The 121896-nt window shown below is 44.4% G+C and overlaps 2 protein-coding genes and 1 pseudogene across 2 annotated transcripts; 1 reads left to right on the top strand and 2 right to left on the bottom strand.

Moving 5' to 3' along the window:
• Positions 1–1394: 1394 nt before the first annotated feature.
• Positions 1395–82359, bottom strand: samd10a (sterile alpha motif domain containing 10a). The gene is made up of 5 exons (XM_078236069.1): positions 82273–82359; positions 72733–72911; positions 29685–29853; positions 10520–10660; positions 1395–1546 (listed from the first exon to the last, which is right to left on the bottom strand). Exons 1-5 carry the CDS (start codon positions 82283–82285, stop codon positions 1395–1397), a joined length of 654 nt encoding a protein of 217 aa, XP_078092195.1. The 5' UTR covers positions 82286–82359.
• On the bottom strand, positions 50922–51077 carry LOC144508308 (large ribosomal subunit protein eL39-like). Its single transcript, XM_078236133.1, has one exon. The coding sequence runs from the start codon at positions 51075–51077 to the stop codon at positions 50922–50924; it is 156 nt and encodes a 51-aa protein (XP_078092259.1).
• A 22462-nt stretch (positions 82360–104821) lies between the features above and the next one.
• Positions 104822–105426, top strand: LOC144508251 (programmed cell death protein 2 pseudogene; annotated as a pseudogene).
• Positions 105427–121896: the final 16470 nt, after the last annotated feature.

Below are 121896 nucleotides of genomic sequence, written 5' to 3'. Positions count from 1 at the left end.
TTTGCTTTTCAAAACAGATTCCTGAATGGCTGTTATTTTTCACTCAGCATTTCAAGACTTATCATTGTTACATGCAATTCATTGGTTCTGCACACAGTGCACACTGGATGAGGGGGCATAGAGGGCATGAAAGTGGCATGGTGCATAGAGAGACCATGAGGGGCATGGAGAAAGCATGGGGAGCGTGGAATGGGTATGGGGGGGGGGGGGGGGGGGGGGACATGGAGGATGCATGGGTAAGATCTTTTAAAGTTACCTATCAAAAGGTTTCTGAATCCAGATTATGGTTTATGAGTTCTCTGAGGGGGCTAAGAACCATAGGCCATACAGATGGGGGCCTGGCTCCTTGAAAATCGTGTTGGCGGGGGAAGTGAGATGCATGAGATACCTACCTCTGCAATGGAGCCAGCTAGGTTGGGAATGCAGGGTGGTGTGGGCTCACTACCCTTATCCCGTGCCAGTGAAAATTGTTGATTTTGTGTTTTAATTGCACTCCAAGTGCTCCTTCGAAGACACTCTTAAATCTGTTCGGGATGTGCTGTAGGTCGGCCTTGGTGTTGACCAATCGGTTTACAACGCACCAGTTCAGCTTGATCTTTTCAGCCAAGATCGTCCAAACGGAGCCGGGATGTTTCCTCAGACCACATGGAGAGGCGGTTTTGCCATTTGTCCACTCAGCTCCACCTTGACAATGATGTAGCCTTTCTATGGCACAATTTCTGCCATATCTATTTTTAAGATCACATTTACTGGCTTTAACAGAAGGTGCTTTAGTTTCTGTTGATGATCTCAAGAGATTAAAGATACAGTGGCACCTGTGTCAACTTCCATTTTGACCGGTTGTCCACTCAGTGCAGGGACAAACCAAAATCGATGTGATTCCTCTGGAACCATAACATGTTCAATCTGGGCTCCTCATCAGACTCCTGAAACACCCCTTCCTGACTGCTGTCATTCTCATCAGTCATGTTATAAATTCTGAATGTGTCTTATTCCTCATTCCTTTTCTGATTACTCTGTTCAGGGAACTCTGATCCCTTTCAACAACCTCTTACAATGTGGCCAATCTTGCCACAATTCTTGCACTGGCTGTCCTTGCTCCAACAGTCAGCTGGTGAATGGTCCACTCTGGTACATCGACGGCATGCCTGCAGTCGGGTATACTTCCTCTGGGTGGCACCCAGCTTGTGGACTCTCATGCCGGTTCCCAACTGTAAAGCCTCTCTAGCTGCGAGCTCCATTGGGACTGCAATTTCCAAAGCTTTTCTTAACCTTAAGGTACGCTCCAAGAGCAAGTGTTGCTGGAATGCTTAATTTCTTAAACCACAGACCAAATGGTCTCGCAGAGCATCATCCAGTGATTCACCAAACTCACAATATTCAATGAGGTGCTTCTAGGTGGCCACAAACTGTGAAATATTCTCATCCTCTAATTGATTTCTTCCATAATAACTGAACCATTCCACGATAATTCGCTTATGTTCCTCGAGGGCTTTCACCAATTCCTTGAGGGTTTTGGCACCGGGGCTTCTCTGGCTGGACCAAACTGTGGAGTAGGTTAAAGTCTTTACTTCCAATAGTGTTGAGAAAGTTGGGACTATGGGTTCCAGTGGAATTTTATTTGCTTGTAAATAATATTGGAACCTCTCTGCACCAGAGCTTCAACATTCAATTTCCTCATCAAAAGAGCTTATGCCCCAAAGTGACCTGCCATTTTCCTCACAGGTTCAGGGGAACTATGCAGTATTCCTCTCAGCGGCTTCCCTTTTCTTGTTTAGCTAAATCAATAATTGGAGGAATTAACTGAATTTCCAGGAGAGACACCCTATAGCGATTAGTGGATGGGTTTTTGTTCTCCTCACTAACTGTGTGTGAGCTCCATGGCTTCCATTTCCCACCCCACCGACCATGTGCATGGACACTGCCGGCTGGGGTTTACTCGTTTAGTTCACCGGTCGGAAGTTGTGTCATTACTGCCTCCTGGCACCCTCCACCCTACAGATTTGGTCCCTGTCATGGATCCTCTCTGACCTCTGGGTTTCTTGCCATTTTTATAAAACAAAAGAGAAAAAAAAATTCTGTTTTTCTTTTTCCGTGTTTTTTTGATCCTGCCTCATTGCTAGTTTAATTGTTGTGTTGACTGTGGCTACAGTTGCTGACAGCCTATGGAGATCTCAATGACGTTAAGTGACCGTCCTCTTAAAGGGGCCGAGCCAGTCACAGGAACTCCCAAAATACATAGCCCCCCCCCCTCCGCAGTGGATGGTGGTAAACCCTCTGGCAGTGTCCACGTCAGTGCCCCCTAGCACTGTCACCTAGCACTGCCCTCTAATTGCAACAGACACATCCAGATGCTGAAAGATGCCCTCATTAGAACAGGATATGGCGCTCGACTCATCGATCGACAGTTCCGACGCGCCACAGCAAAAAACCGCACCAACCTCCTCAGAAGACAAACACAGGACATGGCGGACAGAGTACCCTTCGTCGTCCAGTACTTCCCCGGAGTGGAGAAGCTACGGCATCTTCTCCGGAGCCTTCAACATGTCATTGATGAAGACGAACATCTCGCCAAGGCCATCCCCACACCCCCACTTCTTGCCTTCAAACAACCGCACAACCTCAAACAGACCATTGTCCGCAGCAAACTACCCAGCCTTCAGGAGAACAGTGACCACGACACCACACAACCCTGCCACAGCAACCTCTGCAAGACATGCCAGATCATCGACATGGATGCCATCATCTCACGTGAGAACACCATCCACCAGGTACACGGTACATACTCTTGCAACTCGGCCAACATTGTCTACCTGATACGCTGCAGGAAAGGATGTCCCGAGGCATGGTACATTGGGGAGACCATGCAGACGCTACGACAATGGATGAATGAACACCGCTCGACAATCACCAGGCAAGAGTATTCTCTTCCTGTTGGGGAACACTTCAGCAGTCATGGGGATTCGGCCTCTGATCTTCGGGTAAGCGTTCTCCAAGGCAGCCTTCACGACACACGACAACACAGAGTCACTGAGCAGAGACTGATAGCCAAGTTCCGCACACATGAGGACGGCCTCAACCAGGATCTTGGGTTCATGTCACACTATCTGTAACCCCCACGACTTGCCTGGGCTTGCAAAATCTCACTAACTGTCCTGTCTGGAGACAATACACATCTCTTTAACCTGTGCTTAAGCCTCTCTCCACTCACATTGTCTGTACCTTTAAGACTTGATTACCTGTAAAGACTCGCATTCCAACCATTATTTTGGAAATTGAGTTTGTGTCTTTATATGCCCTGTTTGTGAACAGAACTCCCACTTACCTGATGAAGGAGCAGCGCTCCGAAAGCTAGTGGCTTTTGCTACCAAATAAACTGTTGGACTTCAACCTGGTGTTGTGAGACTTCTTACTGTGGCTGCCCTCTAATGCCAGGGGGAACTACTATGTGCCAGGGGGCAATGCCCAGATTTGGCCCTCAACCCCTTGGTCTTCTAGACACGTCCACACCCCCAGCGCGGTCATCTTGACTGGTTTCTATTTTCAAAAATCAGTGGTGACTCATGCTGGTGTGACACCACGCCGCCGGGGGTAGCATTCCACGTGGCTGGGTGTAACGGCATAAAGCTATATAATGACATTCTAATTAATTTAATTTAATGCAAATCAGGTTTATACCCTTTCTGGGCCCACTAAATCTCACCCCATAATTTACACAAATGTCCGGGTGTGGCAGATTGGGAAATCAAACTGGCAACTCACCATCACCACCCCAAACACCACCCCGAAGAATGCGGACCCCTCTGCCAGAAGCATTTTTGGGAGAAGATTTACTTTTTGTGCATGGAGTTAAATATCTGGCACCATTAATTTTCCTATTATTTAAATAGGCACTTTAGAAAATAAATACTAAAGCACTGAACAAAGAGGTTAGGTTCAGTTATCCTGCTTTCCACATGGGGAACCATGTACTAAGACAGGAATACAAAATCACACAGTGTCAATTCTCTGGCCCATGTTCTCTTTGAGCACTGCCCATGCTGCAAGAGTGGGATCACTAACCTTATCCAGCGGCACCTTATCAGATAATAGATAACTGGACTGTGGTAATGGACCAATGTCTCAAAAGGTATAGAACTGGGAGCACACATATGCAGAAAGCCACTGATTTGTCTCAATTGAATGAATCTAGATTGAAAATGCTTGCTGTGGTTGGTGTGCTGAAGGTGCATGATTGCAGGTCGTAATTAAAATGGAGCAAATTTATGGATGAGTCAGAGAAGTACAGTCCTTCAGCACTTCAGAATTATTTGACCCATGGCTTCTTCTCAAGTGGTATCCCACTCCCTGTGTAAACAAAGACTGAAGGTGAGCTTCAAAAACTGGTAATTGGCTTTGGCACAACTGCACTATCAAAGCAGATAATTGATCACAACCTAGTAATTGCCCACATTTTAATAGTCGCTGTGCAAACGCATCAACTGTCCGATTCTACTCGCCATCCTTATTCATGCACCAAAATACATCAAATGATACAACCACCTAGCATCATTAAAACATTTCAGAATGCATTTTTAAAAAGTAGACTCCAGTCACTCTAAAACAATGGCCCAAATGTTTAGCCTTACGTAACATTGACATCCTTACTGTTTTAAAACAGCTCTTCACAGAGAATTGCCATTGATCCTTTGAGAGAATTTTTTCTCCCTCATCTTCTACTTCTGAATTGTGTTGTTTAGTTCTAGCCTCTTCCACAAGAGGAAAGATCCGTCTGGTATCCATCCGATCAAATCCTGTCAGGATCTTACATGTTTCAATAAGGTCACCTTCATTCTTCTGAACACCAACGGGTTTCCTGTTCAAGCTTTCTTTATAAGATAAGCCCTTCATCCCAGGAATGAGCCACATGAACATTCTCTGAACTGCTGCTAATTAAACTATATCCAATATTATATTAGGTTGATTGGGCATGGTAAATTGCCCCTTCATGTCAGAGGATTAGCAAGGTAAATAAATACATGGGGCTACGGGGATAAGGCCTGAGTGGGATTATCGCCAGTGCAGGCTCGATGGGCTGAATGGCCTCCTTCTGCACTGTAGGGATTCAATGATCCTTTTTTCAGATGAGGGGACCAAAATTATCCAAATGATTTGAAGTTTTTTGTTAGTTTGTTTGGGGCTGCACGATGGATGAGCTAACCAGCCAGGGCATCATGGTACAGGAAACCACTCAAGCAGGGTGAGTTATCATGAATGCAGTTGTAATAGGGGATAGTATAGTCAGAGGGATTGACACTGTTCCTTGCAGCAAAGTGCATTATTCTAGGTGGCTGTGTTGTCTGCCCAGTCGCTTTCAGGACATCTGCTTGGGGCTGGTGAGGAACTTGCAGAGGGAATGGGAGGATTCAGTCATTGTGGACCATGCAGGGTGGCACGATGGCACAGTGGCTGCCTCATAGTGCCAGGGACCCGGGTTCGATTCCCAGCTTGGGTCACTGTCTGTGTGGAGTTTGCTCGTTCTCCCCGTGCCTGCGTGGGTTTTCTCCGGCTGCTCCGGTTTCCTCCCACAGTCCGAAAGACATGCTGATTAGGTACATTGTCCATGCTAAATTCTCCCTCAGTGTACCCGAACAGATGCCGGAGTATGGTGACTAGAGGATTTTCACAATAGCTTCACTGCAGTGTTAATTTAAGCCTACTTGTGACTAATAAATAATAAAATAAATAAAATTAAAATGACATAGGTAAGACAAAGAAGAAAGTTCTGCATAGTCAGTATGAGGAGCTTGGCACCAAATTAAGAAGCAGAACATCAAAGGTCATAATCTTAGCCACATGCAGAGGACAAATAAGATTTGAGAGATTAATGCATAGCTCGTATGCATTAATGCATAGTTTGAGAGAAGTGGGTTCTGGTCATGGGGCACTGGCACTAGGGAAAATGGAATCTGTACCATTGGGACAAGTGTTCTTGCAAGCCACACAACTAGGGAAGCAAAGAGGATTTTAAACTAAATAGTGGGGGCAAAAGATCAAATTTGGGAAGATGTGGTAAATCAGGGAGCAGAGACAAGGCAAATGAGAAATAAATTATCACAGGAAACGAAAAACAGACCATGACAGGAAGGGTTAGAGAGTACAAATTTGGCAGTAAATCAACACATGAGACTAAAGGTTATAAAAAGAATAAAACTGAGAGCACACAGAGAAATATATAAATATGATTTGATAGCCATTTCAGAGACATGGAGTAGAAGGACATGATTGAGACCTGAATATTAAAGGATACAGGACATTTAGAAAGGGCAGGAAGTGAGGAAAAGGTGGTTCTGTTAGTTACTGATGGTATTTGCACCATAGAGAGGGATGATCTCAGTTGTGGAGACAAAGATGTGGAAATGGTTTGGGTAGAGATGAGAAATGGTAAAGGCAAGTATCACTATGAGAGTTGTGAACAGACCCCATAACAGTAACTGCATGGTAAGAGGGAACATAAAGGAAGAAATAACAGGTGTTTGTCAGAAAGGCACAGTGATAATCATGGGAAATTTTAATCCACATATCGACTGGAAAAGTCAGGTGGGCAAAGGTAGCCTAGATGAAGAGATCATAGAATGTTTCGACAATCGATTCTGCAATAGCCTGGACACCTGATAATCCATGCACCCATTATATTATCCATTCATATTAGGGCAAAGGTCTCCCACGGTGTGCACCCGGCATTGCCTGGGAGGCGCGAGGAGGTGACTTCCATGGGAGGGGTGTGTGGGGTGCATGGGGGTGGTGCTTATGGCTGGTTGTTCTGTTTTCACTTTTTTTTATTGGGATAGCTTTTAAAAACAGAGCCTCAATCTTTACAAAATTAAACTGCTAGTGAAGTGAACTCTGACATCGTGGGACCTTCACCTTTGGAGGTTTTTTTGCATCAGGCATCAGGCTGGGACTGATGGCTTCAATGCCACGTTTCCCATCTACTGCCACACTCTGCAGTAAAATGGAAGGATTCCACTCTATATTATTAAACTTGAATAAGGGCAATTGTGAGGCTATAAAAGCAGAACATGAACAATGACTTGTGCTTATTACATGGGGCTCCACAGTGACAGAAAAATAGTTACAATGCAAGGCATCCATTTCTCTGACATGGAATTGTTAACAGGCAATTATGAGAAAATTGGTTGTGAAAACTCATGCAAACGCTTTCTATATTTAATGTACTTTGCAGTTGAAACGTGATGGATGATATTAAAAAATAGTATGACATTTCTCTGTCTCGACAAATAGGAGGAAAATCAAACAAATGCATTAAATACTAATGTCATATCCAGTTGATTCTTTCACATGATCTTGTTCAATAAATTTCTCCATGTTGTATTATTTAATGTTCATATCTTCGGATATATGTATCAAGATATATGAATTGCATCAAAAATAAATTATTTTAATTTGATATAAATCCTTTCTAAACTGATTGCTGTTTTCCTGCTTTCATTAAATTTACATTTCAAATATTCTGCATATTATCATTTTTTTATATGCTTGCTTATTATACTTGTTTTTGACTAGAAAATACAAATATTATATGAAATATATGCACAAAGAGGAAGTGAGTCACAAGAGCTTTATGGGTTAGGTAGTTGGGACTCATAGACCATGTCTGACCCAAATACTGCAATTAAGGCATAGCATTAAACAAAAGCTCTTGATCACTCAAAGCTGGGCAATGGTAATGAGTTGTTGGAAAGCTTATACAGTTGCTGCACACCCCAGTGTATCAAATTTATTCAATGAAGTGTAAAAATTGTGATCCTTACAGAAAATCAGTAACTCTGTGAAATTAGAGTTTCCTTACAGGAGTTGAGACATTTAGGACTTTATAATCCCCATATTGCATCTAAACGTATTGGGCGAGATTCTCTGGCCTCCCAGTCGTGTTTTTCCCGCTGGCGGGAGGTGGCGCGTTGTTTGTCAGCAGCGCGATTTCCTGGTCCAGCTGCTGTCAATCGGTTCCACTGACGTCACCCCACGCCGGCGGGAAACCCACGGACAGGGGTGCACTGCCGGCGGGACTGGGGAATCCCACTGACGTGAACGGCTGGAGAATTCCGGCCATCTTTTTTGGACTGATTCCTATCTGTGGACAATTTTGTCCTGCAACAAATTTGCATCATTTTCAATTATTGCTTTAGAAGCTGGAAAATCTCATTTAAATGAAACTCGACCATTGACCAGACAATTTTTTTGTTTTTTCTCTTTTCACAAAAGTGCTTCATAAATAATGCACCAATGCACCCCACAAAATCCTTAGAAGATCTGTTGTTCCATTAATTATTTTTTGAAGTTTTACAATATAACTGCAGATTCACTGTACATTTGGTGAGTCAGCCTAGAGTAATTATTGATATAATCTGAATAAAGCTCATTAATCATTATTATATTTCTCAGTTAAAATTCAAATGGTTTATTATAATCTTAGAATTAAAATGATAATTGATGATATTACTTGACAACCGTTTAACCCATCTGGAGAACTTCATTCCTGTGCTTTTTTTTACAGAGGACTAACCTAAACATTTAAATGAGGTAACACCCTAGTTAAAATAATGGTGAGAAATGTTATACAAGCCTATAAGTATTCACCAACTAAAATGGAAAACAGTAATTTTGAGCTTCTGTGTAATGTTGATAAAATAGACATATTGTGTCAAAGCTTTTGATCGCGCACTCATCAGGGCAACTTGCAAGAATACCAATGTAATGGAAAACAACAAATTTATACTGTACAAGAAGAGAGTGCTGATTGGTTGGCAAAGGGACTCTAATTGATAGAGGCATTTCCATGGACAGTGCACCAGTTGATGGTGACTGACAGTTAATCACCAAGCATTGCTTGAAATTCAAACCATTTGGCTTGACTTTGATTGGTGAAGACATTGCCCTGAGGAATGAACCAGTGAATGGCTCTCACTTATTTTTCTTAAGTGAAACAAGTGCAATGTGTGTACCTGTTCTTTCTGTCTGCAAAGAACAGGGCCCTCTGTATTAATATATGGAGCCTCCAGTCCACACAAATGTGAGCCTGACTGACAATCTTAAATTGGCTGTCAGTATCATTATTTAACACACTGAGGATTATTTAGCAAATTTTGTCCAATCAGAGAATCACATCGAATGAGGGACAATGTGTTTTGAGTTTTGCAAGCACAGGCTGGTTAGGTACAATCTGTACCTTCCCTGTTGTGAACAGCAGAAGAGACATGCTATTTGAAACAATCCATGAGTCATTAGGACTTACAACCTACACATCTAGCATCACATTGTGCTGAAATTCATATACCACATTCTTCATTTGTATGATAGGAAGAATGTCTCAAATTTCAAACTGTATGCCACGCAAACCATGAATGGTCCTAAGGCTTTCATTTTCCGCCCTGAAAAATGCCCACTCTACCTCAGATTACTCAAGATTTGAGCAACAGATGAAGCTTCACTCTGCTACTATGCAGTGGCAACACGAGTGGTATTCTCCACTAACAGGATGCTGCCGTCAAGCCAAAAATACATTCTACCATCACACAAAAGAGGAATGTGGCATATGAATTTCAGCACCAGTGTAGTGCTAGGTATGTAGGTCCATATGTCGAAAAACTGGAGAATTACATCAAACAGCATGTCCTTTCTGCTTTGCAGTTTGCAAATTGGCTGTGAATTGACTTGTAAATTCATGTTGGAGACGAGAGATACCTTTGGGCAACGTTCAGACTGCAACCCAACCAACCCGTGTTGCAAAACTTAGAACACTGTGCCCGACATCAGATGTGATTCTGCAATTGGACATTTGCTAAATAACCCTCAGTGTCCTAAGAATTATGCTGACAACCAATTTAAGATTGTCAGTTGAATTCACAGTGTGGTACATTTGTGTGTCCTGGAAGCTACATGCATTATTACACAGGACACTGTTCTTTACAGCTAGAAAGAACATGTACACACATTGCGCCTGTTCTAGCTAAACAAAATAAGTGACAGCCATTTCCTGCTTCATTCCTCAGGACAATGCCTTCACCAATCAGAGTCAATCTGCCTGGCTTGAATTTCAAACAGTGTTTGGCAGTGAACTGTCAGTCACCATCCACTGGTGCATTCTCCATGGCAACACCTCTACCAATTAGAACCCACTTACCAACGAATCAGCACTCTCTTCTCAAAGAGTATAATTTTGTTGATTTCCCTTATGTTGGTATTCTTGTAAATCATCCTGATGAGTGCAAGATTAATAGCTTCGACAAAATAGTCCTCTTTTTTCAACAATACTTAAGTTCTGTACTCTTGAACAACCTCTGTGTGATGTAAGTTGAAAATGTTGCATGATTTGAATCTCATGCCAAGGCAACCAAAGGTGATTTTAAGTAGCAGAATCATTGGCTCTCAAAACCTGCTAGGGATCTCATTAATTTAACTACAGAAACAGAATGTGCAACGTACAGATGATCATTTTGTACTGTGGAACCAGTTTTACCTTGTCTAAGTAGTTGTAGGTTTCTCACTTCCTCTCGTACCTGCAGCTGAAGAACCTGCTGGAGTACCTCTTGCCTCTGGCCTTCTTGCAATATTCCCATACGTTCCAGCTTTTCACCATTTAGCCTGAGCAGTGCCCGACCTGAGAAAAGGAATATTTTTTAAAATCTGGAATTTGTAGATATTACAGAATACACATACAAAAGATTTTCTCTTCGTTGTTACATCCATTTTTTACTGTCTGCATGAAATAAAGCAATTGTGGCATACAAGCTAGAAAATGTCATAAAGTTTAAAGTTTACTTATTAGTGTCACAAGTCGGCTTACATTAACACCGCAATGAAGTTGCTGTGAAAATCCCCTATGTTTTCACTGAATGAAGTTTTATTCGCTTAATATTGCCGGTATATTAAGTACAGCAAGAACCCCCATGGGAAATCCAGAAAAAAAACTCACCATTTTATTTATTTATTATTTAGTAGTGTCACAAGTCAGCTCACATTAACACTGCTATTAAGTTACCGTGAAAATCCCCTAGTCGCCACACTCCGGTGCCTATTCGGGTACACTGAGGGAGAATTTAGTATGGTCAACGCACCTAACCAGCACGTCTTTCGGGCTGTGAGAGGGAACTGGAGCACCCGGAGGAAACCCACACAGACATGGGGAGAACGTGCAAACTCTGCATAGACAGTGACCCAAGCTGGGATTCGAACCTGGGTCCCTGGCGCTGTGAGGAGCAGTGCTAACCACTGTGCCACTCTACACAATACACAATTGCATAACAAGAAAATACTATATTTGTAAATATAAATGGAGCAATTATTCAATAAGTGAATTAAACCATCACGACGTCATGAATAATAGCTCTGACATGAGCGAGTGTTCTGCTGTGTTTCATCAGCTACTTATTCACTCAGACATACTGTCCTTGCCTTGAGGCATTTTAATCTAGTAAAGAAGACAGGAATCAATTCAATTCAATTTCCTTCAGAATGACAGAACATGGCCTTGCAGTGACTTATGCCGACATCTATACACCCCTGTCAATATAAACCTGCCATTAACGAGCACCAGAATAAAAATGAAACCATTCTAGGATACAAAGCTGTTCACATATTTGGTTTGTTGCTCAGCATCTCATACTCCAAAAGGAATGTATCACAAATAACATTTCAATTTCTCTTCCAAGATCCTAACCTGCAGATAAAATTAAATAAAATATTAGTATCTGTTGAAAATGCTGGCAATAAATACTCAGCAGGCCTGGGAGCATCCGTGAGAGAGAAACAGAGTTATCATTTCAAGTCAATGACCTTCCATCAGTATTTTCTATTCTTATTTCAGATCATCTGCTTTCACTTTTGTATTCATATCTGCTGAATTTCAGACGCATTATTTCCAATATTTTGCAACAATTATTTGGAGAGTGACATACTTAGAAGGCAGTCAAAGCAAAATGAAATAGCAATCCCGATGCACTTCAGGCTGGTTGTGGTTAAAAATAACCTGGGTAAAGGGTGGCCAAAAGTCAACACCCTTGGCTGAGCTTGTCAGGAAATTTCAGCGAGTTAAGTGAAAGCGGCAGGAGATCAATATCAAAGGAAATGTTGGGTCGGTATGACGGCCGCCTAATATTTCTGTAAGGTGTCCTTTTAGCTGACCAGGCAATGCTTTAAATAGGATTGTGTTCCAGCAAGGTTCAAAAGTGGAAACGTAGGGCCCGATTTTACCATTCGGTCGTGCCCGACTTCGGGCGCGAAAACGTGATAAAGTCAGGTGTGAGGCCATTAACGTGATCCGCGCCCGCGCAGATGGCCACTTTACTGAGACCCGGGAATGGCCGCGTTCCGATTCGCGCCCGAAACGGGCGCAACGACGATTTAAACGTATTTGAATGCATTTAAATTGAATTAATGAACTGCCCGTCCAACTTTATCAGCATTTCCCCCTTTACCACCGCGTTTGCCAATCTGGAATCGCGCTGAAATGAACATGCTGAATAAAAGTCTGTTTCGGGCACTCCAGCTGCTGAAGAGATGAGTTCAGCGCTTCCAATGGCTCTCTGACTCAGATCGGTGGTGGGGAGTGGGGGGGGGGAGGAAGGAGGGAGGCCCGATCATTGTCTGGTTTTGGGGGCGGAGGGGGGGGGGTGGTAGTAAGGCCAGATCATTCTCGGGGTGGGGGGAGGGAGGCGGGTCAGATGCATCTCTGGTTGGGGGGCGGGGGGGGAGCCAATCGCTCACGTGGGGGGGAGACCAGATGGATCTCTGGTGGGGAGGATGGGGAGGGGGTGGCAGGAGGGTCCACTGCCAATCTGCGGGTGATCGGTGTCGGGGAAGGGGGCAGGGGGTCGCAATTGGTCTGGGTAGCGGGGGGGGGGGTGGTGGGTGGATAAGGGGGACAGTGATGTCTGTGGGGGCCATCACTCCCGCTTTTCACTCCCGGGTCACTTTCTCTGCTTTCTGCGGCCCGGGAGCGATCTGACACGGGCGCGCTTTTTCAAAATTTTTTCTAACTGTGCATGCGCATTTCAAAGCTCTGATCGTTTCAGGCCCGTTAAGCCCCGCCCACAGCGCGATTCAGACCCGCGATTTTTTTTTCAGGCTGAGTGCGTATGGGGGCGCCTGAAAGCAGATTTCCAAGTCAGATCTAAAATGCGCCCAAATTCAGCACTCAGAATGAAAATGGTAAAATCAGGCCAGTAGCCTTTTATCTGGAACTACTTATCAGATTCAGCAAAGCAAAGTCATTCAAAATACATTTTGTACAAAGGTATGAAGATTTTCAATTGCACACAACCTGTCCTGTAATGGAGAAAGTATAAAAAGTTATATGTATATTACCATAAGCAACGTTGAGTTACAAATTTGGGTCTTGTCAGCTTCAGTAACATCAATCACTCTTGTAAATGTTCTGAATGCTGTACTTCTATGGAAACCGAGCCACTTGAATGACAGTATAAGTAGGCATTATAACAATAGTACCTGTCTGAGTGACCTGAATAGGATATTCATGTTTCTTGCATGCATGTTTCCTCAGTCTTTCTGAAGGCCGATGAGCAACCATTTGGTGAGATTTGGGCCAGTGTTGGATATGAATTGAGAAGCTGCTTTTTTTTGCAGTAAGGTGAGCATATAAAATAGCAGTAAGGATCATGTTTACATAATTCAATCAGTACAATTTATTTTCAGAATAACAAACGTAATATGCTTTTTCACATCAATGAATCTTCTTCGACCATAAGATGATTAGAAATAAGAACAGGAGTAGGCCTTTCGGCCCCTCGAGCCTGCTTCACCATTCAATAGGATCATGGCTGATCTGACATTCCCACGCTTGCTTGACGTACACTTCCAACTGTCTTCCAGCATTTCTAACTTCTCAATCATCCATCTACTAAATTCCTAATCTCTGTCTTGTCGCTGTGGGGGTGAGGCAGTGGTATATTAAAGGAGGAACACACAAAGAAAAGAAAGATTTGCATTTGTATAACACCTTTCACATCCTCAGATTGTCTCAAAGCACTTTACTGCCAATGACGTATATCTGCAGTGTAGCAACTGTTGTGATATGATGTGAGGATATATCGTTAAGAGAGCATATCTTAACCTGCTCTCAATCACTACCACATTGGCACAAAATGTGACGTAGTCATCCCATGACTTGTGGTCAGTCTGCAAGCAGCAGGATAAAGATTAAAGGGGGAATTTTCCCATCCCGCCCACCATGGGAATTATAGCGGGCGGGGGCCGGACCATGCAAAGGTTTGTTGACCTCGGGTGGGATTTTCCAGTTTTGGGGCCAGTGCGGCCAGAAAATCCTGCCCTAGATTTACCCTTATACTTAGCCTTGTAGTGGAAATTATTTGTACATAACCTTAGTTTCAAATAAAGAAACAATATTATTGTTTCATCAATCCTTCTGCATGATTGGTTTGTTTCCATCAAAGAGATGAAGAACATAACATGGTGGCAGGGTGGCAGCATGTTTTTAGAAGATACAACTAAAAAATATTCAAACCTCAATCCTTCATACGCAACAAAAGAACAAAGCTCGTTCAAAAATGAAATAATTATCGAGATTCTCTGTGTGTAAGGATTCTACAGCTTTCTAGGGATTTTACACATACCCCAATCTGGGATTGCGCCTCCCTCCAGCCTGCAGGCATATCATCCCAGTAAGCTTTTGTCAAATTTGGGAGAGCTTAAATTGCAAATTTCTATCTGCTGTGAAGTTTAAGCATAAACAGAAATTAACTAACAGAGCTTGGAGGTTCTCACTGTGAACAGAACGCACAACCAGGAGTGAGTCTATCAATGCAGCTTCTCAGGAGTCAAAATAATGCACTCTGAGCTAAGAAGTGGAATCCATCTAGTAACAGCTCTTAGCAGATGCCTGAAACAAACTCTGTTCTTCACTGTTTGCTTTCACTTGTGAAGTCTGCAGCAATTTTCACCGGTAAATCACTGCCTTGTTGGTGGAGCTTAATGTATTCTTTGATATTCACCATGCTGAGTGTTGGCTGGCTTTGTGTGTCTCTGGCTCCTTTATCTGACTGTATAGCTTGGCTAGATATTTCGTGCACCTTGTCATGATGATGTTTGGTACACACTCTTGGTTGGTTAGACTGCTGTACCTACCTCTCTGACCTCTGTTGTTGGCTGCTCATGATGTGAACCGTTGCTTTGGTATTTGCTTTCGACCCTGTCATAGTCAATCAGCAAGCAGCAGGGTAGAGATCAGATGTATCGTTCTTAGCCTCCCAGTGAACATTGTCTGTACATTCTTTTATCTTCAAATAAAGAACCCGCATTATTGTCTCACCAATCCTCATGAATGATTTGGATGTTTACTTACTTATTTGCGGAAGGATATATTGGCCTTGGAGGGAGTGCAGAGAAGGTTCACCAGGTTGATACCAGAGATGAGGGGTGTTGATTATGAGGAGAGACTGAGCAGATTGGGTTTGTACGCGTTGGAATTTAGAAGGCTGAGGGGGGATCTTATGGAGACCTATAAGATAATGAAGGGACTGGATAGGGTAGAGGTGGAGAGTCTCTTTCCACTTAGAAAGGAAGCTAGAACTAGAGGGCACAGCCTCAAAATAAAGGGGGGTCAGTTTAGGACAGAGTTGAGGAGGAACTTCTTCTCTCAGAGGGTGGTGAATCCCTGGAATTCTCTGCCCACTGAAGTGCTGGAGGCTACCTCGTTGAATATGTTTAAATCACGGATAGATGGATTCCTGATCGGTAAGGGAATTAGGGGTTATGGGGATCAGGCGGGTAAGTGGAACTGATCCACTTCAGATCAGCCATGATCTTATTGAATGGCGGGGCAGGCTCGAGGGACTAGATGGCCTACTCCTGTTCCTATTTCTTATGTTCTTATGTTCTTAAGAGAAGACTGTTGTAACGTAGGAAATGGAGGTAGCCAGCCAGTTTACCACAGCTGGCCCCTATAAAGAGAATCGGTTTGCGGTGATCTTGTTTGAGAGATAAATATTGGTCAGGACACAATGAATTGGCTTTTATTCCATGCTAATCCCATCAAAAGCTGAAAATGAGTGTCTAATGGCTTTGCCCTAAATAGGCTGCCTCTCTGTAATAGCCATGGTTCAATTGTATCACTCTAGCCTCTGAATCATAAAGTTGTGGGTTCAAGTTCTATTCCAGAGATTGAGCACAAAAATCTAGGCAGACACTCCAGGATAGCACCTAGAGACAGCTGCACTGTTGAAATTGCTGTCTTTTTGGATGAGATGTTAAATCAAGGTTCTGACAAGACAATAGTTTATAGAGAATATCTGACATTAGTCACCAGTCAAACAAGACACAATCTAAATGCCAACTTAGATCCAAATAGTTTATATCCCAATTTTAAGAGATAACCAATCTGTAGTTGACAGCAGCTTGGGTTGATATATTGTATATTCTTACAATAATAAGTACTGCTTGACTGAAGCAAAACTGAAGAGAAGGGTAAACACATGTGGGGGGTTGAGGGGGGGTGACGATCTTACCAAAAAAATTCTAATTGCTGAATGAGCGTGGAAACGGGAGAAAATCGTGCCCATTTTTTGGGTGAGGAACCAGTCACATTCATATGGTATTTAGTTGAGAAAAAAAAAAGGCCAGATGTGATTATTGCCAGCAGGAGGAGGGAGCGGAGCCTATTCTCATTGAGAAGCCAGCTGTTGACCATTAGGGACACATTCCAATGCGCAGGCGCCCTGCTCTCCCAGTGCACTGTATACACTATGTGTACTCCTGTCAACTACCCCCCCCCCCCGTCCCAGACATCGCCCCCTAAACTCCCCTCCAGCCGATCACCCCTCACCCCTGATGCAGAGTTCCCACTTCCCTCCAACCCTACAGAGCTCCCTGCTCCATCTCACCCCATCATGGCCCTTACCTCCCTTCAGCCCTTCTCCCATCAGGCCCTGACCCACATCAGGCCCTGCCCCCTTCCATTTGCCAGGGTGCCCAATGGGCAGTGCCAGCCTGGCACTGCCCAAGGGTCACTGCCCAATCCTGCCTCTGACCACCTGGGGGGGGGCTTCAATCAAGTCTGTTGCTATCAGCGAGGCCATCATGTCTGTTTCCCATTGGTGGGGACCATGCATGATCCTCATCAATGAGGACCTTGACCAGCAAGCAAGAAAGGTCAAGTGAGCCTGAATGATAGTGTCCAGGGACTCACTAATTACATTTAAATTAGGTTTTGAATATTGAAATCGACTCCCCACAATTTCGCTGGCAGAATAGGGCTGGTAACATCGCAAGAGGCGAAAAACCAGGTGTGAACCCAATTATCCCTCTTGCCCAATCTTACTGGCCTGCCACACCGTTTGACTGGCGTGACGAGCCGGTAAGATCGCCCCCATGAATTTGCTAGAAAGAGGTGCATACTGGTTGTATTTAAACTGAAATTTTAGAATTGCTGTGAGGCCTTTAACAGTTAATGTACAACTCTGGAATCAGTGCCCGACACAACTTTGAGGCTGAATTGTGTGAGGCAACATGGTAGTCTATCCAACTCCAGTGTAGTGTCAGACTTGGTGTTAAAAAGTGAGGAAAGAAGTTCAAAAGGAAAGGCTCTCTTGGAACCCCTCCAAAGTGTTGTATAACCACCCAGAGTTTATTCAAATATCTAGGAAGTCTGGAAACCTAGACTGTCAAAACATTTTGAATTATACGAGAGGAGAATTCTACATAGGCACATCAATCACACATCCACGAGACACTCTCCTGAGTAGAGAATTGAAACCAGTCAAGAATCCACCTACAGCATAAATGCACGCTTGGAGAGCTATGTAGATTGATGCTGGATTTCTACTGCTGTGTCACTAATTTCACATAGAAAGGACTTGTTATACTCTGAGGGATAATAATCACCTATCAGATGACAATGTAATGGACTGAGTAAGGATTTTCTAAATGGGATGTCATCTCTTGGGAGAGAAACAAATAATATGTTATATTGACCTGAAAAACCTACAGCATGTTGGGGAAAAAATAATAATATGTAACAAGTGTTTTATAATTTATGGATATAATTTAGTAATTTGAAAAAGCCCAGATAATGTATTTTTCATTTGCTGATAGGAAATAATTTCTGTTAAATATATTTTATTTTCATTTCCATTTTTCTGATTGAAGTTCAGTGAGCATTGGAACATGTGGATGCAATGAAGTATTCAAAATATAATCAGCATAGAATAAACATCTAGACCTGTACAATGTCGAACTTATACGAGCACAAAGGTCATTTAGATTTATATGTAGAATGGCAGGGGATTAAGGATTTTATCCTTGGTCTATGCTGAATTAGCTAGACTTCTGATAGGATACTATAGTTAACATTACCATTCAGAGGATAATAATAAGAAATTCTCCAGAAATACAGATGAGTAAAGTCAGATGGCCATCTAACTCCTCTATGTAGACAGGTCAGATGAATTTAACTCGATGTGGAATCTACTAATCAATATTTCTGACACATGTTTGATTTATTAATGTCACATGTATTGGGATACAGTAAAAAATATTGTTTCTTGTGTGTTAAACAGACAAAACATACCCTTCAAAGAGTACCTAGGAGAGAAAGGAGAGGGTGCAGAATATAGTGTTGCAGTCACAGATAGGGTGTAGAGAAAAATCAGCTTAGTATTTGGTAGGTCCATTCAAACGTCTGATGGCATCAGCGAAGAAACTGTTCTTGATTCAGCTGATATGTGTTCTCAGACATTTGTATCACTTTCCCGATGGAAGGGGGAGGAGAGCATGCCCTTAATTATGCTGGCTGCTTTTCCGAGGCTGTGGGAAGTGTAGACGGAGTCAATGGATGGGAGGCTGGTTTGCGTACATTTAATCTTTTCAAATTTAGAAATGTCATCATCTCCTTGACCCAATGCAAATGGGAGACTGGAGACTTCCAATTGAATAGAATAAATCAACGTGCAAGCAATGGGGCTAAGACCAAAGCATTTGACTGGTGATAATCTACCCATCTCGTCAGAGATTCAAGTTTTAAAGTTTATTTATTAGTGTCACAATTAGGCTTACATTAACACTGCAATGAAGGTACTGTGAAAATCCCCTAGTCGCCACACTGCGGCGCCTGTTCAGGTACATTGAGGGATAATTTAGCATGGCCCATCCATCTAACCAGCATGTCTTTCGGACTGTAGGAGGAAACCAGAGCACCCGGAGGAAACCCACGCAGACATGGAGAGGACGTGCAGACTCCGCACAGACAGTGACCCAAGGCCGGAATTGAACCCGCGTCCCTGGTGCTATGAGGCAGCAGTGGTAACCACTGTGCCACCAGTACCCCCAAAATACCAATAACTGGGTTAATATCAACAAGTTTGTCAAACATGTATGAAAAATATTGAGAACCCAGAGGACCAGAAAGTAGCCAGACTTGGACATGATATTACTTGGACAAGATATACATAAAAATATATTAAACAGTGTTGCAAGAGCTAAATGACATCTTGCACAGACAGCATCCAGTTCAAAGTACATCCTAGCGAGGCTAGCTATCGAAAGAAAGAGTCAGTGAAGAACATTGAATTGAAGCAGACCTCTTGTCAAAATCAAAGCAGTGACGAATTCACTGTGAAAAGAATCGACCGCCATGGACTGCCAGAAAATTTGAGTCTCCCTCCCAAACTCCCTTAATGTCGGTCAAAGATGAGCTAAAGATTTTTTTGGATAATGTCATAAACGTATGAAACAGAGCCCTTGAAAATGGGATTAACAGTTAAACAAAGATCAATGAGAGTGTCAGGAGTTGGAGAAGGAAGGGAAACAAAATGTTTACTGGAGAAACTGCAAATCTTTCGGTATCTTAAAAAAAATGAGATTTGGAAGCACCATGCTCCCCTACTAGATAATCAAAAGAAGCAAACGTACCTCAGAGCTTGGGTGGAATTTTCCCGCTTTGTCTGCCATAGGAATCGTAGCGACACGGGACAGGTATGTGCAAAGGTCCATTGACCTTGGGCGGGATTTTCTGATCTTAGGACGAGTGTGGCCGGAAAATTCCGGCAAAGGCCTTAAGATTCCAAACCAAATCTCGGCCAAAGGTGGATCACGGAATCAATTAGAGAAGGTGGAGCAAAATGAATTTGAATGCATAGGAGCAAAAGGAAGAGCAGATTTCAATCCAAAGTGGTTTCTGAATTGGGACCATATTTTAAGAGAGCACAATGCAATGCTATTTTGTGTATAGTGATTCATAGCATTCAGTAACTGTGAACATAATAAGGAAGCAGGAGAGACAAGGAGGCAACAGTAATGTTCCATAGTTGTCCAAACAAGAGTATCATTGCCTCAAAATGGTGAACACAATGGATAAGCTTATGAATATTGGCAGACCAATAGTAACGCAAAACATTTGGCGGAGTAAGGTTTCTTTGGAGTTTTGGGCTGGAATTCTCCGACTGTTCACGTCCCACTGCCACTGCCAGCGAGAACAGAGAATTTTCATCCTCGGCCAGATCTCCATTCGGTGCAGCAGGACTGGAGAATCCCAGCTGTGGGTGAGATAGGAAAATCCGGCCTTTGGTCTTTCCAAAAAGATTTTACAAATTCGAGGATGTTGTATATTCCAAATATAAGAGGAAATCAACTGGTCAATAGATGTTTTAAAAAAGGAATTTTAAAAATAAAATTAGGAAGAGTCTGAAATAAATATAAAAATTTAGAGAAAATCATCATTTTGACAGAATTGATGTCAAGCAGTAGGTTCAGTGCTGACCAATGAACAAAGTCTTGCTTTGTGCATCCTAACAGAGGTTTGAAATCAAACATAAAAAGATCATTGAAATCACGTGTCACAGATATTCCCAAGTAAGTAAAATTATCAGAAGCTAAATTAAAGGGGAAAAGTCAAATGATAGACCGACTGTAGCAGAATTATTCAGAAAAAGCAAACATTTTCAAGATTTAGTTTGTAGCCTGAAAACTTACCAATCTGGAACAGAGTGTCAAGAACACTGGGTATTGACACAAAAGAATCAGATATGTACAACAAAAGACCATTGGTATAAGGAGAGACCTTCTGACATAAACCAGCCCTGTTAATTCCAATGACATCCTTATTAGATCAAAGGGGCACGGCAAGTCGTTCAATAGCAATATCAAAAAGAAATGGGGATAAAAGACAGGTCTGTCTGCTGCCTCTGTGAATGGGGAAAACAGGCAGAGTATGAAAGATGAGTCTGGACTGAAGCTACATGTGATAAATATCAAATTTTAATCCATGAGATCAAAACTGGACCAAAACCAAATTGTTTGAAGATTTTCAATAAATAGTCTCATTCTATACAGTCAAATGCACTTTCAGCATCTAATGAAATTATAACTTCTGAAGAGGAGAAGGAGTCTTGGAGTAAATAATATTAAATAATCTTCTTAAGTTGGAGAACTTGACTGTCAACTCTTATTAGAGCCAGATTGATCAGGAGAGACAATAGATGGCAAAATGGGCTTCAAACGGAGGGCAAGAGCTCTGGCTAGTACCTTGTAATTAGTGTTTAACAGAGAAAGAGGGTGATAGGAGCTGCACATAATGGGTCCTCACACTCTTCAGCAATAGTGAGATGTTTGCCTGATTTAAAGTAAAAGGAAGATTACCATGAGAAAGCGATTCTGAGAAGACTCAGCTAAACAGGGGAGATAAACAGGAGGAGATTTTCTTTATTAAAGTCAACAGAAAAACTGTCAGATCCTGGAGCCTTACAGCTTGAAAGCTTGATCGATTTTTAGAGTTGAAAGGGGATTATATAATGCCAATCTATTAATAGGGCTTAAGGTTGGAATATCAAAAATTGAACGAAAACTAGAATTGTCTGCCGCCTCGGAAGAATGCAGGGTAGAATAGATCGTTTATACACTTGGGATCTTGTGTATAAGTACCAGATTCAGTGGGAATTTCCACGATCAGATTAGAGGTCACTGACTTGCAAAGTTGGTGAGAAATAATTTTATTGACTCTACTGCGGGGACGTTTGGATATAGAATGATCACTAACACATTGGTTTACAATTTCATGTTTTGAATAAATTATAATTCTTAGATCTCTGCTGAGCAATGTGAGTCAATGATAAGAATCATAGAATAGAATCATAGAATCCCTGCAGTTCAGAAGGGAGCCATTCAGCTCATCAAGCCTACACCAACAACAATCCCACCAAGGCCCTATTCCCATAACCCCATTTATTTACTCTGCTAATCTCCCTGGCGTTGACTGTGGGAGGAAACCTGAGCACCCAGAGAAAACCCATGCAGACATGGGAACAATGTGCAAACTCCACCCAGACAGTCACCCGAGGCCAGAATTGAATCCAGGTCCCTGGCGCTGTGAGGCAGCAGTGCTAACCACTTTGCCACCATGCCACCCTCAGGAAACCATAAGGAAAAAATCCTTATCATACTAAATAACCTACCTGTCCCTTAAAAATTTGTTTCAAATTGCATTTACATCAGTTGTTCCCGACTGTTCCTGCGTACTTGATAACTGATATTAACACACTCTTTGAGTGACCTGAAAACGCTGACACATTCCCAGCATCTTCTCTGAATACCGCCAAACAACTGTCCAAAAAAATCACAGTCATTGTGGAATGTCTATTATAAAAGTTAGTGTAAAAGATTAGAAAGATCACAAACATAAATTTAGGAGATATAGACTCTGCCCTTTTACTATATCCAAATCTAACTGCCTCTTGGATGATGGAGAACTTTTGCTTACTATTATAAAACGTTAGGAATTATTGACCATTCATTTACCAAGGATTTGGGGATGATGATGGGGACTCAAATAGATGTAAAATACTCTTCAGAGTTCTACACTACCACTGCTGAGCTAAAGATAAATTTAAATGTTCATAAGCCAAAGATTGGAGATGTGTGGTAAAAATAAGTGAACTGCTTCGTAGAAGTGTTAATGCTCATGGTCCACTTCGACCAGAGATATTAAGAGTCTGGACTTTGTCAGGATAGCCCTGTTCATTTTGAGAATAATAGAAGATAACAAGATAATAGGAGTCCAAAGATGTGTGGGTTAGCTTGATTAGCCGTGCAAAATTGCCCCTTAGTGTCAAGGGGACTAGTAGGGTAAATATGTTGGGTTACGGGGATAAGGCCTGGGTGGGATTGTTGTCGGTGCAGGCTCGATGGGCTGAATTGCCTCCTCCTGCACTATAGGGATTCTATCATTCTATGAACATGGAACAATGTGGTACTGTTTGTTATATTTCTCAGGTATTCAAGGGAAAGTGAAGTTAATGAAGGAAGCAAAATTCAATTACAGCTGTTAATTTGTACATTCATTTGCTTTCTATAAAATTAAGCTGCTGAATAATTTGCATCTGGCCTCATTTCGTTGAAGTGCTTTCAGCCTACTTATTGAAAGATTAAAAATTTGACTTCAATTGAAATAATATTTAGGAGAGGTGTAGGATGGCTGACTGATCCAATATCATTCTTTGCAATATTGACATAAGTCAAAATTATTCCACTCTTTAATTGTGGGTTTGTGTGAAAGTTGCAATATCCAGTTCACAAAGGTAATACTATGGTTATGCCCCAGGATATAACACCACATGATTAGATATCAAGTGTTGGGGAACAATCCTGATCATCAGATACTTAGACCATTTATTGGAGTGACTAGCACTGCTGAACCCAGGCAGAATTTTACGAGAATGATTCTAAGTGTCCAGCTAGGGTGAAAATGGGACAGTTGCAGATCCATTTTTTGGGCAGGTTTTTATGCCCAATCTTGTGCACATAGTGCATGAAAAAATCAGCTAGATAATTTCTAGCTGCTACAGGCAGTGGGCGGGGCTTAATTCACCAGCTAGCAGCAGAGGAAGCTATTGCACATGCTCAGACCTCTGTGTCTGCACATACGCAATAGCAAAAGCAGAGGAAGCTATTGCACATGTGCAGACCTATGATGCTGCACACGTGTAATAGCAACAGCAGACGTCTGATTGAGAGAAAGAGAGCTGCCAGGCATCTGCTGTGCCCCATAAGCCCCACCCATTCAGGCCCCACCCCCATAGGACCCGCCCTCATAGGCCTGCCACTGGCACTTGCCCGGTGAGCAGTCACAAGGCGCATGACAGGCATTACTGAGGTGGCAGGCTGCCACTGCCAGGCAGGCACTTCCCAAGAGGCACACCCTTTGTGCTCAGCCTCCCCATGGGGCCTCGATGGCCTCTGGTTCTACTGGCGAGGGCAGTACAACTGTTCTCCTTCATAGGGAGCAGGTGTTTTCCTTGCCAGAAAGCACTTCTCCCGGTGAGGCCAAAAAGGCAAGTGAGCCCGGACGATTGAGCACCGGGTTCACTAAACACATGCAAATCTTCATTTAAATAAATTTAAATACATCATTCAGCCTCTTGCCAGAAGACCATGAGAGCTGAGAAATCGGGCGTGATCGGGAGGCCGGCAGTGCAGGGCCACTGTGCATGTGCTGATCTCGGAACTGACAGATCAGTGCATGCGCAGTGACCTGCTCAGTGTGCTGATTTCAGCCTCTCCAGCGGGAATAGGCCCTGCCCCATGAAATTTAAGGATATTCATGCTGGTGGCTTCTGCAGTGGACAGAGTGTGGGAGATTTTTCTCTGAACTCCCACTGAAAAAACCAACGTGAATTTTTTCAGTTTTCACGCAACGTCGACAGTTAGAATTTTTGGGGGGGAATTCCGCTCCATGTATTTACCCTGCTAGTGCTCCTGACACAATTTAGCTTGGCCAATCCACCTAACCTGCACATCTTTGAACTGTGGGAGGAAACCAGAGCACCCAGAGGAAACTCTCACAGACATGGGGAGAATGTGCAGACTCCACACAGACAGTGACCCAAGGCCAGAATTGAACCCGGGTCCCTGATGCTGTGAGGCAGCAGTGCTACCCATTGTGCCACCATGCCACCCCTAAAATGATAGCAGCACTAGCTGCAGCCCCTTACAGAGGAAAAAAAATATGGAAAGGACGTATAGAACTTGAAGACACAAAGCAGAGGCAGGAAAACAAGCTGAAGCTTCGAGGTAGATGTGCTCATGCTGTAACGGACTCAGAAAAACTAGAAATGCTGACTAAAATGCACAAAGCGATTAAAGAAAGGAAAAGTTCTAATGAAAGGTCATCAACCTGATGTGATAATTTTATTCCTCTCACCACAAATGCTACCTGACCTGTTTAGTATTTCCAGCATTTTCTGTTTTTATTCAGGAAAAGTAACAGTTTAATGTCAATTTTAGAACTTAAATTTTGTCCTCTTTGCTGCTCAACATCATACACTCTGGTTATGTTACAATTATAGTATAATTGCCAATCTTAGGTCAGTAGCACCAATATGCATAGACAGTCTGCACTAGCAGCTTTTTGCTGCCTGGCTGTAAGTCTAAGTCCTGTGACTGGAAGGGAAGGATCAGTCATATTTATTGCAGCTGAAGGAATGGGTCTCCAGGCCCAAGAATGAAGAACGTTTCACACTCTAGCCATGTACGTCATCCGAATCCCTTAAGTGTTTAAGTTGAAGAGTTGACATTTAAAGCCTAACCCCAAGGTTTATTTATCATTTTCTTGGATGATGCACAAAAATACTGAGCTGTGTGGATTTGGAAAAGGTGAATGCGAGTAGAATGGTCTTAAATAAAAGGTGGAAAAATTAAATTGTTAAGTGTTTAGCAGTGGATTAGAAACAGATCAAGAATTTTCTTGCCTAAAGGCAAAGAACTTTTACATCTACACCAGAACGTAAATTGAGTACTATACTGTGAACATCATGGCAAAGGTGATTATGATAATAAACCTTTCATCAGATCAACCATCTTTGAAAGGAAGTTACATGATTAGCAACATTTCCCGTTCTGTTCAATTTGGGAAAAATCCAATAAGAAAAAGTAGTGTTGGGCTTTAAAAGGCAATACCATATAACAGTGATTTAGAACATAAAAGAATGGTGCATTACACTGTAACTTCAGTACTGTTGAAGCAATTTCTGCTTCACAGCAACATTAGAATAACCGTCAAGCCTGGTTGCAGAGACAATGCATAATTGCATTACTTGTGCACTTCTACATGATTTAAAAATATATTCCCACTATGGTGGTAAATGCACAGAAAATTGGAACTGCTGTTGTTCTTAAAAGGTTATTGTTCATTTTTTAAGCAAACAGACATTTCTCACACAGTTCTGTAGATGTCCAAGTTCCCTGGAGAAAAAACATAGAACTATCTTCTTGGAGAATAGTGAATGCAACTCCACTATTCAAAAAGGAACAGAGACAGAAAGCAGGAAACTACAGGCCAGTTAGCTTAACATCGATCATGGGGAAAACGTTAAAAGCAATTATTAAAGCTGTCATAGCAGGGCACTTAGACAAATTCAGACAGAGTCGACATGGTTTTGTGAAAGGGAAATCAGATGTAACCAATTTATTGGAGAAGTAACATGTGCTGCGGATTAAGGAGGACAAGAAAGCATTTGGAAAGGTGAAATGTCAACGGTTATTGCAGAAAATAGAAGTGCATGGTGTATGGGGTAACATATTAGATGGAAGATTAGCTAGCTAACAGGAAACAGAGATTTGGTATAAATGGGTCTTTTTTCTGATGGGCAGCATGTGATGAGTGGTGTGTCACAGGGATCTGTCTGTGCTGGAGCCTCAGCCTTTTTTTATTTGTTCATAGGATGTCGGCATCACTGGCTGAGCCAGCATTTAATACCAATCCCTGAGGACATTGCTGTGGATCTGGAGTCACATGCAGGCCAGACCACATTAGTGAACCAGACAGCTTTTTTAAAAAACAAATTAACAATGGTTTCATGGTCATCATTATACTTTTAATTCCAGACTTTTATTGAATTCAAATGTCACCATCTGCCATGGCGGCATTTGAACCTGGGCCCCCAGAGGATTACCTTGGGTCCCTGGATCACAAATTCAGTGACAACACCACTATGCCACTGCTTCCCCATACACTTTTTTTTTACAATGTATGTAAATGACTTGGACGAAGGAACCAAAGATATGGTTGATAAATCTGCTGATGACACAAAGGGAGGTAGGAAAGTAAGTTGCGCAGAGGACATAAGGAGGTTTCAAAGCGATATAAATAGGTTAAGTGAGTGAGCAAAAATCTGGCAAACGGAGTACAATGTGGGAAAATGTAATATTGCCCATTTTGGCAGGAGGAAAAGAAAAGATCTAAATAATCTAAAAGGCAAGAAATTGCAGAGCTCTGAGGTGCAGAGAAATCTGGCTGTCCTAGCCCATAAATTTCAAAAGGCTAGTATTCAGGTACATCAAGTAATGAAGAAAGCAAATAGAATGTTATTTAATGTGGGGGAAATTGAATACAAATGTAAGGAGGAAATGCTTCAGTTATAAACTGCATTGGTGAGACCATATCAGGAGTACTGTGTACAGACAGTATTAGTTTCCTTATTTAAGTAAGGATGTCAATGTTTTGGAAGCAGTTCAGAGAAAGTTTACTGGATTAATACCTGAAATGAGGAAAAGTTGGATAGGCTAGGCCAGGCTTATATCCACTGGAGTTTAGAAGAGTAAGAGGTGACTTGACTGAAACTTATAAGCTCCTGAAGAATCTTAGCAGGATGGATGTGGAGAGGATGTTTCCTCTTGTGGGAAAATCTAGAACTAGGAGTCATTGTTTAAAAATAAGAAGTCGCCCATTTAATACAGAGTTGAGGAGAAATTATTTCTCTCAGAGGGCCGTAAGCCTTTGGAACTCTTTTCCTCAAAAGTGAAAGCAGAGTTTGTGAGTTTATTTTAAGATAGAGGTAGATAGGTTCTTGATAAGCAAGGGGGTGAAAGGTTATTGGTGGTAGGCGGGAATGTGGAGTTGAGGTTATAATCAAATCAGCCACTATCTTACTGAATGGTGGAGCAGGCCCGAGGGGCCAAGTGGCCTATTCCCGCTCCTAATTCATATATTCCTATATATGTGCTCATGAAAGAGTTAAGCTGAGGTTGGTGGAAATTTTGGGAATCCAAGTCTCTGTACAGAAAGCAATGCAGGAGATGAGTACTGGAGTGAAAGTAAGCTGCTATATCTATAGATCAAGGTAGCAAATGAGAAAAAATGGCTCACTGGATTAAGAAAAGCAGATTTAACTAAAATGTGCCCACTATAAAGGAAATAATATCTGCAACATTTGTGAACCAGCAGCTCAATTCACAGCATTTTTGCTCTATCAGCAAAGCAGCCTGGAAGTAATTTTTATGCTTTTTATGTGAATGAGTATGCCACATTCACTTGAGTCATATCTACCTTTTCCTTTCCATTTAAATATTATCCATATAAAGCTATTTTTCTGAACTCTAATATTTGAGGACATTTTTGAAGAGTTTAGTAATTTTGTTACAGATTATTGAATTCCTTGCCCACAAAATAAGGATTGCAGGGTTGGTCAAGTGATTAAACCAGGAGTGGGGGAAGAGGGGTCAATCGGGGAACTGTGGGGTTGTTCTCGGTGAGGAGAATGGGGTTCTAGCAGAGGGGAGGAGTGTCAATTGGGGGCAGAAAAGGAGAAGTCAATCCTGCGAATAGAAAGTTGGTCAGTAGGGGTGGGTGCCAATCGATGTGAGTGGAAATCGGGAGGCTTTAGTGGAGGCGGCGGTGGGGGGGGGGGGGGGGGGGTTGAGGCAAGGGGGATTGGCGACCTCGGGAGTGTTTGAAGGCCTGGGTTGGAGTGATTAGAGACATGGGCAGGGGCAAGAATGAGAGGCTGGGGATGGGTGGATTGGAGGCCTGCGGGTTGATCAGAAGACAGAAGACAGGGGATGCTATGGAGTTGGAAGGCTTAGGCAAAGGCTGGAGGCATTGCTGGGGGGGGCGGAAGTGGGGAGGCTGGGATTGGAGGTCTCATGGGAAAGATTGAGCTGGGGAATGGAGTTGTTGTTTCCAATCATGGAGCTTTCTCAGGCAGGCAGAATAGATTCAATAGGTGGCTGTGAAGGCACTTGCTTCTTGAATCTGGCAAGCCTTTATCTTTGTAACTGGATTTTGTGTCTCTGTGCACTGTTTGAGAGCACATTTCCACTCCATCTGACAAAGGAGCAGCGCTCCGAAAGCTTATGGTATTTGCTACCAAATAAACCTGTTGGACTTTAACCTGGTGTTGTGAGACTTCTTACTGTGTTCACCCGAGTCCAACGCCGGCATCTCCACATCAAGCCTTTATCTGAACAGAGGCCTGGGTGAAACCTGGCTACCCACTGTTAAAGTTGAAAAGCTGAATGGTAGTGAAGTTCACAGCGTCAGCATAATATTTAAAATGTCAATCCACCTCCTTGGATCAGGTGGTCGCTCACTTACCTTTTCCCCAATAGTTAAAGTGGAAGTGAATGGGTTGGAGTCTGGTTTAGGTCTGTATTCTCATTTCTCACATTTTACACACACTCATTCAACCCAAATCACACCCCCGCCCCCCGCCCCACCACCCTCCCCACCCCCCCCCCACCCCACCACCCTCCCCACACCCCCACCCCCCCCCCCCCCCCCCCCCCCCCCCCCCCACCTCCCCACATGTCCAGTTTCAGAAAATATGCTGATAAGGAACCTGTAACACAAATCAGTCTCTTGTTACAATCAGTTTCTGTTCAGGTACCTGTTATAGCATGGTGCGAGAAAGCCTCGACGTAGGTGAGATAATTATGTGGACAGTGTTTCTTTAGCCATTTGCAAACGTCTTGCTGAGTCCACAGAACCACAGGCTTAGTGTGTCTTGTGAACGTTGGACTTGTGTGAAAATTGCAGTATCCATCATTGGATCCGATCTGCAAAATAAAATGAAACACACAAAATGATTCTGGAAAAATTACCCTTGGGTTTAAACTATGCCACATAAATGTGGCAAACCTTGCATGACCCACCCCAGGCACAGTGCCTTGTGTGAGCAAGTGTGCGGGTACTGGGTTTGGAGGTCGATGTGCCCAGTTTGCAGCACACCTAATTCTACAGTGATTAAAAATCAGCAAAACTGTAAATCAGACAGACATGCTCCCCACAACCTATTTCTTTCAGGTAATGCTGAGTCAATGTCTGCCATTTGTGCTATACGACAGGCAGACAAATTGGAAAACAATGAAGAAACTCATATCCAATATTAAAATACCGCAGCAGAGTGATGGAGTTAGATTGCATTTTGATTAGAATATGAGAAATGTTTGATCTTTGGCTAAATTAAAATCCACGCTTCGATTAATATTTTTTTCTTTTGCAATATGCATTTTAATATACATGTTGTGTTGGTAATGAAAATTTGAAAACTAAATCAAACTTCATCTTTCAACAACTGTATTCGTAATACGGCAACGAGCAATCCTTTCTGACAATTCAATCCGCCGCAGCTTAAAGGCTTTTTACTCACCGGCAATTTATTTCACTGTTCCAAACCACTTCAGAAATTCTCCCAGTAATCTCTACCTTTCCTTAGTGCAGTAAAATAAATCCCTAGTTCTATCTTGACAGGTGGGGCACACTTCATGCATGGCCCGATAAACTGATTTGACAAAATTCAATCACAATGCCTCCACTGTTCTGTTTGACAAAACCGAGTAACCTAGAGCAAGCTTAATACTTGAACACAAATGCAAATCCCACAAATTCTCATCTATATAAAGACCATTACACACTTCTTATGAGTCAAGTTAACCACATTTTCTTACTGTGGTTATAATATTAATTTGAGATTTAAATATTGATAGCAATTCATTAAATTTCTACTGCACTTATAGTTTATTATTAATAAAACTTTATTGATAAAAAAAAGTTGGTTAAAGTGTTCAGCATAGGGAATCCTCTGACAATCTGCTGAGGCAGTGCTTCATTTACCTCAGCTGTTGAGAGTTGTCACTAATATAAAGTCAGGTTTGTAACAGAATCCCCAGAGGTAACAGCTTGTGATCTTTTTTGTCAATTTGTTCCTTAGGGTGCATGTTTTACCACAGTATCAAATGCACATTAATTTTCCTGTCAGTTTTATTTTACTCTCTCCTCTATTTTCTTACTTGAGTTCCTTCTGGTCTTGCCTTGGTTGATTTGTTTTGATGTAATGACCACTCTCATCACTCTGATTGCAGGACATCATATGGCGCACTCGTTGAAAAACCAGTTAATTCCCAGAAATCACATACTAATCCAAAATGAGAGGAGAAAAGCTGCAGTATTTGTAAAATGAACAAACCAGCATTCACAGAGCATCTTGTGTTCTCCCATAAACATCTGAAAACGTTACAATGCACAAGTAATATTGCTATGTCGGTAAACTCAGTGGGTATTTTGGACTCAGCAAGATCACAAAACAACAAGATGAATGTGTAGCTAAATTATGCGACTGTGTACATAAGAACATAAGAACTAGGAGCAGGAGTAGGCCTTCTGGCCCCTCGAGCCTGCTCTGCCATTCAATAAGTTCATGGCTGATCTTTTCGTGGACTCAACTCCACGTACCTCCCGAGGTTAACATAGAATCATTGGCCATGATTTAGAGAACTACCTTTAAGAATATCAATATTAAACATCTTTCTGAACAAGCAAACAGTGCATTGACTTAATGGGCCCTATTTTACCATTTTGATTCTAAGTGTTGGGCGGACTTGAAACTGGGAGTGTTTCAGATCCGAATTTTAGACCCGTTCTTAGGTGCCCCCATACGCACTCTGACTGAAAAAATATCAGCAATTTCAAATCGCGCTGCAGAAGCCTGTGGGTGGGGCTTAACGCGCCCGAAATCCTGCAGCTCAAATCGTCACCTCCAACTGCGCACGCACAGAAAGAAAATTGATAGAATGCGGCTCCCTTGCCACATCGCTCCTGGGTCAGATGATGCCTCCCCCTGGCCCCCACAGACATTGCCCCATCTCCCCAACATTATTGACCTCCTTATCCCCCCCAGACCTATCGTGGGCCCCTTCCCCCTCACTGATCACAGGCAGGGTGGCAGCGGACCCTTCCTTCCCCCTCACTGATCACAGGCAGATTGGCAGCAGACCCCCTCTTCCCCCACCCCCCACAGATCTCAAACAGAGAGCCATCGTATGTTTGGCACTTACTTCCTCACTAGCTGGAGTGCCCAAATTGGACTTTTGTAGAGCATGTCTGTTTTGCGCTGATTCTGGATGGGCGAACGCGGTGGTAAAGGGGGAAATGCTGGTAAGGTTGGGCGTGCAGCCCATTAAGTCAATTTATATGCATGCAAATGCATTCAAATGGCCATCGGCCCGTTTCAGGCGCGGTCCTGATCGCAACCATTTTTGGGTCTTGGTAAAGGGGGAACCGGCGCGGAGACGGGCACGGTTCATGCTACTCACCTCACATCCGACTTTACTAAGTTTTTGCGCCCGAACCTGATGGTAAAATTGGGTCCAACGTTTGATCCAAAGAATGGTGGCTCAACCTTACCAGCTCACCGCGCACTTTGATCAGCATGACAAGACGGGAAAATTGTCTGAGAGGCTGGCATGGATTGGATTGCTATTTTCCCAGCCACCATTTTCTTGGCTAAAAAGGGCACAAAGCTTATTAGCATCAGAGTGCCTGGGTTACCATCTCATCAGCGAGTTCGGAACAGACTGTTTCCCTGCCTTCTGGATGCTTTCCACCTTGCCGGTGAGACATCACGCCAGTGCAACTTGCTACTGGTCTCCATCAGCAGAGACCAGGTGCCATTATCACATCAGGGCGATCGGAGGCCATTGAAGCCCCTGGGACATAAGGGGCATGGCCAGGAACAGCACATCGGACAGTGCCCACCTGGCACACTGGCAGCATCAATCGGCACATTGGAAGTGCCAATTGGGCACTGTAAGTGTGCGTGGGCAGTGCCAAGGGGCTGAGGCCTGCGTGGGGATGAAGCCTGAATGGGGGCGGGCTATGCACAATGACAGTTGGGGGCGGCTATGCACAATGATGGGGGGGCTATGCACTATGATAGGGGGCTACGCACTATGATAGGGGGCTATGCAGTATGACCGGGGGTTATGCACTATGTTGGGGGGGTTATGCACTATGATGGGGAGGCTATACCCTATGACAGGGGGCTATGCACTATGATGGGGGGGGCTATGCACTATGATAGGGGGCTATGCACTATGATGGGGGGTTATGCACTATGACAGGGGGCTATGCACTACGATGGGGGGGTTATGCACTATGATGGGGAGGCTATGCACTATGATAGGGGGCTATGCACTATGATGGGGGGGTTATGCACTATGACAGGGGGCTATGCACTATGATGGGGGGGGCTATGCACTATGATGGGGAGGTTATGCACTATGATGGGGGGCTATGCACTATGATAGGGGGCTATGCAGTATGATGGGAGGCTATGCACTATGACAGGGGGCTACGCACTATGACGGGGGGCTATGCACTATGATGGGGGGGCTATGCACTATGATGGGGGGGCTATGCACTATGATGGGGAGGTTATGCACTATGATGGGGAGGCTATGCACTATGATAGGGGGCTATGCACTATGATGGGCGGCTATGCACTATGATGGGAGGGCTATGCACTATGACAGGGGGGCTATGCACTATGATGGGGGGGCTATGCACTATGATGGGGGGGCTATGCACTATGATGGGAGGCTATACACTATGATGGGGGGCTATGCACTATGACAGGGGCTATGCACTATGATGGGGAGGCTATACACTATGACAGGGGGCTTGCACTATGGTGGGGGGTGGTTATGCACTATGAGAGGGGGCTATGCACTGTAATGGAGGGGCTATGCACTATGATGGGGGGGGCTATGCACTATGATGGGGGGGGCTATGCACTATGATGGGGGGGGCTATGCGCAATGATGGGGGGGCTATGTACGATGATGGGGGACTATACACTATAATGGGGGGGCTATGCTCTATGATGGGGGGCGCTATGCTCTATGGTGGGGGGGCTATGCACTATGCTGGGGGGGCTATGTACTACGAAGGGGTGTCCATGCAGTATGACGGTTGCCCATGCACTGGGAGCCTATGTAGGGTGTGGAGGCGGGGTGTCATGCAGGGCTGGATCACAAAGGGGATCATGGAGGGCAGGGGGGAACATGGAAATATGTCGGGGGTCTGCCAGGGGACCCAACGGGAGGGCCCTGATGCCCCGATGCTAGCGACCTATGTTGGTGTGGGTGGAGAAAATGCCACCGACGAACGCAGAGGGCGGGGGGATGCGTCTGATGTCCGTGGAAGAATGTAGGAAGTGTCCCAGTTCACCGGCAGGTCGAGGTGCCCTGCAAAGTGGTGCCGAGCGCTCTGAAACCGGTTTTGCCGGCGTGTTTAGCCCTCCGCACCCACCCACCGTACCAGCACCAAGTTCCCAACAGTCAAACAAAGTGACAGAGTGTTGGAAGGTTGCAGTGTGGAGCTTGCCTCAAAGACCGGTGCAGAGGACTCCTGTTTTCTCATCGTTCTGACATTTAGAATTGCTTTGGGAAAATTCCCCCGGTATCTCCAGCAAAGCAGCTCTGCCTCAGTACTGCAGTGGAGTATCTGCTTGGATTATGTTCTTGAACAGGGGAAAGCTCAGAGACAACACTTTATGTCAAGAGCTGCAATATATATTTGGTAGGGAGATTTTTGTTTTTCTTCTTGAGTTCTCTATCCAAAGATAAGTCCAACCCACGGTACCATCACCTCTGCCATATGTAGGGCAAGGAGGCAGGTTCATTCCCAGTTGGAAAAGGGATCAAACCCAGTGCTGTTGACACCAATCTGATCTACACTGGCCATTCAGCCAACTGAGCCAACATGCCCTCCAAGGATTCCATGTTCCTATGGCAACATATACTTTTACATGCATGTAGCCTGGAGCCATGAATAGTTGTGCAAGGGTTTCAACTTCTTTCCATCACATGGCTAACCAGGAATTTCTCCCACTCTTACCACTTGCCATCGGCTCTGACGAAGGGTCATCCAGACTCGTAACGTTGGCTCTACTCTCTTTCCACAGATGCTGTCAGACCTGCTAAGATTTTCCAGCATTTTGCTTTTTTTGTTTCAGATTCCACCATCCGCAGTATTCTGCTTTTATATTTGCCATTGGCGTATGTTGGAAGGATTTACAAGTTGAAACTCTCAAACTGTTAGGCTGTGTTATGAATGCATCTTCCTTGGTCATCAAATCCTGGAGTGGCACTTGAACCCAGAGCAGGCAGGGGTGCTACCCAATGCACCACAAGGTCTCCTAGGCAAAAGTTAATTCCAAACTGGAGCATGTTTGGGTGGGACAGAAGAAAGGATGGATGCAAGCTGCCCAGGGTGCACACAGGCTATCAACAGATAAAGATTGGGCAGTTGGGGGGCTCTCTGCCAGATTACAGGTAAGTGACAGGGAAAAGATTGGGGGGAGGAGTGGGGTGGGTGCAGTTTGTGGAAGGATCTTGTGGAAACAAAGGAAAGTCTTTGGCAAGGAAGACTGTTTTTACCTGGAGGACATCTTATTTATTTTTTCGGTCCAGCTATCAAGCTATTGGCCCACTCACGATCCAGTTAAGATCTAATTGAGGACATGTCGACATTACAGGAATGCAATTAGCATGAGGCGTCTGGGTCAGGTGAACACATCAGCTGCTACTGTGGTGATTGTCTCTTTAAGGATCAATCTGTAGACTAAGGATCACATAACCCAGGGAACCAATCGGGGAGAAGGGTGGGAGGATCACCCTGGTAGCAGGAGTTGCAGTTCCAGAACAATCTCGGGAGCTGATTGCAGCCATGGGTCTGAATATAAACAGCGTTGTTGTTTTTCCCTAAACTGGTGATGCGCGATATAACTCACGAGGCTAGAGATGCTCGAGGAAATAAAGGCTTCGAGGTAATCCTGAAAACATTTCAACCAGTGGTCGAAGGTGTTGGAGGCGCCCACCGCACATGGGTCCAGCGTAAGCCGTTCGGGTTTAAGCATTTGCTCCATGCTCTCTGTATCGTTTTCTTTTTTTTTCAACGACGAGAGTTCAATTAGTAGTCAATTTTATTGACTACTACAATAGAGCTACCATATAATACACGATCCCAGACTGAAGGGTCCCAGACAGAGCAGTGACCTTTATACCTCTCCCAGGAGGCGGAGCCCGACTGGGATGTACCATAATAACTATATTACAGGTAGAACAGCCCAACCCTAACCCCAACAGTAACATGTAGAACAGCCCAACCCTAACCCCAACAGTAACATATATACAGACTCATAGTACTGGCCAGACCCTGGTGGTTCACCACAACTGGTGAACAAGAATTATCACAGCTACCAAAACCAGTGAAGCTAAAATCAAACACTGACAGAAACCGAGCAGGAAATGGAACTGTTAAATTTGAACCGCTCATTCAATCTGTTCCCACCCAACAGAAACAGTTAAAATGTCCTTATTATCTTTGTAACCCAATATAAATAATGCTGTGGACCGTAAGGATAGCATTTGCTTTCCTCTGTAGATACAGGTGATCATTGCTTCATGTTTGTCAAATTGCCTGCAGGATAAACAGCTTCTCTTAAATTCCCTTGATTCTAGGCTAGGATTTTCATCAACTTTCACGGGATTAACAACCTGACAGTTTGTTTCATGTCCTGCAACTTTGAATGCATTCATTAACCAATTGCCAAAGGATGGTATGTCTTTTGTATTTTAATATATTCCCTAGATGAGGCTTACGCGTTTCGAACTTCAGGAACAATGGACATTGGGAATTTTGTGTAAAAATACTTGCTTCATTAGCGTCCTATTGACAAATGTTCTTTCCTCACTTAATATGATGGCAAGAAGACAGCAATGAAGGTCTGGGAATAGAAAAGAACACAGGCCCCAGAAACAACGGATGGATGGTGTGCGCACAGGGCAGTCAATGTGGGAAATCATCGTATAAAATAGGCAAATCTATGCAGCCTTTCGAACCTTATAAATTTTTATGCTCTTGTCATGTGTAATGAATGTAACTGTAAGAGGGTACACAATAGGATAGGCTTGAAAACAATATGGCCATCAAAATAGCTCCAAAGAATCATAGAAGGAGGTCATTCGGCCCATCGAATCTGCACCGAACACAATTCCACCCAGGCCCTATTCCCGGACCCCTCATATTTACCCTGCTGATCCCCCTGACGCTGGGGTTAATTTAGCATAGCCAATCAACCTAACCCGCACATCTTTGGATGAGTTGAGCAATTTGGTTCATTTTGCAAAACTTGGAGCAGATTTTCCCAGCTCTGATTGTGATATTTGAATCACACAATATCATTCAGTTGTTCTTCAATTTGCCTGATTTGCTTGTCACACTTTTCATACCAAGGTACCTGACAGAGGGCGGGATTCTCTCACTCCCCTCACCGCGTGTTTCTCGGCAGCGGTATGCGGCCCGCCATTGGCCAGCGGCGGGATCTTCTGGTCCTGCCATTTTCAATGGGATTTCCCATTGACTTCACCCCATGCCACCAGGAAACCTACGGGGGGGCAGGGGCGGGGGGGGGGGGGGGGGGGGGCGGTGGGGGGGGGTGGTGGGGGGGGGGGGGGGCGGTGGGGGGGGGTGGTGGGGGGGGGTGGTGGGGGGGGGGGTGGGCGGTGGGGGGGGGGGTGGTGGGGGGGGAGGGGGGTGGTGGGGGGGGGAGGGGGGTGGTGGGGGGGGGAGGGGGGCGGTGGGGGGGGCGGTGGGGGGGGGAGGGGGGCGGTGGGGGGGGGAGGGGGGAGGGGGGCAGTGGGGGGGGCGGTGGGGGGGGGTGGGGGGGGGGGTGGGGGGGGGGGTGGGGGGGGCGGTGGGGGGGGCGGTGGGGGGGGCGGTGGGGGGGGGAGGGGGGGGAGGGGGGCAGTGGGGGGGGCGGTGGGGGGGGGGTGGGGGGGGCGGTGGGGGGGCGGTGGGGGGGGGGGCGGTGGTGGGGGGGGGGGGCGGTGGTGGGGGGGGGGGCGGTGGTGGGGGGGGGGGGCGGTGGTGGGGGGGGGGGCGGTGGTGGGGGGGGGGGGCGGTGGTGGGGGGGGGGGGGCGGTGGTGGGGGGGGGCGGTGGTGGGGGGGGAGGGGGCGGTGGGGGGGAGGGGGCGGTGGGGGGGGGGCGGTGGGGGGGGGGCGGTGGGGGGGGGGCGGTGGGGGGGGGGCGGTGGGCGGGGGGGCGGTGGGGGGGGGGGGGCGGTGGGGGGGGGGGCGGTGGGGGGGGGGGCGGTGGGGGGGTGGGCGGGGGGGGGGCGGTGGGGGGGTGGGCGGGGGGGGGGCGGTGGGGTGGGGGGGTGGGCGGGGGGGGGGGCGGTGGGGGGGGGGGGGGGCGGTGGGGGGGGGCGGCGGGGGGGCGGGGGTGTGCCATCAGTGGGACTGGGAAATCTCACCGGCGGGAAGGATGGGAAAATCCTGTCCAGAGTCTATGCCTGTGCAATGTTTGACAATGTAGGTAAAGAGGGAGATAAAAAAGAACAATATTGCTAATACAATTCAGTTCACAGGTTTCTGTTTGAGGGGAGAGCCCTGCCTGAGAGCCAGTGTCCTCTCGGAGTCTTTTTTATTCATTCATGGGACATGGGCATCGCTGGCTGGCCAGCATTTATTGCCCATCCCTAGTTGCCTTTGGAGAGCAGTTAAGAGTCAACCACATTACTGTGGCTCTAAAGGACATTAGTGAACCAGATGGGTTTTTCCGACAATTGACAGTGGTTTCATGGTGATCAGTAGATTCTTAATTCCAGATATTTTTTTGTTGAATTCAAATTCCACCATCTGCCATGGTGGATTTTGAACCCAGGTCCCCAGAACATTGCTGAGTTTCTGGATTAATAGTCTAGCGATAATACCACTAGGCCATTGCCTCCCCTTGTACAGGGGCGCTCAATATGGCGTTCTGCTGCCATCATTAAGAAAGCGGAGCAGCCTTGTGGCAGGGGGTCTTTGAATGTTACACTCACCTCGAAGTCCTGAGCAAAGTAAGGACTGATTGTTGCATGCCATTCAATTTCAAATTTGTTTCAGACGGGTGTGAATCCCAATTGGAATCCCAAGGCTGAAAGGTGGCACGTAATTCTGGCGAGTAGCATATTCAATGAGCATGAGTTGGTAATGAATGCAAATATCATTCCCATCACTGATCAGCGGGATACCCGACCCACCATAAACCCGCCATAGAAGAGGTGCCGGGAAATTGCAAACCATTTTCCTGCTGGCAAGTCTGATTTTTGGTCTCTCTCCAGATTTTCCATTCCCACCTGCCATTGAAACTCATCGCAGGCAGGACTGGAAAATTCCGCCCATAGTACCACAGTTAAATTCATTCCAAACGTAAATTGGGAAACTATTACAAGAGGATGAGTTTAATGAATTGGAATTCTGAATTGGAACCAATGCCTTCCCAAGAGGATGGATGGAGAGTAAATTTGTGAGAGGATTTCAAATAATAGGGAGAGTTTTGAGGTATCCTGAAAAATAAAAATGAATTGCAAAAATATAAGGATATGGCCACATTGAGAAACAGCAACAGATTAGTTGGGAAAACCAGTTTGGGAAATTTTTCCATAAGACACTTTGGCTGAAACAGAATCTATAATTATTTTATATAGGGTTGAAACAGTTGCTTGAAAAAAAGGAACAAATAGGGTATGGGGAGCAATCAGATTGGGGTTGGAATAGATGCTACATAAAATAAATCAGAATAGAACCAAGGTATTAAATGGCGTATAAATGTGCAGCAATATTCTGTCATTTTCTCTTCTTTCTGATCCATTATGATGCACTGACAAAACATGACATAGCCATTCTACACACATTCTTACAGTCAGGAGGGAAGTGATAGAATGGCTCTCCGCTTTCTACACTCCTTGATTGACCGCAACAGGTGTTTTAAGACAATACGCTTGTCAATTCAATGATTATTTAACCATTTAAGTGCTGTGACTGTGAAAGACACAAACAGGCAGCTTACTGGTATGTTTCTAAAATAAAAGAGTTGTATTTATTATGCTTAATACCCAGGCCGGAATGCTCCTATCCCACCCGCCACTGGAATTCTAGTGGACCATGTACAAAGAACAAAGAAAATTACAGCACAGGAACAGGCCCTTCGGCCCTCCAGGCCTGCACCGACCATGCTGCCCGACTTAACTAAAACCCCCTACGCTTCCGGGAACCATATCACTCTATTCCCGTCCTATTCATGTACTTGTCAAGATGCCCCTTAAAAGTCACTACTGTATCCGCTTCCACTATCTCCCCCGGCAACGAATTCCAGACACCCACTACACTCTATGTAAAAAATCTGCCTCGTACATCTCCTTTAAACCTTGCCCCTCGCACCTTAAACCTATGCCCCCTAGTAATTGACTCTTCCACCCTGGGAAAAAGATTCTGACTATCCACTCTGTCCATGCCTCTCATAATCGTGTAGACTTCAATCAGGTCTCCCCTCAACCTCCGTCGCTCCAGTGAGAACAAACCAAGTTTCTCCAACCTCTCCTCTTAGCTAATGCCCTCCATACCAGGCAACATCTTGGTAAATCTTTTCTGTACCCTTTCTAAAGCCTCCTTATCCTTCTGGTAGTGTGGCGACAGAATTGAACACTATATTCCAAGTGCGGCTTAACTAAGGTTCCCTTCCTCCCAGCTTTGACAAATGCTTCCTTTTTCTCTTTGACTAGGCTCACAGTATCTCTCGTTATCCAAGGTTCCCAAAACTTGCCATAATTATCCTTCATCCTTACAGGAATGTGCTGGTCCTGAATCCCTATCAACTTACACTTGAAAGCCTCCCACATGCCAGATGTTGATTTGCCCTCAAACATCTGCCCCCATTCTATATTCTTCAGTTCCTGCCTAATATTGTTGTAATTAGCCTTCCCCCAATTTAGCACCTTAACTTGAGGACTACACTTATCTTTATCCATCAGTGCCTCAAAGCTTACTGAACTGTGGTCACTGTTCCCGAACTGCTCCCCTACTGAAACATCGACCACCTGGCCGGGCTCATTCCCCAATACCAGGTCCAGTATGGCCCCTTCCCTAGTTGGACTATCTACATACTGTTTCAGGAAGCCCTCTTGGATGCTCCTTACAAACTCTGCCCCATCGACGCCCCTAGCACTAAGTGAGTCCCAGTCAATATAGGGGAAATTAAAATCTCTCACCACAACAACCTGTTACTTTTACACCTTGCCAAAATCTGCCTACATATCTGTTCCTTAATCTCCCATTGGCTGTTGGGCAGCTTATAGTAAACCCCCAACATTGTGACTACACCTTTCCTATTCCTGAGCTCTACCCATATTGCCTCGCTGTTTGAGCCCTCCGAGGTGTCCTCCCGGAGTACAGCTGTGATGTTCTCTTAACCTGTAGTGCAACTCCCCCACCCCTTTTACATCCCCCTCTATCCCGCCTGAAACATCTGTATCCTGGAATGTTAAGCTGCCAATCCTGTCCTTCCCTTAACCAAGTCTCTGTCATGGCAACAACATCGTAGTTCCGAATACTAATCCAAGCTCTAAGTTCATCTGCCTTACCTGTTACACTTCTTGCATTGAAACAAATGCACTTCAGTCCACCAGACCCTCTCTGATTTGCAATCCCACCCTGCCTGCTGTTTCTCTGAGTCTTACTGGCCCTACACTCTGGTTCCCCTTCAGCTAATTCACCTTTGCTTTGGTTCCCACCCCCCTGCCAAACTAGTTTAAATCCTCCCGTGTGACACTAGCAAACCTCCCGGCCAGAATATTTGTGCCCTTCCAGTTTAGATGCAACCCGTCCTTCTTGTACAGGCCCCATCTGCCCCGGAAGAGAACCCAAGGGTCCAGATATCTGAAACCCTCCCTCCTACACCAGCTGTTTAGCCACAAGTTGAGCTGCACTATCTTCCTATTCCTAGCCTCACTAGCACGTGGCACAGGGAGTAATCCTGAGATTACAAAGGTCCATTAAAGTCGGGCGGGAATCTCCGGTTTTCAGGCGAGCACAGCCGGAGAATCCTGCCCCCAATCTAAATAAAATCAATACAAAATGCTCTGACTCTTTCACGCACATGCATTTAAGAGTTCACAACATGCCTACACAAGGAAGTTACAGAGGGGAGGATAGGTTATGTAACTTAAGAGTTTTTAAAACGCCAGTTGCATATGGATTTTGTAGAAAGATGACTTGGACGATTTCAGTCTTGGCTCAGTGCTCTTTCTGGATTTTGCATTGAGATGATTTGACAAATTATTTATATCTTCATATCTGGCATCAGCAGCTGTTGGGCTGATTCATAACACACTACCTGTCACATGAGGATGGTCGAACAGGCAGGGCTCAAGAATTTGGGGTGGATGGAGAGAGAGAGGGCGAGAGTGAGAGTGAGAACAAGAGAGAGAGCAAGAGAGAGACAGAGACCATTAAAAGTCTTTCTTCTTTTGCATCTCCACTTGTGTTTTTTAGTCTGCAGAAAAGCAGCTTCTTAAAGCACAAAAGGCGATTAGTTTGTGCATCAATTGATCCCCCTCACCAATTGACTCGTTACCCAAACATGGTCAAAGCAAATTGATTCGAGGTGCAAGGTTTGGACATGATTAGATTATGACTGGAAGAGTTCCCTTCTCAAGTAGGGTCTACTGTCTAAAGTGATTACATCTAATGGCTTGTTACAAAACTAGCTGAATACAAAGGTGCTGCCCGGATGTTTTGTGAATGAGTCAAGAAATGAGCCATTCGCATTCCTCCAAAGTGAATGTCTCTGACGTGTTCTTCTAGACAGCCTGACTCTGGTTTAATGGCTTTGAAATTTGTAGGATACATTTATATAAATTTCAGCCATTGTAGCAGCTGCTGTTTCAGTCATTTTTAAAACTGGTGCTGTTCTGTCTTTGTACTTATATGGTGGCTTCAGCCCAAGAAATGAAGTCATTTTTGATATGAAACGTGAGTTTTATAAAAGTATACTGAATACCAAGAACCACAGTGGACCTGTTTAGAAGGACCTGTCCAAGTCTTTGTACAAAAGGTTTAGAAAGAAAAGAAAGTGCTTGCACATGTAGCACATTTAATAATCTCAGGACATCTCAAAGCCAATTCCAGCCAATTTTTGGAAGTTGAGGTGTAGTCAACCCATCAGCTAATTTGCACACAGCCAGGCTCAGTGAGATAAATAATCATATAAATTGATTTTTTAAATAATGTTGATTGAGGGGTAAATATTGGCCAGGCCACCGGTGTTATACTTATTCATTTGCCCTTTATGTTCAGATTCAATGGGCAGAATTTAGTGTTAAAAGTGTGGGTCCCAACAGTGGACCCAGAAGTGGGTGACATTGATTGCCACCAACAGTGGGAATGATTGGTTGAAGAAGATTATGTAGCAGGAGTGCCAGGTGCAGCCAGTTATGTGGTGGGGGTGGGCAGAACAATGCCAAGACTGATATCAATTACCCCTCAGTTCCCATTGGTGGATCCCTCCATTGGACTCAGGATACCGGAGGAAGAGGGACCCCCCCCCCCTTGCCACTGATGGGTTAACCACTAAACGTGGCCCTTGCCCTTTGCTGTTTGAATATTAGTGGAGTTGGGATGAAGCCCTCAAGTGGCCACTTAGGGGCTTCAGATGGGAAGCCCCTTCCTGACCCTTCTCCTGATCAGACTCAACTGGGGGGTAGTTGGGAAGGTGACAGGTTCTCCATCTTGCACATTCCCGCCCCATTACACTGCCTCAGGAGGACAAACGATCAAATAGATGCATAGGAATACAAAGAAAAACTGCTGGTGCATTGATTCTGTTTAAATTGTGATGGAATGACTCTTCACACAGTCCCCCTTACCATATACCAGCCCCTCCATCACCAATAACAAGCTCTTCAAAAAATTAGTTTTGACAATTCCTGCTATGCCAGAAAAAAATCTACAGCCCTCAAATTCTGTTACTGGTTATGTATTGAGAAATATAATGAAATAATCTTCTCTGAAGAAACTAATCTGTGGAGTGCTGATTGACTTGATATTACAGATGTCCTCTGTGGTGGCAAGCAAAAAATCCCTGATGTTTCCAAATCTTTTTCTTTTCATTTCATTGATTTGCTGATCACTCTGAATCCTTCAAGAATACTTGCTGAAAAATATTGAAGGTGACCAGAAGCAACCAGCGAAGAGTTCAAATATTCATATCAATGCTTCTATACATCCTTCCTTTTTACAGGAGAATTTACTATTCACGAAAAGTGCTGGAAGTACGTGCTCAGAACAGATTAAGAATACATTACTGAGGTTGGGTCACACATTATTGAATATGGTAATTTCACTTCAGGGACTGACATTGAAATAGTATCCAGACAAATCTGATCAAAGTCTTTCTCTGATAATTGGTAAAAGTTGTAAGTGAAGTTGGTTAATATGCTTTCTGTTTCATATGCTGGTTGAGTGGTCTTTTGGGGCGGCACGGTGGCACAGTGGTTAGCACTGCTGCCTCAGAGCGCCAGGGATCCGGGTTGAATTCTGGACTCGGGTCACTGTCTGTGTGGTGTTTGTATGTGCTCCCTCTGTCTGCGTGGGTTTCCTCCGGGTTCTCTGGTTTCCTCCCACACTCCAAAGATATGTGGGTTAGGTTGATTAGCCAGGCTTAATTACCCCTTAGAGTTTAGGGGGACTAGCAGGGTAAATACGTGGGGTTACGGAGATAAGGCCTGGGTGTGATTTTGGTCGATGCAGACTCGATGGGTCAAATGGCTTCCTGCTGCACTGTAGGGATTCTATGATTCTTCTATGATCTTATCTTGAGTAACTCTGGCCGAATTCTGGAGGGTTACTTCAAACTGCTTTATTTACACTCTATACATAATGAACTATGAAGTAGGTGCATCTTTCTTGAGTAGAGAATACTCAATCTGTTCAATAGAATCTCTAGCACATGGCTGTTGCTGTTAAATCATAATATATCACTAACTCATTCGCATAACTATTTATATGAACCCATTATACTACACCTCCCTTCAAGTATAATTTAGGCGCCGGAGTGTGGCAACTAGGGCATTTTCACAGTAACTTCATTGCAGTGTAAGCCTACTTGTGACACTAATAAATAAACTTGATTAACTTCATTATAACCATGTTAAGCAATGTCTGAAAATATTTACCTTGCATTTATCCTACCACCACCTTCCCTCAAAGTCCAAAAGTAAGTCATTGTGATGCCTTCACAACTCTCTCTGATCTCATTGTTGCAATTATTGACCAAGGGGTGGTGGTCTTGAACACGTTCCTTGGATGGATCAGCAGTTCACAAATTGATTGGTGTATCCTTTGGATCTTCATCCCTAAATGTGTGGCAATCAAACAAGTGTTCTCTCAGCTTTCCTGTTTCATCTGAAAGTGCCAGATGGTATTTGGACGAGGTAGGAACATGGATCTCCGTTAAGGACCATGCCTTCAGATTTGCAATCCCAAATTCAGACCTTATGACCTGGTATTAAGAGTCTTGACTATGTCTGGACTTACATCAATTCTTTGGCTTTTTCTAATAGGCTGGTCTCCATGTTCCCTACTCTTTGATGGTCAGCTGCTGTAACATCGGGCTGCAAGTTCTGTTGCAGCAGAGAGACTTGTGTCTTCAACTGTTGGCCCATAAGTAGCTCCACCAGTGAAAAGTCATGAGTTAAAGGTGTGGTTCTATAGAGCAGCAGAACGGAATTCCAGCCAGAATTATTGGTCATTAACACCTTGATGGTTTTCATGGTTCCTTCAGCCTCTCCATTAGTCTGGGGACGGAGAGCAGGACTGTAAACATGGGTGATCCATAGTTGCCTGTGAATTTTTTGAAGCATTCATTGATGAACTGTGGCTTGTTATCTGAGACAATCTCATCTGGTAACCTATGTGTGGAGAATATGTTCCGTATTACCCTTATTATTGTCTCAGCCATCATAGTGTGGAGTATGGCTGTTTCTAACCACCTGGATCACAGTCAACAGTAACAAGGTATATTTTTCCTTAAAAGTCAAAGAGGTTGAGTCCCAGTTGTTGTCAAGGTCTATCTGGGAAGCAAGAAGTGAATAAAAGTTCTATGGATGGCTGGCTATTGATTTCACAGGTGTGGACAAACAAGAGAATGTTTGCATAGCCTTTGAAATGCGTGGCCACTACATAGATTGCTGTGCAGATGCTTTACGCTTTCCCAAGTGAACCACCATGGATTCTATACAGAATGTCTCCCTCATCATCTTGGGTGTGACCAGGCAGTGGTTGAAGACCAGAAGATCATCCACCATGATATGATTTTGTTGTTCACGTTATTTTTGTAGGAGCTAATTACTCAGGCTGTATTTTAATCAACCTTCCTGGCCAAGTTTTCAGATTTGGGCATACTCCACATGCTTCTTCTGTGCTTCTCGGATCTCTTGCAGCTTCTGTGTAGAGACTGGTAGGGTATTTGTTATGATTGATGAGAATGCTTCCACCTCAGAAACAAGTACAGGTAATGGTTTGAGCCACCATAGCTCCGGATAAGGCGTCAGCTGTGACCTGCGATTTCCCTGGCATAGCTGTGCACTGGTAATGCACAAACTGAAGACTAAACCTTTGGATGCAAACCACTTCAAAGAGGGAGTGAGACCACAGACTGTCAATCAGGATTAGACATTGGAAACGTTGCAGTCAGGATCAATGGGGCAGTCAACCATGAAGGCAATTCAGAAAAAACACAGATAGCTGGAGGCTGATGGAAAGCCCTTGACCTGATAGCTGAATTTGTTTCTCAGGTACTGCAGTTGAAGTTGTTACTGATGAAAGGTTTCAAGTGCAGTGGAGAGGGTTTTAACAATTCCTGCCTGTTAGGAAGCCACAGCAACTTCAAATCAAAGCTGTGAGCAGACAATGGGGCTGAGTGCACAACTGAGCAGACTGGAACCCCCCTTCTCCCTCCTCCCCACCCCCAGGTGAAATTGACATCTCCACTCTTGATGTGGAGGTGCCCGCGTTGGACTGGGGTAAACACAGTAAGAGTTTTAACAACACCAGGTTAAAGTCCAGTAAGTGTTGGACTTTAACCTGGTGTTGTTAAAACTCTTACTGTATCTCCACTCTTGTCAGAGGACTTCAAAGCGGTGTGATTTCACCTGCAGCTTCTGACAGGAAGAAAGCAAAACCTCTGCTGCGGAATGGGGTGCTGCAATGATTTAAAATCCTGCCACGGAGATTAAAATGATCTGGCCACTTCAGAATTTCCACAGCTGACAGGCAGGAATGCAGATATTGATCACAGGGCTGCCTGAAATCAACATGCCAAGGCTGATTTGCAGGTCTGACAGGCTAGAAAGGACAATTCAGCCACGACGCCCCCATCCCGGTGGGGAGTGGTGAGGTCAACTCCTTGTCCCCATCCGAGCCCACCCAACCCCCAGGACTCTTAAGGGATCCTTCCTCTGCAGCCTAGTAGCAGCAGAGGGGCAAATGGCCACTGGCCCTACGTCCTTGAGCCACCTCGGGGCCCAAGGCACCAGGCCAGGGAGTCAGTGCCACGGTGCTGGGGGCAGTGGACTGTTGGAACTGCCAAGGTGCTTGGCCTGAAGGGAGGCTGAGTGGGGGGGTCTGAGGAGGGGGGGAGGCCTGAGTGGGGAGGTCTGAGTGTAGTGGGAGGCTGAGTTGGGTGTTTGAGGGGGAAGAGGGCTTGAGTGGGGGAGGGTGGTCTAAAGGCAAAAGGGGGCTGAGTGGGAGAACAAGTGGGATAACCTTTATGCCTAGGTGGTGAGGGGGGAGGATGCTTCTCATTACCCAAGAGGATTGGTGGTGCTTCCTCAACCCTCAGGATTCAAGTGAGGACTTGTACCAAAGGCTGTCTGGTGCAGATCCTGCTGGGGAGGTGGGTGAATAGCGAGGGCCATTTAACCCAGGCTGCAAGTCCACTAATGACATTTAAATCAGTGTATTTGCATATTAATAGGCTTTCTGGCCAGGAGCCTGATTGGTGCTGGCAGCACGGCCTGGGAGGGGCGCAAAACCCACTTTCCCACCAACATCTGATTTACCAGGTCATTGCGATTCGCAGCCGGGGCCAGCGGGCCCGGAGAATGTCCACCCCCTCCTCCCCGGAATGTGAACTTTGGTAAAGATTGAAAACTAAAAGGATCAAAGGCTGAAAAGGTAATGGCCGGAGTTTTACCGGCACGCCTGTCCCAATTCCGGGGGCGGGCGAGGCTCGGAGAACAGCATTCTCCGTTGGCCTCGGGGGGAATCGGAACGTCGGATAGACATGCCGGTAAAATCCCGTCCAATGCAATAAAACAGTAAAATAGCAAATAACAGAAACCTGAAATTCAGATACTTACTGCACACTGTTGTGTTACATTAATGGCAGAGGTTAAGAATATTTCATTTAATTCTATTATCATTGTCCAATGCACTGATAACCAATGAAAAAGATATTTCAGAGTGTGCTCATTCATTACGAAATGAACCCGCTGAAAGTTTCAGCAAGCAGTTTTATGCCCTAAACTCATTTTTGCAGTGTAAATTAATTTGTTTTCTTCTGCGGTGAACAAGAACATAGATACATCACTCCTGCCGGTAGTTTAATCTGACTTTCCAACTAAAACCCAGAGTCAATTTAAATCAAATAAGACGACTATGTGGTTAGGAGCAAATAGAAAATCAAAAAAATGATTCTACCACTAAGGTCTTCAATAGACAAGCATTTCCATTACGCTGTGCCTGATAACCACATGAAAAGCAGGTTAGAGTGTAGGGTACACAGGATCGCTGCTTTATATGGATTTTCTGTTTGTACATTAAAGCAGGGTCCTTATAAGATCAGGCAGTCTCACACTGAGCAGTCGCAGTGCATGTTTCTCTGCAAGTGATAACAGAACCTAATGTTCTGCACACCCTCGGCGTGAATGAACTGAAATGAGGTATTAGATTAGTCTGAAACCATGCTGGGCTTTCCATTCATTTCCTTGTCCATGTAGTTCAAACTCAGAGCATGCAGCGGCAAGATTGCCAATTAGAGGCTCCTGTCAAAGTGATTTTATTCAGCAACGTTTTAGATTAAAATTCAAGCTATTGGTGATCCTCAAGGTTACAGGAAGGGGCATAGTTTTTCCTTGCTTTGCTCTGAAATCTCTGGTCTACATTCCACACGAGAAGGCCAACCATGAGGACTTGGGACTTACGATCTATGCAGCACAGCGAGCCTATTCATTTTGCCAAATCCAACATCAGCTTCAAGCTTTATTTGTTCTGAATTTGGCAACACTGCTTGCATTCCGGGGCTGATTGAATTCTACTCCAGACCTTGATCTGAGGCCTAGGCTGATTTACCCTGATACTGAAAATAACATAACACCTCCAAAATTCTACAGGCCAAGTAAAAATTACGAACCAATTGCTGGTGCCATTCTACATGTGTGTGATTGGTTTGGTTGGCAGCCACAGAACCACAGCTGATTGGGCAAACAGCATGGTGAGCAACATCAATAAAAGAATCAGCCATTTTATCCCAAACTGCCGTTTCTGAACTCTCACCCTTGCTTAGATACATCAGTGATCATTTATTGACTAGAAATTCCCTTGGCCATTATGGGGGGTGATTCTCCCAGCCTGCTGTGCTGCTCTAGCAGTGCAACAGGCCGGGAGACATCAGCGGAGGACGTTTGCCGGTATTGTGGTCAGTGCGGTTTTTTTGCCATGTCCTCTGTGCAACTCCGGGGCCAGAATTTCTGGTATCATCTTTAAATATTTAAATAAATATTTCCATCCCATGAGCGGGACCGGGACTGAAGTCTCCAGGCGCGCTAGCATCTCCCCTCCCCTCCACACCGCCTCCCCCCGCCCATATATTGAATGCCGGAGCAGGCTTGAAGGGACGAGTGACCTACTCCTGTTCCTAATTTCTATATATGCCTCTAATGAGGGCAACAAGGACACCCACAGGTTCCAGGGAGCTGACATTGGAACCCAGAACTTGCATGTTTGTCAGAAATGGTTCCATGGGAATCCATGCTGATGATCCTGTGAGCTCTGTCAGTGCATAGACTTGGGCTGTTACCCTACATGGACCCAGTTATTCACACTATTGATTTGTTTCCAGCTCTGAGTTGGATTTGAATGAAAAAAAGGAAAAAAATAAAAGGACCAATAAGAAGTACCACTTCCCAAATTATTTTAATGTAAATGCAGTTAACTTATTTCCAATGTTTGATGTAATTCCCATTGATGGAATTTCATTAAGCAGGATTTTTATTTTAGCTTCCAATATGCTCTTTTCTGTTTAGACTCTTAGAGCCCGATTTTACCATTTTGATTCTAAGTGCCGAATCTGGGCATAGTAGAGATCCGACCTAGAAATCTGCGTTCAGACGCCCCCATATGCTTTCAGCATCGAGGGTGTATCTCGGTGGGGGGGGAGCAGATGGATCACTGGTGGGGGGCAGGGGGGTCCGCTGCCACTCTGCAGGCGATCGGTGGGGAGGGAGGGGGACGACAGTGTTAAATACATCGCCTATCCCCATCAATATGTGCAGTTTGAAAAAAATTTGGAAAAGCACGCCCGTGTCGGGAAAGAAAAAACAGAAAGCGGAGAGAGCAGCACCGAGGGTGTATCTCGGTGGGGGGGGGGGGGGGGGAGCAGATGGATCACTGGTGGGGGGGCAGGGGGGTCCGCTGCCACTCTGCGGGCGATCGGTGGGGAGGGAGGGGAACAACAGTGTTAAATACATCGCCCATCTCCATCAAATTAAGAAAGCATCTCCCCTATTCGTCAGCACAGAAAATACCTTCTGCATCCATCCCAACATCTCTCAATCAATCTACTTGAAAGATAATATCTAACAAACAGAACAAACATTCCCAGAGCAAGCAACTAGCGCAAAATCTCCAATGGACATAAATATGAAAATCGACCACCAATCACTGAAGTGATGGTGTATCCCTTTACAGGCCCAGCTCGGTCCTTCTCCAATGTCTCCTCTTGGAATTGTACCTGATCTTGTTGCTGGTATTCATGCGGATCCACTGTGGAATCAGCCGGTTCTGCTTCACCTTCTTAGCAAGGTATCGCTTGAGCCTGAAGGTTTTGTGGGATGGCATGGCTGCCCGTCCACTCCGGGAGGAGGGATTCGTTCCCCCGGTGGGGAGGAGGGATCACCCACAGAGTGGCAGCGGATCCCCATGCCCCCTCCACCAGAGATCCATCCGCACCCCCTCCCCACCAGTGAGCGATCGGGCCTCCCCCCTCCACCACCAGACAACAATCAGCCCTCTCGCCCCCCCAGAGATACATCTGACCCGCCTCCTTAAGGCCCTAAGGTGGGCAACTAATGCCCACTTAAGTGAACCATCCAGCCACCACTAGGATTTATACTACACTGGGAGAGGCCCACAGCAAGCAACTAGTCTGGAAAGCTTCCCTGCACAGGCTGGTGACGGGTAGGGTGGGTCCCTCCTTAAGAGGCCCCCCAACCCATTGGAGGATCCCTGGATCCCTCTCAGTGTTACCCATCCCTCACCCTCACCCAGGTACCAACCCCCCCTCCCCTGGCATTTCTATCACTGCCCGCTCTCACCGACTTTGTCAGGGCCTGCCTATATGGTCTCAGTGAGACTCCAAAATAATCTACAATCCTGATTCAACACAACTCACCTTTCAAGCTCCTTGAGGCACTGCTGGCATTACAGAATTAACTGCCAGTATCTGAACAGCTCTCTGAGATGGGACTTTCAATTGGCCATGAAATGGTGGGTGGGCTCTTCCCTGACTTTAGAGAGGGAGGGGTAAACTCCATCCCAATGTAAATGCTAGCAAGAATCAAAAAGAGAAATGGGCAAGATTCAGAATTGAACTCAGAAGCAACAGATGACCTTCCAGAGTTAGTAAGTTCCTCAGTTTGAACAGTGAAAACAAACTAATTGGGGTTGTGTTTCTAAATGTTCACAAAAAGCAGAAAAAATCCAGTTACCATCCCTACACTCAATCATCAGCAAAGTGATGAAAGATGTCATCAACAGTGCTGTCAAGCAGCACTTGCACAGCAATAATCTGCTCACTAATGTTCAGTTTGGGTTCACTCTATGTTCACTCTAAGAGATGCAGAAAAGGCAAGCAGATTGATTTAAGGTACAATTCAGCCGTGAATTGACTTTTTGATGGAACAGGCTCAAAGGGCTGAATGGCCTACTTCTTATCCTAAGTTTATATGGTTTATACAATTGAGATAGTGTTACATGTGACAATAATAAATCAAATCAAATCAAATTAAATCAAATCAAATTTGAGCTAAGGCTGCATTGAGGTCTCGAGCTGAGTGTCCTTGGCAGAACCCAAACACACAATTGAGAAAGAGGTCAGCATGCTGGACATCTCAAAGGAAATTAACACTGAACCAGTGATGAAGAGAATAATGGCACTAAAGAATAACACATCCTTGGCTCCAAATAGTTTCCATCCCAAAATAGGTGAGAACATTGCAGATGCCAGAACTATAATCTTCCAGATTTCCTCTTGATTCAGGGACCATTCCTTTAGATTAGAAAACCATACATGTCACTCCACTCTTTAGGAAAGTTGAGAGAGGAAGACTTGGTAATTATAGATCAGCTACCCTAATGTCTACTTCAGATTATAATTAAGGATGTAGTGATTGAACAACTTGCAAATCTTCAGCTGATCAGAGGGAGAGAGTAAAGGATAATTCATGCCTGATGAAGCTGACTGGATTTTTTGAAAGGTGACTGCAGTGGTGGATTGTTTATTTGCTTTATTTGAATTGTTAGGTTAATAGAAATGATAATGAAGGGAAACGTTCACTTGCCAATTGACTAGAAGTGAGAGGTGGGTGGGGCAGGGTCTTGTGGTTCTGTATCGTGTGGGTAACTGGTCTGGGTTTCCCCTCATGCTGCGGAACTTTAATTCCATAGTATGTGACTTCTGGCCCTGACAGGTTCTCCCATCCAAAATGCAGCCTGATTGATAGGCTTGACTTCCACATAGCAGGGAACGCTCTGGAGGAGGCCCCATAACCAGGAAGACCCAATCCCCAACTGGCAGATGAATACTGTGTAGCCGGAGATAGTTTGTGTGTCAGGAGAGTTCTGCTAGTGGAGGGAATTGGGGGTTGGTGGAAGCATTCCTGCTTCTCTTGGTTCACAAGGCGCACTGTGAATGTGCTTGCCTTCTCCCCTCGACTATCTTCAACATGCTGCAGCTGGCGGGATTCTCAAGGCCTAGGGAACATGGCTGGCCAAAGTTAAAGCATTAAGTCCAAATCTTCCAGCGTCATTAATATGATAAAAATGCTGGCAAACTTCCCGTGAGTATGTTGACTGCCCAGTCCCCATCTTACCTCGGTAAAGCACACATCAGGCTGGAATTGGCTTTCCAGTCATTCAGAATATTTGTAAAATCAAAATACTGTGATGCTCTAATCTGAAACAAAAACAGAGAATGCTGGAAAATCTCAGCAGGTTTTTTTTTGAATAAGTGAAGAGCTCTCAGACCATTCTGGTGGGGAATGGGGGTGTGGAGGGATAGACCTGCTGAGATTCTCCAGCATTTTCTGTTTTGATTCAGAATTTTTGCCTCTTTAACCCTCCCTCCCACAATTCCAGAAATAGGTTTGCTTGGTCTGGCAAATTCATATCTAAATATCTCCTGATTCAACATCCCGCTTACTGATCAGAATAGACTGAGTGCATAGGAGAAAAAGCCATTGCAAGAGATGTGTTAGTTACATTGCAACAGATTGGAATGGAACCATGAGTTGGTGTATCACAAAGGAAGTGACAGAGAAACCAATCATACTGGAAGTTGCATAGAGAAAGAAGTCAAAGGAACTGGAGTATGATCGCACTACTGTGGCACCAACACAGATATTGTTAAAGGCTTTGAACAGGCTTAGAATCAGTGTAAAAGGTTTAAACAGAACACAATGGTAGAGATGGTTATGGTGTTGATTGATGATGGCATGTTTGAGGACTTGAGACGAAAAGATATTTAGATATTTATACGCATCTTAGTTTGAAGTTCGGAGGTCGGGAATATAGAACATAGAACATTACAGCGCAGTACAGGCCCTTCGGCCCTTGATGTTGTGCCGACTTGTGAAACCAATCTAAAGCCCATCTAACCTACACTATTCCAATATCATCCATATGTTTATCCAATGACCATTTAAATGCCCTTAATGTTGAGGAACTTTAGTTTCCTGATTGTTGGGTCCACTCATTCATTTGAACAGACGAGGGGACAGCACTTGGTATGAGTTTACAAATTTTATTGAACAAAACGTAAAAACAATTAACATGACAGAAGTGAAAAGAAAGCAAACTTGGAGACTGGCTTCTAAGCAAGCCAGTCCCTGTACTGAACTTGAACACACGGAACTGAACCGGATCTTGAAATAACTGAACACACACACACTCTGAAACCAAAACATATTTCAACCCTTATCTCGCCACTGGAAGTATTTTTCGCAAGCTGTCTCCAACTGTAAAAAACAATCCTTGCAGCTGCGGTTATGCTGTTGTTTGCCTGCATTGTGTACCCTTCGGGAATGCAGTCAATTTCTAGCTAACCTTTAGCCTTCTGGTTCTACATGTAGTCAAGTTAGCAGTCAATTTTTCAGCTTGGCAGAATTAGTTAACCCCCTACAGTTTAGCATTTTTAAAGTTTATTTATTAGTGTCACACGTAGGCTTACATTAACACTGCAATGAAATTACTGTGAAAATCCCCTCGTCGCCACACTCCGGTGCCTGTTCGGGTACACTGAGGGAGAATTTAACATGGCCAATGCACCTAACCAGCATGACTTTCGGACTGTGGGAGGAAACCGGAGCACCCGGAGGAAACCCAAGCAGACACGGGAAGAATGTGCAGACTCCGCACAGATAGTGACCAAAATCGGGAAGTGAATCCAGGTCCCTGGCACTGGGAGGCAGCAGTGCTAACCACTGTGAGGTAGCAGTGCTAACCACTGTGCCACCGTGTCGCCCTGCAGTTGTGCATAGGCAGAAATATCTTTAAATGAAGTCTTTACATAGACTGAAGCAAACAGGACTAAGCATACACAGGATCTCTCACCGATGATCCTCAGACCTTTCCTGCATGCACTTGCTGGGAACTAGTCATACATGCACAGTTCGGTTATTCACAGTCCTCAGGCCAAGGACCAGCCCTGCATGCCTGTACAGAAGAGAGAAAGAATAATGGTGCAAAAACCAACAGCAGATGACTTGGTGCAGAGTGCCATTGTGGAGTGAGTGTCCAAGACATGTGCACACAGGAGAACTCCCAAACCAGGGAGAGGAGAGGGAAAAGTCCCAAAAGGCAGTCCCTGATAAGGAATTAAAGGCAGGGAATAGAAATAAGTCCCATTAAGCAAGCTAAAAGAAAGGAACAGAAAGCAACTTGCAAACCTTCAGCTGATCTGAATAGACTGAGTGCAAATTGAAGGAAGAGCTGCAGGGAGCAGACTTGAAGTGAAGTGGGCATGAGAGAAGGTCGGAAGATCTGAGAAGGTGGCTGAAGGTTGGTGACTCTGTGCTGCAGGCTGTTGAGGTAAAGGTACACTTTTGGAGCAGTGGTGTTCTGCTTAGCATGGCCAAAGAGCTGAAATTGTGCTTGAAAGGTGAAGTTTGAGTGTACTCAGCAATCAAGAGGCAAAGAATTTCGGAAAGGAAAACTGGAACCATGCGAGGTGGGTCATTGCTAACCCATCTGAGTGGGAGTGACTTTTGGAGAGAATTCCAAGGCAAGATTTTCAAATGTGGAGTCTGGAAACCCTCATCAGAAAGAGAAAGTTTCAGTGAGATTAGTTGGCTCACAATGTGACAAATATCTGACTGGGTTGTTGAGAAATCCATGGAATCTGTTTTGGTTGCATTTACCGTATACTGTATAGTGTTGTGGGTCTGACCACAGCTTGCCTGCTAATTCACATGGACTGTTTACGTATGCTGAATGTTACATTGTAAGATAGATATTGTAATTTTTTTTAACCTTCTGAACTTGTATAATAAAGTTTATTTATGTTAGTTCAAAACCCGTGGAATCATAGAATCACAACAATGCAGAAGGAGGTCATTCGGCTCATCAAGTCCGCACTGACCATAATCCCATCCAGGCCCTATTCCTGTAACCCCACATATTTACCCTGCCAATCCCCCTGACACTAGGGTCAATTTAGAATGGCCAATCAACCTAACTCGCACATCTTTGGAGTGTGGGAGGAAACTGGAGCACCCGGAGGAAACCCACGCAGACACGGGGAGAATGTGCAAACTTCACACAGACAGTGACCCAAGGCCGAAATTGAGCCCATGTCCCTGGCACTGTGAGGCAGCAGTGCTAACCAGTGTGCTACCTTAAGCCTACTGCACCTAGTATTCCCAGGCGGTCTCCCATCCAAGTACTAACCAGGCCTGAGTCTGCTTAGCTTCCGAGGTCAGATGAGATTGGGCATTTTCAGGCCAGGTTTTATTCACTTAATAAGCACTTTGAATCTCAAACTTTATCTATTTTAGGCGAAACATTACTGGTTCCCAACTGGATCTCCCACCATGACATAGGGTCTGACAAGGATCATAACAATATCAATTGGAGGAAGGGCTTTTAAACGGTGGGAATTGAGAGAGGGAGAATTTATGGGGACGTGACAACCATTGTGATTTCTAGACAGAGAACAGATAGAAGAGAGTTAGGATAAGGAGCAAAAGGAGATAAGAGAAAAGCACTCTAATAATTGTGGAGAAAGTGAAAATAACGAAAATTGGAGACATAGAAAGCATGAGCACAGAGAATAAATATGTCCACACGATTTGATGTTGAAGTTGAATTGCCCCTACGAAATAAAACCTTACTTCAGGAAGTGCAATAGGAAATAACAAGGAATTGATGTCTGTATTCATGCAATAAATTTCTCAATCTTTACAAGCTATCAATAACTGAAACGAAGGAATAGGAGAAAGTCAGTAGTGCAGTTTCCATTATTGTGAAAAGACAAAAGAAATGTAAAAATCTAATGACAAGTAGCTGGACAAAACTGCATTGAAAGGCTTTCTCATTGCTTTGTTCCCTTGAAAGAAATGTTGCCATTGCAGCTTTAGGTTTAAATTTGTTATTCAGATAACAAATAAAACAGTAAGACCTTGCTGCAAGATATATCCTCTCCCAACACCAATAATCTTACATTCTTTCCATCAAGGCAGGAGATCGGAGGTTGCTTTCGCATCCTCCGACAATGCTGAATCAGCTCCACTTTTCATTTTCAAATAATAGCTGGAGTCTGCAACAAATATTATGCATCAAACAAAGCCAGCTTTCAAAATCAATGGGCACCCAAGCAATAAATATCTCATTTACACCAATAATCAATAGTAAAATCTAAAATAAAAGCAAAAGTACTGATCTATCATGACACTGGTGGCAAAACACTGTTATTCTCTCTGATTACTTTGTTACTGTATTTTCAACTCAAAGGAAAACTGGTCAAGTGAAATGGCTTTGAACAATTCATTATAGCAATTTCCACTGACTTTTTTCATTGTTAATCCTGGGGAAACACTTCAACCTTCATCATTGTGCACAGTAAGAAGTTTCACAACACCAGGTTAAAGTCCAACAGGTTTATTTGGAATCACGAGCTTTCGGAGCGCTGTTCCTTCATCAGATGAGTGAGGAAGGAGCAGCGCTCCGAAAGCTCGTGATTCCAGATAAAACTATTGGACTTTAACCTGGTGTTGTGAGACTTCTTACTGTGCCCACCCCAGTCCAATACCGGCATCTCCACATCACGTTCATCATTGTGGACGTGGGCTCTACCGAATTTGAAAATGGATTTAGTAATTTAGCATTCAAGTCACTCATGATGAACAAAATGGCACGTGAAATTAAGGAAAATGTGTCGACATGGAGAGAAAAATACTTGGAGGACAACAGTCAAAGGACAATTCTTGGAATGGAAAAAGATAGTGAGTGATGCCCTATATATTGAGGTTACCCTTACTATATACCTCAAGAATTGAAAGAATAGCATTAAGATTTGATGACAATGCCAGTTTTTTTATTTGGGGGAGGTGGGGAATACAGCAAGTTATGATGATGGTTGCGAAAGACTGAAAAGGTAAATAGATAGGCTAGCAATGTGGGAAGATAGGTGGCAGATGCAGTACAAGCAAAAAAATATGAAGCAATAAAGTTTGGAATAATGAGATAAATTACTTTAAATAGTAAGATTTTAAATCAAGCTCTGGAACTTTGATGTGTACAAAACAGGCCATTAAGCACCAGAAATATTGGAATTGTAGATTTTTCTCTTCAGGTGCTTGTCTAATTCCCTTTTGAAAGCCATGATTGTATCTGCCTCCATCATACTCCTAGGTAGTGTATTCCAGATCGTAATCACTCACTACATCAAAGATTTTTCCTCATGTCATTGTTTCTCTTGCCAATCACCTTAAATTACTGCATGCTGGTTCTCAACCCTTCTGCCACCCTCTCTCTATCAACTCTCATCATGATACCTTATGATTTTGAACACCTCTATCAAAGAGGGCCTGGGTAAGATACACCGTCAGAGAGTCAGTGCAGACTCGATGGGACTAATGGTCTACTGCTGCACTGTAGGCATTCTATGATTCTATGAAAGCCCTGCTTGTATAAGATCTCAGTTAGAACACAACCGTTATTGATTTTTTTCAGCACTCTGTGATAGAAAGATATCAAAACAACCAAAAAGGTGAAAGTTTGATTCATTCGGATCCAAAAGTGAAAGGTCATATTTATGCAAAGAGACTGGCAATGCAAGTGTATTTTCACTATTGCTGAAATTTTTTATTTGTGACGGAGGTCTTTATGATTGTCAAGAATTACAATAACATAAATTCTGATGCAAAGCTATTGGGGGAGGTGAGAAAATGCATTTATGGAGAGGGTGGTTAGAATGCAGAATTCTCTGCCACAATAAAATGTTGAAGCAGGTGCATAAATTCTTTGAAAGGGGAATTTGATAGCTGCTTTGAAAAAAAAAATCGGTAAGGGTATCATAGAATCATACAATGCGGAAGTAGGCCATTCGGCACCCGCTACAATCCCACCCAGGCCCTATCCCCACAACCCAATGCATTTACCCTAGATAATCTCCCTGACACCAAGGGGCAATTTAGCATGGCCAATCCACCTAACCCACACATCTTTGGACTGTGGGAGGAAACCTACGAAGACACGGGGAGAATGTGCAAACTCTGCGCAGACAGTGACCCAAGCCAGGAATCAAACCCGGGTCTCTGCCGCTGAGAGACAGCAGTGCTAACCACTGTGCCACCATGCCGTGCCGGTATGAGGAGCAATCGGGAGCGTGGGCATAGACTAAATGGCTCATGTGGAGAAAAATGAACTCAATGGGCCAAGCTCCACTGCTATACATTGTATGATTGTATGCCGCTAATCATAATGAAAAGAAGAAAGGATTCAATGTAGGGTGGCAAAACGAGTTTTGTGTAAGATATTGCATTTCACCAAGGAAGTGAGCGCAGGTCATTTGTGACAGGATTTTGGATTTTGTAAATTTAGATTTTGAATTAGACACAAAAGAAATTGAATGTAAGCATTCAGTGCGGATTCTGAACATATTGCATAATATTCAGGGAAAAAAAACCTTCATCTTTATAATGGCTTCTGATGAATCAAAATAGAAATATTTTGAAAGTTGAAGTCAGAATAAAAGGTGTTTTGCCACAGAGGTGGGAATCATAGAATCCCTATAGTGCAGAAGGAGGCCATTCGGCTCATTGAGTCTGCACCAACCACAATTCCACCCAGGCCCTATTCCCGTAACTCCACATATTTACCCTGATAATCCCCCTGACACTAGGGTCAATTTAACATGGCCAATCAACCTAACCCGCACATCTTTGGAAATAGGGGCTGACTCTGTTTTCCGTTAGGATCCTGTCTCCAGTGGAAAACTAAGTTTTGGATTTACATGGCAGCAAGCTCTTAATTGATACGATGTGGAGATGCCGGCGTTGGACTGGGGTGGGCACAGTAAGAAATCTCACAATACCAGGTTACGGTCCAACAGGTTTATTTGGAATCACAAGCTTTCGGAGTGCTGCTCTTTCATCGCTTGAGTCACCTGAGGTTTTCTGTCCCAATGCAAATTAGGAAATGGAGGCAGAGTTTAGACACAAAGCAGCTGCTTGTCCTGAGAGAGGCAGAGAAATGTCACAGAAAAGCTGAAGGAAGGAACAGCGGGAGGTCCTCTTCCTGGAGGGTGATGGACGGAGGCCACTTGTCATGCAGCAGAGGCACCACTCTCTTACTTCCCCCACAGATCTCTCCTCTAGCAAGATCAAACCTCATTGTTATGCTAAAGGAAAAAATACTGCGGATGCTGGACAAAGCTCTCGCCAAGGGTCATCCAGACTCAAAACGTTGGCTCTATTCTCTCCACAGATGCTGTCAGACTTGCTGAGTTTCTCAAGCCTTTTCTGTTTTTGCCTTATTGTCATGCATAGCGCAGCAGAGCACCACAATGACTGAGACTTTTTTTATTATTTTACAAGATGTGGGTGTCGCAGGCAGGGCCAGCATTTGGTGCCTATCCTTAATTGCTCTTGCTTGTTAGGCCAGTTAAGAGTCAAAGGACAGTTAAGAGTCAACCACATTGCTGTGGATCTGGAGTTACATGCAGGCCAGACCAAGTAAGGATGGTAGATTTCCTTCCTCAAGGATATTAGTGAAACAGATGGGTTTTTACAACAATGGTGGGGTTTTGCAGTCATCAGTATACTTTTTAATTCCTGATTTTATTGAATTCAAATTTCATCATTTGCCATGGTATGATTCGAACCTGGGTCCCCAGAGTAGTACTCTGGATCTCTGGATCAGTATTCCAGTGATAAATCCATCACCATCACCCGTCTTGCAGGAGCGTACAGGGTGGAGGGCGGGGGGGGGGGGGGGGGGGGGTTGACCGGTCCAAGCAAAGGGTGTACTGCCCTCAGCCTGTTATGCCCTATGAGTTGTGATCCTGATATGTTTCTAGTCTTGTTGAAGAGGGTACCTGTCATTCAGGTAATGCACTTGAGTGCAACCAGAGATGCCACAGAGGTCTGCATTGACAAGGGCACATCTGCCTCCATATAACAATCCCCTTTGGCACCAGTTCTCAGTCAGCTCTGGGTCTCTCCACTTGTAGATCTTATGCTCAACGTAGTGTATCGTTCTCCCATGTCCCTCTTCTCTTGCCTCCTGATGCCCGTACTCTTTTAGGCAATCTGCTGTTCCACATCTCCAATAGTCTGTATTTCTAGAGCCCAGCACCCATTTCCAGCTGCAGCCTTTCAGGTGGAATCCATACAACCATGCCCCCTGCTCCAATGGCCACACAATGCCAGGAGGGTGATGATTCCCTGAACTGGCCAACTTCTTGATCCTGGCACCTCCCCTGACCTTTCAGTTGCTGCAACTTTAACTTCAGAAGAATGAGCCAAGCCCATTAACTTAGAAAAAGCATGAATACCTAAATTTTCCTCGCCTCCATGACTCACGTTTGACGTGATCCTTGCAGTCTGCAGCTGGTCTGATTCAGTCAGACAGCTGGTGAAGGCTAGCCATCTCCAGGGCAATACAGAAACGTTGTCGAGTGGGGTTCTTAATAAACCCTTTAAACTTTTTATTTAAATTAGCCTAATGAAGAGCACAAGCAAGTTCAGAGCCCTGAGCTCTCACCACCCCCAACCACCCATTGCCCTCAGGAAGATTGGTGTTGCCCAAAACAGAGACAGGACCTCCAGCCATTTGGCATTGCCACCAGATCGCCCACCTCTGTTCTGGCTTGGACCGGGCCATGTAGATCTGGTCCTGAATACCAACAGCAGTTTGCATTGAGGATTCTCCTGGTTTTATCAATCAAAGCTCGACTATTGTTCACTAGTGTGGATATGGAAAAATATTAACTCAAGTAACAATGAAAATCACGGGGAGGTGCCATTTTTGCAAAGCTAATGAGAGTGGTGTTAATCAGCCAGCAACTTGTGATTCACAAATCACTGGATATCTCTTCCTTGCCATTATTTCCTGGCCAATTTGCACATAAGTAACAGCGTGTATCTTTCAGATGCCACTATGTTTTCAGTAAAATCTGGGTCATTATGTATGGAGTATCGTGCTGTAGTATTCACAGGCAATGTAATGAAGCTGAAGTTATTAGCACAAATGAACTTGCTGATTTATGGCCTACTTATATGACAATTTCGATGCTGAACGTGGATCCACAAGAGGATAGATCTGGCATAAAGATCATTATATGAAGTCAAAGATCATAATATAAATCCAAAATACTTCACCTCTTCTGTCTGCACAAAGACCTGTCCAAAATAGTGGTCCGCACTTGTTGGGATTTAGTCAAACAGGTGAAGCTGACAATATCCAGGAATGATGTGGAGATGCCGGCGTTGGACTGGGGTAAACACAGTAAGAAGTTTAACAACTGATTAAGTTTAACAAATAAACCTGTTGGACTTTAACCTGGTGTTGTTAAACTTCTTACAATATCCAGGAATCCAGTGGATACTATAACATCACAGCATCCTGCAGCACCATGATTAGCTTTCAGTGTGTTTATGGCCAGTTAATTTGTTTAAGTTTAAAGTTTATTTGTTAATGTCACAAGTAGGCTTACATTAACACCACAATGAAGTTACTGTGAAAATCCCTTAGTCGCCACACTCTGGCGCCTGTTCGGGTACACTAAGGAGGAATTTAGCATGGCCAATGCACCTAACCAACATGTCTTTCAGACTGTGAGAGGAAACCGGAGCACCCAGTGGAAACCCATGCAGATACAGGGAGAACGTGCAAACTTCACACAGACAGTGATACAAGCTGGGAATTGAATCCAGGTCCCTGGTGCTGTGAGGCAGCAGTGCTAACCACTGTGCCACTGAGTTAATTTGAGCTACATTTAAGTAATTGCTTGTCCTTCGAAACCATTGCACCACGTCCAGGATACAGGTGTTATTGTGTAAGTGCCATGCATGTTGTCATATACCAGGAGAATGCTGGAATACCCTATTATGTGTGATCCATATAATTTGGCTGGTACAAATGTTATTTAATGAACCTCATTTTAAATGAGTCTCCTGAGGTGTTCCTCAGGATTAAGAATGACTTGTTTCCACTCTAATGTGTGATCTGCAGATTCTGCTGCATTCGGTCAGATGCTGCTTGGACAGCTAGGTAAGTTAGTTGTTTGCAGGTTTGTGTGCTCTCTCTCCAATGCCTCAACTTTGCCTCTGCATGTTCCTGAAGAAGTCTCTTTTGATGCCTTTCCAAATGAAACTTCTCCATTTTGGTTGGTCATAAGCTAGGAACTCTCATGAGTTGGCGGGATGCTCTGAGGACATCCCTAAAGCATTCCACTATCTTCCTGGGAGTCTCTTGCCATGACTGAGTTCCAAGCTGAGCAGTTGCTTTGGAAGCCCAAACAATTGAAACAAGTATTTTACACAGTTAAAGCCAAAGACTAAACCTAATTAATTTTAGATTGTTTCTAAATGGATTGACTCGTTTCACAAATTAGGTTGGGGCTGGACATCAACTGCATAACAGGTGTTACATAGCTTCAAATAGATTAAATGCTCATTTTTAAAATCAAATCGGTGCTTAAAATAATTAGTTGAATAGACTTCGAGCTATAGTGACAGGTTAGTTCAGCCTTAGGTGATGTATTGTTTCCAGCTCACGTAGAAATGCTCATTTATCACTGAAAACTTGCTAAGAATCAAATTAGCACATTATAGCTCTGCCTAAATGAGCAAACTGACATGTTTGCCTTGGCTCAGTAGTAATACTCTTGCCTTTGAGTCAGATGGTGGTGGTTACAAGCCTTCCTCTGGACATTTGCGCATATAATTTAAGTTGGATTTGATGTGGTACATGGGGCGTAATGGTCTGTCAAACATGTTGTGTTTTGGACGAGACTGTAAAACCAAGGTACCATCTGCCTTGTCAGATGGGTGTAAAAGAACCCCCAACACTATTGCAAGATGGGCAAGGGAGTTTTCCCTGTGTCCTGGTGAACATTTATCATTCATCCAGCATCTAAAAATTTAATCTGGCCGTTATTTCATTGTTGTTTGTGAGACCTTGCTGTACACAAGTTAGCTGCTGTGTTCCCTACATTGCAAGTAAGCACACTTCAGATCCACTCAATTCCTTGTAAGTCAGGTTCTGAAGTGTGAAAGGCACTATATATGGAAGTTCTTTAAAATGACCACGTGAATTAATGGAATACGTATCCTTAAATTGCCAGTGATTTATCTGCAATGTGGTTTAATTGCTTTACAACATAGCAACTAAAATAAATCTCTACCTTATTAGTTCAATACTTGTCAAAAGCATATTTTATGGTAATCTATTTCTAATGCACTGTAACATAATACTCTCCTCTAGTGGCTATTATAATGTTTTAAGATTCCATTACGTTTAAATAAGTTGGCTCAATTTGACAAACTTTGCCTCCCAGTTCTGCTAACCAGCTACATTGTTCCGTCACTGGGCATTGTAGAACAGTAGATTTCCCAATGTAGTAACCAGGATTTAGCAATTTCTCATCTTAGTCACTTGTTTACCCAGTGGAGTTCATGTGTTATTACTAAGTTCAAGAGCTGAGTGTGTGTAATTGGAGAGAGATTGGCAACTGCACAGTCAATGTTCTGTTATTTGTCACCTTTCCTTACTGTTGAAGACAGCACACTATTTGCTCATTAAAGGCATTTTCGGAAAGGAATAACCAATCATGCAGTCAACGTTGTCGTGTGTGGAGGGCATTAATCGCTCTATGGTGTACCATTTCATCGCTAAACATCTGTGTTGAAAAAGAGGTTGGGCATGTTTCTTGTGTAACATATTCTACTGGAGAAAACCAGATGTAAAAGAGAGAACTGGAGCCAATCTTTGTACACTTTTATTTAAAGTTTTTTATTTATTAGTGTCACAAGTAGCTTACATCAATATTGCAATGAAGTCACTGTGAAAATCCCCTAGTTGCCATTTTACAGAGGTACACATTGCAAGCATATTTCTAGCAAAAACCTTTGGTCCATGTCTACGTATAGGAGGCTTAAGTGAGTGCCCAGTTAATACCTGCACCAGAATACAATTAATAGACGATTAACATGACGGGCGCGATCTTACCACCCATTCACGTCACACTCCCGCTGCAGTGAAGACGGAGAATTTGACGCCCAGCCAAATCTCCATTCACTACAAGTAAAATGGGAAAATCCCAGTGGCGTGAACGGTTGGAAAATTCCAGCCACTGTCTTCTCTCTCTGCAAATAAAAAAATGTATTATGCAAATTAAAGCTAATTAAATCAAGAATCTCCATATTCTGTACAAAGCAGTACATTGTGAGTTACCCCTCCACTAGGACCCCTAACCCTTTCTTTGTGTATGTACTTCTTTTTGGAAAACACCACACAGTTGGTGATTTGGATAGATCCATTTAATTTTAATTTCTTTCTCTCCAGTGTTTGTTTCAAATCTGTAACATTTTCCCAATCACATGTGTACATTAAAAAGAAAGATCTGCATTTATAAAGCAGCTTCATGATCACTGTACTTCTCGAAGTGTGTGATAGCCAATTAAGTATTTTTATTTAAAGATGGCAAAATCTTACCAAAAAATGGCAGAATGTTAGTTCCAGTGAGGAAAATGGCCTGTTTCTTTCCAGAGAAACACGCCGGTTTGGTCTCCAGATGTTAGCACACTCTGTCACCAAAAAACAACTGAGCGTGTTTCACACCATCAAGCAGGGCGTCACGGTGGCAAAGCGGTTAGCACGGCTGCCTCAGTGCCAGGGACCTGGGTTCAATTCCCGGATTGGCTGACTGTGTGTGCGGAGTCTGCACCTTCTCCCCATATCTGCGAGGATTTCCTTCGAGTGCTCCAGTTTCCCCCCACAGTCCGAAAGACGTGCTGGTTAGGTGCATTGGCCATGCTAAATTCTTCCTCAGTGTACCCGAACAGATGCCGGAGTGTGGCGATTAGGAGATTTTCACAGTAACTTCACTGCAGTGTGAATAGAAGTCTCCATATGACACTAATAAATAAATTTTACAGGGGTGGGGCCTCAACATGCCAGTAAAGACCGGCTGCATTGAGATCGGGGCACCTTGTTTAAAGGGCATTCAAATCAGAGCAAAAAATGAAACTGTTGTAAACCATGCCGATGTGTTTGAATACACAGTGGGAAAAGCAATATCTAGTGGAGAGGGGGGGTTTTCGACTATATTTAAATATGCTAAAATGAATGTAAATCATGTAAATCAGGTTCATGAGCAGACGTGAACCTGATCATCTTACCATTACCGGTAAGAGGCAACCAAAATCGGAAGTTGTGATCTGCGATTTCCAGGGTTTCGCCGAATCTTGGGCCCCACCGCCATTCCTGCAGTTGGTGAGCGTGGGCTCAAGGTCGCCCCCATTGTCACTGTTGTACGGCAGGAAATGCAGCAACCAATATGTGTTAGGCAAACTCTGCATGGCCGGATGTTGATTGAGGGATAGATCTTGGCAAGGACAGCAGGGATAACTCCCTTATTGCCCATTGAAATATGCCATAGGTTCGTTTATATCCATCCACACAGGCCAATGGGGCATTGGTTCGCTGTCTTATCTGAAAGACAGCATCTGCAACACTGCAGCACTCCCTCAGTACTGTACTGGAGTGTCAGCCTTGATTTTGCGCTCAAATCCTAGGCCAGAATTTTACCGGCACGCCCACCCGAGGCCAACGGAGAATGCCGTTCTGTGAGCCCCACCCACCCCGATTTCAGGGCAGGTGTGCCGGTAAAATCAATGCTCTAGTGTGGAACTTGAACCCACAATGTTGTGACTCGGTGGCAAGAGTGCCAAGCACTGAACCATGGTTGACACGGAATACTCCCCACCACTTGCAAATAATTAAACACAACTAGTATACAATTAACATAACATGTTGATCACCTTTCTTTGATAAAGGTATCATCAGAATTGTGGTGTTCTTTGATGAAGAATTAGTTGCCAACACCTAACACATGAAATTCCCTTGCAATTAGATAGTACAACTATTTAATCTAACAAGATAGCTTGCAAATGCTTCAACTCATTTATCATTTCAATATTAAAAACAACATTTATGACATGAAGTCAGAACCATACCAACAAAAGAAACAACGTTATACAGAGATAATTTACAGATCGCCTCTCGGAAAATATTAAACATTAACCTAATAAACATTGATATAAACAGACAAAGCACTGTAAATAACCAGACATCGGTGACAAGTAAAATTGGGCCAGGCATAAAACCATCATTGTACCCAAACTCATCAGCTTCTTGGCAGGCAAATTAGGTTAAAATTGCCACCATAGTATGGAATCAATACAAATCATTTAAGAATGAACTGGAATTTAGAATCAAATTGCATATAATCAGTTATTCATGGAGGGTTTTAATAATTTTACTTACAAGATTAAGTGCATAATTACAAATTATTGAACTCTACGCTCCCAATCTTTTATGAATCTCATTGCATTATGTAAAAAAGTTATAGAAGTTTAGCGAAGGAGATAATAATCTCTCGCCATGAGCATTATATGCTTCGTTGCTTCAATTATTAACTCTGCATGGGATTTCTGTGCCACAGTTAAAAAAATAAATTTAACTTCCCTGGATTCATTTTGTGACATCACTAATCACTAGCTACAAATGATTGAGGATTGTGCCAACAGCCTGGGATTAGGGAAACTGGAGAAATCTGGTAGATTTTACCATTTCTATTGTGTTCATTCTTAGCTTTCGTAGATGTTTATTATATGTATATATATATTATATATATAAGATATATACACTTAACAGATTATTTATTTCCACCAGAATTGGCAGCAGGATTGCAATGTGAAGCTTTTTAAGCATTTTGCTATGTTTTTGCATGGCAGATCTTGACTCAAGGACATTGTGGTTTCTTGAGCAAACATAATTGTGGTGACATTGTGCCAAATGTTAGCATCTTAACTGTTATTTTATCAGTTCTTGGGCAGTGCTGACAAAGTCATATGCTTGTCATTTCCCATTGCTCTGTGAAAATAAGGATGTGCCTTCTCCTTGAGCTGGTGCAGTGTTTGGAAGTTGGATATTGCTGAGCAGTTTACATTATGTAGAGAAAAATTTCACATCAGCATAAAACTTTAACACTATGTTAGCCCTCTCAGCCGCCTATCCCCATAACCCCACATATTTTACTGTAGCTAATCCATCTAACCTACACATCTTGGGATACTAAGGGGCAATTTACCATGGTCAATCAATCTAACCTGCCCATCTTTGGACTGTGGGAGGAAACTGGAATATAACAGACCCCACAACACTATTGAAGACAAATAGGAAATTCTCCTGGTACACAAGCCAACTATTAATGTGACCTGATGCACGAGGTGGGCCTAATCAGGAGGGTGGGATGCATGGGATTGAGAAGACACTTTATAAAGGCAAGTTTTTTAATGCTAGTTTGCCTTTATTCATAATTTAAGGACGATGTAAATTGGTACAAAAAGCAGTTGAATTCTACACTCAAATATTTGCCGCAATCACCAGTTAGTATGAATCAGCACATCACATGTTCATGTCTAAAATTACTTCTTTCAAGTTATTGGTGAGAACAAAAACTCATTGTATGTTTCACAGAGCATAAGGGAATGGCCTGTGCACCATTGTAACAACATGAATATTGTGGTTTAAGATAGAAGGGATGAATGCAGTCTTTTGATACAAAGTTTAAGAAGTTCAGTGCCGTCAAAGAAATCCTGCAATTACGCAAATTCATTATACATAACTTGACACATCTGGCATGCAGTAAAGAGCCAGAAAAATATATAGACACAACTTAATAGACTATTTAGTGTATCTCAAAAGCCCAATTGTCTCCATTTGAGCAAAACAAGTTCTGCAAAAGTGAATGACTTATTAGTGAAGCATTTAAGAAATAAGGGCCTTCAATTGCCTTCAGATTATTAAAAAGTGGAATATCAGGATTCAGCGACTCATTAATTTGTATAAATCAGGAGGATCCCAGATGCCAAATTATGATTATGATCATGACAGCAGACCTTAGTATTCAAGGGTAGGGGAAGGAAAATGTGCTATATTTCCCAGTCTTATTTGGTTGTATCAGTGTTTAGAGTGGACTTTCAGTGATTTGTTTATGGTAGTTTAACTCCAACTTTAACTTTGCTCCTATACTCAGCAATTCAGGCAAAAGGAGTGTAAAGGTATTCCAAGTACATGAATAGCTTCCTGTCTGTCTGCAACATAGTAAGAAGTTTAACAACACCAGGTTAAAGTCCAACAGGTTTATTTGGTAGCAAAAGCCAGGTGTGGCTTTTGCTACCAAATAAACCTGTTGGACTTTAACCTGGTGTTGTTAAACTTCATACTGTGTTTACCCCAGTCCAACGCCGGCATCTCCACATCATGTCTGCAATATAGCCAGTTTAGGCAGCAGATTGCCCTGTTGAGTCCAATTCAAACATCCTCATGTTTCTCAATTGTGCGAAAGGCTTTTAAATTTTGCAAAACTAATATTCATTCAGTAATTAACATAGGAATGGAGCCAATCACAGCCCACACCTACAATTATGCTGGGATCTAATCAACATGGGATTTGGTCAAAGGTAGGATTATAGAGTCAAAGAAAGAGGGTTGGTGAATTGCAATATTTGGCTGGAATTTTAGATGTATATATATAAAAAAAACCCTGTAAGATAAAAGAGCGAGACAGTAAATGGCAGATGTGGAGCAAAAAGGAAACAAACAAAAAGTGAAAAGTTAAGGATAAAAGCAACACAGACTGAGATAGTGAGAGAAGAAATATAAAGTGAGTGGGCTAAATTGAAAGAAATGAAAAGAATAAAAGAAAGGATAAAAAGGATTTACAGCTGAGTGGATAATCTAGCTCAGTCTTTGTCTCAGCACATCTTCACACCCACACTGTTTTTTTTCCCTTTGGGGAATAGTGAGGGAAGTGGTGGAAGGATTCCCAAATTGGTTATCTGCCAATTGAACTGTGTTGAATGCTCCTTTCATGGTCCACAAGTCCTGGTCTTGGAATTGAATCTGGAGCTTCTGGTTCAGCAGTGTGGGCACTACCACTGCACCACAAGGTCTCCGAGATCTCCTCCTAAGAGCCCTGAACATAATAGAATACAGTCCTTAACCAATTTGATTCACCTCAAATTATATTTTTTTAAAATCTGAATTCACTGGATACAGCAAAGGCTATGGGTACTCCCAGCTATAGTATTCAAGACTTGTGCTCCAGAACTAGCCAGGATTTAGTCAGACTGTTCCAGGACAGATACAGTACGAGCATCTGACCAAAAATGTGGAAAATTGTCCAAGTCCACAAAAACGAGGACAAATCTAATCCTGACAATTTACCAGTCTATTCTCAATCATCAACAAAATAATGGAAGATTGCTATGCACTTACTCTGCAACAACCTGCTCTCTGCTATTCACTTTGATTTCTCCCAAGGTCACTGAATTTCTGATCCCATTACAGCCGTGGTTCTAGCATGAATAAAAGAGCCAAGCTCCAGAGGTCAAAGTGACTGCCCTTGACATCAAGGCACTATTGACGAAGTGTGGTATCAAGGAGCCTTAGCAAAATTGAAGTCAATGGGAATCAGGAGGAAAGTTCTCCACTGCTTGGAGTCATACTAAGCACAAAGGTATTGGAGGCCCAGGACATCACTGCAGGAATTCCTCAGGACTGTATCCTGTGTCCAAACATTTTCAGCTGTTTCATCAATGACCTTCCCTCCAACATCAGGTCAGAAGTGGAGGTGTTTGCTTATAATTTCACAGCGTTCAGCACCATTTGCAACTCCTCAGATACTGAAGCAGTCCTTGACTGCATGCAGCATGACCTGGAGAATACTTAGGCTAGGGCTGATGGCAAGTAATGTCATGCCACGCAAATGTCAAGCAATAACTATTTCCAACATGAGAGAATCTAACAATCTCCCCTCAACAGTCAATGGATTGGCATCCCACCTTCAACATTCTGGGGTTACCATTGACCAGCCATGTAGATAACGTGGCTACAAAAGCAGGTTAGAGGCTATGAATTCTGCAACAAGTAGTATAACCTCTGCATCCCTGAAACCTGTCTGCCATCTAAAAGGCACAAGTCAAGGATGAAATGTAATACTCTCCACTTGCCTGGATAAGGACAGTTCCAATAAAACTGAAGAACTTGACATCATCCAAGACAAAGCAGCTGCTTGATCAGCATCCCATTCACCATCTTAAGGTTCACTTCCTCCACCACCAATGCACAATGGCTGCAGTGTGTACCATTTACAAGATGCAGTGTAGCAACTTGTCTAGGATACAACTAGAAGAAAAAAAAGGCAGCAGATGCATGGAATCACCACCATCTGCAAGCTCCCCTTCAAATCATGCACCATTCTATTTAGAACCATGTCGCTGTTCCTTCATTGCCACTGGGTCAAAATGCTGGAACTCCCTAACATCACTGTGTATTTACTTGCACTGAATGGGCTGCGGTGGATTGAAAAAGACAGCTCACTGGCATCTCCTCAAGAGCAATTAGTGATGGGCAACAAACAATGGCTTTGCTGGTGATGCTCATATTCCAATTTTAAAACTGATAGCTTATACGAGAAAGAGAAAGAAGACAACACTATTTTTCAAGAACCTGCAGTAGTCCTCTACTAGTTGGACCCCTCGCTGTCCACAATGAATGGGTGAAGCATGCATACACATCATCTATTTCCACTTTGAACATAGGAACATAGGAATTAGGAGCAGAAGTAGGCAAATTCAGCCCTTCGAGCCTACTCCGCCATTCAATCAGATCCTGGCCCATCTCTCCCTGGTCTCAAATCCACCTCCCCCCCCCCCCCCCCCCCGTTCCCCATATTCCCTTAACCCTTTTTAAAATTAGAAATATATCTATCTCCTTCTCAAAACCGTTTAATGATTCAGACTCCATCGTGCTATGGGGCAGCGAGTTCCGCAAATTTACCATCCTCTGCGAGAAGTAGTTCCTCCTCATCGCAGTTTTAAATCTACCACCTCTCAACCTAAAGCTGTGACCTTTTGTTCTAGATTGCCCCATAAGAGGAAACATTTCATCTACATTTACTTTATCAATCCCTTTTAAAATTTTATACACCTTGCTCTGATCCTCTCTCATCCTTCTAAATTCCAATGAGTATAAGCCCAAAATTGAAATTGGGATTGGAGTTCTATGTATGTTATAGGACCTGTTACTTGCACATTAAACATCGCTTCTGGTTAAAACAGGCCGTTACTCTGGTCAATCACCCAAAACTATATGAGGCAGAGCATCATTGTAAGTTACTGGACATATTTCCATGTCACTACTGTTTATAACAGATGGGGGCAGTTAAAATTGGCCCTTACATATCTTTAAGTCCTAACACCAACAGATCAGATGAAAGCTGCCAGTTTTATCAAATGAAAGGTCCTACTGTTTATAAGATAAATTTCTGAGATTTTTGCTAAACCCACGTATTATCTTGTGCATCAAAGAAAAGTTAAAAATCAAAATGCATCTCAGTAGACGGTTGGGTGACTGCAAATTATGTATCAGACAATCTTATATGTTACACAAGAAACAATACAAACATGCAAATCCTTCCAACTACCTGAAAATGCTCTGTTCCTGGCTGTTGTAACAGCTTTATGTTTCTGCCCCCAGCTGTCCGTTGATTTCTCCCATCATTCCAGGTAAGGTTGTCGGCATTATCTTGCAACCTGCAGTTTAAATCATCTGTTGACACACTTTGATCCAGGGCATTTCGACAGAAGCTGAAATGGGAAGCCGCTGAAATTGAGGTAAAATGGAATGGATGAAACAATAAGGAGACATTTCAAGCATTTTATTTTATTTTTTTGCATTCTTTTACACAGAAGGAATAACTGTGTCACTACCAACAACTATATAACAGAACATTTCAAACGCAGCTACTGAAATAAAACTGCAACACTACATCATGTAGGATTCAGCCACTTATGCACTGTGATTGGCCTCAGTGCTCTGTGCTGGAGATTGGAAAATAGTATCCAATGATTCCTGAACTGAATGCGTATCAACATCAAGTGAGGAAAAGATTAGGCTCAGTGTTGATATGTTGCATTGTCAACACTCTTCATCTATGTTCACACTAGAAAAATGGTCACTATTGTAAAGTACCAGAAAACCGGCAGAATCCATACAACTGTAGCCTTCAGGAGAGAAAAGAAGTAATTTGCAGAAAGGAAAGTGTGTGTGTGTGTGGTATATGAGTGTGTGGGTGGTGTGTGTAATAATATAAAATTATTGAAATGTTTTCTGAAAATTCAATTATCAATTATCTAGCAATATTATGAGTGATGTCAAGAAAATCTATTCAGGTTGTTGAAATCATAAATGGAATTTATGCTTTAAACAAAGAACAAAGAAACAAAGAAAATTACAGCACAGGAACAGGCCCTTCGGCCCTCCAAGCCTGCATCAACCATGCTGCCCATCTGAACTAAAACCCCCTACCCTTCCGGGGACCATATCCTTCTATTCCCATCCTAGTCATGTATTTGTCCAGATACCCCTTAAAAGTCACTATCGTATCTGCTTCCACTACCTCCCCTGGCAACAAGTTCCAGGCACCCACCACCCTCTGTGTAAAAAATTTGGCATGATACTTTTTCAAATACTTCCTGAAGAAACAATGCTGAGAGTTTAGATTACATTGCTTAACGGTTTAAAAGCAAGCTACATTGAATATATACAGTATATGATTTATGAAGCTACTAGTGACAAAGATTTGGTACTTATAAAGAAAGAAAATTACATATTCATAAGAAAAAGTCAAGTAAAAGTGTGATCCTGACTCGACTGAATCTTGAGTTTAATTGACTTTTGACAACATGCAATTTAGCATCAGACTGGAGTATAAGGTCCTATACGCCCTGTCATCTGACTTGCCTTATCATTAGAAATCAAAAAGGTTATGCTCCTAAATATATTATTAATGTTAAAATGAGCCAGAGAAAAATATTAAACTTGCAATGGCTAGCTAAGGTTTTGGCTGTGCAAATTCTCCTCCCGATCAATTAGTTGCAGCACATCCATTGTCAGATGACAAGAAATCTGTAGAGAATTATCAGATCAATACATCTCTACTACACAGCCATAATGCATACGTGTAAGAGTATCAAAAGGACAAAATACCAGGAAGCTAACTGAGAAATGGTGGAATGATTTAAAAAATTGCTTACTGAATTCCCGGCAGGTATAACCCGGTGTAAAATGATGCAAAGCATCAATATACCCACATGGAAACCTATAATCATTTTCACGTGCAAAGCAGTGTTAACATTGTCAGTAGGATCATATAATGTGTATATTCATTGCATATACAGTAAATGCTTCCACTATTACTAAAGACATCCTTTTGTAGGATTAAACAGGTAGAAGTCAAACCAAAAAAAATGTTAATGGCTAATTCATTTTTATTTCTGAAGGGGTAAACAGAACCAATGCACCTTTTTAAACAAATACCCTTTCAGCAGGATAGCAACCCCCCCCCCCCCCCCTGATTTTTCCCTACTCATGTTTTTACCATGGGACACTCAATCCAATAAACTCATTCTGGTTCGGGTAGAATCTTGTCATGGAATTGGGGGTCTGGCCTGCTAGCTCTGGAGCCAGCAAGAGACCTTCTTCAGGAAGACCCAGTAAACCACATGACAATTAGACAATGATGAGGCCAGTGGTGGGCATTACCCTAGAATCAAGACCCTGGGAGCAAAAGCCTCACCTACCAAGAGCTACCGGCCAAAAAAAACACAAGCAACTCTAATGCTCAGCACTGCTACAGAGGAAGCTGTGGCTGCTGCCGGAAGGACAATCCTGCAGTGATTGGGGAGTGACCCAGGCCTCAGGTAAGTAAAGTGAGGGGGAGAGGGTTTCATGGAGTGGGGGGGGGGGGGGGGGGGGCAGGTGTCACAGGAGAGGTGTGCAGGGATGTCAGACCTTAAGTAATTCGTCACTTAAGATCCTCAATTGGCGACAGGATGGGATGGTTGAACTATGGACCTTCCTACCCAAGTCTGGCAGTAAAAACAGGAGGCTGGTTCTCAGTGGGTCCCACTTTCCGATGTTGAGTCCCTCAATCAGACACCGAATGCCTTTGATCGAGGGATTCCCTCTCGCCCAGGAGATAACAAGTTGGCTGCACATTATTTGCTGCCATACATGCTGCATGGTGATAGGCCCACCTGCAGATGGGTCAACACCAACATGTCGCTGCTGTTTGGCAATGGCAGTACCCTTTGCATTTACAGAAAGCTCTGAAGCCTCAGACCTTTCTGCCTGTCCCTGTCAGCGGTCACGGGCATTCGGCCTCTGATCTTCGGGTAAGCGTTCTCCAAAGCGGCCTTCACGACACATGGTAGCGCAGAGTCGCTGAGCAGAGACTGATAGCCAAGTTCCGCACACATGAGGATGGCCTCAACCGGGATCTTGGGTTCATATCACACTATTTGTGACCCCCACGACTTGCCTGGGCTTGCAAAATCTCACTAACTGTCCTGTCTGGAGACAATACACATCTCTTTAACCTGTGCTTAATACTCTCTCCATTCACATTGTCTGTACCTTTAAGACTTGATTAGCTGCAAAGACTCGCATTCCAATCATTATTCTGTAAATTGAGTTTGTGTCTTTCTATGCCCTATTTGCTGTTTGTGAACAGATCTCCCACTCACCTGACGAAGGAGCAGCGCCCCAAAAGCTAGTGGCGTTTGCTACCAAATAAACCTGTTGGACTTTAACCTGGTGTTGTGAGACTTCTTACTGTGTTTACCCCAGTCCAACGCCGGCATCTCCACATTATAATGAAATATAACCATGGAAATATCAGACATCCTATCAGTAATATTGTGAGATTTCCAAAATGATTGAATGGTTTGCTATATGAACTTGTTGAACGGGCAGTAACAATTTGGCTTTGTGTGCCCTGAAAACAGTTATAAATTCAATGTAACCAATTATTAACAGGAAAGATCCCAATATTTATTGAATAATAAAGGTTCACCTCCCTATTAGGACCATTCCAAAATTCTGACAGCTCATTACCAAATTATTAAATTATTATTAAGACGTAATTATTCAAATCTATACTTCCATTTTGTCAACTGAAATGCTGCATTTGTTTTTGTACGAAAAATTATGGCAGATAACATTGAGTTGGACACAGAAATATCAGTGGCTTGATAAAAAGGATGTAATGATTGAGGCGGTGGGACCAGCGGTGGCTGGAGAGCTAGGTGCTACCCTGCCGCAGGCATTTCCGGAGCCCCAGTGGGATTAAAACCCTATCAGGCAGTCTGCTGCCTGTCCTTGGAGTAAACACAGTAAGAAGTTTAACAACACCAGGTTAAAGTCCAACAGGTTTATTTGGTAGCAAAAGCCACACAAGCTTTCGGAGCTCTTAGCCCCTTCTTCAGGTGAGTGGGAATTCTGTTCACAAACAGAGCTTATAAAGACACAGACTCAAATTACATGAATAATGGTTGGAATGCGAATACTTACAACTAATCAAGTCTTTAAGAAACGAGTTCCAGCATCTTTGAAGCCAAGGATCCTGCCTCCAAGAGCTACCAGCAGCTCCATTGAGAGTGGTGGTTATTGCTGGTACTGCAGTTGATTCCAGGAGAGGACCATTGCTGGAGCCTTGGAACATTAATAGTGGCAGCTCATCAGGACAATTAGGCAGGCCCTAGTGAGGCAGGGGTTGGGTATCAGTGTAAAGGGCAAAGGGGGTCTTTCGGAGGAGCCAGCCCTTGCCACAAACAGATTCCATCAACCATGCATGGAGAGGAGTGACCTCCCCATCAAACTACAAGCATCCTTGGCAACATATAGCCAGCAGCTTGCCTACATGGCAGGAACCTCTCCCCCCCCCGCTACTCCCCCCTCCACAAAACCCCCAGCCCCCCCAGTCACTAGTTGAATAGAAACAACCGCAGAATGAGTTCCATAAGGGACCCCTAATGGGTCTCAATTGACCTTCAGGTGGGAGGGCCACTCTCAACCCTTCCTGTCCCTTATTTGGGGGAGTTGGGAAGGCAACAGGGCTCCTCTGCCCCTGGGATGCCCCAGAGCCCACTCCCAAAGGGAATATTAAATTCCACTGAATGTGACACCAGGGAGAAGTCCATTAATAGTCCAAAAATCATAGAATCCCTATGGTGCAACAGCAGGCCATTTGGCCTAACGAGTCTGCACCAATTCTCTATTATCGAGCATCTTAACCAGACACTATTTCTGTAACCCCGTGTATTTATCCTGCTAATCCCCATTACCTACACAATAAGAGGCAGTTTAGCATGGCCAATCCACCTACCCTGCACATCTTTGGAGTGTGGGAGGAAACCAGAACACCCAGAGGAAATCCATGCAGACGCGGGGAAAACGTGCAAACTCCACATGAGGCCAGAATTGAACCCGGGTCTCTGAAGGCAGCAGTGCTAACCACTGTGCTGCCAGGCTGCTACCACACCGCCTGGGAATTTAAAACTCTCATATAATATAAACACATGTATAATCTAAATTTAAATTATTAAAACTTGCAATTAGTATATTCTTTACACTTGGGGCAATTATTTATCAGCATTTTTTCTTCAATGTTATTATTTTCTTTGTTATGATTATTTTGTAAGGACCCTCAAAGGATATTGTCACCATGGAAACGATATTCCTGCGTGTATATGGACATGCAATGATGCAACCCCCATCATCATTTTAAAAGATCTTAGTTTTTTTAAAAACATACAGCATACTTCCAAATGCCAGCTGGATAGTTCTACAACATTCAAGGCTCTATTATTGACTGAGGGGCAACTTAGCACATCTATGTTTAAGGTGATATTAATATTGACAGATTTAACGTAATGAAAAAATAGCATTTCTCTGATACAAACAATGAATTTGCAAAGTTAATCCAAAGTCAGAGTCTGTTCTGATTCTTAAGAGAAACAGTGAGAATCGCTGGGAGAGAGTGAGAAAAAAAAGTCACAGTACTTGGACTGGACACATCATAGAGTGTAACTCCAATTAATTTATAATAGACTTGGAAGAATTGTCGGACAACTAGCTGATGTTAAGAAAGAATGCTTTGCCTATTTTTATAATTTAAACATTAAAATTCTCAAACTACATATACTCAAAATGTAACACACTGCTGGACAGGACAATTGGACATGCAGCCAGGCAATGGAAATAGGTTGCTGCTTGGCTGTATTCCACAGTCTGAGATCAGTTGCTGCAGTATAAATGAAACTGGGAGGGAATGTTCAAATCACACTATCCCAGGAATTTAGCATGCCTGACAGCACCTTTTTGAAACAACTTCCTATAAATGTGCATGAGAAGGCTTTTAGGAAGCAAATTTAGAAGACTATCCAGTCCACATTCTCAAATGTGGAGGCTTACTCGTACCAAGTGGTTATGTTCAATCAAACTGACCAAATCAAACTTGTCCAGTTCCATTACTTCTGATCAATTTACACCATCAGTTTTTCTTTAGCATTCATACGTTGTTATTTCTTTTATCTTGGAACACTTTTGTTGATCAGTGAATTCCTTCCCTTCACCCTGAGGAAAATATGCAATCTACTATGTAACAAAATATACATTTCTGAGTCTGAGTTCTATAATTCAAATGTTGTAACCACTGTATCGATTCTAACTTTGATACACAAGTCACATTTCAAAAGGAAACAATGGGGTGAATTATTCTTATTTTCTACATTGCTCTTTAATAGTTTACAGAATGTAGGTCAGCAAACTAATAGTACATATGGATTGAATTAAATGTGTAAAGCAACAAATGGTTTGCATATATTGTGAACTTTCCACTTTGGATAAGTGTATATTGGTAATAATCTTAACATGAAAGATTATTATTGTTATTGTTCAGTGCTTATAGCGCAGTAACACAAATGATTGAATAGCTCCCACAAATCATAGAATCCCTACAGTGCAGAAGGAGGCCGTTCGGCCCATCAAGCCAGCACCAAATCTCCAACAGAGCATCTTACCCAGGCTATCCCCTTAGCCCCACATATTTATCCCACCACTCCCCCCCAACCTAGAGATCTTGGGACACCAGGGGGTAATTTAGCATGGCCAAACAACCTAACTTGCACATCTTTGGAGTGTGGGAGGAAACCAGAGCACCCGGAGGAAACCCACGCAGACAGGGAAAGAATGTGCAAACTCCGCACAGACTGTCACCCAAGATTGGAATTGAACCTGGGTTCCTGTTGCTGTGAGGCAGCAGTGCTATCCACTATGTCGCATCACCCACTTTATGTTCTCATGTTCAGAGTAGTTTTAACTTACATATCTGAGTAAAATATTTGAAAGTCTATAAGAAAACTATGATAGCTGGTGTGCACGTATGCACAAAATGACACAATGGGCATTTTATCTTTGTTAAGAAGTTGATATGAGAGTAATTTTATTAATTTTAACTACCGAACAACTCTTAAGTTGGGCTTTCTATGATGGAATACCAACTAAAGTATTATCTTTTGTCAATCTTTCAACCAACTGAAATAGCTATAGAAGTTAGAGCATTGAGAGTTTTATGAACATTCACTTTTTTAAGAATATGTATTAAGCATCAGTTCAGCTTTTATATTTACAGAAAATGCTGGCAAATTTACCATCATCGTTTCAGCTGTTTTAATTGCTTCTATTTTAAAACAATGCAAACAAAACATACATCTTACGAAAGCATGACTGCTCAATATGTTAAACCAAAATTGTAGTTTGACTTTTCGAAAGGTTTTAATTCATATGCATTCCCCCCCGCCCCCTCCCCATTTGCCATAATGCATAAGGACCCATCCATCCCACATCCAACCAACAGCGCAATTTAGGGAAATGCAAATAGATTGGGTCACCAAGCACCTCATCTTTTAGTCTTGATCTGATCGTATTTGTATTCCGGCAGCACATACCCCTTTGAATAAAATTCATTTCACAGACATTTGTTCCAGGCTTGGCTCTTGGCAGCAGTCAGACTCGGCAATTAACAATGGGAGTCTAACCTACGTCTTAACAACCAAATCACACCTTCTACTTCAGCACATCCATGCAGCAAGTTCAATTATGTTTCTCTGGCAATTCCATCTATTACATTAGACTCATTTACTGCCTTAAATCATGAATACTGAGAAGACAATTGACTTTATTAGATCCTTCAGTGTGGCAACAGACTCGGATTATTAAGTCATTTTATCCCCCATGCGAAGCTTAAACTTTATATGCAGACATTTTTGTCGCAGAATCAGCAGTGCAAACATTTTCAAAAATTTCAATTTAGAAAGTTAACTTTAATAACATTTTAACCGACACAGACAATATTCACTAATCCAATTATCATCAACACTGACAGATTATGGAAATGTTAGTCCCAGAATTCAATTCAATTCTGCTTTGCTCCATTCATTTTCTTTAAATGTAATAACTTTAAAAATGGAATTATGTTTGAAATAGTATATCAATATCCTGATTAATAACATACCCTAAGTACCTTGTTAACTGTTATCTGTACTTCGCACAGAATTCATTATTGATCTATTGCCTCTTCCAAATCTTACTGAGCCACCTTTGCTGTCTTGGGATAGATTGAAAGGATAAAAGAACTGATGTTATATAGACTTGATTTTTTTCTCTGTGGATTAATCAGTTGATTTGCCCAGAGATGTTATGAGGACCATACCGGTGAACCAGAATTTCTCTCCATTATTCTAAAGCAACCTAGCAAGCATGAAAAAAGATAGCGAAGAAGCAAGTCTTAATTTGACCTCACAAGACTTGGGAGTGCAAGCTTTTCATAGAAGTTATTTAAAACATAATCTGTGATATATTGGCCTTAAACCAATTACTATAAATAAGCATGCCTAAAGTAATTTAAATTCGCATTTATAAATTCTAGATTACCTGGCGTGCTGAATAATGAAAGTTCACTTCCCTCAACTAACCATCCTCTGAGGTTTTCAATATATTCTAAGACATCACGGCTGCTAAAACAATTGATTTATAAATTCTTCATACTGAAAAGCGAAGGTTAACGTACAGCAGTGTCAAAGCAAGATTAATAATCGCTTTAAATAACAAATTTGAGGCTTGCATGCTCCCTCGAAACCCGAAAGCCAGCAAGTTGAGCTACAACTGTGTGTGTGTCCCTTCAATCTTACAATGATTTCAGCTCACTGGATGGGTCAGGTTCTCGCATCACCTCCCTTCCTAGAAAGGACTGAGTGAAACCAGGAACCAAATAAATACATTCCCCTTAGGCTCGCCACCAGTTTGATACCCTGACAATTTTACATTGAAAATCCTTCCATTTACCTCGGTGGGGGCGAGGGAGGCGGCGGCGGGGGGCGGGGGTTGATGGATGGTGGAAGATAATTTTCTCAAGAGGATAAATGGTTGCAATAGTAGTTAATTTTGAGTTTTCCCAAACCTGCTTAGACATTGCCATGCATAACTGCGACTCAAATAATATTTTAATTAAGCATTGCAAGTCGTACATAAACGAGCAAATGGAACTGTATGAATTAACAAAATATAGGAGTAGTTTCAATGTATATTTTGTTGGCTGAACCTTGCAACGTCGGTCCTTCGACAGAGGTGGACGAGGTTACAATTAACCTGCTCTCGATATTAAATGGTTATTCGTTCCAATAGATCACCACAGGTTCATTATAGTGGTGACGAGCTAAAAGATTTTTAAAAATGCTTCCTGGGGACTGAAAACAATAAAAAAGAAAATAGTATGCGGATATTTATGTCCGGATAACCACTTTACTGGAGGATTTATTATAGGCATTTGCTGATGTTAAAACTAAAACTATGTTAGGGGAGGACCTGATGAATCAAGACTGGGAACAGCTGGAAACAGCTGCACACTCCAGTCTTCAAAATATTGCCAGGACGATCTGTGCACCAAAAATTAAAATAAAAAATCGATACTGTATCCGTCCGGCACAATAATGAGGCGGTGAAGGTTGTATCTGTCACAGCGACTGTCTCATCCTCCTATAGTAATGTTGCAATTCCTTTGCAAATTGCAAACGCTTAATATCCCCCCCTTTGAAAGGTCTCCCTTCCTTTGTGCCTGACTTACCGTCCACAGCCATTGCGTTGGATGCTGGCAGTCTAGATCGTTACCATCCTGTTCGGGGAGCTCGGTATTCCGGCTGCAGGCTCACTGAATGCTGCTGGACAAGTGACAGGATGTTTGCAGCTCAGCTCCTCTCTCACATCGCCTCCAGGTCACCGGAAATACACTCCTCTCAACAACAAAAAAAGCTAAATTTGGGGAGGGCAGTGCACAGAAATCCGACGGTTCTCAGCGTCGTCCAGGGGTTGGGTGAGAAAGGATCCTTTTTCTTTTGTTAAGGACGGGATCTTCCTCAAATTGACAGGAGGGGATATATAGGAGGGGAACTATCCTCAAAAAAGGCAGGTTACAACCTGTATCCCTGGGAAGAATGGGTTGTGGCTATGCCCTGCCCCTTGTCATGCAGCACCCGGAGGGAGGGAGGCGGCTCAGAACAAAGGGACGGGCTGTCAGCAAATGTATTGATTATCTAGGAGGAATGGTGGGAACTTTCAAAGCACCGACCCAAACACAGAAAGTTGTCTTTTCATCATCATCTAAAAACAATATAGTGCCCAACTCCCAACAGACTGAGGCTAACGGAACCATGGACATTTGGGTTCAGGTACCTAATGCACCTAATATAAAGACCATCTCAAACATTCGATAAAACGGCCCCTTCCTATTCCCACATTCTCAGTGGAAACGTTTCATTTTATTCAATAACTGTCACCTCTCCTCATCCCCGTCGCTTTTCCATATCAATCGTTAAGTGAGCTAAACACTGAAATACAATAACAACTTACACGAATGAAAGGTCAATACCAACCATGGGGTGACTCGCACAATGCACGGTCCAACATTTATTTTTAAATAGCCATTCAGATAAATGTGGCATAAAATATGTGCGGATGAGGCACATGGGCTTAAAACTCTTGGAGTTTTGCCAACGTTCTGCACGATTCGAGATCATCTCTTTGCCATGTTAGTTTCTGATATCATTAGAATCCCTCCTGTGTGTTACAGCCTCAGAACACATCCCATCGGACTCTAGACTTTGTTATTTGAAGGTATTATTTTCTCCCTCCTGACCTTCACGCTTGCCAGCATTGTAACAGCTCCTTTTAATCTGGCACCACCCTCTCATTTTCAAAACCATTGCCATTCTCCTCATAAAGCCAACTATTGATCAACCATTCTTTCTATTACCCCATATTTAACCTCCCTTCTGACTCTAAAGTCCTCTAGTATGTTGTCACCTCCAACTTCATCTTCCCTGCTTCAAAACTCTTCAATCCTGCTTCTACCACCCTGTTCCACTGACCTCAGAATATCAATCAGTGCCTTGCTCTATATCAATAGAATGTTTTTTTTCCATTCACACATTACGCCAATCCTCATTTATCCACATGCAAAATAATTTATTTAAAATCCTTATTTTTGTCTGAAAGTTCCTCCATGGCCTCGTCTATTTAAATTTGATGACCTTATTCCCTCATTTGTACTTTGTTCTTCAACTTTGGTTTGTTCCTTTTCCCTACACTTAGCACTTTGTAACCATCAACTGTCTCAACTGCACCCTGTGGAACTCCTTCCCTAAATTGCTTTGCCTTTTCATTTTTGTCTCCATCTTGAGAAAACCTCTCAAAATGTATCTTCTAAATCATCGCTCCCAACTTTTCCATCTTGGTTCAGCATTTACCCCTTTATTTTAGTTTTTTATGATATCCCATGTAATTGTGACAATGGTAAACTTTTTCTCCTTGTTCTTTTTGACCTGCCAACGGCCTTTGACACAGTTGACCATACTGTCCTCCTTTAATGGCTATCCATTGTCAGCCAGCTGGGTGGAACTGTTCACACTTGGTTCCATTTTTTACATCCAATCATAGCTAGAGTATTACTTGCGATGGTTTCTTTTCCTGCTTCCACACTATTACCTTTGGTGTGCCCCAAGGATCAATCTTGGCCCCTTCCTATTTCTCCTCTACATATTGCCACTTGGAAATGGCATCTGAAAGCATGCCGTTAGTTTTCACTTGTGTACTGACGACACCTGGCTCTACCTCACACCACCTCTCTAATCTTTACCACTGTTGCTAAATTATTAAACTGCTCACCTGGCATCTAATACTGGATGAGCAGAAATTTCTCCATCTAAATATTAGGAAAAGTAAAGCCACTCAGTTCTCTAGCTGTCAAGTCCATCCCTCTCCCTGACAACTGTCTGAGATTACACAAGTCTGTTTACAATCATGGCGTCCAATTTAACGCTAAAATGACCACATATTTGTACCAACACTAAGACCAGCTATTTCTACCTCAGTAACAACACCAGATCTTTCCCCTAACCCAACTCATTTTCTGTGGAAACCCTCATTCTTGCCTTTGTTTCCTCTGGATTTATCTATTCCAATGCAGTTCTGTCTGGTCACCCTGATTTTACTTTCCATAGACTTTAGATTATGCAAATCTCTGCTGCCCATGTCTTAACTTGCACCAAGTCCCATTCCCCTATCACCCTGTGCACTCTGAGCAATCAATTCCCAAAGTCTTTGTTTTCAAATCCCTTCATGACTTCGTCACTCCATATCTGTTATCTCACACTTACCTTGCTATCCTTCTAAGGTTCAAATTTGGAGACACAGGGCAGGATTTTACAGTCTCACTCCAGCGAGACTGGAAATTCCCCCCAAGGTCAACGGACATTTCTGTTGTTTGCCCTTCACCTGCTCCGATTCCGTGATGGGTGAGGTGGTAGAATTCAGGTGATGGAGTCTGGACTTGTGTTTTTGGTAAATTCACAAACCATAGCATCTGTAAATTCCACAGATAATTTTTGTCTTTATATTCATATTCAAGAGGGAGCACTTCAACCATAGACATTCAAGTAGGAACTTTCTGGAAACTCAAGGTAGTCTGTGTAGACCTTGTAGAAGTCAGCTGAACCTCAGCAGCTATCTTAACAGCCCTATTGGTGTCCATTTTTAAATAAAAGACAGTTCTAGAAGACTATATACTGGACGCAGCCCATTTTTACAACTATGATTAGGACATGCCTTCATTGGGCATGATAATGTTAAACATTTAAGTTGTTGTAGCTATTTATTTGCTTTTCCTCAATCAGTGAGGTGTCTTGGGATATTAAGGATACTACGTAAATGCGAGTCATGTTTGTTATTCAGTTGTAGATAATGCTAAGTTGATTAAAGAACATTAATCTCCTAAAGAATAGAAATGCACTGGTATCACATCTCACATCCTTGGGATATCCAAAAGCACTTTACAACAAAGAATTAAGTGAAGTAACTGTGATTTTGTAGGCTTTATAAGGACAAAGAGGGTAACATTAGAGGACAATGTGATACTGTGCCTTTAAGAAATGTATTTATATCATGCTTCTTGTAAGGAGTATGTTTAAAATTCAGTTCTGTTTTCCAATGCTGATTTGTCTGGGCAACAGCAGCACAAATGTTGGGAATGCAGGATAATGATTGAGTTTAAATAGGGGCGTGTTTATCTAAACAGAGTTAATGCATTTGTATTTACTTAGGTTTCCCTTGGGGCCAGAGTAGAGTTTTGATTAGATTGATTGACAAAGACAGAGTCATGTGCTAATGGGAAGAGCTAAGCTTACAGGGAAGGTACCCATTTCTCTTTTATTTTAGAACAGTTCTGTTCTGCCTGGTTCTGAAAGAAGCAAGATGTGTCTCTCTGTTTCTCTCCTGGAGTGCTCTGAGAACTCTAGGACTGGCAATCTAATTACAAGCACGTAAGCCTGTGTGTTGCTAACTGATTTTGAAGAGGGGTTTTAAGTCTGTAGGAGGAATATTGCTTGAATTGGAACTCATAAGGGTAGGTTAGCAGTTGAGAATTGTATCTTGTCTTGTTTAAATATTGCTCAATTGTTAAAAAAATAAGCTAATTTATTTGCTATATTTAAACTGTGTTGTTAAATAATTGTTGTTTTGATAAAAGCTTCTCAGTAGAATCACGCCAGGAGTGAAATATCATACCATTCCATTATTGCCAAAATAGCAAATTGTTGGGGTATAGTCTGACTTTGTAATGTACCTTGAGATTTCTGATCCATACCCTAACAAAACTGGGGGCTGTTTTCCAGGATTTAAAGCTATAAGACAGTGGGTGTTGAGTATTGGAGTTTTCTTTTCAGGTGTTGTATTTAGTTAGCTTAAATAGGGAGTGCCTTGTGGGAAAAGTGGCTCTTTCAGTGGCTAAGGATTTCCTGTGTATGGAAGAGGTCACTTGCAGTGGTTTACAAAAGGTGGTTGAAACACAGCTTTTGGAATTGGCAGACCAACTGGAGTTGACTAAACCTGAAGGGACGAGGAAGGTGGAAATTATTTCAGTGATAGCTCACCATCTACATCTGCCAAAACTACAGTCTGAATCATTGGAATTAGCGAAAATTCAATTACAACTGAAGCAGTTGCAACAAAAAAAAAGAAATGAAACAGATTGCACAGGGATTGTGACAGTTGCAACATGAAAAGGAATCGAGACAGTTTGAATTGAAATTAAACGCAAAAGAAAGGGAAAAAGAGAGAGCATTAGAATTTTAGGAACTGGAAATAAATTTGGACTTGAAATGGTAGAGGTGCAAAAGATTAAAACTGCGAAAGTAGCAGCAGAAATGGCAGATGATTTTGAGTTAGTTCATAAATCAAGGTTTGGGTTTTGACATCAACTTCAATCTCTGAGGGATAGAAACTGGGGAAAAGAGAAATCCTCAGATGGTAAAGGCAAAGGAGATCCCATTAGCGATAGTAAGAGTAATTTGCCTCAGGTTCAAAAGGAAACATACGAGGGTGGAAGAGAAATAAAAAACCTAAGATGTTTTCATTGTAATAAAGTCAGACACACAAATTCACAGCGTTGATGGCTTAAGAAATGCACCAGGAAGACAGATGTGGTAAAACAGGATACGTCAGTGAGATTTGTTAAGTTGACATAGGAAACCATGGTTGAAGCTAAAGAGGTGAAAACTAATGTAAAGCCTGTTCAGGGGTTGGTAAGCAAGTGCCAGATCTCTTTGAAGAATTTACTTGTGTGGGTAAGGTTCACTCATGTGTACCAGGAGGAGTAGGTAAGGAAGTTAAGGTTTTAAGAGATATGAGAGCATGTCAGTCTTTAATGGTGAGAGATGAGGAGAGATGTAGTTTGGAAGCAGTATTGCCAGAAAAGGTGGAAATAAGTGAATTTACTGAGATTAGTGTTCCGTTATGTAAGATAAGTTTGGAGAATCCAGTGAAAAGTGGTGGTCGGAGTAGTAGACTAATTACCTTTTTCATGGATACAGTTTATCCTGGGTAATGATAGAGCTGGATCACAGGTGGGAGTGAAGGTACAGGTAATACAATAGTTAAACAACAGTTTGCAGTTCAGTTGTTTAGAATGTTATCAAACTTCTAAAACTTCATGACAACCATCATGTTGAATTCCATTGAACCGCCCTTACAGAATTCTTGTTTTGTACTGTCATTAATGATCTTCGGGTAGATACTCCAGGTATACAATAATGCAGTGATCATAAGTAATTTTGATGCCTCATTATTAATTTGTCAATATTAGCTAAATGATTTAATTATGTACAATATGCACGATTATTTGTTAATATGCATAATCTAAGTTCACTGCCAGCTTCTTTGCACTACACAAGAACGTTTACAAGGGCAACATTTTTGAAATTACAAGGAACAGGATGATAATTTTAAATAGAATAACCAGTTGTGGCAGGTGCATCCCTTTGATGAATTCGAAAAGGAATGAGAGTAAAAGCAGAGAAGAATGGAGCTCCAATAGATCAAAGACGCTAGCTGGGAAGTTAATTACCACTGCCTTTTCCTGTGTGTCTGGTCCTTTCCACTCAAACACTCCCTTACAGTATGATAGTCTTTTCTAGGAATACTGGCATGGTAAAACAACGTTGGTATTTTTTAATTGGCGTAGACTTTACAATTGAATGTATTTTCCTCTGTGAGGTTTGGTCCCACCCCTATTCAACATGCATTTAGTACTCGAAGGTTAGTTTGAATTAAACAACCAGCTGTGGCAGGTGTATCCTTTGGCGAATTCCAAAAGAGTAATAACAGAGAAGAATGGAGCTCCGATTGATCAAAGTATCTTGCTGAGAAGTTAATAACCACTCAAACATGGAGGTTAAAGCAACTGTCTGGTTGAACAGAAGCATTGTAAATAAAAAGCATCCCATCCGCTAGTATATCATCATATATTGGGTCTTCCCAATTACACCATAGTTAGGAGTCAGGGTCATTTTCATGAAGTACTATTCCAGCAATTTTGTATGCTAATAAGTACTTTTAGTTAGCTGCAGTGAGGTATTTCAATAATATGGCCATTAACAGTATTAAAAATGTGCTTAAAAATTCAGAGCTTAAAATTGATCATTTGCTATGTCAAATACATACCTGGCTCATGGAATACTGTAGAGCTTTCAAGGGAAGGCGGTAGTGTAGTGATATTGTCACTGGACTCGTAATCTAGAGACCCAGCATAATGCTTTGGGGGCCCATGTTTGAATCCGATTGTGGCAGATGATGGAATTCAAATTCATATTTTAAAATATGGAATTAAAACCACTGTCAATTGTCATAAAAACCCATATGGTTCATTACTGTCCTTCAGGGAAGGAAATCTGTCATTGTTACCCAATCTGGCCTTCGACTCCTGGTTTGGGTCACTGTCTCTGCACGTTCTCCCTGTGTCTGTGTGGGTTTCCTCTGGGTGCTCTGGTTTCCTCCCACAGTCTGAAAGACGTACTGGTTAGTTGCATTGGCCATGCTAAATTCTCCCTCAGTGGGTGCCAGAGTGTGGCGACTAGGGGATTTTCACAGTAACTTCATTGCAGTGTTAACGTAAGCCTACCTGTGACACTAATAAATAAACTTTAAAAAAGTTTATGTGACTCCAACCCAGAGCAAAGTGGTCGACTCTAAACTACCCTCTGAAATGGTCAAGAAAGCTAGTCAGTTGAAGGGCAATTAGGGAAGGACAATAAATGCTGGCCTTGCCAGCAATGCCCACATCCAAAGAATATCTATTTCTCATAGCACCAGTTCAGAAATTTTCCAAAGTATACATGAGTTTCATTTGGATCCTGTCACATAGGAAATTATTTTCAGAAACTGAGGCTGTGTTTTATGCCATAGACTTAAAATGCCAACACATGATAATTAGAAGTGTAAATAAACATCTTAGTAGCAAAGTGCAAACATTAGAGTTTCACTGGTAGCTGTGATAGAAAATTATTCGAAAAATGATATGGTAAATCAATAATATTTGGAATGCAAGTCTATGGCTCCATAAAGGCAATTTTTAAACCTTTCATGTAAACCAAGATAAAAATTTTCACTTTATATGCTTTCAACGGTTTTCATAAATTTTATAACTGAAGAGAAAATCTGAAAAGAGAGCAAAACCCCAGTAAGAGATAGGTTATAAGAAAGACCCAGTTTCTGCTGAGTTAGCTGGACCTTCACTAGGGTAGTAATCGCAGTCCTAAACTTGATCTCAGCACGCCTAATTTAGGGCGGAAAGGTAACAAAGCAGATATCCTGTTCCTGATCATTATCCAGTGACTAATGCTGAAAATGTCCATGTGTAATGCCAGATCAGGATACCAACAGCCTGTTTGAACAGGTTAGGTTGTATATATTCATGGTTCATTGCTATCAAACTTTTCTTTATAATGAAACATCAGCACACATTCCATACTATACATGGAAAATCCTCCTGTGCAGTGCCAACTTTGAGATGCGGCAGAATTATTGCAATGCAGTGATAAATCATAGAAATCATAGAAACCCTACAGTGCAGAAGGAGGCCATTCGGCTAATCGAGTCTGCACCAACATCTCCACCCAGGCCCTAGCTGCGTAACCTCACATATTTACCCTGCTAATCCCTCTAACCTAGGCATCCCGGGACACTAAGGGGCAATTTAACATGGCCAATCAACCTAACCTGGAGCGTGGGAGGAAAGCCGAGCACCCGGAGGAAACCCACGCAGACACAGGGAAAACGTGCAAACTCCGCACAATGACCCAAGCTGGGAATCAAACCCAGGTCCCTGGAGCTATGAGACAGCAGTGCTAACCACTGTACCACGGTGCCACCCCGAAAACAAGCAACCACATGGCATTTAACCATATATGTAAAAATTAAACATCAAGAATCTATGATTTGTATATATATTTACATAATGGGGGTGATTTTCCCATCGCGACCCGCAAATTTTCTGGCGCGTCGGGTTGGGAGATGTGCGTGTCGGCCATTTCGTGGGTTCCCCGCGAGTGTTTATAGCCCGCACGCATCTCCCAACCGGAAAGAAATGGCGCCGCCAGGACCGCGCAGAAAACCGGCATGCCACTGATATGCATTACTTATCATACCTTAGCATGCCATTATCGGGATCGACACGCCAATCTCCGCCCATGCCAGCATCTCCCACTTCTATGGCCTGATATCACTTTGGTGTGAATCAGAGTAGGTTTATAAAAGTCTCAACCTGGTGTGGAAGCCTTGAACTAGCGTGAGGAGGTAAGTGCTGCCACCGGAGCGTGAGGGATGTTGCAGGCAGGCCCTGGAGATGCCTGGTGGGCTTCTTCCTGCTGTCTTCAGGTGTTGGCCCATGGAGCAGTGATATCTGGGGTGGGGGGCTGGGGGGGGGGGGGGGGGGGCGGGTGGGGGGCTTCTATTTTCACAGTGCTCTATGTGGGAGGCCCCATCAAGGAGTCCCGCTCACCCTTCCCCTCCAGGGCAGCGCTGTTGCTCAGTGTGGGAGGCCCCATCAAGGAGTCCTGATTACCCCTCCTCTCCACAGCACCTTGCAGTGGCATTGTCTTGCCGCGGGGTGTGGTCAGGGACCCGACTGAGTGCTGGTGTTACGGGGTGGGGGAGGAGTGCACCATGTGCTGACTGAGGCCTAACCAGATGAAGCAGCTGCTGCTCCAGGCCGGGGTGCAGAGGTTCAGACATGGACTGCATGGAATCTGCTGTCACTGGGCACACATCTGGTGCTGCTTTGCAGTCTGTCCCTGCCCTGTGACACAGACCAGCAACACATGCCTGTAACAGATGCTGCAGTTGCACACATAGCAATGGCTCAAGGGTGCGCAGTGCCCACGGCTGCACACCGACTTGTATAATCTGTGCCAGCATTTGTCATGATGAGAATCTCACACAACCCTAATCGGGCCACGCATGGCACCATGGATTGTGTGGGGTTGCCAGCACCCACAAGTGGGGATTCTGGCCCAAGTGAGGGATTGGGGTGGTGCTGGGACTATGCAGTCAATGAGAATAATCCATCATTCTATGCTCTTTCCAAACCCCAGTGTGCAGATGGATCTCGGTTTGCTCGATCTGGAGCTGGCCATTACGGTGGCAGCAGGGGCAGAGGAGGAGGAGGAGAGGCAGCGCAGGATGTGGCGGGCATGGAGAGACCACCGCAGGAGCAGCCAATACCAGTCCCTCAGGAAGGAGTGCAGAGGGCTGCCGCTGAGGGCCAGGAGGTGGGTGAGCAGGCTCTCAAAAGGGTGCACAGAAGGCGGAGGGTGCTGAGGTCAAGGAGGAACAGGCCCAGCCATTCATTCGAGGCCCTCTGGGAGGAGATGCGCCCTCGCCGGCTATGGCTCTCCAAGACCACGGTGCGACACCTTTGGGAGGTGCTCTTACACCTGGCATCTTAGGGGAGGGGCGACCACCCGCTCCCTGTGGACGTGAAGGTGACAGCTGCCCTCAATTTCTATGCCTCCGGATCATTCCAGGCTCCCAGTGGCAACTTAGCTGGGATCTCCATGCACAGATGTGTGAGACAGGTCACAGATGCCTTGTATGTCCGGGCAGGGCACTACATAAATTTCGATGTGGGCCGTGCGCAGCAGGAGGCCGGGGCTCTCAGCTTCACATCCATCACCGGGATTCCCAATGTGCAGGGAGCAGTGGGCAGGACACACATCGCCTTGTGGGCCCCACATGCAGGGCCACAGTAATTTATGAACAGGAAGGGGTTCCACTCCCTGAACGTCCAAATTGTCTGCGTCCATCAAATGAAGATCATGCAGGTCGATGCACGCCACCCAGGGAGTGTCCATGACAGCTTTGTGACCCGACAGTTGGATATCCCTGGGCTCTTTGAAGACCAGCCCAGGCTCCCAGGATGGCTACTGGGTGACAAGGGTTACCCGCTAAGGTCATGGCTGATGTCTCCTGCGTGGAGACCCGAGACCGCGGCAGAGACCCGCTACAACAAGGCCCATGCAGCCACCTGGTCTGTCGTTGAGCGGTGCATCGGCCTGCTGAAGATGCGGTTCCGCTGCTTGGACCGCTCTGGTGGGGCCCTCCAGATGACCCTGTGCGTGCTTCATCCATCATCATCGTTTGCTGCCCTCTTCACGACATCATCCAGCAGCGAGGAGACCAGCTGGAGCAAGTGGAGGAGGAGAAGCGGCGAGGGGATGAGGTGGGTGCCCTGTCATATGAAGAGCTGGAGGAAAGAGGGCGGGTGGCGATGGCAGGTGTCTGGCAGGGAAAGGGAGCGAGGGACGCCTTGATTGCAGCCTGCTTCACCTAGCTGGTGCTGTGCAGTGAGGGGCTGCAACCACCACACATCCACCACACCCCAGGAGCAAGTGCAGCCACTATTCCCCCTCCAATCCGACCTGGGCCCTCAAACCACCACATCACCCTTCCCCTGCTTCTGTCATCCCACCACCATATCCCCCAGAAACATCCGACCCTATTAATGTGCCTGGGCTGGCAATGGTTGCGAGTCTTGGTTGAAGGCTGGAGGATGATGAGAACTCGCTGTTGGGAACACTGGGATCCTGACCCTGGTGCCACTGAGGTCTGACTCCTACCTGTACACCGAATGCATGCTTCCACCCTGGCCCACGTAGCTGTAAGGGTTGGGGACACATGTTTTTTGGCCAAGGGCAGGGTGGGGGGGGGGGGGGGGCACTTGCACCAAGGGTCTGGGGGATGTTGAGGAAGGTCGGGCAGGCACTCTGTAACATGTGGCTGAGTCTCACAAGACACAACAGACAGCACCTCTATGCATGGGAATGGGGACAACTCAGCCCTGGGGAGGGGTGGGGGGGGGGGGGACAGAATCAGAGACACATTAGTCACAGCGATGAGGTGCAATTAAAAGTTTATTGTGTTCTTAACATTATTGATTAATAAACCCTGCCTACTGGTGACCTTCACCCGGGACCTCTTGGTGAACTACAACTTTCTAACTTTGTGCTGTCTACTGCTTCTTCTAGGTGTTACCCCAGGATGCACATCAGAGGTGGAGGTGTCCAACTGTGATGCACGTCCTGTTGCCTGTGATGCCCTTCGCGGACGTCCCCCGGGTGGCCGGGACCTGGAGGACCCCGGCTGACTTGCAGATGGCACTGTTTCGGTGCCACCCTGTTCATCTCGCTGGCCCTGAGATGCCCCGGTGTGAGGAAGGGGGGAATCAGAAGGTCTCAGGACGTTCGGGATCTCCTAGGTGGAAGGCCCGGGCATGGGCTCAAGCCCTTCCTCCTCCCTTGGGGTGCACAGAGGCCACGAGGACACTCCATGAGCCGCCAGGGAGCTGCACTGAGCTCCAGAACTTCAGTGTGACCTGGTTTTGCTAGTCCTGGAGGCCCAGATGCGATCCCTCAGTCCTGGCCCTCTGAGACTAGGCCAAGCTCTGGAGCCCCAATGCTACAGCATTCTGTGAGTGAGCCAGGCTCTGGAGCCCCTCAGCAGTAGCCCTCTGAGCCTGGGCTAAGTTGTCGAGGCTCACAGCCACAGCCTGCTGTGTCTCCAAAATGCCAGCGAGAGTCCCAGCCATTGCCAGCAGTGTCTCCCACATGCCCCTGACACCCATGGCCATCGAACGCTATGCCTCCTGGATGCCAGAAACACACTAGCCCATGGCCCATTGTGTCTCCAGGATGGCCTGGACCATGTCACCCATGAGGACAGACCCCTGAGCCAGACTTTCCACTGCGATCATCACTCTTGCAGTGTTGGCCTGGGTCTCACACTGTGTCGGCACCACCTCCTGCAACAGCACTCTGTTGGACTCCCCTAAACAGCTTTGCAGTCGCAGCATGGTTGCTGACAACCCTTCCACAACTCCCCGGGTTTCCTGATGTATCTCCACCAGCCTTGGGAGGAACACACTTTGAGACCCAGCAGCTGGCTTGGGGACAGCGGAATCCTGGCCTCCGACAGACCTCCTTGTGCCCGAGCCCTCGGATGTGCCCGCCTCCACCCGATGTGCATCAGCGGCTGTGATGTGCTCACCAGAAACCTCAACACTAAAGTTACCCACCGTGGTGATAGTCTCTGTGTTGGTGGGTTGTGTGGTACATGCCGGTGCTGCTTCAGTGGTGCTGCCCTCGGAGGATTCCTCAGTGCCCCCCTCCAAGGTGTCATCCAGGAGATCATGGGCAGTTTGTTCCAGAGCAGCAGGGACGGCGGCAACACCCAAAGGGCCGGATTCATCTGGGTCCAGAGCTGCAATAAAGAACACACATTGGGGGGAGGGAGGCAAAACATTCCATGCAGCATCGCACTTACTTAGAGGGGAACCTAAGTTGAGAGTAGCGCCTGTTCACTTGCATGCTGGACACCGACTTGGCTGTCGGTGACCATTCGGGATGCCCCATCACCCCCTGCCAGCTCCATAGCACGCTTCTCGATGCTGGTCAGCTGCCGCAGGTGGGGCACACCACCACCAGTCTGTGTCGTCTCACGTACATTGGGAATGTTCTTTTCCTGTGGGAACATAAGGTGGATAGCAAACATTAACATGGTGCAGTGCATGGTGCGCAATGCGTGCCTGTGTCTCGGGCGTTGTGCTGGCAGTTTCGGGGAAAGCGGTCACCACTGAAGGGTGCTTGTTGAGGGGTGAGGGGAAGGGGTCAGATTCTGTTCCTGGGGGAAGGGTAACTTGTTGCATGCCCTTTAGGTGTCTAAGCAGGGTTGGAGATCCGTGCCAAGCATGTGCGGGGTTCCAAGTGGGATGCTCACTCACCCTTGTTGCTCGCAGAAGGTCGTATATTTCTTTGCGACACTGTCGGCCAGAGCATGGTGTCAGGCTCCTGGCATTCACCACTTCTGCCACCTCCTCCCACAATGCCGTGGCGGATGTGCCCCTTGGGTGAGGGCCCTGGCCGGGGAAGATCCGCTCACGCCTCTCCTCCACGGCATCTAGTAGGTGCTCCTGGTTGGCTTCTGTGAATCTGGGAGCAGGTTTGTGCGCAGACATCTTTGTGACCTGACTGGCTGTGTGTCCATTCCTGCAGCTTATATACAGCTCTGGCTTATTAGGGGAGACATGATGTGGAGATGCTGGCGTTGGACTGGGGTAAGCTCAGTAAGAAGTCTCACAACACCAGGTTAAAGTCCAACAGGTTTATTTGGTAGCAAATACCATAAGCTTTCGGAGCACTTCTCCTTCGTCAGATGGAGTGGATATCTGCTCTCAAACAGTGCACAGACACAGAAATCAAGTTACAGAATACTAATTAGAATGCGAATCTCTACAGCCAGCCAGGTCTTAAAGGTACAGACAATGTGGGTGGAGGGAGCATTCAACACAGGTTAAAGAGATGTGTATTGTCTCCAGACAGAACAGCTAGTGAGATTCTACAAGCCCAGGAGGCAAGCTGTGGGGGTTACTGATAATGTGACATAAATCCAACATCCCGGTTTAGGCCGTCCTCATGTGTGCGGAACTTGGCTATCAGTTTCTGCTCAGCGACTCTGCGCTGTCGTGTGCCGTGAAGGCCGCCTTGGAGAACGCTTACCTGAAGATCCAAGGCTGAATGCCCGTGACTGCTGAAGTGCTCCCCCACAGGAAGAGAACAGTCTTGCCTGGTGATTGTTGAGCGGTGTTCATTCATCCGTTGTCGCTACGACAAATGAATCACCAGGCAAGACTGTTCTCTTCCTGTGGGGGAGCACTTCAGCAGTCACGGGCATTCAGCCTTGGATCTTCAGGTAAGCGTTCTCCAAGGCGGCCTTCACGACACACGACAGCGCAGAGTCGCTGAGCAGAAACTGATAGCCAAGTTCCGCACACATGAGGACGGCCTAAACCGGGATGTTGGATTTATGTCACATTATCAGTAACCCCCACAGCTTGCCTCCTGGGCTTGTAGAATCTCACTAGCTGTTCTGTCTGGAGACAATACACATCTCTTTAACCTGTGTTGAATGCTCCCTCCACCCACATTGTCTGTACCTTTAAGACCTGGCTGGCTGTAGAGATTCGCATTCTAATTAGTATTCTGTAACTTGATCTTTGTGTCTGTGCACTGTTTGAGAGCAGATATCCACTCCATCTGACGAAGGAGCAGTGCTCCAAAAGCTTATGGTATTTGCTACCAAATAAACCTGTTGGACTTTAACCTGGTATTGTGAGACTTCTTACTGTTATTAGGGGAGTGCAGGTGCAGTGAGTGCGGCCAGTCAAGGGCCCGTTGGCAACAAATACTTGTGAGAGATTTTGAAGGCTGCATTCAGTTGAGTGTCATGCATCCCTCAGGGTGCTGATTGACTGCCATTCAATCGGCTGCTGTGTCCGGGGTGGGGGGGGGGATGCAATACTCAAGGCTCTTAATCGATAAGCTGCTGTGTCCAGGGGGGACGCAATACTCAAAGCTTCCATTCAAGAGAGGGAATGATCGCAAGCTGGGGTTGTGCATTGCAGCAGTGAGAACAGTATGTTCAAGGGATGGAGAGATTGGGTACCCACATTATCTGGAACCATGGTGGCATGGGGTAAGCAGACAGCCATGTCTGTGTGTGGGGAGAGGTGGGGTGGGAGGGGGGGCAGCGATGTCTGTATGGGGGAGGAGGCCATCGATGTCCGTATGGGGGAGGGGGCCAATGTTGTCTATATGGCGGGGGGGGGGGGGCAGCAATGTCTGTGGGGGGGTTGTGGGTGCCAGCGATGAAGTCAGCGATGTGTGTGGGGGGGGTTGTGGGGGCAGCAATGAGGCCAGCGATGTCTGTGGGGGGATTGTGGGGGCCAGCGATGAGGCCAGCGATGACTGTGGGAGGTTATGGGGGCCAGCAATGAGGCCAGCGATGTCTATGTGGAGGGTGGGGGGGCGTTGTGCAGGCCAGCAATGAGGCCAGCGATGTTTGTGGGGGGGGGGGGTTGTGGGGGCCAGCGATGAAGCCAGCAATGTGTGTGGGGTTTGGATTGCAGTGATCTGGATGCTGGGACATCTTTTCCGCGATCTCCCAGTGATGTGCGCATGTGCGGATTCCCGCTCATCCCGCCGATTTCAGGCTCTTTGGCGACCCCCCGAGCTTTTCATGATATTAACGATTGTGATCTCTGCATTGCACAGAGTGCGGAGATTCGGGTCTGAAGTTGCACTGAAAGAACAGTTGTGATCTAGACCAGTTTTCCCACCAATTCAGCATTTTTGGGAGAATCGCCCCCAATATCTCTGGATTATTTTATAATTCTTCCACTGAATTTTGTTTTAAAATATGCCTTTCAGTTAAAATTTGTTTTAACTAGGTTAAATTCACAGGACAGCAGGTGTAGCAGCTGCATATGAGATTTTAGGTGATACATCCAAACCTCACAATCTGAAGACAAAGAAAGATAATTTGACGTTGAAACAATTTTTCACATGCTTATTACTGTTGCAACAACCCTCTTCACTTGAACTTTGCAGGAATCCTGGCCACATCAGGCTGCCTGATTCCACTGGTGGGCTAGGGGTGAGTGAAGGATAAGGGAAGGACAAGCACTGGAGTCAGGCTAATAAGAAAAGAACCATAGACAGAAAGAGTCAGTCAGGTAGTGAAGAGCTGTGTTTAAGGTTGAAAAGGCAAGAGGCGGTAGGGAGGGAGTTTCTGCTCGGTTCCTAAAAGAGGATGCAGGGAGACGTTTTTACTTAAGTTCAACTTAGTGATTCTGGTTCAGCTTCCATAGAGTCCCTACAGTGCAGAAAAAGGCCATTCAGTCCATCAAGTCTGCACCAACTCTTCAAAAGAGCATCTCACCCAGGCCCGCTCAATCCTTGTAACCCTACGCATTTCCCATGGCTAAACGTACACATCTTTGGACATTAATGGCCAATCCACCTAACCTGCACATCTTTGAACTGTGGGAGGAAACCAGAGCACCCGGAGAATGCCCACGCAGGTAGGGGGGGAACATACAAACTCACACAGACAGTCACCCAAGGCTGGAATCGAACCCGGATGCTAACCACAGTGCCACTGTGCAGCGTATTTTGCAATCAAATAGCTTGATTTTGTGATACAAGCTGACACAAGGTAGGATATAAGGTATTCAGACCACTTATGTGGCAACTGATACTACTGAACTCAAGGAGTTATTGTGACAGACATGAAACTTTCAACAGTTTATTAACAAACTAGCTTAGAAATTATTATTGTCAATAATAGGAGACCACTGCAGAATGCATTAACAGATGATTCCTCTGACTGCTATTTTACCAGTTTATTTTAAATAGGTTAACATTCCTGTTAAAAAACCATCAAAGGAATGTCATATGATTGATTTAATAATTTCTCTAGTGGGTTCTCGCCTGTTGTATTATAAAATATTGGTTACATTATGCAATTAATAGCAATGACCAGTAATTATTTTCAACTGTGTAGTAATGCTCTATGCATTTCCCATCAGCATTGTGTCATGGTATTGTATTTTATAAACCCATTATTTCACTATACTGTGCAAGGATGTAAAAGGGAATAAAATATTCACAGACCTTTCTGGAGTTGGATTGTGATTTGCATCTTCTGAAGCATAACTATCAAAATATTACAAACGTGTGTTTTGTGGCCATCCTTAGAGCGTTGGGAGCCCCATTACAGCTTCTTATTACTGGTCCTACAGGCATTCACCAGATCACAGCACCTGTCAACATTGAAGATAAAGTGCTGCTGGCTAGAAAGACACACACACTGAGATCTGTAAGTTAATGTCTTAAGAGCAGCCATCCACAGCTTATTTCTTCTTCCCCATTCACGCCTAGTATGTAACTGGAAAAGGATAAAAGACTCATTGCTGTTGCTAGGATAATTGGTACACATGCAAACTGGAGTGCAGATGGAATGATGGTCAGCAGAATCAAAAGGTACTAGCTATTAACAGCAGCTCTTTGGTGCTTGTGTTAGGAGCTATTATAGCAGCATGTTGTCTGAAGCCAAGCAGCAGTAATTTGAAAACTGCTTTGCTGACTCACTGATAACTATTGCTCCGGTTTTATGTTTGAAAGGTGCCAATCACATGCATTATAAACACAGTTTTCATATTCACTTTCAGTCATGGGACATGTGATCAAAACTGTACCCTTCAAATCATGCATCTGATATTTGCTTTGTATCTAAGATTTTGATACACGTCAGACAAATAATTGTAAGATTAATTCAACATTTGTAAAAACTGAGGGATATTGTTCTTTTTCCCAAATGTCAGTTTCATCAATATCTTATCACCAAAGGATTGAGTAACCTGATTGATATGGTAGCCAGTTCTATTTAGCAACATCAGTTGTGCCATTCCAAAATGGGACTAAAAATTATTATTTTTCTAAATTTAAATGGTTTTATACCAAAGTGATCAGTTTACATTTTGGCAAGAGGATTGAGGAAAACACAGAAGATGCTGTTCTGTCAACTGCTCTCTGGCCTTGCTAGCTGCAATGCGCTGTGATGTCTCCTCCTCGGAGTTCTGCCTTACCTTCATCTAATTCTTACATCAACCCACGCCTGCCGCTCACTACATGAGGACCTTACCAATCCACCTGCTGCTCGCCTCCCATCCCACCAGCCTCAATGGCTGAGACCAATGTGCTAAGGAATAATAGCAGAGACCCTGTGGCAACAGGAATGGAACCAACACACCACCAGTAAAAACCACTTCCTCATCACAGATCCCATATCCCGCCCACTCGCCATCAACCTGCCATGTCAACATTGGGCTCTCCTTAACCGTTTACACACTGGCCAAGGCCTTTATGCAGCAAATTGACACAAGTGGCACCTTTTAGGGAACCCAGTCAGCATCTGTGGTGCACCCCAATCAATAACTCACATCATTGAAGACTGCCCCCTGACAGAATTCAGCCGAGGGCCCAGGGAGCTCCATTTCGCCACTGCGAAAGATATTCCCTGGCATGGAGATTACTATGTACGATAATAATAATATACTTCTTTATCTGACGATTCTCTTCTTGTTGCTGAGCCTTCCCAGTCCTCTTTGCATTGGTAGCTAGTGCAGAATGCAGCAAACAACAACAATGAAACCCACTTTGGCTGGGCTGTCTTGTACAGAATCCTCTGAACAGTCAAGGTTTACTTCAAAGTGTCAATTATACACCCTATCATACTCCTGGTGATCCCACAACTGTGATTTTACTTCTGTTATTCATACATGGTGGGGTTATTGAAAGATGTCATCAGCTATATGTGCAAGGGTTATCCTCTAGCCATTAGCAGCAATATTTTGCTGTTTCTGGATGGTGACATTAAAGTAGCAACTGAAGGGTTTCTGATCTTACAGAATTTTATTTTCCACCTCTGGAAGCTGGAGAAAGGCTTGTGGATGCCATATCAGAAGAAAGAAGTGGGGGGAACTGATTGATTCCTAAGATATATTGCATACCAACAAGAAAGCATGGAAAACTACCTGGATGTTAGGAAATTACTTAACCAAAGCACAACCACTGTACAAGTCCACAGCAGAACAAGTCACTCATCAGCTCTGAATAGCTGAAAACACCATTGCTTCAGCCGGGAAAAATAGCCCATAGCTAGAGAAGATTCTGACTTTACGAAACCCTTCAGCATGAGAGAATTTGTAATCAAAAAGATTATTTTTAAAATGTTTCATGTTAATAAATCAAGCACTTTGGACCCATGCATGTATTATGGCTACTCGATATGTCCAACAATTGCATAATAACCAAAAAGATTCCTAAGACATGGAGAATTGTGGCAAATTCAAATCCAGGCAACGATCCAGCCAACCCAAAGAGCTTCACAGCTCCCTGCTATACCACAGCTACCAACTGTTCGAGAGGCTCGTCCTCAATTTCTTGGTCGTTAATTCTTTGAGGATGGACTAATACCAGGCACTGCCTTCATGGATTTATCTGCTGCACATGACACCATCAATCTTGTACAGAAGTTATTCCAGATAACTAAAAATCTCAGATTGACTGAAATGGCTCACCTCAAGGTAGCCTGTACCCTGACTGTTCAATATTTATATCAATGACCAGCCATTCATCCACATTCCAGAAGCTTCCTCTATGCTCATGGCAAGTGTATAGCATCTCAGAACCATTCCTTCGATAAAGTGGAGAAGTCCTTTAGCGATACATTAACAAATACAATGTGACTAATCATTTATGGATCAACACTGAAATGACACAGAGCAAAATAAAAGCAAATTACTGTGGATGCTGAAATCTGAAACCAAAAGAGAAAATGCTGGAAAATCTCAGCAGGTCCGGCAGCATCTGTAAGGAGAGAAAAGAGTTGACATTTCGAGTGCAGATGACCCTTTGTCAAAGCTCCAAAGGTTCAAAGCTTTGACAAAGGGTCATCTGCACTCGAAACGTCAACTCTTTTCTCTCCTTACAGATGCTGCCAGATCTGCTGAGAATGACACAGAGCAGTTCTTTCATCTTAGGAATAGAGATAAGCAAGAACTTAACATATATTGGTCTGGGAGAGCACTGACAGTCAACTTTAAGTAGGTATACTTTGGAGTAACGTCATATCCTCTCGCAATCTATGTTTCAAAGATCATGGGGGTGCTTTTATGAGAAAAATTCTAAGTGCCTAGCTAGCATGAAAATGGGAGAGCTTCAGATTTCTTTGTTGGGCGAGTCCAAATTCAGTATCTTATGCAAGAGGAGAGGGAAAAAATGGACTGGACTGTTTCTAGCCACTAGATGGAGCGGGTGGGGTTTAACACGCCAGAAAGGCTGCTGCAGCAGCAGAGGGCACCATTGCGCGGGTGCAGACCTTTGGTCTGAGAGAACTGTCAGCTTTCTGCTGCTGCAGCCAGTCTCAACAAAGCACACCCCCAGTCCCAGCTATTGCAGAGGCCCATGGCCCATCATGAGCACCCCCCATCTGGAAATATCATCCTCAGCCCCCGGCCGCCCAGACCAATCACCCCCATCCTATTACTGCCCAGACTGTACGTCCCCCCCATCCCCCCAACCCACCGATTGCATGCAGAGTGGCAGCAGGTTCACCCCCCCCCCCCCCCCCCCCCACTGATTGCATGTAGAGTGGCAGCAGCAACCCCCGACTGATTGCGGGCAGAGTGACAGCAGGCCCCCCTCTATACCTTATCGGCTGCCTGCCATAGGCCCCACCCAGGGTGCCAGGGTGCCAGGCTGACACTGCCCAAGGGGCACCTCCCCTTGCCCTCAATCTTGCAGGGGGGCCTCAATGGCCTCCAATCCTACTGGCGAGGCCACCACAACTAGTCCCCATTCGAAGGAAACGTACGTGATCCTCGCGAGAGAGAACCTCTCCCGCAAAGGCAAGTGAGCCCGGATGATTGCGTTCCGGGTTCTCTAATCACATAGAAATGAGCATTAAAATATATTTAAATAATTTATTCAGCCTCTTGTTGGAAATGGGTGGATATCAGTTCCGATAAGATCGCGAGAAGTGAGAAATCGTGCGTGAACCTGATTTCTTGGCTCTCGCAGATTTTATCAGCTCATTCCACCCATCGATGGACAGGGTTAAGTCGTAAAATCACCGCCATGTTTCATATTGTCAAAGAAAAGGCTAGGGTGGCAACCAGAAACAAAGGAAGCGGGCCAAGTCTAAATGGAGAATTGACGCAAAAATATTATGAAGGACTCTCCTTGTCCTGTTCTACCCAGCTGCTGAATATACCTGCCCATTCTGGGAATGCTCTCTCCATGCCAAGAAGTTGGATTCCATTCTCAACTCAGCTTGCAGAGCCATTACAGGATGCCTGAAACCTACTAAAGTGAATGATCTGTACCTAGTATTGCTCCATCTTCCCTAAGGAAGTTTCATTAGAGTAGAGCAGACAAAACAGATACTCATCATCCTCAGTTGGAAAGAGCCAACAATACAATGGTTCAAGTCAAGGGCCAGCTTTTCACATACAGTTCAAGCCCAAGTCTGTATCGCCATGGGATCACCTGGCTGATCTGTCAATACATCAACAGACAAAGGCACACAAGTTATCTAATGACCTGGAGGAAGTCCTTCAATCAGGGCCAGTGAAATATGGCCTACCACTGTGGCTCAATCATCACAGAACTGATGCCGTCTACTGCAGAGCACTTATCTAGAAGTGGGGACACAGCCAAAAAAATTCTATCAACTCTGAGTGCAGAGAGGCTTCCCAAAAGACAATACACCTTCCAGAATGCTCTCTACTACTAGAGGCACACAGCCTTGAAGATCTGAAGGTCTTTAATCCTCGAGCTAAAGCCTGCGTGGAACAGGGGTGAGAGAAGGTGTAGTGAAATGACAAGAAGAAGCTTTTAACAGAATCAAAGTGACAGTTATATTACCCAATGTTTGGAATATTTAAAATATAAGATCGTGTTTTCATTTTACCTACATACCAATTAGTGTCATTCAACAGGGAAAACGTCCAACAACACAAAGGTGACCTCTGCTTCTTTGTTCTCACACAATCAGCAGAAAAACAACAATCCATCCGAGGAAAATCCTTGAATGGTAAGTACTGCTAAACGCGCACCACAGGAAGTATTCTATAAAAAACTTCTCATATATACAAGAATGCATTTCCTTAAAAATATGGGCAATAACTTACTACCTTCTGAATATTGTTGAGTGCACAATCCACTGTTTGGTTGCAGACATATTTTCTGGTCATTGCTGGGGTATTTTTTCCATGATGTGGAGATGCCAGCGTTGGACTGGGGTAAACACAGTAAGAGTTTTAACAACACCAGGTTAAAGTCCAACAGGTTTATTTGATAGCAAATGCCATTAGCTTTCGGAGCGCTGCTCCTTCGTCAGATGGAGTGGAAATCTGCCACTGGAGGCAGATTTCCACTCTATGTGACGAAGGAGCAGCACTCCGAAAGCTAATGGCATTTGCTACCAAATAAACCTGTTGGACTTTAACCTGGTGTTGTTAAAACTCTTACTGTATTTTTTCCATGCAGCAGTACATTTAGGCAAATGTTTTGCAGCACACTTCAAGACTAAAAATTCATCAATCCATTGGCAAAGCAGTTCCTGCACGTGCTACATCACTGTAAAGAAACAAGCTGCAACTGAGCTCCAGAGATGGTTATCTAATCATCTTTTCTAGGTGCTGCATTCTTATCTTATTTCCTCATCTTCTGCAGGAGCAGTAAGTGGCATGGTAGAGGCAGTTGGGGAGCGGGGAGTGGTTTGGCGGGGAGGCAGTGGAAGTGAAGAGAATGGAGAGGCAGTGGCATAATGGGATTGTCACTAAACTAGCCTGGGCAAGGTCTGGGACCCAGATTCAAATCTCACCATGACAGATGGTGAAATTTGAATTCAATAAAATTCAGAGCCTGGACTGGAGAACGGGACATCGAGAGCCTCGTGGGCAGCCGGGTGAAGCAAATGGCAGTGTGCCATCTCTCAACACCCTTTTCCCAGAGTCTGAGTTGGTGATGGAGCTTGAGGACTCAGAGGATCAGAAGCTAGAGAATCTTAAGCATGTGGAATCCATGTTGGCAGCAGAAAGCGATTGTGCGACTGAAGGCATAGATGAGCAGGAGCTGGAGGCCATGGCAAAACATGAATCAAAGGAAGACGGCATCTTCGCTAAGTTTAAGTGGAGGACAGCACTGGCGCCTGAATAGGTTCTGCATTACTGCAGAGGAGGAAGTCCATTGTGGGGATCTAGGGAGAATATTTCCTCCGAGACTGATGTTTCCCCAACTGTCCTTGTGGAGCCAAGTGTGTATTTCAATTTCAGGTAATGCCGCAGTTGCTTAACCACTTGGGTGTGAATTTCCTTGGAGAGAGTTTGGATCAGGGAGCACTCAATGTTTACACCTGTGAACAAAGCTGTGGCCATAGCACTAAGTATAGTGTAGAATTTCTCTGGAAACAGGATTCCTCTGCAGATCAGCTGTAATTACCTCTTACTTAAAGCATTCTTCCCCAACCTCGAACTGAAAACTGTTACTATTTATTTGAGAGAGGTTTGGTTTGTGGGAATGTTTCAACCACACCACATCCTTGTCCACACACAGGTTTTTAAAAAGTAATACCTGTTGGTTACGTTTTAACTATTCAATCCAAAGGGAACATTACAGACTAAAATCAATGTGCAAACATTTCCAGGCAGCTTTACTATCTGCTTGCAAAAGTTTCTCATTGTAATATACTGTACAGCTGAATAAATGAACCATAGAATCCCTATAGTATAGAAGGTGGCCATTTGGCCCATCGGGTCTGCACCGACCACAATCCCACATAGGCCCTATTCCTGTAACCTTACCTTGCAACTCCCCCTGACACTAGGGTCAATTTAGCATGGCCAATCAACCTAACCCGCACATCTTTGGACTGTGGGAGGAAACTGGAACACCTGGACGAAACCCACGCAGACACGGGGAGAATGTGCAAACTCCACATGGACAGTGACCCAAGGCCAGAGTTGAACCCTGGTCCCTGGCGCTGTGAAGCAGCAGTGCTAACCATTGTGCCACCATGCCACCGTTAATACAAAAACAGTGTGCAAGATAGTTTGGTGACTTTGGAGGAGAGAGCAGCAGGAACGAGGATCTCTGAAAATATTTTTGAAAACCGCAGCAGCCCAGGATTTTTTTAACCAGGGCTGAGGAGGCCAGCTGGGCAGGCAGCCTGAGCCAATGCCAATGTTGTCAGCTTACCTTGGAAGGTGCAAGCTTGCAAGGGTCAAGTGAAGAGGGCAGGCGGTGGCCGACAGCAAATTCTGCCATTCTGAAAATATTTTTTAACAATACTTGTCACAAATGTTTCCTGTGACCATTCTTTCTCTGTATTAAAAAGAGTTAGAAATTATCTGCAAAGTACGATGAGTCACGAACATTTGACAAGTTCAGCAATACTGATGATTGAAAATGTTTCCTTACCAGATCTTATCTATGATGATGTTATTAATGATTCTTGTGAAGATAAAGTGCAGAAGAAAAACTATCTAAATTGCCATGGATTGCAAACAACTGATGAAGCAAGCAAATGCTAAAAATATGCCCCCCTACCATATTCTTTTGTCTAAAATCTGTTTTTCAAATGGGACCACTATTTACTCGTCTGATATCATGGCTGTCATATGCAGCCAGTGAGTAACCACCATTCCCCCATCGCTCTCAATACTGCCCTTCAGAAAGTCTCTTTTGGACAAAGAACAGAATCCTGCCAGGCAGTTGCCAGCAAAGCCATTGATATTGGACTTGGATCACTGGACTCCACTTGATTGGAGTATTTGCCCCTGCACTGGGCTTTTTCTAGCTCATTCCGTCCTGCACTGGTCTGTGCTGCAGTCATATCACTGGCTGATTTCTCCATCTCGTTGCTCATTGGCCAGTTCCATGTTAGCTCACCTCAAAATACATAGATCGCAATATGGACCACATCGACCGTCATGCTAACAATAGGTAAGCTTGGATTTCAATTGGTCAATTACAGGCTTGTTTCCGTAAGTTAAAAAGCATTAAAGCAGTTAAACAGTAATTTGTCATTTGTGTAACTGTTTTGCATTTTTGTGGCTTCCATTGTGTGAATTGAGAATGGACATGGTCAGGAGGCCAATGATATCATTTGGAGTGGGATTTGATGTCATTTAGGATGGGGCTTGACATCACCGGGGGGGGAAGAGCCATGTTACCAGGGTTGGGGATGGAGCGGCATGGAGGGGGGAGCGTGATGTCAGGGCCCCAACATGGAGGCAGAGCACTGGGCCCTAATAAGTGTTAGTCTGCCTCTGAACGTGGTGAACTTGCAATTCACTTGGATCTGGATAGAAATTGCATTGTATTTATTTGTTACATTCTGTAGATATGACAACAGTAATAAAAAACAAGGATGGACAGACACTCGCGGATAAAGCCATGAAAAAGTGGGTCACCAAGGAAATTCTTAATAGATAATGGCAATGAATTTGTGAATGATGAGTTTAGGGATATGTGTTAGAATCTAAATTTCATAATCATAATCACCGCTGTGGAATCTCTGCTCAGCAATGGCTTGTGCGAAAGAAACCATGCCATAATTGATGAAATGTTACACAAAATACTGGAGGATCAGCCAGCCTGCAAGTTAGAAATGACACTGGCGTGGGCAATACATGCAAAAAATTCCTGCTAGTTGTGGGATGTAGCCTATACCAATTAGGTGTACAGCCAAAATCCAAAATTGCTTTCAATACTATATGACAATCCTCCAGCACTAAAGGGAATGACTATTAGCTCTACTTTCGTCACCCACTGAAATGCACTATACGCTGGAAAGAGCAGATAGGAGGCCAGAGGATGGGGTTCAGGTGGAGGGAGAATACTGGAGGCAGTGAAAGGATCCATTGAATAGAGGGAGAACTCCTGCCCACAGAAGTGGGCATGGGCACGAAGGCAACAGTAAAAGAGTTCAGCATCGTGCGGAGCCCAAAATGCTTGTAGTGAGGTCTTATTGAAGCAGAGTCCTTTGAGTACAGAACGTTCAGCATCAGAGGGAGGCAGGTCAGTGGGTATAGTGAATACCGGCAAGGGCTAGGATTGGAAGAAGGAATGTTCTCAGAGGGATGGGAAGATCCTGGATGGGCATTGGTATTCTTAAGTTGCTGGAGCTTGCATTCCTTAACACTTGAAATGAAGAGAAAAATCTTCTTGTTAAGATACGGATGAGATAAAGAATGAAATGGGAATGGGGTCAGGGACAGCTTTGAGAGAGGGTGGGGGAGACTAAACAGAGACTGGGTGATGCTTTGTGGAACATCTTCGCTCCATCTGCAAGCATGACCCAATCTTCCGGTCGCTTTCCCTTTCAACTCCCCACCGCGTTCTCATGCCCACATGTCCATTCTCGGCCTGTTGCAATGCTCCATTGATGCCCATTGCAAACTGGAACAACACCTCATCTTCTGATTAGGCATGTTACAGCCTTCTGGACTCAACATTGAGTTCAGCAGCTTTAGAGAATAACTTCCCCCTCCATTTTAACACACATACTCATGCCCACACACCGCTCCCCCCATGGTCCCCCACCATTTTTGTAGTTTGTTGTCCATTGTTTTACATCTCCCTGGCCTGCCCCAACACAAGCCCACCCCTCCCCCACTGGGCCACCTGTCCCTGGCTGTTCAGTTGCTCCCATTAACAGATTCTGCTATCTCACCTTTTGCCACTATTAGCATTCTTCATCCCTTAATGGCACCATTGGCACGCCCCTTTGTCTTATGTCCATATCTCCTTTGACCTGAACAATCCCTGGTCTTCTATTCTGCCCCAGCTCCTCTGTCCCCTTTCCAACTCTATAATTCTGTACATTTCGACCTTGCTTCATTTCTGCAGAAGAGTTATTTAGATCCAAAATGTTAACTCTGTTTCTCTCCATAGATACTGCCAGACCTGCTAACCTTATTCAGATGATGGCTAGGCATTACAATTACCCCAGCCTCACATTACTGATGTCTGTGGTAGATCGCCAATTAGTTTAGTTCCCCCTGCCATCCCCACAAACTCCCTCCACCACCACCAATTCCCGCTCCGTTCAAATCTGGGCAAAAATATGTTGTTCACAATCTTTGAAGTGGATTTACGTTCCTGTTCAAATTTTAATAATTGTGGAGCATCTGCAATTTGCTGATATGCACAGCCAGCAGGTGGTGCTCCCCACAGGCCGCAAAATATATTTCTGTAATTTTCCATCACTGCTGAAAGACTTCTGGATGTAAGAAGAATGACAATGTTACTGTGCACAAACTAAGCTGCACAGAATGACACCATTATTGCTGGCCTGGATGGAGATGACTGGGTAATTTCACCCATCAATCATGCCAGCTGACGGCGCTGCTGTAAGTGACTGGAATTAAGTTTACACACATAATTTATGAAATATTACTGTCTATAAAATATTACTTTCTGTTGTCATGATTTGTCATCCTTCTTTTGTCAACTTGTATCTTCAAGCCAAAGAGTGGTTAGAATATAGAATGAGCCACCAGAAGCAATGGTTGAGGTGACAAGTTTCGAGGCATTTAAGAGGAAGTCAAATAAACAAGAAGGGAGAAAGGAACAGATGATATGTTGATGTGGTTAAGAATGGATGTGAAGAATGGTGGGAGGATGTTCGTGTGGAGCATTAATATTGACATAGATGAATGGCCTGTTCCTGTCATATAAATATGTTATAATCTATATGTAACTATTCTTCACTCACTGCATTCTGCTGGAGAAATCATCCTGCTTTTATCAGATGTTCCTATTTCAATCTTGAATTCTGTCTGCTGTAGTTTGTAGAGACATTTTAAATAGATTCTGTAGACTGTTTGCTGCAATGTGCTATTAAAATCGACTCTGCTTGCTGAGTAGATATACTTTGTTTGGTGTAATATCGGCTGTGTTTGTGTGAGTCCTGATGTAAATTTTGCCCTGCCTCCAACTCACTAGTGGACACAGACTCGTCATTCAACAGTCAATGAGCTTACACACGACCAGTGAGAGAGAGACTTTATCCGGAGTGAAATTCAGCCAGAGTGAGGGTTAGGTATCGGAAATTTGGAGCTGAGTGGGAATTCGGTGCTGAGGGGAAAGAGGCACATCCGGGAGGGGGAGAGTTACCTGGATGCTTTGTGTGTGGCCAAATTGCCCTCCAACTCAATTTTCAAGTTTGTTGATGACACCACCGTAGTGGGTCGGATCTCAGTGATGAGACAGAGTACAGGAATGAGATAGAGAATCTGGTGAACTGGTGCGGCGACAATAATCTCTCCCCCAATGTCAACAAAACGAAGGAGATTATCATCGACTTCAGAAAGCGTAAAGGAGAACATGCCCCTGTCTACATCAATGGAATCGAAGTAGAAATGGTCAAGAGCTTCAGGTTTTTAGGTGAGCAGATCACCAACAACCTGTCCTGGTCCCTCCATGCAGATGCTTTAGTAAAGAAAGCCCATCAATGCCTCTACTTTCTCAGAAGACTGAGGAAATGTGACATGTCAGCTATGACTCTCACCAACTTTTACAGCTGCATCATAGAAAGCACCCTTTCTGGTTTTATCACAGCTTGGTATGGCTCCTGCTCTGCCCAAGACCGCATGAAACTACAAAAGGTCATGAATATAGCCCAATCCATCATGCAAACCTATCTATTGACTCTGTCTACACTTCCCGCTGCCTCGGAAAAGCAGCCAGCATAATTAAGGACACCACGCACCCTGGACATACTCTCTTCCACCTTCTTCCGTCGGGAAAAGATACAAAAGTCTGAGGTCATGTGTCAACCGACTCAAGGACAGCTTCTTCCCTGCTGCCATCAGACTTTTGAATGGACCTACCTTGCATTAAGTTGATCTTTCTCTACACCCTAGCTTTGACTGTATCACTACATTCTACACTCTCTCCTTTCCTTCTCTATGAACGTATAGTGCGCAAGAAACAATACTTTTCACTGTATACTAATACATGTGACAATAATAAATCAAATCAAATCAAAATCAAATGTTTCAGGAGGCGGTCACACCCCATAGATTAAGTATCTCTAATTCAGTCAGTGGTCGGGGACAGCAGGATGTGACTGCAAGTGAGGCAGGTAGAGTGATTCTGAATTCAGGAATGGAGGAGTCACAGCTCTTGACCTTGTCCAACAAGTAGGAGGTACTAGCTCCCTGTGTGGATGAGGAAAAGGGCTGTAGGAGGAATGAGCTAGCTAACGGCTACACTGTGGTGCAGGAGGCCGTTCAAGAGGGGGGAACAAAAAGACAAGTGGCAGTTGTAAGGAATTCTATAATTAGGGGGATTGATAGCATCCTTTGTAAGCAGGATCAAGCATCCTGCATGGTTTGCTGCCTGCCAAGTGCCAGGGTGAGGGACATCTCTGACTGGCTCAAAAGGATATTGGAGTGGAAGGGGGAAGGATCCAGTTGTTGTGGTCCGAATAAACAACATAAGCAAGAGTAGGAAAGAGGACCTATTTGGTCATTATCAAGAACTAGGAACTAAATTAAAGAACAAGTCCTCGAGGGTTATAATCTCTGGATTACTACCCAAGCCACATGTGAATTAGCATAGGGATGAGAAAATTAGGGAATTGGCTAAAGGAGTGGAATGGGAAAGAAGGGTTCTATTTCTTAGAGCATTGGCATCAGTAATGGAACAGGAGGATCTGTACCGTTGGGACAATCTCCACCTGTACCGATCTGGGACCGGTGTTCTAGAGGAACGGATAAATAAGGTGGTCATACTAGCAAGTGAGGGGGGAAGGGAAGTGTAAAACTCAAAGAAGTATAATGATTAATGGTAACCAAAGCATCAGGTTAGTATGTGAGGAGAAGAGAGAGGTTAATAGGATGAACAGGTAGGGCCAGTCTAACGACCATCAAAGATCAGTAAAGGAAGTCAAAGTGTGTGAAAAGTGTAGTGCACAAGAAAATCCTGCAAGAGAAAGACAAACCAGTGGGACATATTTAAAAACCCTGCACCGAAATGCATGCAGTATTTGGAATAAAGTCAATGAGTTGACGGCACAAATAGAGACAAATGGGTATGATTTGGTGGGATTACTGAAACATGGTTACAGGAGGACCGGGACTGGGATTTGAATGTCCAAAGGTACTCAGTATTCTGGAAGGATAGACAGGATGGGACAGGAGGTGGAGTCGCTTTATTGGTTAAAGATGACATTAAGGCTGTATTAAGAAATGACATTGGCACTAAGGGCCAACATGTTGAATCAATCTGGGTGGAAATAAAAAACAAAGGAGAAAACATCTTGGTAGGAGTAATTTACAGGCCCCTGAGCAATATTTCCAAAGTGGGGTATAGTAGAAACCAAGAAATAATGAGGGCTTGTGAGAAGGATTTTAACATGCATATTGAATTGACTGGATCAATCAAATTGGCAAAGGTCGCCTTGAGGGACATTTCATAGAGTGTATGAGAGATTGTTTCTTAGAGAAATATGTTATGGAACCAATCAGGGAGCAGGCTATTTTAGATTTAGTATTGTGTAACGAAGAAGGATTGATAAATAGCATTGTTGTTAAAGATCCTCTTCGAAAGAGTGATCACAGCATGCTAGAATTTCAGATTCAGATTGAGCGAGAGAAGACAGAGTGCCATATTGGGAGTTTAGCATTGGGCAGAGGTAATTATACAGGCCTGAGGAAAGAGTTAGCCCAAGTAAACGGGGCACAGATAATTGAAGGCAGGACAGTTGAGAAACAATAGCGGATGTTCAGGGAGATATTGGGCCTGATTTTACCATTTAGAGTCTCAGGGCGGGATCCGGGCGTAAAACGGATCCAAGCCCGAAATCCTCCTTCCAGTGTGCCCATACGCTTTTTGCTGGCTCCGGTCCAATCCACACCGTGGGCGGGGCTTAGCGCTACCGGAACGATTGGAGCTGTGAACTGCGCATGCGCAGTTCGAAAAAAATCCAAAGCAGCGTGCCCGGGTGCAAAAGAAAAACACATCAGAGAGATTGGCTCTCTGATACAGACCATCTGGGGCGGGTGGGTGGCGGGGGGGGGGGGGGGGGGGGGGGCGCGGGGGGCGCGGGAGGGGGGGAGTGGGAGGAGGAGAGGGGGCACGACCCAGATGACCCTCTGGGTGGGTGGGATGAGAGGGGGAGTGACGTGTCATCCTCTGGTTGGGGGGGGGGGTTCCGTGCCAGTCTGCGGCTGATCCTCCTCCCCACTGGAGGAATGAATCCGTCCGCCGGAACCCCCTGCCCCCTCCCGCCCCACCGATCGGCCGCAGACTGCAGACTGACACGGAACCCCGCCCCCCCCCCAGAGGATGACACATCACTCCCCGTCTCATCCCACCCCCCCCCCAGAGGATGACATATCACTACCCCTCTCATCCCACCCCGCCCCCCCCTAGAGGATGAGACGTCACTCCCCCTGTCATCCCACCAAACCCCCAACAGAGGATGACACGTCACTCCCCCCTCCTTCTCCCACCATCACCCCCACAGGGCGATCCGGGTCCCGCCCCCTCTCCTCCCATCCCCCCCCCACAGGGTGATCTGGGTCCCGCCCCTCCCATCCTCCCCCCACCCCCGCCCCCAACCAGAGATCCATCAGGGAAAGGCAGAGGAAGGCCACGAAGGTGCTGCAGGATCTCGACAGGCTGCAGGTCGGAAGGATGGTGGAGGGAGACAAGCGATCGAGGTAGGTCGGGGGTGTGCCCTGCCGAGAGGGGCCTGCCTCCGAGGGGGGTCCGATCCCGGGGGGGCTTTGCCGAGTGGGGCCTGCCTCCCAGGGGGGTCTGATCCCGGGGGGGCTGCTGCCGGGGTGGTTAGCAGCGGGGGTCTGCGAAGGATGGTCAAGGAGGATGCTCTTCGGGAGGCTCACCTGCAGAATAGAACTCCGCTTCGGATTTTTATTCTGCGGGCCCGATTTTACCAAAACGTCGCGCCCGTTTTCGGGCGTGAAATCGCAGTAAAGTCGGGCATCGGGCCTATCTGCAGCCGACTTCAAGCAGATCGCGCCTTTATCGGCACCCGATCCAGGCATGGGCCCAGTCTGCGCCCGGACCGGATGGCATGACGATTTAAATGCATTAGCATGCATTTAAATCGAATTAATGAACCGCGCGCCCAACCTTACCTCCGAACGCCACTTTACCGTCTTCTCGCCCGTTCTGGACCTGCTCTGTAAGTGACCTGCAGAATAAGAATCTGAAGCGGAGTTCTATTCTGCAGGGGAACCTCCGAAGCGCATCCTCCTCGACCATCCTTCGCAGACTCCCCCCGCTAACCACCCCGGCAGCCCCCTGCCCCACCCCGCCGGGATCAGACCCCCCTGGGAGGCAGGCCCCTCTCGGCAGAGCACACCCCCGACCTATTTCGATCACTTGTCTCCCTCCACCATCCTTCCGACCTGCAGTCCGTCGAGATCCTGCAGCACCTTCCTGACCTTCCTCTGCCTTTCCCTGATGGATCTCTGGTTAGGGGGAGGTGGAAGGGGGGGGGGTGCGGGCGGGACCCAGATTACCCTCTGGGGATTGGTGGGAGGAGAGGGGGCGGGACCCAGATTGCCCTCTGGTGGGGGGGTGGGGGACGGGGACGGGGCGGTGGGAGAAGGAGGGGGGAGTGACGTCTCATCCTCTGGGGGGGGTGGGCTGAGAGGGAGAGTGATGAGTCATCCTCTGGGGGGGGTGGGTGGGATGAGAGGGGGAGTGACATGTCATCCTCTGTGGGGGAGGGGTTCCGTGCCAGTCTGCAGCCGATCGGTGGGGAGGGAGGGGGCAGGGGGTTCTGGCGGATGGATTCGTTCCTCCGGTGGCGAGGAGGATCGGCCGCATGGGAAGGAGGATTTCGGGCTTGGATCCGTTTTACGCCCGGATCCCGCCCTTAGACTCGAAATGGTAAAATCAGGCCCTGCAGGTCGCTTACAGCGCAGGTCCAGAACAGGCGAGAAGATGGTAAAGTGGCGTTCGGAGGTAAGGTTGGGCGCGCGGTTCATTAATTCGATTTAAATGCATGCTAATTTATTTAAATCGTTGCGCCGTCCAGTCCGGGCGCGGGCACAGTCCGCGCCCAGATCGGGTGCCGGTAAAGGCACGATCTGCTTGAAGTCAGGTGCAGATCGCGTTTTAAGCCCAACGCCCAACTTTACTACGATTTCGTGCGGTAAAATCGGGCCCGTTGAAAACCTCTCAACTAAAGTATATTCCCGAGAGGAAGAGGAATTGTAAAAGGAAGAAAAGCATTCCATGGTTAGACAAGGAAGTGAAAGAGGACATAAAGGCAAAAACTAAGGCATACAAACTGCAAAAGCTAGTGGTAAGCTGGAGGATTGGGACGGCCTCAAACGGGATCTTGGGTTCATGTCACACTACATGTAATTCCTACCATTTGGCCTGGGCTTGCAAAATCCTACTAACTGTTCTGGCTGGAGACAATTGACACCTCTTTTACCATTGATTATCCCTCACTCCACTTGCACTGTCTGTACCTGTAAAGACTTGATTATCTATAAAGACTTGGATTCCAACCATTCTCACACTCCAATCTGTAATTATCTTGCAATTGTGTCTTTGCCTATATATGCCGTGTTTGTGAAACAAGCCTCTCCACTCACCTGATGAAGGAGCAACGCACCGAAAGCTCATGATTCCAAATAAACCTGTTGGACTTTAACCTGGTGCTGTGAGACTTATTAATATTTAAGTAAGTTATCTGCCTCTCAAGAGGAAGTTAGTTGTCTGCACCCCAACCTGCGTCTGTTAAAAATGTAAGTGGGTGCTTTTGAGTTGAGTTGGGATCAGGTTTCTGATGTCTGAAATTTAATGCCAATGCTCATCCTGGGGTTGGGGTGTGGTTAACTTTCCCCCATGTCTTGGGGCAGGTGAATGGCAGAAAGTTGGGGACTGTAAAATTACTGGAATGCTAGTGGAAAGTAGTTTAAAATGTATTTATTAGTGTCACAAGTAGGCTTACATTCACACTGCAATGAAGTTACTGTGAAAATCCCCCAGCCACCACACTCCGGCACCTGTTCGGGTACACAGAAGGAGAATTTAGCATGGCCAATCCACCCAACCTGTTTCAACATTTGGAACTTCTAGTCACAGCTACAAAAGAGACTGGATACGTCAATGTGGCTAGAGAGATAGTACAGTAGGAAAAACTACAAATTTCTAGAACATTATAAAAATTTGAGGGCAGGGCAATGCTATTCAGATTAGCTTATCTTTGTATGTCAGCCCTTGATCTCAGCTTTGCTATCTACTGTTAGTCATGCTTCTAAGATGGCAAAATTCTAAATATTCCATCTCGCTTCAAATACTTCCAACTTCACTACTTTCTTTTTGATATTTCTTCTGATTGTATAAAATATTTAAGCTGCTCCTTCAAAATATTCTCTTTTGCATTGATCTTTCTGTTGTTGATTGCCATCGCTTCTTCTTTTTGGCTTGTTTTGTTTGGCTCTCAACAGCAACACCCTCCTCATCACTCCACCCAACTCCGAGCTCTTTAAATCTGTCCCCATGACTTTATTTGCCCTCACTACAATAATATTGGTGCCAGTTTGATTAAGTGGAACCTGTCTTATCTGACTTGTCTTATCTTCCTGCTCCAGCATTTTTCCTCTGCTTCATCACTTCTGATAATACCCTTATATTTCTCTCTATCATCCATTAGCCTGCCAGCAAGAATAATCAGAGGTTACAGTTCAATCTTGAACTAAATACTTAAACCTCCAGCGCCTCTAGTCTGTATTATTATGAACCATAACTTCAAGTTTTTTCACTTTCAGAGCTGCAAATTAGCCTTTTTATCCCCTAGTTATGTGAAATCCAATAACTAAAACTCATCCGTGTTTCCAGACAGTACAACTTGTTTTTCCCCATGAGCAACTCTTTGCTTTATAACGCTATAATATTCCTTTTGAACGTTTATCTCTATGCTCCCTTTGTTGCAAAATGGACAGTTGATTTGCTATCACATAACTTTTCCAGTGAGGTGAAAATTAAAATGACCCTTATGTATTTCCTTTGTCTTCCAGGGACATCAATCATCTTTCCTTCGATTTCCAATCTATTTTTACCTAAAACTTACTAGCCTTTCTTTCAGAGAAACTTTGATTCAAAGATAAACTGTACTCCAGAAGAACGTTACTTGTTATGTCATAACGTTTGCATTTCTCAAATTCAGAAAGGGACTTTTAAGCAACTACAAACTGAACCAATCTTGGATGCTAGTGTGTTAGACTTTATCGAGCCTGACATTAGGGCAACTACAATGACAAAACTCATAATACTGGATAAGGATAGGTCAGGTGCCCAATTCTTCCATGCCTACTGCATGAAAATGATATCACTGTCCCACTGTCGGCCCAATTTCTGGGGTTCCCCAGGGCTACAATATGGAAAGTGTCAGAGGCATATGCCTTGTTGCAACCTTCTCACCCTGCAATCAATTCCTCATTTATTTTAATGTGTAGGCCTTTGACTCTGCTGAGGCACATGAGGCCACCAATTTCTTGATCTTTGGGGCTGTTCTCATCCTTTAATTGCTGGACTGCCTCTACAAATATTGCAGCAGCAATCCCATTGCAACATTAATGAATTGTTGTGGCCACTCAATGATAGGATCCCTTTTAATGCAACTTTTTGGTATAAGGGTGTAATGTTGACACTAAGAAGCGGAATTTTCATGTCCCGCCTGCCGCGGGAATCATAGCAGGCAAGTCATGGACCATGCAAAGGTCCATTGATCTCGGGTGAGAATTTTTGGCATTGGGGTGAGCCCAGCTGGAAAATCCCACCCTAAAGTGTCTAGAGAAGACTGGAAAATTATGGCCAGTGCCTCCACAGTTTCCACTCTTAGTTCCCTTGGTATCCCCTCAGAAGGAAAAATAGTAAAACGGGAAATAAGAGTACTGACCTGGACTGTTCTTGTATTTTTTAAAATGGAACACCAGTTAAATGGGGAAATAAAAATACTGATCCAAACTGTTTTTTTTCCTTTGATGCATCTCAGCTCGTCCTGGTGCTTTATCAACTTTAAGTACAGACAGCCTATCTAATACATTCTCCTTATCAATTTTAAATCCTTCTAATGTATTAATTACCCCTGGGTTGCATTGCATCATCTTCCTTGGTAAAGACAGGTGCAAAGTGGAGACAGTGGCACAGTGATCATGTCTTTGATTGTAGCCTCTTGTTCTGATAACATTTTTCCTGCTAACCTTTTATTCCAATTTGTTCGGCCCAGATCCATTGAAGTTGGCATTCCCCCAGTTAATTATTCTTACTCTGGACTGTTCTTTGTTGTTTTCTATAGCCAACCTAAAACTTATGATGCAATGATCAGCCCTTTAAATGTTCTCCTATCAACACTTTATCCACTTGATTGGACCATCTTATTCCCAAGAGAAAGGCAGTGCCTCCTTTTTTAGTTTAGCTGAAAACACGTTGCTGCAGTAAACTTTTCTGAACACATTCTAGGAACTAAAAGCAAATTACTGTGGATGCTGGAATCTGAAGCCAAGAGAGAAAATTTTAAGAACATTTTAAAATTTTAGCCCTACTCCAGTGCTATCTATCACTCCTCTCCCACTATTCTGTGCACCTTGGTGTTTCAATCTGATATTTGCTCCTGGTTCCCACACCCCTGTCAAGTTAGTTTAAACCCTCCCTTTAGCAGTAACGAATTGTCCTACAAGGAACTCAGTCCCTGCTTTATTACGGTGCAACTCATCCAGTCTGTAGGTCCTATTTCGTGCAAAGCTGGTTCTAATGTTCCTGGAATCTAAAGCCCTCCCCTGCACTATTTTTCCAACTATACATTAATTTGCCTTATTCTCTGATTACACTCACTTGGGCTTGGTACTGGGAGTAATCCGCAGATTTTTGAGCTTGTGCTTGTGAATTACTTACCTAGCTCCCTGATTTTTGACTGCAGGACCAAATTCCTCTTTCTACCTATGTCTTCGTACCAATGTGGACGATTTTTTGTTTGCCTTTCACCCTCCTTCCTCAGGGTGCTCTGCAGCCATCAGTGACATCCTTGACCCTGTCACCAGGTCGGCAACACACCATCCGATGTGTGGATTCACGTCTGAGGTCACAGAAACACCTGTCTAATCCCCTAACTATTGAATCACCTATCACTTTTGCTCTTCCAGTCTTCCTTGTATCCCCCCTGTACATCGAGCCACTCATGGTACCATGGGGTTGATTCTGATTGCACTCCATAAATGAATCATCACTCACATCGGTATTCAGAACTGAATACCGGTTGGAGAGTGGGTTGCATTCAGGGACTCCAGCTCTATTTGCCTATTGCTTCTTGGTTGTAAGGTGGTCACCCATTGCTTCTCTCCCTGCAAACTCGTAAGTTGTGGATTGACCACATCTAGGAAAGTGTTATCCACAAATCTCTCAATTGTGGCCTGCACAGATGCGATTGACTGAATTGCACATAGTTTCTATTGAAGTAATCACCTAATGCCTTCTTGAATGCCTCGATTGAACCTGCCTCCACCACACTTCCACATCGCAACCAGTGAAACTGTTTTTTCTCACAGCTCTGTCTGTTTCCCACAGCTCTGAGCGGCACGGTGACGCAGTGATTAGCACTGCTGTCTCACAGCGTCAGAGACCCAGGTTCACTGTCAGCCTCGGATCATTGTCAGTGTGGAGTTTGCATGTTCACCCCGTGTCTGCATGGGTTTCCTCCGGGTGCTTCAGTTTCCTCCCACACTCCAAAGACGTGTGGGTTAGGTTGATTGGCCATGCTAAATTGCCCCTTAGTGTTAGGGAGATTAGCAGGGTAAATACATTGGATTCGGGGATAGGGCCTGGGTGGGATTGTTGTCATTGCAGGCTCGATGGGCTGAATGGCCTCCTCCTGCACTGTAGGAACTCTATGATTCTCTGAAAGCGCAAATATGAAAACATGATTCTGACAGGCTCAGTTTGGGAATTTGTTCTGTATGTTTCTCACTCTTTGGGTAAAATAAATGTATTGAAGTCTCTTTAGGGTCTTCCTGAACAGTTGAGCTAAGATGGGCTGAATGACTTTCTCATCTGTAGTTGTTGTGTCTGTGTACTTTTCACCTGTGGAGATTGTCCATCTCATTTGCAACCATGGTTTTAGCTAAGGTAACTCTGGGGAAGACATTTAGCTTGTGTCTTCACTTGCCAATATTTCGATTTGATTTGATTAATTTATTATTGTCACATGTATTGGGATACAGTGAAAAGTATTGTCACTATACTGACAAAGCATACTGTTCATAGAGTACATAGGGGAGAAGGAACGGAGAGGGTGCAAAATATATGTTGTGGTTACCGATAGAGTGAAGAGAAAGATCAGCTTAATATAAGGTAGTTTAGAAGAGTGAGAGGAGATCTCATAGAAACTTATAAAATTCTAACAGGATTAGACAGGGTAGTTTTAGAAAAAATGTCCCTGGTGTTGGGGGAGGTCAGACCTAGGGGTCATAGTTTGAGGATAAGGGGTAAACCTTTTAGAATTGAGATGATGAGAAATTTCTTCACCCAGAGGGTGTTGCATGTGTGGAATTCACTACCACAGAAAATAGTTGAAGCCAAAACATTGTGTGATTTCAAAAAGAAATGAGTTCTTGGGGCTGAAGGGAATCAAGGGACATGGGAGGGAGCGAGAATCAGGATATTGAATTGAGTACTAACCGACTCAAGACCAGTTTCTTCCCTGCTACCATCGGACTTTTGAATGGACCTACCTCATATTAAGTTGATCTTTCTCTACACCCTAGCTATGAGTGTAACACTACATTCTGCACCTGCTCCTTTCCTTCTCTATGAACGGTGGTAGCCATGATGTGGAGATGCCGGCGTTGGACTGGGGTGGACACAGTAAGAAGTCGCACAACATCAGGTTAAAGTCCAACAGGTTTATTTGGTATCACGAGCTTTCGGGGCACTGCTCCTTCATCCACCCACTCACCTGATGAAGGAGGAACACTCCGAAAGCTCGTGATACCAAATAAACCTGTTGGACTTTAACCTGTTGTCGTGAGACTTCTTACTGTTCTCTATGAACGGTATGCTTTGTTTGTATATATTCAAGAAACAATGGCCGCGATTCTCCCATTGTGACCCGCAACTTTCCTGGTGGGTCGGGCATTTCACGGATCCCCGACAGCTTTTACGACCCGGGCGCATCTCCCAGCCGGAGAAAAATGGCGCCATCGGGAACCTGCAGAAAACCGGCGGGCTGCTGATTAACATGAGTTTACATACCTTAGCATGCCATTATCAGGATCCACACAGCAATCTCCGTCCACGTCTGCGTCTCTCACCTCTTTGGCGTGATGTAACTTTGGCGTGATGTAACGTTGGCGTGATGTAACTCCCACCTCTTTGGCGCGAATCAGAATAGGTATTTAAAAGTCTCAACCTGCTGTGGCAGCCCTGAACTGGCGTGAGGAGGTAAGAGCCAGAGGAAAGAGGACGGGCAGCGATGGCAGATATCCGGCAGGGAAAAGCAGCGAGGGACGCCTTGTTTGCAGTCCGCATCACCTAGCCGGTGCTGTGCAGTGACGGGGGGTGCAACCAACACACATCCACCACACCCCAAGAGCAAGTGCAGCCACTATTCCTCCTCCAATCCGACCTGGGCCCTCAAACCACCACATCACCCTTCCCCTGCTTCTGTCATCCCACCACCATATCCCCCAGAAACATCCGACCCTATTAATGTGCCTGGGCTGGCAATGGTTGCCAGTCTTGGTTGAAGGCTGGAGAATGATGACGACTCGCTGTTGTGCACACTGGGATCCTGCCCCTGGTGCAACTCAAGTCTGACTCCTACCTGTACTCCGAATGCACGCTGCCATCCTGGCCCATGCAGCTGTAAGGGTTGGTGACACAAGTTTTTTGGCCAAAGGGAGGGGTGGGGGGCA

The sequence above is a fragment of the Mustelus asterias genome, chromosome 20 (genome assembly GCF_964213995.1).
Source record: "Mustelus asterias chromosome 20, sMusAst1.hap1.1, whole genome shotgun sequence".
NCBI lineage: Eukaryota > Metazoa > Chordata > Chondrichthyes > Carcharhiniformes > Triakidae > Mustelus > Mustelus asterias.
This window is presented reverse-complemented; position numbering and strand designations above follow the sequence as displayed.

Bases quoted from the DNA above. Each gene is read 5' to 3' on its own strand.
- LOC144508308 (XM_078236133.1), bottom strand. From the start codon at position 51,077: ATGCCATCCCACAAAACCTTCAGGCTCAAGCGATACCTTGCTAAGAAG.
- samd10a (XM_078236069.1), bottom strand. The intron at 10,661-29,684 runs GTACCTGAACAG...TCCTTTTCTCAG, and splicing joins CTCGCACCATGCTATAACAG to GTCGGGCACTGCTCAGGCTA. The intron at 1,547-10,519 runs GTAAAACTGGTT...CCTACTCCACAG, and splicing joins CCTACAACTACTTAGACAAG to TTTGGTCCAGCCAGAGAAGC.